A 144179-nucleotide genomic window follows, 5' to 3' on the forward strand; every position below is an offset into this window, starting at 1 on the left:
ATGGAACCTACTCTGAAGAAAGACTGGTGATAAGTGGAGTGCCAGAAGCATAGTGCCCTCTAAACTGAGCATGTGAGCTATGCTGATACATTTTGGAGCATTGCTAACAGGTTTTACATGGTCACTCGTATAAATTTTTCTCTGTGCTATATTCAGAAATGCAATGATAATACTAGTGCTCAAAAATTGTTGGTTTAAAAACATTGTTGCTCACATGAAAAAAAAACTTTGTGCACACCTGGTCACTCCTTGGCGGGAGTATTGGCCACAAGGATTGGTTTAGGGATCAGCTCTGATCAATATCTTTTTGAGAGACATTGCTGAAGGCGTAGAAGGTAAAATGTTTCTATTTGCAGATGATACTAAAATCAGCAACAGAGTGGACATGGCTGAAGGAGCAGAGAGAATGAAAAGTGATTTAAGAAAGCTCAAAGAGTGGTTGAAGATTTGGCAACTGGGATTCAATGCGAAGAAGTGGAGTCATGCATCTGGGGAGTGGTAATCCAAGAGAGCTGTATGTGATGGGGTGTGAAAAACTAATGTTTACAGGCTGGGAAAAGGACTTTGGGGGTGATAGTGTCTGATGATCTGAAGGCAGTGAAGCAATGTGACAAAGTGATAAATAAAGTCAGAAGAATGCTGGGTTGCTTAGAGAGAGGAATACCCAGCAGAAAAAAGAAGATAATGCCTCACCTGCAGTACTGTGTTCAGTTCTGGAGCCCGTATCTCAAAAAGGATAGAGAAAGGATGGAGATGGTCCAGAGAAGGATAACCAAAATTGAGTGAGGTCTGTATTGGAAGACTTATGAGGAGAAGCTGAAGGATCTGAATATGAATACCCTGAAAGAGAGGAGATGTAGGGGAGATATCATACAGCCTTTAGATACCTGAAAGGTTTTATTGATGCATGAACTTTGAACCTTTTCTGTTGGAAAGAAAACAGTAGAACTAGGGATCAGGAAGTGAAACTCCCTGGGGGATATGACTCAGATCCAACGTGAGGAAATACTTCTTCATGGAGAGCATAGTGAAAGCCTTGAATGCCCTTCTGGAAGAGGTGGTGAGGATGAAAACAGAGGTTGGAAATGAAGAAAAGGGTGCATGGGGATAGCCTACATGGAGTGGCAGTTTCTACCCTTAATCAGAAGGCATGGCATTACTACCATTAACTGATTAGTCTTGATGCTTTTGGTGCAACTGCAACATTGCTTTCTGCTTCAACGATGGGGTGAGAGGGAGGAAATGGGAAACTGAATTCAAGCAACAGTCAATGCTGGGCCCCAACTTTTACAGTCCAGGATACTGATAGGCAGACACCAGGGAAAAAATACAGGACTGCTTCTATATCCAAGTCCGAAAGCAAAGCATTTTCAAGCAGCATGTCTTATTGTAAATATTACTACCTCTAAGGCTTGTGGGTAACCAGCATAGAGCGGAAGTTATTACCCTAAAAAAAAACATTGGGGTAACCTGCATGGAGCAGTGGGTATTACCTTAGGAAAATAGCTGGGCTGACTGGATGTACCATTTGGTCTTTTTCTGCTGTCATTACTATGCTACTATATTACCATGGATCTGAAAAATTGGAGTATGACATATATTTATTTATTTTACAAGATTTATGCCACTTTATCTTTGAATCAAGGTGGCTCACACTTAAAAACATATATAATAAAATAAGTACAATAACATGATATGACAGTGCAAAGAAACATAATTAATAAAATCAGGGAGAAAGAAAAAGTAGTCATTAACTGTTCTAGAACAAACAGGAAAAATCAATGTTCTTGTAGGCAATCAAAACTCTAAGAAGTGCAATTATACAATAAAGGCCTCATGGAATAAAAAGGTTTTAGATTTTTTTCTAAAAGTTGTTATGTTGCCTTCTTTATGGATGCCAATGGCCAGTTGGTTCCACCACGACTGACAGTAAGTGATATAATATAATATTATTTGAACACAATGCTATTTAATTTTGGAAGAGACACTGGGCCGGATTTTAAAAGCCCTGCGCACGTAAATCCGGCCGGATTTACGCGCGCAGGGCATTCGTGCGCCGGTGCGCCTATTTTGCATAGGCCGCCGGTGCGCGCATAGCTCCAGGACGCGCGTAAGTCCCGGGGCTTCATAAAAGGGGCAGGAGGGGCGTTTCTGAGGGCAAGTCCGGGGGTCAGGGGGCGGTTTGGGGCAGGGCCAGGGGTGTGGTGCGGTGCTGGCCCGGGGGCGTGGTCGAGACCTCCGGACCAGCCCCTGGGTTGGGTGATGGCGCGCCAGCAGCCCGCTGGCACGTGCAGATTTACACCTGCTTTCGGCTGGCGTAAATCTGCCAACAAAGGTAGGGGGGTTAGATAGGGGCGGGGGGGTGGGGGGGGGTTAGGTAGGGGAAGGGAGGGGAAGGTGAGGGGAGGCAGAAGGAAAGTTCCCACTGAGGCCTCTCCGATTTCGGAGCGGCCTCGGAGGGAACAGGCAGTGTGCGCCGGGCTAGGTGCGCGCAGGTTGCACAAATGTGCACCCCCTTGCGCGCGCCGACACCGGATTTTATAAGATATGTGCAGCTACGCGCGTATCTTATAAAATCCAGCATACATTTGTTCGCGCCTGGTACACAAACAAAAGTACGCACGCGCGTAAATTTATAAAATCTACCCCACTGTTTTGTACTTGCCTCTAGACTCAGAGGATTTTCAACATAGTCCATAAGGCGTATGGAAGAAAGTTTGATTAACAGCAGAAATTAATGTCTCAGCCTTTTCTTGTTTAACTTTGGATTTGTTATCATCATGTGACACAGTTAGGAATCGGATATATGTTGTGTAATCTTTATTGAAAGGCATAAAATTGTAAATTAAAGTGAAATAAAATGTTTTCTTTAATGTTTGCTAATTCATAGAATTTTAGCAATTATTCTTTGAGTAGTACTTATTTATAATCACAATTCATAATTATGATCATCAGGGCAATTGCTGGACAAAACTGTGTCCTGGGCAAAGGATGCTTTTGGTACTCCCTTTCTTTTCAGGCTTGCATGCCCTGCACACTCACAGATTACCTAGGGCAGTTGTCTTTCTTGCTTCCCTTTGCAACTGCCCTGATCATAGCCTCTCCCTCGCTGTCCAATAATCTGGGAATGTTCCCACAAGGAGGCTTATCTTTGTAGATTCCAATAAGAAACCTATCTGAGAATAAATGCATACACTCTTGATTGTCTCATGAGTTTTCAGTTCTTGAGAATATAACTCCAGCAAGACCATCGCTTTCCGTAAATTCTGCTCTTCGGAGGACCTCACCATTGCCTTTGACAAAACAGATAAAAACCTGGACCTCACTAGCCCAGATACAGTCCTGCAATCCTGGAACAACATCAACATCAGGATAGCCGACGAATTCTGCCCCTTGATACACAAAAAAATACCTCTATCAACCACCGACAAAAAGCCTTGGTACACTAACGAACTCAGACTGATCAAACAAGACCTTAGAGCAAAAGAGCGCACCTGGCGCAAACAACCCTCTCCCACACACAAGTCAACATACAAACACACGCTACACATTTACCGACAGGCCACCATACAAGCAAAAAAGGATTTCTACGCAACTAAAATCCACAACTATCAATTCAACTCTAATGTCCTCTTCTCATATGTTGCAGAGCTCACTAAGCCCCCAATCCCCATCTCCCAAGAAGAAAACTCTAATGAAAAATGTGTTGAATTGGCTAAATATTTCCAAAACAAAATTCATAATATTCTCCTTCGATTCACCACCAAACCCTCCTCCACCCCTCCCCTACCTACCAAAACCAATGGAATCACCTTTCACACCTTTGACAACACCTCCACACTGGAAATAGAAACTATACTAAAAAAGATGAAACCTGCCTCCCACACTGCTGACATCATCCCCTCAAAAACCCTCCTCTCCATTCCCACTTCCATAACCAAACTCCTTGTAGACCTAATCAACTGCTCACTTACATCTGGCAAAGTCCCAGACCCTCTTAAACTTGCTATTGTCAAGCCCCTCCTTAAAAAACCTACCTTAGATGCTAATGACCCCTCCAACTACCGGCCCATATCCAACTTGCCTTTTGTATCTAAAATCCTTGAAAAAGTAGTCAATACTCAACTCTCTGACTATCTTGAAGACCATAACATCCTGCATCCTTCCCAATTTGGCTTCCGGAAAGGTCGTAATACTGAAAACCTCCTCCTAGCAATCACCAATACAGTTCACATAGGCCTGGACCAAGGAAACTCTTATCTACTCGCCCTCCTAGATATCTCTGCGGCCTTCGATACTGTCAACCACCAAATCCTTCTATCCCTGTTGTCAGAGATTGGCATATCCGGCACAGTACTCTCTTGGTTCACATCATTCCTCACCCACAGAGAATACCTAGTTAAAATTGACCATTCTCAATCCCCACGCATCCCCCTCATGCAAGGTGTTCCACAAGGTTCCTCCCTATCCTCCACCTTTTTTAATATCTATCTCCTCCCTCTCTGCTACCTACTTTCTGACCTCGGGCTCAACTTCTTCCTGTATGCGGATGATGTGCAGATCCTCATCCCCATTCAAAAAACTATCAAAGACACTCTGCAATTCTGGGACTCCTGCTTAGCCTCCATCAATGCTCTCTTAACCAACCTCCAGCTTGCACTCAACACAACCAAAACAGAAATTCTCCTCATATCTAACAATCCTGAACTCACATCCCAGGCCTCAGCCAATGCCTCCACCCCCACTCACCCCCTCTTGCCACTCTGCCTCCCCCTCGTGCCATCCGTAAGAGACCTAGGTGTTGTATTAGACCAACACCTTAACTTTAAACCTCATATCAAATCCCTACTAAAAGGGGGTTTCTTTAAACTACACATTCTCAAAAAAATAAAACCCCTTCTCCACGCCCAAGATTTCCATCTAGTTTTGCAGTCCACCATTCTATCGAAATTGGACTACTGCAACTCCCTCCTCCTAGGCCTCCCACACTCTACTATCAAACCCTTACAAATCCTGCAAAACTCCATGGCAAGAATCATCACTGACACCCGTAAAAGAGAACATATCACCCCAGTCCTAAAGGATCTGCATTGGCTCCCCATCCCCTTCCGTATAAAATACAAAACCCTCACCGTTCTTCACAATGTGCTCTATAACAACAAATCCTCAGAAGAAAGGAAAACTTATGGCACAAACCCCCTGGCCCCAGCACACTCTCCATCTACAAATCTTCCCTCCACCACTACAGGAACTCTATCCTAAAGGCAAAAAGAGATTTCCACGCTCACAAGATTCACGACCTTACCTTTGACGCAAGGGCCCTCTTCTCCTACGTTTCAGAACTAACACAACCTAACACCCCATCTATCCCCAATGAACAAGCACAATCTAAAGCCAACGAACTAGCCCTATTCTTCCAAAGTAAAATCACCAATCTCTTAACCCTCTTGCCACCCAGTCCCACCCCTCTGACTAGCTCCTACCAACTACTCAACAAAAGAATCTCTCTGGATGCGTTCGAACCTACCACCGCCTTAGAGATCCAATCCCTGTTAAAGAAAATGAAACCGTCCTCCCATCCCTTCGACCTAATACTGTCAAAACTACTTCTGCTAATACCAGAAACTATCTCCAAACCACTAGCAGACATTGTAAATTGTTCCTTAACACAGGGAATCTTCCCTGACACCCTAAAAACTGCCTCTCTGAAACCACTACTAAAGAAGCCAGACTTGGATCCCAAGAATCCAAACAACTTCTGCCCAATCTCCAACCTGCCTTTTGTAGCAAAGATTTTGGAAAAACTGATCAACTCACAACTCTCTAACTACCTCGAAGATCACGAAATACTTCACCCCACACAATACGGGTTTCGCAAGGCTTTAAGCAATGAAACCCTACTCCTATCGCTTACAGACCACCTCATCATGGGATTGGACAAAGGACAATCTTTCCTTCTAATTCTACTGGACCTGTCAGCAGCTTTCGAAACTGTCAACCATGCCACCCTCCTCAACCGTCTCTCGGACATCGGAATAACAGGCTCGGCTCACACATGGTTCAAAACTTTCCTTAGTAACAGAGGTTACAAAGTTAAAATCAATAATAAGGAATCCCCCCCCCCCACTACAATTCCTCACAAGGAGTCCCTCAAGGCTCCTCACTATCCCCAACACTATTCAACATATACCTTCTTCCCCTATGCCAACTGTTATCTAACCTACAACTAAAACATTTCTTATACACTGACGTCGTTCAAATTCTGATACCCATCAAAGAATCTATCACAAAAACTCTTAAACACTGGGAATACTGCCTCCAAGAGATCAACAGACTCCTCGCAAACCTAAATCTGATTCTAAATTTGGCCAAAATGGAACTCCTCCTCATCACACCCGAAAACAGTAACTCCCCACAAACTGTTCCAATGAACACCATTGTTACACAAGCAAGAGACCTAGGGGTAGTAATGGACAAACACTTGAATCTAAAAACATTTATCAACAATACAACCAAAAACTGCTTCTACAAGCTGCAGGTAATCAAAAGAATGAAACTACTCCTACACTTTCAAGGCTTCAGAACAGTCCTACAATCCGTAATATTCTCCAAGATAGATTATTGCAACTCTATCTTACTGGGCCTACCGTCCTCTTCCATTAAACCTCTTCAGATGCTCCAGAATGCGGCAACCAGAATCCTGACAAATTCCAGAAGAAGAGACCACATCTCTCCCATTCTAATAAATCTACACTGGCTGCCAATACACTACAGAATCCTACACAAGTCCTTCACCATCATCCATAAATCCATCCACGCCCTAGCCCCCCTCAACCTCCAAATCCCCCTCAGACTACACACATCATCCAGACCTATCAGAGAAGCCTACAAAGGATCACTGACTGTTCCCCCAATTAAATCTGCTCACCATATTACACTCAGAGACCGGGTCTTCTCTACAGCGGGACCCACTCTTTGGAATACCTTACCACCTGATCTCAGACTTGAACCTTGCCTATTAACATTCAGAAAAAGGCTTAAGACTTGGCTATTTAAACAAGCCTTTCCCGAAACTAATATCCAAGGAGAGATCCTACAGCAATCAAGCACTCCAGAGTCTATTATCCATTGAGAGACCTTACTGCACAATGTAAATAAATTCCATAAAGAGACATTACTGCACAATGTAAATAATCTACCTCTGTAAAGATTTATATTTATTCTTGTCTATTCTTGTCTTCTTCCTCCCCCAGTTTCAACAACCTTGTTATATTGTAACTTTTTACTTCCTCTGCACTGGTTAAAAAGAACAAAGTTATTGCACCCCCCTGTTATTTGTAAACCGGCATGATATGATTGTATCATGAATGCCGGTATAGAAAAGCTGTAAATAATTAATTAATTAATAAACAAACAAACAAATAAATAAATAGATAGCTAGATAAATAAATAAGGGGAGGAGGAATAGCCTAGTGGTTAGAGCAGGGACTATGAACCAGGAGACCAGTGTTCATAGTCCTGCTGTCGCTCCTTGTGACCTTGGGCAAGTCACTTTATCCTCTATTGCCTCAGGTACAAAACTTAGATTGTAAGCCCTTTGGGGATAGGGAAATACCTACAGTACCTGAATGTAAACCAGTGTGATATCTCAATTGAGATCAAATGTCAGTATATAAAAATAATAAATAAAATATGTAAAAGTAAATAATATTAATGAGAAGTAACACAATGGAAATGGGTTCCCTACTACTTTCTGCTGCCTCTCCTTCCTTCTCTATTGTTGGACTCGTCCACCCCACCACAGGGAGTTCACAGATCACATGACAGGAGGCAATTGTATGCAATTTTCAAAAGCCAATTAATCAGGTAAAATGGCATTTTAATAATTGCCCGTACATGTATTGCTCCACAGCATGCATGCTTTTACCTACAAGGAAGGCGTTCTTGGGAACAGGGAATGCAGCAATGTGAGCAGTTTTGTATTTTGAAAACTACATATGCTATTTTTGAAGGGAAAAAATATCCAAAGAAAAAGAATGTGCTAATCTCTGAGGGTACTTTTTTTCCCTAGGTAATTTTCAATGGGAAAGTATATTCACATTTTCACTTTGAGAACAGTTGCAAAATCAATGGGGAAAAGTACCTGCAAACTTTGACCCTACTTTCAGACATTTGAAAATTGATCCCTTTACTCATGTTACAAAGCTGGATTAGATGATGCCATCAAACTGAAAAATGGATAAGCCTATAAAAGATTATTGCTAGTGTTTTTAAAAATATAAATGAGTTGGGCAGAGGTCCCAAATCTTTACAGAGCCCTCTGAAGTTTTGACAACATTATCTCACACATTTTAAAATAGTTTTGGCATAGATTTAATGGTACAGCTTTTCACAATATTATTTATTTATATTCTGCTTTTTGGCACTTCAAAACAGATTACATTTAGGTATTTCATTATCCCCAGTGGACGTAAAATCTAAAGTTGCAGCTAATATAATACAGGGTAAAGGGATTTACACAAGGTCATAAGGAGAAGCCTTAGGGTTTGATCCTTGGCTTCCATGGTGCACTGTATGCTGGTATATCCACTAACCTATTCCTCCACTCCATTGCTTGGGCTGCCTAGCTATGGAAAAGCTGCAATGGCAGCATTCACAGTGCCTTGGGAGAGGGAGTATATTATGAAATACCTTAGCTGACTACTTGTTTGTAATTTTAAATATATAATCATGCATGCTAAAATTTGATCCTCCTGAGTGCAATGAATCTTGAAACTCATCAACAGCATACATCTTTGCTACATGCTGGTCATTACCGTGACAGTTCAGTTGGGATCTTGGATGAGCACCAAAAGATTGGATAGTTCAGTGGATAGGAAAGGGGGTATGCACTGGTTACAATTGTTGCTCCTTCTTTGAGACAGGAACTGTGTTACCCCTCCACCCAACCTCATCATAATACATTTGGGAGGTACTGACCTCAGAAAGAACACTGGTCTAGTCCTGCTGAACAACATTATTTATTTATTTATTTATTTATTTATTTATTTAAGGTTTTTATATACCGGCATTAGTATGCAAACATCATGCCGGTTTACATTGGAACTAAAAAGGAGGAAAGGAAATACAATGAACAGGGGTATTGGGAGGGGGCATAGCATAGGCTGCAGAGGAGATAAAGGCAAGGAAGCGGACAGTAAACGGTGATGAACTATGTACAGTATGGAGTATAACTATAAATACATTATAAGTACATTATATACAGGGCTGTGGATCAATTGTGTTAGTCAAGAGGACAGAGGGGGCAGGGTGGAGCGGGAAAGAGAGGTCTATTCGAGGTAGGCTATTCGGAAGAGCCAGGTCTTTAGTTTCTTTCTAAATTTTGCGTAGCATGATTCGAGTCTAAGGGGGGTCGGAAGGGAGTTCCAGTGCCTGGGGCCTGCGATGGAGATTGCTCTATCCCTTGTAGAAGAGAGGTGGGCTTTTTTAAGGGAAGGTATGGTAAGGGTACCTTTATTGACAGTTCTGGTGGGCCGGTCAGAGCGTGTAAAGATGAGCGGGTCATCAAGCCAGTCTGAGTTATGGGAGTAAAGGGATTTGTGGATAATTAAAGAGACGATCTGCATCAGCTCTCCATTGAATGACCTAGTTCCTGCATATGCAGGTCTGAAATTATACCTCATTGTCGGATGGCGGTCAGCAGTTGTTGGGTTTGCTACCATGCAAAGGTAAACTGGAAGGTAGCCAAAGACTTATGCAAGCTTGGGGGATCACCACATTTGTCACAAATGGTCAGGTGTACAATATCAAGAGCTTTATGCTCAGGACAGGGTCCACCTGTCTAATATGGGCAATGATTTATTCCTACAAACCTTGAAGAGAGCAGTATGCTCCATGGACTGCAGCCTTCTTGGGGGGTATTCACTGTGGGTTTGTCAATCGAATTGCCTCCTGTCATGTTATCTGTGAACTCCCTGTGGTGGGGTGGACGAGTCCAACAATAGAGAAGGAAGGAAAGGCCGCAGAAAGTAGTAGGGAAGGTGCCAAGAATTTGAAAGGGACTAGGTCCCTCCTCCATAAGACTGCCATGTTGGGCCCAGGAATTGGGCCTTGACAATCACTGCTAATGTGTACCATTGCAAGGGACACTCATAGGCCTGCTGAGTGGCAGTTTACTGAGGTGTCCCCCTAAAGTATGACACCATTTTCAAGGTCCTTTGGTAATCTGCTGGGGTGGTTACGATAGACATATTACACAATCACCTTCCCTTGGGAAACATAAGTTAGTCAGAATGAAATTGGCATCCAATTAGATTTTCTTGTTAGGGCATCTATTAAACAGCTGCAGCCATTTACATTCAAATATGTTTGAGCAGTGTTAATTGTGTGTTGAATGTTCAAGAAGGAAGGGGGAGGGACAGCCCAGGGTATCTCGGTTGCCCCCATTAATGGGCAGCCATCAGCGTGGATGCACAGATGCTGCCAATAATGGGTACCTGAGGCACCCAAATGGGTAGCCACCCTTGACCAAAATACTTCTGGTTTGTTGGGGTGTGAGGATCACTGTAGTGAGGCAGTAGTCCCTCATTTTTGGTGCATCATGGCGCGGGCTGCTTGGCGATGTGGCCAGTAGTTCCTCCTCCCTCCGCCTCATGGCCCTGATGATGCATCGCAGCCATATTGGCTCAGTGCCCGGCATGCTGACATCATCAGTCTGCAATGCCAGCACTGCACTATCTGATTGGCCAAGGGATGCATGATGAGGCAGTCTGTGGGAATATGGCTGGCAGGGGATTGAAAGTTCCACTGGCATTTGCTGCTGCTTCTTTCTGGAGGCTCTCCTCTTTGGGCTTTATGGCATTTTAATCCTTCCTACCTCCCACCCCCCTTTTTTTTTCAAATGATGGGTAGCTAGAAATGCTAAGTTAGATAGGACATGGTCTAAGCTTTGTTATCTGTGTTACATTTAAAGTTTGTGTTATGATATGTTGCACCAGGGTGGATGAGTCCAACAACAGAGAAGGAAGGAGGAGCGTGGAAAGTAGTAGGGAAGGTGCCAAGAATCTGAACGGGGCTAGGGTCTTCTCCATAAAGACTGCCATCTCTGGCCCAGGGATTGGGCCTTGACAAGCCACCACTAAAGTGCACCGTTGTGGAGAGTACTCATAGACCTGCTAAGCAGTTGTTTACTAAGATGGCCCCCCAAAGAAGATGACATCATTTTCAAGGTCCATGGGTGATTCACTGAGATGGTTAAGATAGACGTATTATGCAGACATTTTTCCTTGGGGAACGTAAGTTAGAATGGACTCGACACCCGATTAGCTTTCCTTATTTGGGCATGTAATAAATGACTCCAGCTATTTACATCCAAATATGTTTGAGCAGTGTTAATTGTGTGTCGAGTTTTCATAGAGGAAGGGGGGAGGTGCAGAGAGTGTCTTGGCTGCCCCATAATTAACAGTTACTTTATTGTATGGCTATTATTTCTATTTCTTTCATGCCCCTCTTTATCATTTTTATATGTGTTTGCAAAGTTCTACTGGAACTGCAATACTAATTAACCTATGCCCTTCAAAACTAAGAACAATACTTTGATTTCTAAATAAGTGTCTAGACTATGTCAGTATTTGGATTTGAATTAATGGTGTTATATATTGCGCAACCAAATTTTAACCAAGATTGTTGGATAGTTAAATACAGTATAAATGAGATGATTAATCAAAAAGTTACTGAATTGTTGCATTTTCATCTAGTGAACCCATATGGTAACATAATGATATCTTTTCATAGAATTATTCAATTTAAGAAAATATCTATTCCCCAAATTATGAATAAAAACACTTTAATGAATAAAAATAATGTAATAATCAAACTGAGCATTTCTATTAGCCCATTTAAAATGTACTTGCAGGACTTGATATATTAATGCTATAAAAAGTGATTATTTAATTCTGATTTTCATAATGCATGTAAAAGTTTAATAGATATAACAATACTTAGGGAAAACAAACATTTACATTACATTCATTTACATTTACATTACATTATTATTCAAATTACCATAAAAGAAAAAGTGATTACAGTCTTGCAGAGCCAAAGGCTATCCTAAGTCATGAACTTTGAAATAATTATAACCTGATACAGCATCCATGTTCACATTTTGCCTTTTGTACAGCTTATCGGTATAGCACAGCTGTTGCATGCTATGGGGAGCAAGATGGAGATTACATACATTGTAAGTTCAAAAAGAGAATTTAGGAAGCAATTTCTACATCAATGGATAGACCATTTTCTGATATTTTCCTTATGTTCTTATAACATTTCTAGTGAAAACTGTAATTCACAATGTCATACTTCTTAGATCTTTGTCTTATAAATCAGAGAAAACCTTTAGAGACATGAAGGGAAAAGAATCATAAACAGGGCAGTCTTCAAAAAGTGTTAGCTCAATGAAATTACATTTGAAAAAGGAATTATTTATAAAATATTAACCACTTCAATGCCTGTGGATATACAATATCCAAAAATCATTGATTTCCTCAATATTAATTTGCCCTCTGGAGAGCAAATCATCAATATCAGGTGCTGTCTCTAATAAAACAATGACCAATTAAGGTACAGTTCTGTGTTCAGATTTCCTATCTGTTTCACCCATGTTCCCAGATCTTGATAATTTTTTCATACAATTGCCCTAGACTGCTTTCTTCTATTATGCCCTCAATTACTAGATTAGATAATTTGGCACCAGAACCTCTGAATACATGACCAACACATCTAATTTTCCTTTTGTCCATAACTTCTTCCAGGGTTTTTCCAGTTTTCTTCATCTCGTGCACACTTTTAGATCATGTCCTTCCATCTAGCATTAAGAATTCTCGAATAACACTTCATTTCAAATGCCTGTATTTTCTCCATGATCTCTTTACAATAAATCCATTTTGTATTTCCTTATCCTACCACTGAGATGTATGCCCCAATAATCAACTTCACTTGCTATTTTTCTCCTTCGAGAAGGAATTCCTTCCTGCTACCTACACAATGGTTCTTGCAACTGGACCTTCCTCTGGAGGACTGATAAGCGCTGTGATTCTTTGAAGCTGGGATACAGACTCTACAGTTTCAATTTTATTAATCTGAAATGAAACAACAACCCCTGCATTGCCCTATTCAGATCCTCTCTTCTCAGATGGAAAACAAGAAAGAGGAAAGGTGTTAAGGGACTGACACACATTATAAAACTTGTAGTTAAATTTTGATGAAACTGTTAACCTATAAATAAACATTAATGAATACCTCTGTTACACACTCAGTAACCTTTTCTTTAACTTTAAACCTGAGTTCTTTCTAAGAAACTCTAGAGTTGGAAAAGTAATTTTTTGTTTTCCCAATTCTTCCTTTTTACTACTGTTAAATACTTTCTATCTTTGTGATACAAGTGCCTAGATATGTATAGTCTTTAATTTATTTCGGTTTTATTCCATCAGCAATATTTCTACAGTATTGGTTTCCCGTGGATAATTATCATAATCTTTTATAGTTTACGCAGAATATATTTATTGTTTCCTGCAAGTCTTCCTTCTTAGTTGCCAATAGTACTATAATATCAGCATATTGAATGTTCATCAAGCTCTGCCATGAGATTCATTATTTCTCTTGAGAAGACCAATACAGTAAAGTGCGCTCAGCTGAGTGCACTGTTTTACCCGTGGTTGGACGTGCGTTTTGGACGCACATCCACTATTCCTTATACAATAAGGGGTTTAGCACATCCATAATGCACGTCCAACCCCCTGAAATGAATAGCGCTCATCACACACAAATGCATGTTGATGAAGCTATTAGTCATTCGCCTGGGATACAGAAACAAAATATGTGCTCGATCTGCACATTTTACGCAGAGAAATTAGGGCCTGCCCAAGGGCAGGTGTTAATTTCTGAAAAGCCCAAAAAAGTGTACAGAAAAGCAGAAAATACTGCTTTTTTGTACATCCTCTGACGTAATATCATGGCGATATGAAGGTAAAAACAAAATTAAAAAAAATAATTTTTTTAGGTTAGGAAAATGGATGCTTGTAAAATTGAGCGTCCATTTTCAAAACCCACTGACAGCCACCTCTCCTGGGCTTCCACTGCTAAGGAAGCACTAGGGGTGCGCTATTGTCCCTATCACCTCCTTTTTAGCATGACCCCTCATTTAAAATCTGTATCACGCATCCAGAAAAGGTGGCTGTGCGTGCGTTAGGGAAGCAGGCGCTCAACACTGAGCTCCCATTTTCCCGAGCACTTTACTGTATTGGCCTGTAGTATTCTTTGTTAATGCAACCTCCTCTGAGCTCCTCTAGTAGTCACAGCACAGTATTAGAGTACACTAATTGTCTGAGAGCAATATACCAGTGTAATGGACTCTACAGTATCATTACCAGTAGGAGTTATTGTTTAACATTCTTAGCTAGTGCAGTTTAGGCTAGTAATTAAGGGAAGGAACCACTTGGTACAACTCCTCCCTTTGAGGGAGCTGGAATGGTCGACCTCTGGAAGGGTTTATAAGTAGCTCAAATGAGAAAATATAGGCAGTGCTTTTAGGTTTTTGAAGAGTTAGATGACAGTGAGAAGTGTTGTTTTGTTGCATTTTCAGGCCTATTTGGAGGAACCAGGCAAACCCTGCCTGGGGATCCTAGGTAAGATCTGGAGGTGATTGCTGTCAGTCCACTAACTGGCTAGCTGGCTGGCTAGGGCTTCTTTCTGGGTTGTTTTGGGATTTTACATTTTTCATGGTAGGAGTCTTGAGAGACCCCTGGGTACCACCTAGATTTAGAGTATGGGGAAGCCTGTATCTGAGGCTTCCTAGGTTAGGGAAGACCTGCCCTTCTGCACCCTCAATGAGGAAGGAGGTAGGGTGGTAACCTGCAGCAGGGAGGAACTCCAGAGGGAAAAGGACTTTGGTTGTAATATCCAGGGGGAAGAGTTTTGGCTGCCCCTTCCTTCCTGCCTTGGAACAGTGGAAGCTGCCTGTTCCAAAGAGGATCCTCCCTCCCATTGTGGGGTCCAAGAGAATGAACTGAACCATTGCCTTATTGTGAGTATGAACTATTTGAGAACTTCGAGGACACCCAAACAGAGTCTTCACCCCTGGGGAGAAAGGATTTTGGACTCTATATGCATTAGACTATTTTACTCCTTTTGCTAGTTTTGAAAGAGGTTTTCCTGCCCAACTAAGGATATCCTGCCCATTTGTGAACTTTACTTAGCCAAAATTTGAAGGGTGAGAGATTCCCCTGTACTGGTGCTGAGAGACCCATGAATAGATAGAAAGGAAACAGACTATAACTAAAAGAGCTCCTGTAGTGCTGAGGACTAATTTAATGGTGCCATATTTCATCTGCTTTATCACCAATAAAGTATTTTATTTTTGGTTTTCAATTAGTGGCTCCCGTGTATTATTTGGCACTTGCTGCACACACAGTTGAGGAAAATTCAGTGCATATCTTTCCCAGGGAAATAAAGTAAAAAGAAAGTTACTTCTGTCACTCTGGGCCCTGAAAGATAAGTCTTTCCCCACACCAACAAAGAATCCCAACTCTGGGGGAAAGAGTGATTTGAAAGAGCTAGTCGGAGTGGTTTCAGCCCTGAAGAGACACTAAAATCTTTCATGGCCCCATCGGAGTGCGGTCTCCACCCGGAAATGGGGTTACACCAGCTTCAACAGAGAAAAATTAGCAACAGAGATAGAGAAACTCCCTTCTCTGATGGTAAATGTTAACAATTCCTACTCCTACAAATATATTAATCAAAGTAAATATGAGGGCTCTCTGTATCTCATGTCCAATAGATATTAAAATGAACTATACAGAACAATTATTAATGTTTGCACTGCAAGATGGCTTTTTCTAATATACATGCAAACTGCCTTTGCTGTTCAAATGATTTGCTCTTCCAGTAAGGTAGACACATTCAGTAATTGGTTTCACAATGATAGTGTGTGTTTTAAAAAAGAAGGTATTAAAAAGAGTAAACAAAGCTTTACATAAGCTTCAGGCATTTGCAGTTCAAACTGAAAGATAAAAATAAACATCCAATGTAGATTTCTAGATTTACTTTAAGCTACATTAAAAGCAACAAAACCCCCCAAACTCATTTGGGCCTAATTCTTCCCCTCCCCCAGGCACAAAATGGCAGAAAAGCCTTAGAGCTGAGTTTTGTGAAATGCTATTCAAATAAACACCGCGAGGCACATTTACAAAAATGATGGCTGGACACAATGCTAAATAACATTACACTGCATCTTAGAGCTAAACATGTGTACCGTGAAGGAAAGGCGAGATAAGGGAGATATGATAGAGACATTTAAATATCTCAAAGGCTTCCATGCACAGGAGGCTGATATTGCTGCTGTGTAGGTCCCTGGTGAGATCTCATTTGGAATACTGTGTACAGTTCTGGAGACTGTACCTTCAAAAGAATGTAAACAGGATGGAGTCGGTCCAGAGGGTGGCTACTAAAATGGTCAGTGGTATTCATTCTAAAGCATATAGGGACAGACGTAAAGATCATAACGTGTACACCCTAGAGGAAAGATGAGATGGGGGAAATATGATAGAGACATTCAAATATCTCAAAGGTATTCATGCATTGGAGACAAGGCATCTCCAATGGAAATGAGGCTCTAGAATGAGGAGTCATGGGATAAGGGTGAAAGGGAGTAATCTTATGAAATATTCTCTTTAGAAAGGGTAGTAGATGCATGGAATGGCCTCCCAGTGGAGGTGGTGGAAGCAAAAATGGTATCTGAATTTAAGAAAACAGGATAAATACAGGGGATCTCTGAGGGAGTGATAGGAATTGTAAGGCTAGATAAATTGGATGGATGGGTAGACTAGATGGGCTATATGGTCTTTTTCTGCTGTCATGTTTCTATGGTTTTATTTCTACCCAGCTATTTACAAGTGAGGTGCAAATTATTTATGTATACTGCACTGCCCTTCAGTGCTACCTCAACACATCTGATTTATAGCCTATGACCTCAGCTACATAAATTAGAGGTTTTTTTCAAAATGGAGACATCTTTAAACCTTACATACCACAACTTTTCATCAGCAGTAAGTTAACACAGTAACATAATAATGACAGCAGAAAGAGACGAAATGGTCCATACTGTCTGCCCATCAAGTTTCTCATAGTAATAACTACCACTCCGTGCAGGTTACCCCATGTTTCTGTTAAGGGTAATAAATGCCGCTCCATGCAGGTTATTCCCATGTTTCTGTTAAGGGTAGTAACGGACGTTCTGTGCATATTTTTTTAAGGGTAGTAATATTTTCAATCAAAATAAGCAACTATCATACCCATAATAAAATTACTGTTGCAACATTTTTACAGGGTGAGCAGTCTTCATGATAATTCAGACACTGCTACTTGAATGTGCTTTGCTTTTGGACTTGGCCGAAGAAGCAGTCCCATGCTTTTTACCTAATATCTGCATATCAGTACCCTGGTCTGTAAAAGTCAGGGCCCAGTGCTGATTGTTGTCTGAATCCAATTTTCCTTTTTTTGCCCCCACAGTTGAAGCAGAGAGCAATGTTGCAGTTGTTTCAAGAGCATCAAAGCTAACTGGTTAAGGGTAATAATCCCCATGTCTTCTGTTAAGGGTAGTAAATGCTGCTCCATGAAGGTTATCCCCATGCACCTTTTTCTTCATTTCCAATCTCTAGCCTTTAGGGATCTGCAGTGTTTATCCCATGCCCTTTCAAATTAATTTACCATTTTTATCCTCACCAACGCTTTCAGAAGGACATTCAGGCATCCACCACCATCTCTGTAAAGAAATATTTCCTGATGTTGGTCCTGAGTCATCCCCTTTGGTCTTTCTCTTCGTGACCCCTAGTACTACAGTTTCTAATGGAAAAGGTTTGAAATCCGTGCATCATTAAAATCTTTCAGGTATCTGAAGATCAGAATCATACTGTATCTCCCCTGTATCTCCTCTCTTCCAAGGCAGATATGTATAGATCCTTCAGCCTCTCCTCATATGCTTTCAGATACAGACCCCATGCTATTTATCACTCAAGGTCCCTTTCCCAGTCCGTGAACATTAGTCTTTCAGCCACCATCACATATGGTTCGTTTGGATTACTGCTCCCCAGAGGCATGACTCTGCACTTCTTGGTATTTAATCCCAGCTGCCAAATCTTCCTTTCCATTGAAAAAGGTCTGTATCATATCCTCAATTCCCATCTCTCCTCTCTTCTAGGGTATGCATTTTGAAGCCCTTCAGTTTCATCTCATAGCGCCTTTGGTATGGACTCCATACTATTTTGATTGTCTTTCTTTGATCTGTCTGCAAGATCTCTCTGTTCTTTCTGAAGTACAGTCCACAGAACTAAACACAATTCTCCAGGTGTGGCCTCACCAATGACTTGTAGACTTTCTCTCTATTGCTTTTTCCACTCCTTATTCACCCCAGAATCTTTCTACCTCTGGCCACTACCTTATTACACTGTTTTACTATCTTGAGATCATCAAACACTATTATGCAAAGAGGTCTCTGTTGATCAGGGGGGAGGGGGGGGGGGAAGACTGTGAAGCTAGCCCCAAAATACAAATTGGTTTATGTTCCCTTAGAATACAGCCTATCCCATAAAGAAGGGTTACATGTGAAAGCACACAGGCTAATTTATCCCATGTACATTGTACCAGTTCTCAAAATGATGTGGTACAAAATACATGAGTTGAAAGCATCTGCTACTTTGCATCTTCTATTTGTTTGGGCTGCTGAGTGGGGGCAGAAGATGCAAACGTTTGGAACTCCCATGTATGCATATTTTCATCTCTGACCTAAATATGCCCTCGGGAGCACCTCCTTTTAAGGTGACTAAAAGTACATGCATTATAGCAGTTGTGCATACTTTTGGTTTGCATTGGAGGAGGATAATTTTCAATCAGGCCATTTTACCTGGGTAAATGTGTTTGAAAATTGCCCTGCCAATATTTGGATCTGCATTATATGATTTTTAGATTGATTTCTTTTTATACTGAAACATACACCACCTCTTTGTTGCTATATTATTTACTTATCTAAGAACACATTTTGTGATCATTCACTGTATGAAATCAAACTCACTTTGAATATAAATATAGGATCCTTCAGTTTCCATAATTATTCCAATTAATTTCTATTTTACCTTCCTTTTTCTATCCCATACGGTGGAGTACAGAACAGTTTTGTAGGTGCAATATTATTTTCACTAAACCTTTGGTACTGCTAACTTTAAATTCCATTATGCATTACATTGCTTTGCATATTTAAACATAGATATAAAATGAGCTCCTGGGGGGAAGCAAGATGGCAGCATGACCGTGGCTGTGTTAAGCTGCTCTGCGTTCTGTTTGCTGTTAATTTGAATTAGCTGGTACAATGCCTCCTAAATGCAAGGTGAAAGTCAGGGTCTTCCCTCTAGACCCTGATCTACTCCCCAGTCAGCAGTGAATCTCATTTTCAGCAGCCCTGGATTCTGCTTTACAGAGGGAAGAATTGCCCGTTGTCAGTGTCGGTGAGGGAGGGCCATCTCTGTTAGGGGAGGAGGTCTTCTTCAGTCCTCTAAAGCAGCACCTATCCTCAGCAGAGGGACAGGAATCACTCAGTCTGTCTGACTCGTCACTGCTTGATGACTCCATTGTGGTGCTGGCTCAGGATTGGGCAGCTGCATCCATGGCATCCTCAGCTAGCATGCTCCTAGATGGATTGAGTAGCTCCAGTGAGCCAACTCAGGAATGACGTGTGCTCATGTGAGTGGTGGATGGGACTCCCGTAATGGCAGTTTCAGGGTCATCTACAGGCGGGATTAAGGAGTCTATTCCATGGGGTAAGTCTTTCCTTATGTCATCCAAACTGGAGGTGGCCACATTAGACTCTATTTAGGAATTGATGACATGTTTTGGACTTTTGATAAGCAATTGTGAAAGAAATATTAACTCTTTAACTTCTTCATTAGAATCTATTGTACTACAACATGGGGGTCAAATTTTGGAGCAAGTATCTAAGATTAATGTTCTTGAAAAGGACATTTTAGAAATTAAAGCTCTGAATGGCTTTTGTTGCATCCAGCCAACTGCATCCTTGTCCTGTGGTTGGCCGTTCTCACTTCCCACGGAGACATGGCTGACAGCCGCAACGTCTCCCTATGCCATGCTGAGCCGCTGCAAGGGCGGCGTGCATAGGCTCACACATGGTTCTGCTTTTCTTGTAGGATCCACGGCGGGAAACAGCTCTGAAGCCCCCCCCCCCCCCCCCCCCGTGACATCAGGAGGTAGGCCCTATTTCAGGCCTGCACTTCCCTTCCTTGATGCCTCTGCAACAGTTCCTCGTTGTCACTGTTGTTCGGCCTGCTCTTTGCTCATGATCTGCTTGCTCCTGACAGACCCCTGATTGCTCTTGGATATTCTTTGTTTAGTGAACTCTCTGCTCGCTGTCTGCCTTGACCTTGCATTGCTTCTGGATATTCTCTGCTTGCTGCCTGCCCTGACCTCGGCTTATTACTGGACTCTCTGCTCACTGCCTGTCCTGTTCTCGGACCATCTTCTGGACTTGTGGTTATCTACTGAGAACAGTCTCCTGCCAGCCCCCACAGAACTGGATTTGGAAGACTCCAGAAGGTCTCTCCTACGACCAGTATCGCCAGTCGACAATGAGGACTTACAAAGGCCATCCCCATGGGTAGTAACAACTAGAGATGTGAATCGTGTCCTCGATCGTCTTAACGATCAATTTCAGCTGGGAGGGGGAGGGAATCGTATCGTCGCCGTTTGGGTGTTTAGAGTATCGTGAAAATCGTTAAAATCGTGAACCGGCACACTAAAACCCCCTAAAACCCACCCCCGACCCTTTAAATTAAATCCCCCACCCTCCCGAACCCCCCGCAAAATGCCTTAAATTACCTGGGGGTCCAGCGGCGGTCCGTAGCTAAATCGGGGGAAGGGGGAGGGCAGGAAAACCGGCACACTAAAACACCCTAAAACCCACCCCCGACCCTTTAAATTAAATCCCCCACCCTCCCGAACCCCCCCCCCCCCCAATGCCTTAAATTACCTGGGGGTCCAGCGGCGGTCCGTAGCTAAATCGGGGGAAGGGGGAGGGCAGGAAAACCAGCACACTAAAACACCCTAAAACCCACCCCCGACCCTTTAAATTAAATCCCGAACCCTCCCGAACCCCCCCCAAATGCCTTAAATTACCTGGGGGTCCAGCCGTGGTCCGGAACAGCCTCCTGCAATTGAATCGTGTTGTCTTCAGCCAGCGCCATTCTGCACCGCCATTTTGCAAAATGGTGGTGCGTATGGCCGGCGCCATTTTCCGTACGGAAAACGATTCGCGGCAGGAAATCGCTCCCGGACCCCCGCTGGACCCCCAGGGACTTTGGCCAGCTTGGGGGGGCCTCCTGACCCCCACAAGACTTGCCAAAAGTCCAGCAGGGGTCCGGAACGACCTCCTGCAGTCGAATCGTGTTGGTCTATGGCCGCCGCCATTTTGCGCCGCCATTTTGCAAAATGGCGGCGCAGAATGGCGCCGGCTGAAGACAACACGATTCAATTGCAGGAGACTGTTCCGGACCGCCGCTGGACCCCCAGGTAATTTAAGGCATTTGGGGGCGGGTTCGGGAGGGTGGGGGATTTAATTTAAAGGGTCGGGGGTGGGTTTTAGAGTGTTTTAGTGTGCCGGTTTTCCTGCCCTCCCCCTTCCCCCGATTTACGATTTTTTGATGATAAATCGGGGGAAATGGTATTGTATCGTGGCCCTAATGATTTTTGACGATTTAAAATATATCGGACGATATTTTAAATTGTCAAAAAATGATTCACATCCCTAGTAACAACCTCACCTTGGCACAGGGGTCCACAAGCACAACAGCTTTTTGATTAAAGATAGGTTTGCTCTGTCTAGACACCTGAACTATTTAGAAAATAGATCTAGACATCTTAATATTCGTATACATAATTTTCCTAAAATTATTAGTGAGCAACCATCGTTGACCCTAAGAAAATATTTTCTGGAGATACTGCATTGCAAATCTGATTCTATTCCTTTGGTAAACAAGCAGCTATATTTCCTTCCTGTTTCTTCTCACAATGCACCAGTAAGAAAGAAATCAGCCTTGACATTTTTCATCATTTAACTTTGAACCTGAAATTCTAGTGAGAGGAGCTCTGTTGGTCTTTTTTGTTTCAGAAGCAGACCTGAATAAAGTGATGCAACTTAATTTCAAAAATTAAAATTCTCCTTTCTACGATCAACCTTTGAGAATTCTTCCAGATTTATTCAGAGTAACGCAGGAAAGGCATAAGGCTTTCTCTCTCTTAGACAAGAGCATTATCTTTAGGTGCTACATTTATGTTTAGGTACCTCTGTAAGTGAATCATTAGATTAAATAATGATTCTTACACATTTTTTTGACCCAGAACAACTTCAGGTTTTCTTAGACTCTAAAATATTAATATCTTCTTCAGTTAAGAACATGCCATACTGGGTCAGACCAAGGGTCCATCAAGCCCAGAATCCTGTTTCCAACAGTGGCCAATCCAGGCCATAAGAACCTGGCAAGTACCCCAAAACTAAGTCTATTCCATGTTACTGTTGCTAGTAATAGCAGTGGCTATTTTCTAAGTCAACTTAATTAATAGCAGGTAATGGACTTCTCCTCTAAGAACTTATCCAATCCTTTTTTAAACACAGCTACACTAACTGCACTAACCATATCCTCTGGCAACACATTCCAGAGTTTAATTGTGCGTTGAATGAAAAATAACTTTCTCCAATTAGTTTTAAATGTGCCACATGCTAACTTCATGGAGTGCCCCCTAGTCTTTCTATTATCTGAAGAGTAAATAACTGATACACATATACATGTTCTAGACCTCTCATGATTTTAAACATCTCTATCATATCCCCCCTCAGCCATCTCTTCTCCAAGCTAACCTCTTTAGTCTTTCCTCATAGGGGAACTGTTCCATTCCCCTTATCATTTTGGTCATTTTGTTCCTAATTTAAGATACTGAAGATGATTTTTCTTAATTAAGCAGAAAATATGCTAAGTGTTTTTTCTTAAGGTTTCTTTTCCTTGTTCTCCCACTTATTTCCTACTTCTTCCTTTATGTTTCTTTGATCTAAAATTGAAATTATTTCCTTTATTTTGTAAGTGTAATTTAACATCTTTTGTATTCGTTTTGATTTCCGTATGTTTCATTGCAGAGCTCCTATACTTATAAAATAATAATGGTGCACCTAAATGAGGCAGCAAATATCTGCATAAGTTATATCAACTTTCAAAGCAAATTTATGTACATAAATCTGCTTTGCAAATTATCCCATCAAATTTACCCCCACACAATAACACCTGCTATTATGTACATACTTCTGAAAATGCAAAACTGTTGCAAAAGTCCAAACTCCTCCCCAGTTCTTCCCCCTAGAATGTCTCCACTTTGAAGAAAGTGCAAATATATCCACAGAAATGGGTACATTTGCAAAATGAAAGTTCACACTTTCCCTTCTCAGACTCTTCTCTGCCCCGTCCCCACCCTTTTTGCTGGCAGGTAAAAATACCTAAACTGGGACCAGCTTGGTATTTCTATCATAAGAACATAAGAAATTGCCATGCTGGGTCAGACCAAGAGTCCATCAAGCCCAGAATCCTGTTTCCAACAGAGGCCAGACCAGGTCACAAGAACCTGGCAAGTACCCAAACACTAAGAAGATCCCATGCCACTGATGCAATTAATAGCAGTGGCTATGCCCTCCAAGAACTTATCCATTTTTTTAACCCAGCTACACTAACTGCACTAACCACATCCTCTGGCGACAAATTCCAGAGCTTTATTGTGCGTTGAGTGAAAAAGAATTTTCTCTGATTTGTCTTAAAAATACTACTTGCTAATGTCATGGTATGCCCCCTAGTCCTTCTTTTATTCGAAAGTGTAAATAACTGATTCACATCTACTTGTTCAAGACCTCTCATGATCTTAAAGACCTCTATCATATCCCCCCTCAACCGTCTCTTCTTCAAGCTGAACAGCCCTAACCTCTTCAGCCTTTCCTCATAGGGGAGCTGTTCCATCCCCTTTATCATTTTGGTTGCCCTTCTCTGTACCTTCTCCATCACAACTATATCTTTTTTGAGATGCGGCGACCAAATTGTACACAGTATTCCAGGTGTGGTCTCACCATGGAGTGATATAGAGGCATTATGACATTTTCCATCTTATTAACCATTCCCTTCCTAATAATTCCTAACATTCTATTTGCTTTTTTGACTGCTGCAGCACACTGAGCCAACGGTTTTAGAGTATTATCCACTATGATGCCTAGATCTTTTTCCTGGGTGGTAGCTCTTAATATGGAACCTAACATTGTGTAACTACAGCAAGGGTTATTTTTCCCTATATGCAACACCTTGCACTTGTCCACATTCAATTTCATCTGACATTTGGATGCCCAATCTTCCAGGCTTGCAAGGACTTCCTGTAATGTATCACAATCCACTTGTGATTTAACTACTCTGAATAATTTTGTATCATCCGCAAATTTGATAACCTCACTCATCGTATTCCTTTCCAGATCATTTATATATATATTGAAAAGCTCCGGTCCAAGTACAGATCCCTGAAGCACTCCACTGTTTACCCTTTCCACTGAGAAAATTGACCATTTAATCCTACTCTCTGTTTCCTGTCTTTTAACCAGTTTATAATCCACGAAAGGACATCGCCTCCTATCCCATGACTTTTTAGTTTTCTTAGAAGCCTCTCATGAGGGACTTTGTCAAATGCCTTCTGAAAATCCAAATACACTACATCTACCATTTCACCTTTATCCACATATTTATTAACCCCTTCAAAAAAATGAAGCAGATTTGTTAGGCAAGACTTCCCCTGCAGAAAGGGTTTGGCAATTTTCTAAATCAGCTGTTTAGATCTTTGAAAATAGCCCCCTATTGTTTGCCAAAGAAATAGAAATCCAAAGAAATAGAAATGAGAGTTACAATATTTGAGATGTAAAGAAATAGAAGCATGAGAGTAGATCTCAGCAAATGCAGATTCAAGAAGTGGCAATCATCACAGGTAATGCTTTACAAGTGAAAGACAGAGTATAGATGTTAGAGAAGTAAATCTCTGGCTATAGTTCTGGGTCAGAGGTGGAGTGGCAAGCACGAGATGAGTCAACAACAGGTAGAGGATACAGAATTGAAGCTCATGATGGACATTACCCAAGAGGAATTTCTCAGTCTTAGAAGCTTTCAGGTGCATGAGATAGAGATAAAGTCATGAGTTCACTTGCTCAGCACAAGTGGCTAGGTTATAAAATGCAAGATCAAAAGAAAAGAACAATTGTCATCAACATAAAAATGGTAGGCAAGATTAAAGGATATCATTAATTGTCCGAGGGGGGGGGCGGGGGGAAGAAGAAAAGAGTAGTGAGCTTTATGTATACCACAAAGGAAAGTTCATGGATTGTCAAGAGCTTGCTACATGGAAGAATGGAAAAATAATCAGATAGTTAAGAGCAGAGTACAGGAGAAAAGATCAAGAGACTGTATAAGGTTGAAGGCAGTCTGACAGTGTTGTATAACCTAATTTATGAAAACAGAGATGAGGTCAAGGGGAATTAGCTATTTTTTAAGAACCATGATCAGCACAAAGGAATAGATTATTGCCTATTTAGAAAATAATTATCCTAATGCTGTGGGCTGTGTAGAAATCAGAGTGAAAACTGTCAAGATTATTATTAGTGGAAAGATAATCAGGCAAGGACACTTTATTTTATTTTATTGAGAAAGGAAAGGATGAAAAAAGACAGTAATTAAGCAAATAGGTTGAAAGCTTTATTTTTTTTTAGAAGAAAAGTAATAACTTCAGATTTCAATGGGATCAGATTACAAAAAAAAAAAATTATAATACAATGATGAACAAGAAGCATGATAAATTTGGAAAGTATTATGAAGGTAAAAGATGAAACAAAAGAATAGATAAAATGGGGTACCATGGGGTATCCTCTTCCCTTTGGCAGACTGGATAATCTCTTTGGGGTTGATTCCTCATTTCATAGCCAGAAAAGAGGTTGAAGTGATAGCTATTGGGGTTGGCTGGTAAATAAAATATTTGGTATTCAAAGCTGTAGCAGAGGCCTGCACAGAATGCTAAATAGGGTGAAAAGGAATCATTTTCAAGCTCTGCTCTGAGCCATGGGATGCATTAGCTGCTTTGTTTCTCGCTATATAAACCTGATTATTCCTTTTCAGATATGAAAAGTCACTTGTGTCATCGGTCCATTTTAAAAATAATACAGGAAAACGATACTGACATGATAAGACCGTGATGTCTCTATGGTCTCAGGGCAAGAAGTCGAAAATAGGAGCCCACACTTCAGTCTCCACATTACTTCATTATGATACTCTCTGAAATATTTATTCACCTTGGCTCAACAGAAATCAGTGGGGAATATTTCAGCATGCTCACACATCCAAAAAGCTGCTTATTATAGTCAGAAACCAAATCACTAATGCCTTAGCAAGGGACAGGGCATAAGGAATTGCCGGCATACAAGGGTGGCATGTATCTAACATAGGCCTAGATTCATCATTTTGCGATAATTATAGCAAAAATAGCACCTGCGATATAAAAAGGGGTGTGGTTGGGCTAATTTTCCTGGTACTGTGTCATTATCTTTTCACAACGTGAGTTAAATTTATCACACCCTGTGTTATTTTCAATTCACAAGCTGGGAAGTCCATCACATGCTACATTACTGACCAGACAGGCTTTTATTACATTTTGGGCTGCTGGGGAGGGGGAGGGAGAGAGAGAAAGTGAGAGAGAGAAAAAGAGAAAGAAAGAGAGAACACATGTCTGTAGAGGCTGTCCTAAAACTTAACTATTTATACCACTGTAAGAGGGGCCACTAATAACTCGGGATGAGGTTTGTGGGGTGGGGGCAATTTTACATGCACAGTCATAGTACAAACAGCACAGTTGCCATCAGTGAAGATTTAATGTGATTTGGAGGAATGAAAGGTTAAAGAAGAGTAGATTTGTACAATGTTCTCTCTACCATGCTTGATGTACTATCTACCTAGCTGCAAGCAAGCTAGGTAGAGAGAACATGGCATAAATTTATTCTTCTTTCACCTTTGCCTGTGATAACACCTGTTGTGATCCTGCCCGCGACAAGTTCAGGCAGGCCCCCCTACCTCCCGCGGCCAGTCGGGCCGCTGACACTATTCTTTGCAGCAAGCAGTGCTGCTGCCTCCGGGCTCCTCCGTGGACGTCTTCTGCCGTGCATGGCAGGGCTGAGCCCCGCCAGGAGCCTCCTTTGCGGCTGAGGCTGCCACAGCCACTCCTGCTTCCTCCTGCCGCTGCCGGGATCCTTGAGCAGCAGAGAAGTCATCTTTGCTACTGCCTTTGCGCCTTCATCTGTCTTCATGGCAAGAAGCTGCTCCTGCAGCCTGCCTCTCTTCATCCAGCTTCACGGCAGGGCTGCCACTCTGATGCTGCCATCTCTTGGGCCCTCCACATGGCAAGGATGCCACCATCGTGTCTGCCTCTCTCCTGCCTTCCTCTAGGCACAGGCACACGCCTCTGCTCTACTTTGAATGGGCAAGTGGCGGGAAAAGACCCATGATCCTCATCAGTGATGTCATCGCCCTGCCTTGCTTCAGCCCTATAAAAGGGGTCCTTTGCCAGTCTATTTTTACCTTTGCACGGAGTTAGATGCTCCTGGATGTTCCTGTCCTTCGCTCCAGGAGTCTTCTCTGTTCCATCGCTTCTTCAAGGTCCTGTGTTTCCTATTGGAGCTCCTGTGTTTTCGTCCGAGCCTTTGTTCCTGATGTTCCAGTCCAGATGTCCATCTTCTGTTCCTGTTGTCTGTGATCTAGTCCTGATGTCTGTCTTCTACTCCTGATGTCCATGGTCAATCTTGATGTTCCTGATGTTCTGTGATCCAGTTCTGATGTTCCGTGATTCAGTCTTGACATTCCTGATGTTCCGTGATTTAGTCCTGATGTTCCGTGATCCAGTTTTGATGTTCCTGATGTCCGTGATCCAGCCTTGATGTCCTGAACCCTTGGTTTCTCATCACCACCTTTCCTGACGTGCCGGAATCTGCTCCGCGTCAGCGTGGTCCGCAACCAGCCACAGGCGGCTGTTTAGGGTGCGCTCCGGTGCAAGCCTCTACGGAATCTTCGCCATGCTCCAGTCTCACCTTCCATTATATTGCCTAGAGTCTGCTTCGAGTCCAGCATGGTCCGCGACCAGCCGTGTGGGCGGGCTGTGTAGGGCGTGTTGCGTCACAGCCTCAACCTAGTACTTGAGCCTGAATCCTTGTCTCCAGTACCTTGTTCCTGAGTCTTTGTCCAAGTATCCTCATCTTCGCCTGAGTCTTCGCCTGAGCCTTCCATGATTCCAAGTCCTTCGTTTGCCTCTGGCCTCCGTCTGGCCTGCCACGTTTTGCAGTTACCCAGCGGCAGGTCCGAAAGGGCTTGGAATGGTCGAAGGACCATTCAAAGACCACCATTGCGTTGTTGGTCTTCCCGAAGTGTGCAGGTCTGGTGGAGGGTCAGTACCTTCAGTCATCCTTGTCTTCATTCCAGCCTTGCTACTGCTCTGGATTCCATCATCTGTCTTCAGTCCAGCCTTGCTCCTGTCCAGCCCATGCTCAGGCATGCCTTGCCTGCCTCAGCATCTCTTCGGAGTTCCTCTGAGGTTGAGTTGTGGTCCAAGAACACACAATCCCCTGGAAAGCAGAACCGCTCTCCTAGCATTTCTTAACAACACCGTAACGCATTTTGATAAATTACCCTCATGGTAATATAGTAAATGACAGCAGAAAAAGACACAAGTGATCCATTCAGTCTGCCCAGAAAGCTTTATTGGTCCAGTATTAAAAGATATCCGGTTATCTGAGTTATCTCAAAATTATTTATCCAGATAACTTAAAAGGGATATTCAGCTGCACAGCTATGCTGCTGAATATAATCAGATAAGTTCTAGTTATCTGGATAACTTTAGACCTGCTATTGAGCAGATCTAACTTATTCAGTTAACTTAACCAGATAAGACTGAATATAGGCAGTTATCCAGTTAAGATAACTGGATAAGTAGCACCACACTGATCTGTCCATTCCCTGTCCATTGACCAACTGGTTATCTACTTAGCCATATAAGTGACTTATCTGGTTAAATGGCACCTGCTGAACATAGCTGGATATTCAGCGGCTACCACTTAGCCAGATAAGTTCTACTTCACTGGCTATCTAGTGCTAAATACACTTTCAGTATCAGGCCCCTTTTATTTCATCTTTTAACTTATTTATTTTTATTCTGTTAAAGTAGTGTCTTCTGCTCTGTACAGATTACCCCAATGCAGGTTACCCTTTATCTTCATTTCCATCCTTTCTCCCTTAGGGATCATCTGTGTTCTTTTGAATTCCATTACAGTTCTCATCTTAACTACCTTTACTGGGATGGCATTCCATGCATCTACCACCCTTTCCCTGAAGAAATATTTCTTGATGTTGTTCCCGAGTCTATCCCTTGGAGCTTCTCGTTCTACAGCTTTTCTTTCATTGGAAAAGTCTCAGTTCCCGTGCATCATTTATACCTTTCAAGTATTTAAATGTTTGTATCAAATCCTTCCCATCCCTTCTCTCCTCTAGAATATATATGTTTAGATCCTTCACTCTCATCTCATATGGCTTTTGATGCAGACCACAGATCATTGTGGCTGCCTTACTTTGGACCGCTTCAATCCTGTCTCTATCTTTTTTAAGATACATTCTCCTAGAAGTAAACACAGGACTCCAGATGAGGCTCACCAATGACTTGTAGAGGGGCAATATTACCTTCTTTTTCCTGCCTGTTAATGCCTCTTTCGATGTGGCTCAGAATTCTTCTGGCTTGAGCCACCACCTTGTCACATGGCTTTGCTGTTTTAAATCATCCAACACTATCACCCTGAGGTCTATTTTCAGGTCCGTGCACATCAGTCTCTCACCACCCATCATGTAAAACTCCTTTGGATTTCTGTATTGCAGATGCATGACTCTGCATTTCTTGCATTGAATCCCTGCTGCCAGATCTTTGATCACTTCTCAAGCTTTCTTAGATCATTTTTCATTCTCTCCACTCTTCAGATGTGTCCACTTAGTTGCAGATCTTAGTGTCATCCACAAAAAGACAAACTTTTCCTTTTACCCCTTCTGCTATGTTGCTCACAAAGATAGTGAACAAAACTGGCTACAGAACCAATCCTTGAGGCACTCCACCTATCATTGTTCCTGCCTCAGAATAAGTTCCAATTACCACCAATCCCTGTTGTCTGTCAGTCAACTAGTTTGTAATCCATTCTTCCACCTTGGAATCCACTCCCAGGCAATTCATTTTGTTCATGAGCCTTCTGTGTGGGACAATGTTGAAAGCTTTGATGAAATCTAGATAAATCAAATCAAGTGTTCTTCCTTGATCCAATTCTCTAACTGTCTAATCAAAAAAAAAAAACCAATCAAATTCATTTGATAGACCTTCCTCTGGTAAAACCATATTGCCTTGGATTCTGCAACTGTCAATAATTTCTGGACTCAAAGCTAGGGCAACAAGAACACTTCAACTCAGCAAGAGGTTTAAAATTTAATTTATTTTGGCTTTTTAAAGAAGAGTCAAAGACAAGTGTTCCTGGGAGTTGCTATATGCCCTCTATCTGTAATAACTAGCATCTCAATGAATATATGACATGCCCTGACTTATATAATCAAAATACAGCACTACCGAAGTTTCCAGAATCATGTAACTGCCCACAACCTCATTTACAAAAACACATGATGCTGTTGTCATGACAATCTATCATGTATAGGAAATGCTTGTGAGGACACCCTTCATTCATTTGTAAAAATCATATTCTTTACTTGTCTTCCCTGAAACCACCCTTCCACCATAAAAGTTCCTTTATCACCCTGGCTTTGATGCACTGTGTTCTTCTGTTCTTCTCTTGATATTCTTTGTTGTGTAAACAAATAGCAAGTCTGTGGCTTCAATAGGAGTTAGGCCTGAATTCCGTTTCTTGGCACCAGGATTTAATTAAAACTGTAACCTCAAAAGGATCTTCTTTTCACCTGGCTCCTGTCCATTGAGATATGCATTTGTAAGACAAAAGCCTGCATCCTGGACCCAGCTTCCCTGTATTGTGGTGCAAACATGGTCATTGATGCCTTCCTGGCCTGTAATTATAGGCTTTGCAGAGCCTACAAGTTTCCAGATCTTTCACCTTCTTTGAGTCTGATGATTAGAATTTCACTATATTTCAACAGTGTCAGTATGAATCAGCCCTCTGATGATTCTGGGAATGGCTGAATAAGCCACAGTTCTGAACCAGAATTATGAATTATATCACAACCCATTGAATTATAGATAGATTACTATCCTTTCTTTAAGAAGCATTTCCATCCATTTTCCCACCACCAAAGTAAGACTTACTGGCCTGTAGTTTCTAGTCTCCTCTCTGCTTCCACTTTTGTGAAGTGGGACCACCAACGTCCTTTTCCAGTCTTGTGGCACCCCTCCCATTTTTAAGGATTTATTGAACAAGTTTTTCATTGGACTTGCTAGAAACTCTCTGAGCTCTCTTGGTATCCTAGGATGTATCTCATCAGGCTCCTTAGCATTGTCCACTTTCAGTTTTGCTAGTTCCACCCAGTCTCTTCTGCAAATAGGGTGGTATGTACTCTATTCTCATCTGCACTCTTGCCTAACATCAACAGTCCTACTCCAAGGTCTTCTTTAGTGAACACTGAGCTGACGTATTGGTTTAATATTCCTGATTTTTCCTTATCTTTCTCTATACAGTGACCCTTGTCTCCTTTCAGTCTTACAAGGCCACCTCTAGTCTTCCTTCTTTCTCTGATATATCTGAATAATGTTTTGTCATCTCCCTTTACCTCTTTGGCAATCCTTTCTTCCACTCAAGCTTTCACCATCCTGATTGTTTTCCTTGTCTCTTTCAGCTTCACCAGATATTCTCCCCTATGTTCCTCTTGTTGAGTTCCTTTTTATTTTTTGAATGCAGACCTTTTTACTTTATTTTTTCAACCACCTCTTTAGAGAACCATATCGGTTTTCTTTTTCTCTTACTGTTATTCGCTTTTCTTACATACAGATTTGTTGTGTTTATTATAGCTCCCTTTAATTTTGTCCACTGTTTTTCCACTTCACTCATTTTTATCCAGTATTCTGGTTCCTCCTCAAGGTACTTCCCCATTTCAACAAAGATTGTGTTTTTGAAATCTAGGACTTTGATCTTTATGTAACTGTTCTCCATCTTAGCTTGTATATCAGACCATCTGTCTGATAGTCACTGGTGCTGAGGAGGGAACCAACCTGGACATTATTTATTTACTTACTTACTTATTTATTTATTTATCGAGTTTTATATACTGTCGTTTGGTTTCGCCATTAAAACAGTTTACAAAGTTATGATGTTTAACAGTGTTTCAAAACATTAGAGAGTCTGTCTCAATTTGTGAGCACCAGGTCTAATATTGCTTCTCCCCTCATGTGTTCCATCACCATTTGTCTAAGAAGAACAGTTTAAAGGGCATCCATAATCTCTCTACTTCTTATAGATTCTGCAGCAGGGATACTCTAATCCACATCCAGTAGATTAAAATCTTCAATAAGCAACATTTCAACCTTCCTTCCCACCTTTTGATGTCTTCAGCCAGATCTCTGTCCATTTCTTCTGTCTGGTTTGGAGGCCTGTAGATCACATGTCATGGAAAGTGAGCCCTTCATTTGTGATGGAATTGGCGCTGCCCAGCTAGCAAACCAGCTAGGCCCCAACAAACAGTAGGCAGACTTGCTAGAAATGCGACAGAAGTTAGGCTTCATCTGTACCAGCCTCTTCCCCCATAGGTTGAGCCCTTGGGTTCTGAGACTGCCAGGACTTAGGCAAGAGTTCTGAGAAGAGTAGATACAGGAGTCAGTTGCATGGGCATGGTCAAGGCAGGTGGAGATCATCTAGTGTTAGTATCCAGGTAAATGTCAAATCCAAGAGGCAGTCTGAGAAGGGAGGAAGGGAAGAAAGGACAATGCCAGGAATGGACAGGAACAGGACAGGGCTAGAGAGGGGCAGGGCAGGTAGCAAGAGAAGAAAGGCAGGTTGGAACAGGAATGGAGCAAATCAGGAGCAGGAGGAAGCAACACATACTGCAGGCAAAGGCAAAGGCATGGCAAGAGGACCTGTTGCAAAGGCACTGGCTTGGAGCACAGCTAGGGTTAAAATTCCAACTACACTGATGTCATTAGGGAGAGACAGAAGTCTCTTTCTTGCTGAGGGGTCTGGAAAAATAGAGGAAGTGTGTTCATGTGTGCCTAGGGAGAGACACAGCATGGCTGGCTAAAGACACGATAGTGGCATGCTTGCTACGAAGAAATCCTGGCAGCATTCTGTAGGCTTGGCGGCATTTGGGGTGAGTGAGGCTGGATGTGGGGACGTTCTGTGGTCAGCTAAACATTACACCACACCAGTATAAATGGAGGTGCCATCATCCTTTTCTGAAACTACCCACAGCGCTTCTTTCTTTCTCCATACTCCCTGCAGATCTGTTACCAGTATATCGTTTTTGACATAAAGAACTATTTCTATCCCTTTTCTGTCTTCTCTGTCATTCATCAACAGTTTATAGCCTGGAATGGCCGTATATGATTCATGAGACTTGCTGAACCACGTCTCTGTATTAGCAACAATATCCAAGCTGACTCCCCTATTAGAGCCTGCACATCTGGAACTTTGTTGCTCAGACTACAAGCATTTGTGCACATAGCTTTTCAGCTTTTCTTCCATGGTTTATAGCTCTTCTTGGGTAGTGTTTCTTTCTTTCCGCTTGAGAGTAGACTAATTTTGTTCTTATCTCCATTCACTTCCTGCATATGCTAAATGTGTTTTGGGTGACATTCTCATTTCATTGTCTTCCTTCTGCCACCACCATCCTCTAGTTTAAATGCCTGAAGACATATGCACTGATTTTCTCAGTTTTGATCCTTTTTCCTGCCACTGACAGATGTAGGTCATCTTTACTGTATAGTGTGTTATTATTCCATACACAGCCCTAACCCCCAATATATCCAAATCCTTCTTTACACAAGGTTTTGAGCCATAAGTTGAAGTTGTCTATGTGGCTTAGCCTTTCCTTTCTCTTTCTATAATCAGATAATACTTCTGAAAAGGCAATGGTACTTGCCATGTGCCCAAGCTGCTTCCCCAGAGTTTGGAAATCTCTCTGTACTGCTTGGATGCCGTTTCTAGTGATGTTGTTTGTCTCCAGATGGATGACAACATTAATTTTACAGTCTTTGCTTTCTTACTTAATGGAATTGACAATCTGATTTGCATTGCTGACAGCTGAGAATCTGGGCAGGAATTTAACTATTATATGCCCCTCAAAATGAGTCCCCAAGTTGGTGTCTCTAATGATAGAGCCTCCCAGCAGTAGAAGTTTTCTGTTATACTGTTTGGTAGTATTTTAAGGTTTCTGTTGGACACTGCTTACATTGCCTCTCAGTTGGAAGGGCTTTTTGTTATGTTTGAAAGTATTTAGTGGTTTCGGTGTGCATTGGGTATCTTTCCTTTCAGATGCCACTTCAGTTTCCATTTCCAGAGCATCTTCGTTTTCCAATGCAGAAAGGGTGTTTCGTATGGGTATTTGTTGGAAGGGTGGGGGTCTTACCCTTCCATAGCCCACTGTAATCCATTTTTTCCTGTGTTTCCAAATCGTCTATGGGAATGGAGGCTGAGATTTTACATGTTACTTCAGTTGTTTAGGGAGAAGGAGCATGAAATGGCTTAGTGGTTAGAGTAATGGGGTAAGAATCAGGGAAGCTAGGTTTCAAATCCAGCTTCTGTCACTGGTACTACTTGTGACCTTGTACAAGTCATCTTTATCTCTCATTGCCTCAGGTACCCACTTAAACTTTAAGTTCTTTGGGGGAGGGACTTATCAAACCTGAATACGTATCACTATTATAGAGCAGTGCTTATAAAATGGCAAACACTTATTTCTATCTATACAATTGTAGTCCCTGCTTTGGGGTTTGGGCTAAGTTGTTCAGTTATGCAGGGGTCACACTCAGTTCTCATAGTTGTTAATAGTCCCAGGGGTGGATTCTCAGGATAGGACAGAAACTGATCATAAGAACATAAGAATATAAGAACATAAAAACATAAGATATGTCATACTGGGTCAGACCAAGGGTTCATCAAGCCCAATATCCTGTCTCCAACAGTGGTCAATCCAATCACAAGTACCTGGCAAGTATCCAAACATTAAATACATCCCATGCTACTAATGCCGGAAATAAGCAGTGCCTATTCCCTATTGATTAATAGCAGTTTATGGACTTCTCCTCCAGGAATTTATCCAAATCATTTTTAATCCCAGCTACACTAGATTCCTTAACCATATCCTCTGGCAATAAATTCCAGAGTTTAACTGTGCGTTGACTAAAAAATAATTTTCTCCATTCTGTTTTAATTGTGCTACTTGTTAACTTCATGGAATACCCCCTAGTCCTTGTATTATCCAAAAGAGTAAATAACTGTTTCATGTTTACTGTTCAAATCCTTTCATGCATTTGTAGACATCTATTCATTTGTATTTTCTCCAAGCTGAATAGCCCTAACCTTTTTAGCCTTTCCTCATAGGGGAGCAGTTCCATCTCATTGAGCATTTTGGTTACCCTTCTCTGTACATTCTCCAGTGCAGCTATATCTTTTTTGAGATGTGGCAACTAGAGATGTGAATCGTTTTCCATATCGTCTTAACGATAGAAATCGTGTGGCAGGAGAAGAAAATCGTGTTTGGCACGATTATTTCGTTGAAAAATCGTTAAAAATCGTTTTTTCCGATTAGTGCGCACTAACTCAAAATGATACAAATAGACACTTTCCAGGTCACTGAAGGTCAGTTAGGAATGAATATGTGTTCCTATTGGCTGGCAGCCCTCTTATCTATTGATGTTACCAAGGTTACCACTGAGGTGATGGTTGGGGGGATGGGAAATGGAACTGGAAACTCATGAACACCAACAGAAAATGAAACAAAGTGTTCACACTTCCCAGGTCAGTAAAGGTCACTTAGGAATGAATATGTATTCCTATTGGCTGGCTGTGCTCTTATCTATTGATGTTACCAAGGTTACCACTGAGGTAATGGTTGGGGGGATGTGAAATGGAAACAGTTGGAAGCTTGACAAAAAAAGTAATGTAATGATCAGCACTCACGTGACTAGAACTTCTTTGTTTATTATTTTTGTTAGCAGACACGTGCATGTTGAATTTGCCAATCACTGTGCATTTTAGAAAGGTGGTCCTGGCTGGAACTGTACACAGTTCAAATATATGTAATTGATTGTTGGTAAGTGTATTTTTTAAGTAGCCACACTGGCACAAGTATGTTTACTTTTCCTCCTACTTAACTCACTAGCTCAGCTTTGTAAGAAGGGCTTCTCTGCTTGAGTGAGGGTCAGGCAGCTCCCCCCTGTCTGTGAAGCCAGCCTCTCACTAGTAATGCAGGGAGGGAGCTGTCTCAGACTTCACCATCCTCCCCCCCCCCCTCACCCACACACCATTCACTAGCTGGGACATGGGGGAAGTCAGGAGTGAGGGTCAGGCAGCTCCCCCCTGTCTGTGAAGCCAGCCTCTCACTAGTAATGCAGGGAGGGGGCTGTCTCAGACTTCACCATCCTCCTCCCCCCCCCCCCCTCACCCACACACCATTCACTAGCTGGGACATGGGGGAAGTCAGGAGTGAGGGTCAGGCAGCTCCCCCCTGTCTGTGAAGCCAGCCTCTCACTAGTAATGCAGGGAGGGAGCTGTCTCAGACTTCACCATCCTCCCCCCCCCCCCTCACCCACAAACCATTCACTAGCTGGGACATGGGGGAAGTCAGGAGTGAGGGTCAGGCAGCTCCCCCCTGTCTGTGAAGCCAGCCTCTCACTAGTACTGCAGGGAGGGAGCTGTCTCAGACTTCACCATCCTCCTCCCCCCCCCCCCCCCTCACCCACACACCATTCACTAGCTGGGACATGGGGGAAGTCAGGAGTGAGGGTCAGGCAGCTCCCCCCTGTCTGTGAAGCCAGCCTCTCACTAGTTATGCAGGGAGGGAGCTGTCTCAGACTTCACCATCCTCCCCTCCCCTCACCCACACACCATTCACTAGCTGGGACATGGGAAGTCAGGAGTGAGGGTCAGGCAGCTCCCCCCTGTCTGTGAAGCCAGCCTCTCACTAGTAATGCAGGGAGGGAGCTGTCTCAGACTTCACCATCCTCCTCCCCCCCCCCTCACCCACACACCATTCACTAGCTGGGACATGGGGGAAGTCAGGAGTGAGGGTCAGGCATCTCCCCCCTGTCTGTGAAGCCAGCCTCTCACTAGTAATGCAGGGAGGGAGCTGTCTCAGACTTCACCATCCTCCCCCCCCCCCCCTCACCCACACACCATTCACTAGCTGGGACATGGGGGAAGTCAGGAGTGAGGGTCAGGCAGCTCCCCCCTGTCTGTGAAGCCAGCCTCTCACTAGTAATGCAGGGAGGGAGCTGTCTCAGACTTCACCATCCTCCCCCCCCCTCACCCACACACCATTCACTAGCTGGGACATGGGGGAAGTCAGGAGTGAGGGTCAGGCAGCTCCCCCCTGTCTGTGAAGCCAGCCTGTCACTAGTAATGCAGGGAGGGAGCTGTCTCAGACTTCACCATCCTCCTCCCCCCCCCCCCCCTCACCCACACACCATTCACTAGCTGGGACATGGGGGAAGTCAGGAGTGAGGGTCAGGCAGCTCCCCCTGTCTGTGAAGCCAGCCTCTCACTAGTAATGCAGGGAGGGAGCTGTCTCAGACTTCACCATCCTCCCCCCCCCTCACCCACACACCATTCACTAGCTGGGACATGGGGGAAGTCAGGAGTGAGGGTCAGGCAGCTCCCCCCTGTCTGTGAAGCCAGCCTCTCACTAGTAACGCAGGGAGGGAGCTGTCTCAGACTTCACCATCCTCCCCCCCCCTCACCCACACACCATTCACTAGCTGGGACATGGGGGAAGTCAGGAGTGAGGGTCAGGCAGCTCCCCCCTGTCTGTGAAGCCAGCCTTCTCACTAGTAATGCAGGGAGGGAGCTGTCTCAGACTTCACCATCCTCCCCCCCCCCTCACCCACACACCATTCACTAGCTGGGACATGGGGGAAGTCAGGAGTGAGGGTCAGGCAGCTCCCCCCTGTCTGTGAAGCCAGCCTCTCACTAGTAATGCAGGGAGGGAGCTGTCTCAGACTGGTATCAGGGTTAGGGCACTGTGTGCAGGAAGATCACAACACTCCTGGTATTAATAGGGATAGGGCACTGTAAGAGATGACTGTAGTAGATTGAATAAAGATCTGATGTTTCTGCTCTCCTCACACCAAACAAAAACAACACACAAGCAGAGAAGCCCTTCTTACAAAGCTGAGCTAGTGAGTTAAGTAGGAGGAAAAGTAAACATACTTGTGCCAGTGTGGCTACTTAAAAATACACTTACCAACAATCAATTACATATATTTGAACTGTGTACAGTTCCAGCCAGGACCACCTTTCTAAAATGCACAGTGATTGGCAAATTCAACATGCACTAGCATTTCAGGTGCCTGCTAACAAAAATAATAAACAAACAAGTTCTAGTCATGTGAGTGCTGATCATTACATTACTTTTTTTGTCAAGCTTCCAACTGTTTCCATTTCACATCCCCCCAACCATTACCTCAGTGTTAGCCTTGGTAACATCAATAGATAAGAGCACAGCCAGCCAATAGGAATACATACATACATATTCATTCCTAAGTGACCTTTACTGACCTGGGAAGTGTGAACACTTTGTTTCATTTTCTGTTGGTGTTCGTTAGTTTCCAGTTCCATTTCCCATCCCCCCAACCATCACCTCAGTGGTAACCTTGGTAACATCAATAGATAAGAGGGCAGCCAGCCAATAGGAACACATATTCATTCCTAACTGACCTTCAGTGACCTGGAAAGTGTTTATTTGTATCATTTTCAGTTAGTGCGCACTAAATCGAGTTAGTGCGCACTAACTCCCCGTTAGTGCGCACTAACTCGATTTAGTGCGCACTAACACGATTTAACGATTTTTAACGATAAATCATTAGAATTTCTATTGTATCGTGTTCTATAACGATTTAAGACGATATTAACATTATCGGACGATAATTTTAATCGTTGAAAAACGATTCACATCCCTAGTGGCAACCATCATTGCACACAGTATTCACAATGCGGTCTAACCATTGAGCAATATAGAGGCATTATGACATCCTCCATTTTATTTGCCATTCCCTTCCTAATAATTTCTCACATTCTGTTTGCTTTTTTGACCACCACAGCACACTGAGTCAATGATTTCAATGTAATATCAGCTATGATGCCCAGATCTTTTTCCTGGGTAGTAACTCCTAAAATGAAACCCAACATTGTGTAGCATATTATATTTCATCTACCATATAGACACCCAATCTTCCAAACTCGCAAGGCCCTCCTCCAATTTATCACAATCCTCTTGTTATTTAACTACTCTGAATAATTTTGCATTGTCTGCAAATTTGATCAACTCACTAATCTTATCTCTTTCTAGATCTTTTATAAATATATTTAAAAGCACTGGCCCTTTTTCCAAGGTGAAAACTGAGCATTTATTCCTACTCTCTGTTTCCTGTTTAACACGTTTTCAGTCCACAAAAGCACATTTCCTCCTATTCCATGACTTTTTAGTTTACTTAGAAACCTTTCATGAGGGACTTTGGCAAACGCCTTCTGAAAATACACCACATCTTCTGGATCCCCTTTATCCACATGCTTATTCACACCTTCAAAAAATGTAGCAGATTTGTAAGTCAAGACGTACCTTGGGTAAATCCATGCTGTCTATGTCCCATTAAATCATGTCTATCTATATGTTCTGTGATTTTATTCTTTATAATAATTGCCATGATTTTTTCCTGGCACTGAAGTCAGGCTCATCGGTCTATACTTTCCTGAATCACCTCTGGAGCCCTTTTTAAATATTGGGGTTAAATTGGCCACCTTCCAGTATTCAGGTTCAATGGATGATTTTAATAATAGTAACAAATTACTTATAATAGGTCTGAAATTTTATTTTTGAGTTCTTTCAAACCCCTGGAATGTATACCATTTCGTCCCAGTAATTTGCTACTCTTCAGTTTGTCAATCTGGCATAATAAATCTTCTAGGTTCACCAGGTTAGGCCATTTGAATTGTCACCCTTGAAAACCATCTCTGGAATTGGGTATCTTCTCAATATCCTCCTCTAAACACTGAAGCATAGAATTTGTTTAGTCTTTTTGCAATGGCATTATCTTCCCTAAGTGCTCCTCAATCATCTAACAGTCTAACCGATTCCTTTGCAGGCTTCCTGCTTCAGATATATTTTTAAAAGTTTTTATTGAGTTTTTGCCACTAAGGCCAACTTTTTTAAAATTCGCTTTTAGCTTGTGTTTTCAATATTTTTCATCTAACATGCTAATGCTTATGCATTTTCATATTTTTATCAGATGGATGAAATATTTGAAGGAAGATCTTTTGGCTAAAATATCCTCTTTCATCTCACCTTTTAACCATATCAGCAATTGTTTGGCCTTCCTTCCACCTCTCTTAATGCATGGAATACATCTGGACTGCGCTTCTTAGATAGTATTTTTTAACAATGTCCACTCCTGTTGTATATTCTTAACCTTTATAGCTTCACCTTTCAGATTTTTTCCAAATATTTTTTCCTCATTTTATCAGAGTTTCACATTTGAGATTAAGTGCTAGAAGCATGGATTTACTTATTGTCCCCTGTCTAGTCATTAATTCAAATTTTATCATGTTATGATCACTATTGCCAAATGGTCCCACCACCGTTACCTCTTTCACCAAATTCTGTGTGCCACTAAGAATTGATTCTAAAATAGCTCCCTTTTTTGTCAATTCCAGGGCTGAAGGCTGCAGAAGGAATACCCCCCCCCTTCTCTCTCTCTCTCTCTCAGTGTTCTCACAGTCTCCTTGGTGTTGCATTGCTTCTGGGTCAATAACCATGCTGGCCTCTCAAGTGGGGCATTTTAAAAAAATATTGTGTACTGCAATAAGTATTCAATAGTTATCAGCTGGCACCAAACACATTTTCTCACTGTTGTACCTATATTTTATCTTCAGTCCATTTCCTAATACTCTTGGTTGAATGTCCCTCAGGATAGCAGGCACTAGGATGACCTCTCTTCCCAGAATTTGTAAACAAGACTCCTAGAAGGGTAAGGGTCTCCTCTCTTGAATGTATTTCCCTTCCCAAGGTAAAAAATTGCAAAAATACCTAAGGTCACCGCTGTTACTCCAGTCCAAAAATCCCACAATCTTCTCTGCTTCTAGGGTAGAAACTCTGAAGGGATCTCCAGATGAACTTCTCGGGACTACAACTCTCCTTTCTGATGTTGCACTGGCTCTTTTGATTGATAGTCCCACACACCAGCATATCTAGGGGAAATTGTCACTCCCCTCTCCTGGGCAGAAAGGATAGAAAAAACTTCCTCCCAAAACCAAGAATGACCCAAAAGGAATCTTCTCAACTACAAAACAGCTTATCTTATGGGGAGTCACTATTGTCTCTCCCATGTGGTAGGATGGGATGGCAGGTGTTCACTACCTTGATCTCCTCTAGGCAGGATATGTATTGTCTCAGATCCAGGTGCAAGAATTCACAAACAACTCCAAAAATTACTCTCCAAAAGTACTACCTTACACAAACTGTGTCAGAACCCTTTCCATCAGATTGGGTACTGGACAGGGATGGCCTTTCCCATTCTCATATGTCTCTGACCATGAGGCCCATTTTTTTTTAATTTAATATTTTATTAAACTTTTAAAGCATGTATACAGTAAAAGGCGAACACATAGGGGCAGATTTTCAAAGGGTTACGTGCTCCGCCGAGCCTATGCAAAATAGGCTCGGCGCGCGCAGGGACATTTAAAAAAGGTTACGCATGTACCTTATGCGCGTAACCCTTTTAAAATCCAGCCCAGGAACATCTTTGGATCCCAGTCTACACTGACCTTGCAAATGTCCAAAATCTACTTATTTATTTATTATTTATTTATTTAAAAGCATTTATTACTCTTTCCTCCAAAGTTTGGGGCAATTGGTGCCATTTTGATTAGTGACAGCCGACAGCCCGAGAGGGGGAGATCACTCCTGGGACCCTTCTGGACCACCAGGGACTTTTGGTAAGTCTCAGGGGGTCGGGAGGGTGGGGGGTTGCAATTAATTAAATTTGAAGGGTTGGGGTGGGTTTGAGTTTTGGGGTTTTTTTAATGTGCCTTTTCTCCCACCCAAAAAACCGATAAGAAAACCACACAAAATTTTGTGAATTTCCCTATCATTTCGTCGACCCCCCGAACCGCAAATAAATAGGAAATATTGTCTCTATTTCCTATTTCATTGCAAATGAATGCACATCCCTACTAAATTCTAATCCTGCAAAGTCTGACAAATAGAAGTTTAATTCTGTGGATAAAACCCATGGTCTTTTCTGAACTATTTGTATTGTATAGGTATAGGAGCTAGTACTCTGCTTAGTATGATTCATAATAGCTGGATTATAAATACCACAAACAAACAAACAAACAAATAAATAAATAAATAAGTAGGAGAGAGACCCATCTGTAACACTGCCAGTCCTCGATAGGTGTGGGGGAGTGGGAAACGAAGTGCACAGTAGCCGACAGATTCCTGAATCCTTAATATCATAAACAGGTAAAGGGTTGAGAGGATAGGTAACAGATACAGGGGAGAAGGAATTTGTGTTAGGTTGCATAAGGGATTTTTATATGTATATCTATCTAAATTGAATTAATCTCAACTGGGCATATGGAATGGACCATTTTGGTCTTTATCTGTTGTCATTTACTATGCTACAAGTAATATAGAGTATCTGAACCTATTAGAAAATCCACAAAAGATGAAAAAATGCAACAGAAAGGATAATAATTAATTCACCTCCCCTAAAGTATGAAACGGGCCATCCCAAGAAATACTAAAGTGAAAATTTCATTAACATCTTTACTATTCAATATAAATTAAATCTGTTTTTAAGAGTTCATATCCACAAATTTGTCTGATTTTTAATCTTGTTATAACCAAATTAGGCATACTCAGGTAGTGAAACACCTACTACTTGTGAGGAAAAAACAAATTAGCAGCTCTGGCATAATGTCTGCTTTACTAATTACCTTCAAAATTCAGGTCAGGTGCTGAGAAACCAAATTAAATTGCCCCTTAGAGAGCACATGGACCGACGTTGTTAGCATTTGCCATGGTGCAAGGGTACCCCCTGCACTGATTTTATTAAAGCAGAAAAGTAAATGTAGCAGAACCCAACAGCAATTTTTGCAAAATTGCAGTTTAGTCAAACATGTGAAGACAGTGATCCATCATTGCTCCCATAGTGTAAGGATTGAGACAGTTTTATTTGGCTTAACCCTTTTGCTCTGGCAGTTCTAAAATATATGTTATTCAGCACTGTAAGCAAGATTTACAAATGATGCTAGTTTAGATCCAGTATGCATACTGATACTCTACCTCACATATCCCACTACATTCTGAGAATTATAATTCTGATTTGCTACATTACCTTGTAAAGAGAAAAGAAATGAAACGGTTTATGAGTCATCATCTACTATAACATTGCTGAAATTATAGTTCTTGATCCCAAAACATTAAAATTGGCAGAGTATAAAAATGTTCAATCTTCAATTAATAAAGAATCATTAGTGAAAAATAAAACTTGTGTTGTTCAGCAAAACCAAGGATATAATATAGGAAGTGATGGGCTCAGGATTTAACAAAGCTATATTACACACATTCAAAGTACATGGGTTTACAAGACAGATGACTAGTTCTGAATTAAACCCCTTTGATCAATTTATAAATTAGCAAATATGGGATGAACAATCATTATCTGTTACAGGTTCAAAGTGCATTCCATACTTGGGTAGTGCATCAAAGTTATATCCTGCTATGTTGTACAAATCTGAGAAACTGTCTTGGGACCAACAACTCAAGTCAGTTTTCATCCTGTTGCACTATTTGTTCAGTTAATGTTGCACTGGAGGTGGACCCTTAGCCTGGTACAGGATTGGTGCGGCCCTCTGGTCGGACCCAGAGAGCGCCTGCCACCAGGAGGTGGAGCATGCAAGGAGACAGAGGCTAGCTGGAGCTTCATCAATAACAATCCGGGGTTTCTGCAGGTTGAGCCCTTGGGTACCTGAACTGCCTGGACTTAGGTGGGCCTCGGATGGTCTCCCAGAGAGGTAGCAGAGGGGTGTGTCCACTACAAGCCAGGGTGTGTGGCTGATGTAGAGGTGATGGACCAGACCCAAACTGGAAGCTCTGGAGACCTCAGGGATATAACAGTTCAGGAAGGTCCTCTGGGCGAGACAGGCAGCACCTGCGGTTCTAGTCAGGTGAAGGCCGCAGGTGGATTCCAAGCAGGTTGGTCTGGTAGCCTCAGTAGGCTAGAAGAGAGTGTCCGAGTGAAGTGCAAGGGTCAGAACCAGAATATCAGTCCAGAAGTGGTCAGCCAAAGCAGGGGTCAAATACCAAGGTCAGTCCGAGCATAGTCAAGGCAAGCAAGGGTTGGTTCCAGGCAGCAGACAAAGAGAAGGGCAGTATGTGCAGCCTTCCCCTTTGGCCTCTCACCTGTCCTGGTAGCCACTTCCCCTCTTCAGAGCAGTTGCTGCTTTCAGTGCAGCTCTGGCTGCAAAAAAAGGAGAAGGAAAAAGGTTTGCTAGTTAAATTAAAGGAACAGGAACCAGGTATATTGAATTGTGACTGGCACCTTACTGGGAAGGGAAACTACATCTCTCTTCCATGGCTTTCTCTTTAAAAGGACAAAGCACAAAAAATAATAAAAACAAGAATTATTATTTTAACATAGAAGATCATGGAACAGAAGTCCGAGAGGACTCTTTCAATCTCACTGTTCTTGGGCCTTCCCAACTTTGAAGCCTTATTTAGACCTCTTTTCTCAATTCTTCCACCACTAGATTCAGCTCAGTAATTTGGGCACATGATTTGAAATCCCCTATAATAGGCCCTGTTGCAACAGAAATTCTCATTGGTCGGTGTCCTCACCAAAACCTGTTGTGCCCGCACAGAGGGCTCGACAAAGTCACTAGATTGTGATGCCATCCTATGTCAGACTGCCTTTATTATAGCCTTCTTTGTTGTATTCCCTTGACTGATGAGAGACTAAGAAGCATACATATAAAGCACTCCAAAATGGATCAGTTGTGCAAGGGTGCGAGAGTTCCTCTGGCTGCAGTGTCTGACTTGCTCATATGCCAGTAAATAATACCAATACTTATATAGCAAACAGACCCTAGGGTGGCTGGCAATTCCTTATATATCAGAACCTGATAGTTTTCAGCCATATTCACGCAGACCTTGGCAGTGGAGGGGCTCAGAAATGAATAGTACCACATTCATTTATTTAGTAATAACAACTTCCAGGGGTGCTTTATTTTGTATTCCTATTTGACCCATGCAGCGCAACAGCTGATGGCATTCCTTGGCAAATGCAACATATGTCAAAGAGGTGGATAGCACACCAGGTACCTAAGAACATATTGAGTCAAACCAAAGGTCCATCAAGCCCAGTATCTTGTTGCCAACAGTGGCCAATCCAGGTCACAGGTACCTTGCAGGATCCCAAAGAGTAGATAAATTCCATGCTGCTAATCTCAGAGATAAGCAGTGGATTTCTGCAACTCCACTTAAATAACGGTTTATGGGCTTTTTCCTCCAGGAACTTGTCCAAATATTTTTTTAAATTCAGTTACACTTATATCTTTCACCACATCCTCTGGCAACTTAATTCCAGAGCTTAATTATGCATTAAGTAAATTATTTTTCTCTTATTAGTTTTAAATGTACAACTTTGTAGAGATGTGAATCGTGTCCTCGATCGTCTTAACGATCGATTTCGGCTGGGAGGGGGAGGGAATCGTATTGTTGCCGTTTGGATGTGTAAACTATCGTGAAAATCGTTAAAATCGTGAGCCGACACACTAAAACCCCCTAAAACCCACCCCCGACCCTTTAAATTAAATCCCCCACCCTCCCGAACCCCCCCCCCAATGCTTTAATTAACCTGGGGATCCAGCGGTGGTCCAGAACGGTGGCGGTCCGGAACGGCCCCCTCAATTGAATCCTGTTGTCTTCAGCCGGCGCCATTTTGCAAAATGGCCGCCGCAAAATGGCGGCGGCCATAGACAAAAACGATTCGACGCAGGAGGTCATTCCGGACCCCCGCTGGACTTTTGGCAAGTCTTGTGGGGGTCAGGAGGCCCCCCCAAGCTGGCCAAAAGTTCCTGGGAGTCCAGCGGGGTTCAGGAAGCGATTTCTTGCCGCGAATCGTTTTCCGTACGGAAAATGGCGCCGGCAGGAGATCGACTGCAGGAGGTCGTTCAGCGGGGGTTCCGGACCGCCGCCGAACGACCTCCTGCAGTCGATCTCCTGCCGGTGCCATTTTCCGTACGGAAAATGATTCGCGGCAAGAAATCGCTTCCTGAACCCCGCTGGACTCCCAGGAACTTTTGGGGTTTGGGAGGGTGGGGGATTTAATTTAAAGGGTCGGGGGTGGGTTTTAGGGGGTTTTAGTGTGCCGGTTTTCCTGCCCTCCCCCTTCCCCCGATTTACGATTTTTTAACGATAAATCGGGGGAATTGGTATTGTATCGTGGCCCTAACAATTTTTGACGATTTAAAATATATCGGACGATATTTTAAATCGTCAAAAAACGATTCACATCCCTACAACTTAGTAACTTCATTGTGTGTCCCCTATCTTTGCACTTTTTGAAAGAGTAAACTATTGATTTATGTTTATTTGTTACACTCCACTCATTATTTTATAAACTTCTATCATATCTCCCCTCTTCTCCAAGCTGAAGAGTCCTAACATATTTAGCTTTTCCTCATAGAGGAATCATTCTATCCCCTTTATCATTTTGGTCACCTTTCTCTGTACCTTTTATAATTCTGCTATATCTTTTTTACTACAACTTAATATTTCTATAGTGCTACATAGAGATGTGAATCGTGTGATCGATCGTCTTAACGATCGATTTCGGCTGGGGAGGGAGGGAATCGGATCATCGCAGTTTTGTTTTGTTAAATATCGTGTAAATCGTAAATCGGGGGAGGGCGGGAAAACCGGCACACTAAAACAACCCTAAAACCCACCCCGACCCTTTAAAATAAATCCCCCACCCTCCCGAACCCCCCCAAAATGTCTTAAATTACCTGGGGTCCAGTGGGTGGGTCCCGGTGTGATGTTCCACTCTCGGGCCACGGGTGCATTTGATAGAAATGGCGCCGGCGCTACCTTTGCCCTGTCATATGACAGGTCTAAGGTAGCGCCGGCGCCATTTTGGTTCCTGTCCCCAGACGTCGCGAGGATAGGAGATCGCTCCCGGACCCCCGCTGGACCCCCAGGGACTTGCCAAAAGTCCAGCGGGGGTCCGGGAACGACCTCCTGCACTCGAATCGTGTTGCCGTACGGCCGGCGCCATTTTGAAAATGGCGCCGGCCATATGGCCATATTGCCGTACGGCAACACGATTTGAATGCAGGAGGTCGTTCCCGGACCCCTGCTGGACTTTTGGCAAGTCTTGTGGGGGTCAGGAGGCCCCCCCAAGCTGGCCAAAAGTCCCTGGGGGTCCAGCGGGGGTCCGGGAACGACCTCCTGCACTCGAATCGTGTTGCCGTACGGCAATATGGCCGGCGCCATTTTCAAAATGGCGCCGGCCGTATGGCAACACGATTCGAGTGCAGGTCGCTCCCTGTGACAAGTTAAGGGCAAAGAAGATCGGCGCCATTATGAAACCTCTAGCGCAGCACCCTCACGGCACGATTGAATGGATGGCTCCCGGACCCCCTGCTAGACCACCAGGTTCATGTAAAAGGTTTTTGGGGGGGTTCGGGAGGGAGGGGGAGGGTAAGGAATTTCTTTTAAAAGGTCGGGGTGGGTTTAGGGGTTGTTTTGGTGTGCCGGTTTTCCCGCCCTCCCCCAAATAATTCCCGAGAGAGGGAGATTGTGCCGGGGAACCCCCCCCCCCACTGGACCACCGGGTAACTTAACATTTTGGGGGGGTTCGGGAGGGTGGGGGAGGGTAAGGAATTTCTTTTAAAAGGTCGGGGTGGGTTTAGGGGTTGTTTTGGTGTGCCGGTTTTCCTGCCGTCCCCCAAATAATTCCCGTGCCCTATTTAACGATACAATATAAATGCTCCTGACGATAAATCGTGGGCATTTGTATTGTATCGTGTACTCTAACGGTTTAGAACGATTTTAAAATTATCGGACGATAATTTTAATCGTTCAAAAACGATTCACATCCCTAGTGCTACACAACATACTCAGCGCTGACATGTGGTGGCCAGAACTGCATACAATAGTCAAGATGAGGTCTCACCATGGAGAAATACAGAGGCATTATGATATTCTTTGTTTTATTCTCCATTCCTTTCCTAATAATGCCTAGCATTCTATTTGCTCTCTTGGATGCTGCTGCACACTGAACAGAAGATTTCAATATGTTATTAATGATGATGATCCTTTTCCTGAATAGTGACTCCTAATGTGGAACCTTGATTATTTAGCTATAATTTGGGTTACTCTTCCTTAAGTGCATCACTTTGCACTTGCCCATATTAACTTTCATTTGCCATTTGCATGCCCAGTCTCCCAGTTTTGCAAAGTCCTCTTGCAATTTCTCACAATCCTCTTGTGATTTAACAACTTTGAATATTTTTGTGTCAGTGACAAATTTGATCACCTCAATCATTGTTCTCCTTTTCAGGTTGTTTATAAATATGTTAAAAAAAATGTCACAGAATAGATCCCATGGGCACTCCACTACTCACCTTTCTCTATTGAGAAAATGTACTGTTTAGCCCTAGTCTCTGTTTTCTTTTAACTAGCTCCCAGTCCACAACAGGCACTCCCTATTCCATGACTTTTTAATTTCCTAAGAAGTCTCTCATGAGGGATTTTGTTAAATGCTTTCTGGAAATCCAGATACACTATATCACATGGCTTACCTTTTTCCACATGTTTATTTATGCTCTCAAAATATTGTAGAAGATTGGTGAGGTGTAACATGACATGGAGTAGACTCTTGGCCCAGTGTGCACATGGCAGGCTACAGGCCAATGGCAGAGCGAGAATGGTCAGAGTCTGAGTTGGGGTTGTAACAGGCAGCAGGCAAAAGACATAGTCAGTGTCCAGTCTGAGATCAAGGCAGGCAACAGGCAAGGCATAGTAGAGTCCACTCAAAGGTCGTGGCAGGCAGCAGGGAAGGCGAGGTCAATGTCTGGTCTGAGGTCAGGAACTGAAGATGAAACCTAAGGAGATGAAGACCAGGAAGACTCAGATGAGACAGGAGGGCAGGACTGGATAGGAAAATTGGCACATGACAAAGCAGGAATAAGGCAGGAGGACTTTAACATGGAAGGCAGAAGCAATACAGGACCACAAAGCAACTAACACAGTAGCAGGAAGAGCACAGTAGAAAACCTGTTGCTGAGGCACTGGGTTGCTGTGCTGAGCTCCCTTTTATACTAGAGCAAAAATGTAGGCCAGGAAGTGCTGTCTGCCTGGCCTACAAAAGGGCTTTAGGAAGTGCAGGTGGGTTTCACCAGGCCCTAGGATGCAGCATGTTGTGGGAAAGTATGCCAGGAGGGTCTGGATGAAGAGGCGTTTCAGTAGGCAAGACTTCCTTTGGCTAAATCCATGTTGACTTTGTCCCATTAAATTATGCCTATCTATATGTTCAGTAAGTTTGTGCTTTATGAGAGTTTCTACCATTTTGCCTGGCACAGACATCAGACTCACTGTAGTTTCCTGGATCATTATTCCTGGATTGTTTTTTTAAAAACTGGCATTATATTGGTAACCCTCCAGGTACCATAGGCAATTTTAATGATAGTTTATAAATTACCTAAAGCAGGTCCACAATTTAATTTTTCAATTCTTTCAGCACTCTGGGATGTATATCATCTGGTGTATGTGATTTGCTATTCTTTAGTTTGTCAATTTGCCCTATTACATATTCCAGGTTCAATGAGATTTGTTTCAGTTCCTCTGATTCATCACCATTAAATATCATTTCTGGCATGGGTATCTGACATATTTTTCTCAGTGAAGACCCAAGTAAAGAATTCATTTAGTCTCTCTAGTCTGGCCTTGTAATATTAAGTGCCCTATTTACCCCTTGATCATCTAATGGTCCAACTGACTCTCTTGCAGGCTTTTTACTACGAATGTACCTGAAAAAGGTTTTATTATGGTTTTATACTTCCACAGCAAGCTTTTTTTCAAATTCTCTCTTTGCCTTCCTTATCAATGCTTTGCATCTAACATGCCAGTGCTTAGTTTGTTTAATGTTTCTTTTCATTGAAATCTCATTTACATTTCTTGAAAGATGTTCTTGTAACTATTACAGCCTCTCTCCCCTCACCTTTTAACCATGCTGATAATCATTTAGCCTTCCTTCCATCTTTTATAATATGTGGAATACATCTGGTGAGGACTTTCAAGATGGTATTTTTAAAGAAGATCCATGCCTGATGTAAATTCTTTATTTTTAGCAGCTGCTCCTTTCAGTTTTTTTCCTAACTATTTTCCTTATTTTATCATAGTCACCTTTAGAAAGTTTAATTATGTCAAATATTATTTTAGTGCCCTCCTGCCAATTATTTAATTAAATTTGGTCGTGTTGTGATCACTAATGCCAAATGGCTCCAATACTGTTATATCTTGCACCAAATCCTGTGTTCCACTAAGGACTAGGTCTAAAAGAGTTTCCCCTCTTGTTGGTTCTTGTACCAGCTGCTCCATGAAGCAGTTATTTGTTTAATCCAGGAGCTACCTCTCTAGCATGTCCTGATATGATATTTACCAAATCAATACTGAGGTAATTGCAATCAACCATTATTACTGTGCTGCTGGTTTTGTTAGCTTCCCTAATTTCTGTTAGCATTTTATTGTCTGTATGTTCATTCTGGCCAGGTGGATGGGAATACACCCCCACTCCTTTTTACCTGGAAATTCTATCCATAAAGATTCAATATTGCATTTTGTTTCCTGCAGAACCTTAATTCTGTTTGTTTCAATGTCCTCTTTAATATATAATGCCACCCTTCCACCAAATTGATCCATCTTATCATTTTGATATAATTTGTATCCTGGTATGACAGTGTTCTATTGGTTATCCTCCCGCCACCAGGTCTCAGAGATGCCAATTATATCTATCCCTTCATTCAGTGCTATACACTCTAACTCTCCCATCTTAACTTTTAGGCTTCTAGCATTAGTAAACAGACATTTCAAACTATATTTTTTGTTTGCATTAACAAATTATTTATCAGTTCTCAGGGGTATTTTGGAATCTTTCTGCTCTTTCTGCTCTTTATTTATAGGTATCTGGTCCACTTTAGCATTTATTTCAATCTCTCTACTGGTATGCCTTAATTTCCCTTTTCTATTAGTATCCTTCAAAGTTGTTATGAACCCTCCTGTAGCGGTGCTACAGGAGGCTCCTTACCTCTTCCTGGAGGCCACTCGAAGCCAGGGTCTCACCTGCGAACTGTCCAGGATTTGCTCCAGGTCCTGGGAGACTGCGATGTCCTTTAGGCCTGCCTGAGGCTGCTTGTGTTTGCATGGACTTCCTGGTGTGAGCCACGCCCTTCCCCTAGGGGCCGGCCCGCAGCACTTCTCTGTAGTTATAGGGCCAGCTAGGTGTGGGCCTGCCAAACTCCTCCCAGGGAGTCGCCGGTCTGCAGCCCTATAAAAGGACTTCAACTTCATTCTGTCTTTGCCTTGCATCATCGTGACTCTCTCTGGAGGCTCCTGCCTGCCAGAGCCTTGTAAGGTTTTCTGTTCTTCATGGAGCTCCTGGTCTTGTCTGCTTTTATACTACGTCTTCGTGTCTTGATGTTTTGCCTGAGGTACCTGACCATGTCCTGATGTTCTGCCATGATCTTCCTCATCCTTTTGTGTCTGCCTGCCAGGATGTTATTCCCTGCATCTTCGTCATGAGCTCCGGGCCTTCTGACCTGTGGGGCCTAGGAGTGGCCAACAGGTGAGACCCCGTCCCTGCGCCCTGGAGCGTCTGTTCCCGCCAGCCTTGGGGGAAGCTTCGGATGACACCGGCTTCATCATTGAAGTTCCTCCTTGCCTGGGTCTGCCCTGCACTCGTCCCATTCTCAGTAGTGGGACAGGGTGGTCCGTGACCAGCCCATTGGGTCTGCCCGTGAAGGTGGGCTGTGTAGACAGTGCCAATGTCCTCCTGCCTTATGTCTCGTCTTGTTTGGATCTAGTTCCTCGTCATGCTTGTGATGCCGTCGCATCAGCCCAGTCTTGTCCGAGATGCTGTCGCATCAGTCATAGTCCTGTCTACGTGTCAAGGCCTCTGTCTGCCCTCAACCTCAGGCCAGGCCTGCTGCTCCAATGCCGATCAAGCGGCAGGTCCGAAAGTGCTCGGAACAGTTGGATGACCGTTGGAGGACCGTTCCCCTACCAACAGTTGGAGGACCGTTCCCCTACCAACAATGACCCGTATGACATAGTGAGGGCAAAAGTAGCGCCGGCGCCATTTTGAATATTGGCAATACGGCCCGAGTGCAGGAGGTCGCTCCCGGACCCCCGCTGGACTTTTGGCAAGTCTTGTGGGGGTCAGGAGGCCCCCCCAAGCTGGCCAAAAGTCCCTGGGGGTCCAGCGGGGGTCCGGGAGCGACCTCCTGCACTCGTGACGTCGGGTGACAGGAACCAAAATGGCGCCGGCGCTACCTTTGCCCTGTCATATGGTAAGGGCAAAGGGCCACCAGCGCCATTTCTATTAACGCAGCCATGGCCCGAGAGCGGGAGATCGCACCGGGACCCCCCCCCCACTGGACCCCAGGTAATTTAAAACATTTTGGGGGGTTCGGGAGGGTGGGGGATTTGTTTTAAAGGGTCAGAGTGGGTTTTAGGGTTGTTTTGGTGTGCCGGTTTTCCCGCCCTCCCCCGATTTAAGATTTTTTGACGATAAATCGGGGGAATTGCTATTGTATCGTGGCTCTAACGATTTTTGACGATTTAAAATATATCTGACGATTGTTTTAAATCGTCAAAAAACGATTCACATCCCTAGTGATTACAACTAGAACAAACATAATTAGCTAAAATAAAAATTGCAATGAAAACATTAAAACAATCATTGAAACTAATACTCTCCTTCCAGGTAACCTTTCTCCTACAAGACAGTACAGGGGCTGCCCAATAGGAGGTGGGATTGCTCCACTATGTCTCTAAAGATCTGCTCTATATGCCTCTCTGTCTCCATTAGCTTCTCCAGGTCTGCCACTTCAATCACCAGAGATTGGACTTGTTCTCTGAGGGCTAGGAGCCCTTTTCACCTAGTGCACACATACGACCTCTCACCTACTGGGAGAACATACATTGGGCACTCAGTGCAAAAGACTAGATAGCTTCACTTTGTCATCAATATTCAGCAGCGTAGAGAAGGGATAATTTATCCAGTTATCAGGATATTCAGTGGAGCACTGCCAATTAGGTGCTCCACTGACTATAGCTGGATACAATTCTTGTTAGCTGAATAAACTTATCTGGCTATCTATAGGAATGCTCTACACAGTATAAGCAGAATTTGGCAGAAAAGTACTGGCTAACTCAGAATATCAGACTAGTTTAACTCCTCCCTGAAACACCCAAGAATGTCTCCAACTTACTCAGGTAAGTTTTATTTGGCTAAACAGCAGGATAAGTTGGAGGCATTCAGGGAGGCAGGAAATTTAAAACTTGTGGTTTGTCTGGCTAAGTACCAAACTGTCTGAACATTGATTGACCCCCACATGCAGAACTTGAATGGACACTACAGCCTTTCTGATTTGTCAGCCACTGATTCTTTCCCAGGCTAGAAAAGTAGTCAAGCCAAGGATGTCAAATGGAAGCCAAGAGGGGTTGCCAGACAGACTGTGCATCCACTGGATTGGGAGAGGATGTGTGTGCTGGGAATACCTGATGCCCTGCCTTAGAGAAATTGGAGTTAATAATGCATTCCTAGTGATCTTGAGGAAGATGCAAGTAAGAATCTCCAGATAGTTAATCAGCAATATGGTCTAGTTAAGTTTTTTAGTTAATGCAGTTTTCATGGCCATGTTAATGCAGAACATGCTGGAGCAAGCAACTAATGTGTGCATTACTGTTCATATTAAAATTGGGCGTTAATGAACAATTTGAGTGGCAGATGCAATAAAGTGTACTCAGCCTAGTGCACAGACTAACCAGCGGTTGGACACAAGATTTGGACACCCTAGTCTAACACCTGATGCAATAAGGGGATTAGCGCATCGAAAACGCGTGTCCAAACAAATACGTACCTAATAGTGCTCATCACGTGTAAATGCCATTTAGATGAAGTTATTAGCTATTTCTCCCTGATGCAAGAAATTGTCGGTCGACCCACACACCCTTTTTAATGTGGCAAATTTAATGCCAGCTCTGGAGCTGACGTTAAGTCATACCGTGAGTCAAGAGCACATGAAAAAAAAAACAAAAAAATGTCTTTTTGCTTCATGTGACTTAGTATCATTGCGATACTATGTTCTACTGCTTGCAGCAGTTAAAATTAGAGGAAAAATGTAAGGGCTTGATTACAAAAAATATTTTCTGGGTACACAATATACACACTGCAGGTGTATGTGTATATTGTGCGAGTGAGTTATCTGTGGTGGGATAAAACGGACATGGACACTCATATTGAGCACCCATTTTCCTGGCCCACGCACAGCTATATCTCCTGGGCACCCAATGCTTTTGAGTGCTAGGGACATGCAATTTTAGCTGAGCACATCTTTTTTAACATGGCAGCTCATTAAAATACAGTATTGAGTGTCCAGGAGAGATCGATGTGTGCATATTGAAAAAATGGGCGCCCAGTTTAGACACGTTTTTATGCGCGCGATATTGCATCAGCTTGTTAATGTGACTTGGTAAATTGACCCCTTAGTTTTTTTAAATTTATATACTTTTATTAAAGAAGCAAAATGAAAAAAAAAAAGATATTTTATTGACAGTTGTTTTAGGAGAAAAAGTAATGCCATCACATTTCTTTATGTAATAGTAATACACTTGTCTCCTTTCTATTGCTTACATGATGAATTGATCAATATTTGTTGTTCTTTGATACTTTGTCTTGATTAATTCATAGTGTGCTGTTTTGCAATAAGACAAAGGTTAGGATGAGGAGTACAAATACATCTGTAATTAACTAGAAAAGAAAAGTAAGATTCAATGCCTCTCACTCTTTTCCAAACCCTTTCACTGAGCATCAAGATCATTAATAAAAGTAATAAACAAGTATTTTGATAGAATAGTGTGGGGAGACCTCGCCTTTTATATCTATAGTGCCAAAAAAAATCTATGTGGTATTATAATTAAATATATACATACATTCATATGTAGCCTTCCTTTCTGGTACAATGGCAATCTGGGAGGACATAATCATTACCAGGGGTTAGTTCTGACCCAGTTCTGCAATCCTGTTATGGATTCTCAAAAAAAAGGGGTATAGTTGGGAGGGAGTGACAATTAACCTCCAGAGCCTAAGGTGTTTAGATGGTGAAAAACCAAGGAGATGACAGAGATATAGTATTCCTAACGTAGGTCTTTACTGAAAAATATTGATGTTTAAAGAAAGTAGCAATTTAGTCTTTGGCTGAGAAATCCAAAATGCAGATAATGAGATTTCAAAAGGTGTTTATTGTTCATTGCTGGTGCACTCTCTTGATATCCCCTCACTTCTTTGTCTGGTGGCTAAGGACTCTCTTGGACTGAAGCAGGGCTCTCTGACTCCCATGGACCCTTGCTGTTCCTGAATCTCCAATGATTAAATTTCTCCTTCACAACTTTTTCTTTCTATCCTTGCAGGCTGCTTTGGACTTCTGGATCACTGGAACAGAGCATCAAATAGACAGCTCCTTCCTTTTTTCCTCTTCTCCTTCCACACTAATGGTTACCGCTGGACAAGCATCTGACACATACTTCTCAATTTTCCTATGTAGGTGTCTGTTCACCATGCACTTGGATCAGGGTCTCCTTTCTCCCATAGAAAGGCAGGTTCACAATATGTGTTCGGGCAAACTTCCTCCTTCTCATACCATGCATAATTTTACCATCACTTACTTAATAAAATGATGCCACACACACTTGCTTTTTCTGAAACAACAAGATCTTTTATGTGGGTCTTTTGGCCACAGCACAAGCTTTATATAATACATACACCAACTTAGGACTCTTTAAACATTTGTAAATATAAACTCAAACAACATTTGCATTATATAGTTTGAACTTCCTACTCTAACTGGGGGATGACCATGCTTTGCTTTCTTGCCCAATCTTTGCTCTCAGTCTTATTGTCCACTCCCGGCCATTGAAGTCATTACTCCGGAGAAGCCAGCTGGCCAGTTTTTGTTCAGGGACCCGTTCTGCAGAAGTCCGGGACCCTGACATGTATGCTTGCCGTCTTCAATTGTCCCTCGCCGTTGAAGCGAGCAGAGAAAATGTCGAACTTCGTTAGCTGTGTCTCATCACTATTTTGGATTAATTTCCATTGCAGGCATCTCCTGCTTAACCCTCTTTTTGCCTTCTGGTCACCCCGCCCCGCCTGTGCTGCGATGATCTAACTCTTCCTAATTTATTTGGCGTGGTGGGTGGGTGGGGAACTGCTGCCAAGGACGCCCGCCGATTTGAAAAGGGGCCAATCCTGCAGGTCGGGAGTTTTTGAGCCCTGGCGGGCATCCAATGGCAGCCTTTGTTCCCTCCCCTTCCCTCCTTTTCACCTTTTCTTTCCTAGTCTTATAGTCTCACCTTTCGTCACCTCCCTCCTCTTAATTCTCCAATTTCTCCCCTCTCCCTTACTGCTCTGATCCTTCTGTCTAATCCTCTACCTGTCCTGCCCAATCCCTGCCTCCTTAACTTTTTTCCTTTCCCCCTCCCACTAGCTGGCCTGTTGTCAGCTGCCAACACTTATTGTGCCTGCCCATGGACATTCGTCCGTCTTTGCTCAGAGACTCAATATGTCTATGGGCAAGCTTCCTCCTTCTCATACTATGCATAATTTTACCATTGCTTACTTAATAAAATGATACCACACACACTCGCTTTTTCCAAAACAACAAGATCTTTTATGTGACTCTTTTGGCCACAGCACAAGCTTTGTACAATACGTACTCCAACTTAGGACTTTTTAAACATTTGTAAATATAAACCCAAACAACATTTGCATATATAGTTTGAACTTTCTACTCTATCTGGGGGGGTGACCATGCTTTGCTTTCTCGCACAATTCTTTGTTCTCAGTCTTATTGTCTGCTCCCGGCCGTTGAAGCCATTACTCCGGAGTAGCCAGCTAGCCACTTTTTGGCCGGGGACCCATTCCGTAGAAGTCCGGGACCCTGACATGTATGTTTGCCATCTTCAATTGTCTTCAATTATCCCTCGCCGTTGAAGTGAGTGGAGAAAATGTTGAACTTTGTTAGCTGTGTCCCATCATTATTTTGGGTTAAATTCTGCTGTGGGCGTCTCCTGTTTAGCCCCCTTTTTGCCTTCTGGTTATCCCACCATGGTCTCCTAGTGATGAGGCTTCTATCACTGGGAAGACCTCCCTAGCTTGTGCTGCAGCCAAACCTGTCTCTAACAGCTTCGAGTGCATTTTGTAAATTGGAGTTAAATATGTCTAGGCCTTTGTCAGACAAATGTACTTCATCTGGCCTAAATAGTCCCGGGCATTGCTCTTCTATCATAACATGCAGTATGTTAAAGCCTCCTATAAATTGGCATGTATCAGGTCATCCATTTGTTTATTTTTTGCTTCTTTTTTCTATAGTGCCCTTTCCATGTTACTGTTCACCCACAACTTGCCATACCCAAATGTATGCCCGGTGGTCTTGTTTTTGCTCGTTCTAAAGCTTGTGTGATGTAAGAGTGACCGATGATCCAAATGTGTTGGTGTCCTGTGTCTGAAATGAGATAACAGAATATTAAAGAAATTTTGGTTTTTGTTTTTTCCGCCTTAAAAAGATTCTTCTTGCCTTATGTATGTTTGGTAACTTCTGGATTTCCATCTCTCTATTCCCATTATGGTGGGTGTGGGCAGGCCATAAGCTGAGGCTGTGGTTGCTGCCCCTATCCTGAATGATAGGGGCAGCACTGAATGTAGATTCTGAAGATTCGATACCCGCTGCTTTTAGGGCCTGCTGCAGCATGCGTGTAAATTGGAAGCGTGACAGCGGGCGCTTGTTCTCGTGGATTAGTAGCGTCCCTTGTATGCCTGAGCAAAGGGCAAGGAACCTTTTTAGGTTTCCTAGTGGGCATGCACTTCCTCTGATCTGGCGCAGTTCCACTTTGATTCCTTTTACTATTTGATCTGTTTTGGAGCGCTGGATAAGGAGCAGCATCTTGTTGTTTATAACTTCTAGGTCTTCTACTTGTAAGCCCAAACTCCTTGATCCTTTTCTTGCTCCGGCTACTAACTTTCTGATTCTAAGTGTGGCGAAGAATGCCAGGGAGAAAGCGCAGCTGAATAGAGCCACCTCATAATTGTCATAGCAAATGAGGTATAGTGCCTGCAGTATCTTCTTTAGGCATTGGAACAAGATGGGTCGCCTTTTATCTCTTGATCTGCTGGTAGCCTTGGCCCAACCTTGCAGGATCTTCTATATTGGGAATTCTGTTGTTGGGTTTCCATGCCCTAAGACTATGCCTACCAAGTGGGAGGCTATAGTTGAATATGCCACGCCTTCTTCTTTTCGCTGCATGATGTAATGTGCAAGGATGTTCGTACTGATCGGTCAACTTAGTATGAGTCTCTTCTCTTCCAGGAATTCTCGGAGGTCAGATATGGCTGCTATGTAATTCTTTCTGGTGTTGATTGACAATGAGTCCATAATCATTCTCCAAATTTCAGGGGCTAAGTCTCCATATTTCCACTGGTGCAGGGGTGCCTGTCTTCTCTGCTGCTGGTACCAGTGATCTGAAATAAGCCCACTTTTCGCGGGAGAGAGTCAGCTATGCAGTTTTGAATTCCTGGTACATGCACTGCGTGTAATGTGATATTGTATTGCAAGCAGACTAAGACTAGGCTCTGCAGGAGTGCTATTCCCTCCTCTGATCTATCTGAAAGCCTGTTGATGGCTTTCACTACTGCCAAGTTGTCGCATCTGAATATGATGTTTGCGTTGCGCAATCGTGTGCTCCAAATGTGCAGTGCGACTACTATAGGAAAGAGTTCAAGGAATGTGATGTCTCTTGTTATTCCTAGAAGATGCCATTCTTGTGGCCATTTTTCCACACACCATGCCCCTTTGAAGTAGATGCCGAAACCCACTCTTCCGGCTGCAAATTTGATAGCCCAATTAAGGACTGGAATTTCTCTAATGTTGCTTTCTTTGCAAGGGCCATGTGTTGTAAAGTGACTTTTAGTTTTTCTACTTTTTGGTTGGGTATCTAATTCTATACCTAGGAAGACTATTTTTTGGGCTGGTCCTTCTGTCTTGCCTTCTGCTAGTGGGATCCCAAAACTTTTGGTGATCTTTTGGAAGTCTTCCAGTAAAGCTGTGCATTCTTGCTTGTCCTTGCCAATAAAGAGAAAGTCATTGAGGTTGTGAACTAGGTGCTTAGATCCCGATGTCTGCTCTACTACCCAGTGTATAAAGGAGCTAAAGTTCTTAAAATAAGCGCAGGATATGGAACATCCCATTGGGATGCATTTATCAAAATAGAAATCGTCTCTAAATTTGAAACCTAATAGGTGGAATGAACTTGGGTGTACCGGGGCAATCTGAAAGCAGACTCAATATCTGCTTTTGCCAGGTAGGCCTGACTGTCCAGGCCTTGTAGGGTCTTTATCGCCTGGTTTATTGAGGCATATCAGACCGCACATAGGTGTGGGTCGATCATGTCAATGAATGAACTGCCTGCCGGGTATGATAAATTGTGTATTAATCTTTATTTTCCCAGCTCTTTTTCTGGTATCAAACTGAGAGGGGATATTACTAGATTGATAAATGGGGGCTCCTTGAACAGGCCAGCAACTCTTCCCAGTGCTAGTTCTTGTTTTATTTTGTTGTAGGCTACCTCCTCATGTTATTTAATGGAGGAGGTGTACAAAGGGGTGGTCTTTTGTGTATGGGATTGTATATCCTGATCGTTTGCCTTTTGAGATTTTCGATGTGGCTTTTCTTTTGAGCTTGACTTCATGGCTTTTTTTCTCCTCTTGGTTGTAATCTTTTTGTTCTCCTTCTTTTTTGCTGGCACTTGTGCTATGTTTCCTTTCTGTGGTGCCATACCTGTTGGAATACTGCAAGGAAATAGTATTGTGAAACAATAAATATATTGGCTTTGTTGTTTTTCTTTTTGAAAAAAGATTGTGATTAGCATCCAATTGAATAAAAAAAATATATTTGTGTTTGCTTTTTTATTATGTCTGCCACGCTTAGTTTTTTTTTTTTTTTTTGCTTTCGCGATCTCTTTTGCCCTTCACTAAGATGGTCGTTGACGTGCACCATTGCCAGTTTTAAACATGGCCACCACCATGCATTTCCTCTCATTTTTGCATTCCCCTCAAAGATGGCCACTGCCTGTTATAAATATGGCCACCACTACTCTTGCATTCCCACAAAGATGGCCGCTGCCAGTTTCAAATATGGCCACCACCATATTCTACTTCTCATTTTTGTCCTTCCCAAGATGTCCGCCACCAATCCCTTAACGGGATGTCCTGTTTTTTATGCCAGCTTCAAGATGGCTGCCGCCACGTGCTTCGGCACCATCTTGAGGCATAGGAGCAGAGGAGCTGTACTTCTGCCCATCACTGGCTGTGTCTCTGTGCATCGGGCTTCGGCCTCGCAGGTGGGGGGGGGGGGGTTTCTCACCAACCTGACGTCGATGCTTATATTGACCAGCTGGTCTATGAATGTCCCTAATAGAGGGGAAGTGACCCCCGAGGTAAATGTTGCCAGCACCGTGAGGGTTTTTTTGTGTGTGGGGGGGCCAGGCAACCTCTAGCGCTCTCCTACCGGCTAATATATTGGCCCCATGAGGATTTTTTTTTGCACCGCAGCATCCATGCCGCGTTGGCAAGAGGAAGGGGGGATAACAACGGGCCTCTCTCCCATTGCTGCATCATGCGCTTGGCCACCCTCCGACTCCCCAGCAGCCATGTCCCGCAGTCTCTTCTCCTTCCATACTTTCCATGTACTAAAGCAGCGGTGGAGCATGCCTCTGCTGCTGCAGGTGAGACCTACTGCTGCCGGCCTTCTGCCCCTGTATTTTTTTTTTTTAATTCCGGCTGCAGCTGCTGCCAGTTTTGAATCCCGCCGTTGCCCAAATCATTCGTCACTAAGCCGAGGGATCCTTCTATGATTCCCCCTTTTTTTTTTTTTTTTAAATATATCCACTTTGTGCCAGCTACCGCACCCCCAAACGTACTCTGCAGAGTACTATTTAGCCAGAAATGCTGCCAGGAAGGACGCCCGCCAATTCGAAAAGGGGCCGATCCTGCAGGTTGGGAGTTTTTGAGCCCTGGCAGGCGTCCAATGGCAGCCTTTGTTCCCTCCCCTTTCCTTCTTTTCACCTTTTCTTTCTTAGTCTTATAGTCTCACCTTTCTTCACCTCCCTCCTCTTAATTCTCCCCCTCCCCTACTGCTGTGATCCTTCTGTCTATTCCTCTACCTGTCCTGCCCAATCCCTGCCTCCTTAGCTTTTTTCCCTTCCCCCTCCCACTAGCTGGCCTGTCGTCAGCTGCCCGACACTTATTGTGCCTGCCCATGGACATTCATCCGTTTTCGCTCAGGGATTGGTTGAGAAGTTTACTTCTTCAAAGTGGGAATACTCTCCACCCCTCTGCTGGAACCAGCAGGAACAGATGTATATAGTACAGTATAAGACGCACTATAAGAGGAACTGTTTGTGGCCCTCTATACCTGCTATAAACTATGGAGGAAAAGTGACAATGGCAGGCTTTAACCCTTCCAAAGCTCCATGCTCTTAAGAGACCAGAGGTTTGGTTCCTGTCAGGCTCTTGAAGGTTAACCCTTCTAATCAGAATCTTCTTGGGCTGCTATAACCTGACCCCAGGACTGCACCACTCCTAGAGAGCAGTGCCATAGTATATAGTTTAGTCCAAAACACAACTCTGATATTCTCAATATATTCCCTGATGCAAGGATCATAGGCTAGTAAAGGGACCATTAACCTCTTTCCACATAAGGTACATGCATAATGACAGAGATTCTTTGTTCTATCCCTATTAACTGGGAAGTAAGTGGAGGGCAGCAATCAAAGTCATTTCTGATGCTAAAACAATGATTTACCCAAGGCTGTTTGAAATTTTACCTGCATTGATAAGCAGTGTTTCTAAGGGTATGTTTAGGTTGGGGAGTTAAATAATACATATAGATGCCATTTTCAAATCTACTTGCATTATGTTTTCCAAGGGAACAAGTACCTGCAGTAAAAGCAGGTGCAAATCTTTGTGGGTTTTTTCCTGTGTCATAAATTTGCTTTGCTTATTGGTGCAAACCCTGTGGATAAAAAGGACCCATGTGTTTGGGGGAGAGGTTAGTGGTTTTCTTGATTTTTGTAAATCAACTCAAATTGCAAAGAATACTTTTTTTTAGAGCTTAGAACACAAGTTTTGGGGGCAGGGGTATCCGTTTTCTTAAATTTCCTTGTAAATACATAATAGTATACCAGGGAATAAATTTGTTTTCTGTGTAGGACAGTCTGTAAAGGTATAAGGCATGTGTTGTGTTTGTATAGAATATGTAATTTAGTTTTCTAGCATACATTTTTTCTTCTAATTAGTTTAGTTCAACATTGATATTTCCCCTCCATTGAGACTTGCGGTTGTGGCATGTAGCTTAATTTCCTATGTTTTTTCTTCTTATGTTGTAATTGCACATGATGCACTATTTCCTTTATTTCAGTATACTTTTGTTTCTGTTAACAATTTAATTAAAGAGCTTTTTTTTAAATACCCATGTTTATACCAATGTGGGTAGTTTGATTATTGCCCCCTTTGGGGTAGATTTTAAAAGACGCACCAATTTTATAACATGCATGCGCCGACGCGCACATGTTATAAAATCCGATTCCCGCAAGCACATGTGCACCCGATTGTATTTTGGCACACACATGTGTGCATGGGTGGCACATAAGGAGGGGGGGGGTTCCTTAAAAAGTGCACAGCAATGGAATTGGGACATCCCCAGTTCCATCCCAGTGCGCTCCAATAAAGGAGCGCACTGGGAGGGAACTTCTCTAACACCCTACCTAACATTCCTCCCTTTTTCTCTCTCTTCCCCGACCCCTAAACTTTACCATCTTCCCTCATTTTTGTTAAAGAACTTATCTGCTCCATCAAAGCAGTAGTAAGTTCCGCATGCTGGCTGACTGCCGGCGTGCGCTTCCCCGGGACAGCGCAAAATGGCGCTGTCCAGCCGACCCCAGTCCCACCCTTGGCCACGCCCAGATCCTGCCCCCGGCCCATCCCTTTTCTAAACCCTGGATCTTCTGTGTGTACCGGCAGATATGCAGGTGGCTGGGCAATTTAGAAAATACGCTCAACCCGGCCACTCGTATATCTGCCCGGATTTATGTGCACTGGGGATTTTAAATCCCCGATAGTGAATAGTATATTTTTTTATTTCAGCACAAGATGTTTTCTAATGAAGGGTTTTAACTCATGATTTCTTATTTATACAGCACTGAATTAATTGCAATACAAATATATCTGCTGCATTCATATTTTCTATTTTTCCTAGAGTTCCCAGTCTTGCCACAACAAAGGTTTATTCTTCCTAAAAACATGTTGTATGTACATATGCATGCAATAAGCATTTGAAGTTCTCTTAATTTGCTTCCAAAAATGTCTCCATCTAGTTTACCCTATATATACAGCAGAAATTGTTTCCTTAAATAGAGTAAGCTCCTTAGTTTATTTTATATTAGTGGAACATGTTGTACATCGTTTTCACAGGAGAGGCTCCATTTGAAAATAATTCAAGCATGATAAATGATACAGAACTGTTTGTGCACAGAAGTTGAATTTTGCTGCAATCAAATGCTTTCTCTCCTAGGTTCTTCCCTCTATTTTTTTTTTTTTACAGTCTTGAAAATATGTTGTACCTGCAATGTCAGTATGATTACTAACTTCATCAGCTTCTAATCCTGTTGTTCGATTAGAAGTTTTATATTTGTAGGGGAGGTTTAATCTTCCTAGTTTAATCAGGGTCCAAAAGGTTTTGTGTCTGCAGTAGGATTGGATAGTAAGGCATTAATCCTTTTCCACCTATATTGTACAGGTTCTCTGACTCAGCCAAAAGCCAATATAACTTGGACATTATATTTGATCATACACAACAAGTAACCAAGGGGGTTATTTTCTAAGGACTTATCGCGTGCGTTAGGGCTTAACGCACTTGATAAGGCCCTATCACACGCGAAAAGGCCCTTATCGTGGCAGTAACATTAAAATTAGGGGGAAGGGAGGAGTCGGGGAGGAGTTAGGGAGGAGTCGGCGGTGGCACCGCTACCGGCGATAATGTTTCGAACATGATCACCGGCAGTAGTGTGGGGAATAGCACCACTTTTTACGGTGGTGCTATGCCCGCGATAGCCTGCAACCGGCCGCACTGCGGCAGGCAAAATCGCACCACCATGGTGCGATCTGCTGTGGGCTATTGCCCGCCCGCCCCCTCCTTCGCCCACTCCCCCTTTAGAACAGACTTCATCATTCCACACAGAATGATGAATCCTGGCCCAAGTTGGCTATTTTGAAGTAAAGTATAAGTTTAAACACAATTTTAATTTCTAAAAGCAAGCAACTTAATAAAATTGCCGTTTATCCTAAGATAGGAAATCTTTTTAAGTCAAGAAGGGTGATGTTCTAAACTTCAAATATTTTCACAGACAGGGCTTTACATGCTAAAACATTCCTAAATTTCAGGGTGTTCATGCATTTTAACACAGAAACAGAGTAATGTGATGGCAGAAAAAGAACATACAGCCTATCTACGGGCTATCTTCTCCTGCGTGCATTCAGCCAGGCGGGAGCCGGCGGGCGTGCATTCAGGCAGGCGGAGGAAGCCAGCGGTGAAGATGAATGAATGTGTGCCTGTGCGTGCAATTTGGCCGCTCAAGGCGTGACATCACTACGTTTGGCGTCACGGCGTGTGACGTCGGCGTTCGCTAATGCACTGCCTTGAGCGCCCAAATTGTATTCATTCACCTTCGCCGGTGCTCAAGGCAGTGCATTATCGAACGCCGACATCACACGCCTTGACGCCAAATGTAGTGATGTCACACCTTGAGCGGCCAAATTGCACGCACAAGCGCACATTCATTCATCTTCGCCGCCGGCTCCCTCCGCCTGCCTGAATGCATGCCCGCCAGCTCCTGCCTGGCTGAATGCACGCAGAAGTGGCCACAGCTCAGTAAAGGATTCTCCCGGGAGCGATCGTGTCAGAGGGCCCGTGCAGGCATCCATCTTCGCCGGCGGGGCCGCTTTCGCCGCCGGCTGCCCCCAGGAGGCAGGGGAGCCGCGGTGCATCTCCGGAGGAGGGCTGCAAGAAAAGTAAGTTACACTTCACATGTCGTTTCGCTTTTCTCCTTGTTCGCTTTTCGTTGCTTCGGGAGGAGGATAGAGAGGACTGGGCTGCCCCGGAGACCGGCACCCATGGACGCGGCCAGGGCAGGTGAGCGAGGGCTGGGGGAAAGTTTGCCGCCTACCCTTACCCCTGCCTCTAACGCAGGGGTAAGGGTAGGCGGTAAGTTAGCAGGTTAAACGAGCGGCAAAACTGCAGGTTTAAAAAGCGCTAATCGGGGCGCGCGTTACTGTATGGGAGGGAATAGCTAATCCAATCGTTTACATCTCATATACATGCCGCGGGCGGAAGGGGTTATCCGTTGATTTAAAGAGGCAGTAAGGATGGGTTAAAAGGGTTAGTGAATCGCGGGTTGGACTAACGCGGTCAAATTGTGAGTAGAAAGCAGGTTAGAAGCAGGGTAACCGCGGCCGCACTTTACTGTATTGACCTGCTAGTCTGCTCATCCACACCAATAACTGATGGATAACTGTGCCATCTGTGATCAGGACATCTGAGCTCTCTTTTCATGCCTTTTAAGGAAGGGGTAAACCAAGGAGCAAATTAAGCATGCTTCAAAAGAATGGTCATGATTAGTGCTAATTCATCAGCAGTAGTTATTAACATGTCATTCCAATCAGGAATAGCTTGATCAATGTTAGAGACTTGGAAACCAACTATTCTGGGAGTCAATTGTTGTCTCAAACAGTTGCCATCAAAATGCCCTCTCTTCATTACAAAATTTGAACATTCAGAGGATTTACGTGGTTGAGGTTTCAACAGACAATTGCGAGAGATTAAGAGATGATCAGACCATGGTATTATTTGGGCACAAAGAATGGGTGTAGATTGTGGCAACTAATTGGGTTGTATAAATAAAAAATCCAGTGTATGGCCTTTTTAAAGAGAGGAAAAAGTTAAATAATTCTTCCCACTATAGCCCTGGCTTAGCATCTAACAAAAGGTTTTGCATTTGTTGGAAGTGGACACTAGTTAACACGTACATTGAAATTGCCAAGTCTACTTACAAGGTAGATAAGACTTCAATTAATGGAGAGACATTATGAGATAGGAGTTTAAGAGGACAATAAACTACACAAATATTTATCAATGAAGAACTAACAATAAGAATTTCATGTAGATAAGTAGAATCAATGGATATGAGACTAGGGGCAAACTTTTCCTTCATGATTATCATCAAACCTCCTCCTCGCCTGTCAGGCCTAGACTGGGAAATAATAGAATACCTTGGGAGACACAATTGATTCATAAAACATTATCTGTCTCTGTAAAACAAAAGGCCTGGGACTGTAGCAAATCATATAGAAAATGTACTTTCTATTTAATGAATTGAATATTCAAAACACGAGAGAGAGAAAGTAGACATAGCTATTATTAAAGTGGTATAGTCTTTATATGCAGGGCTGGTGCTAGCTTTTTTGCTGCCCTGTGCAAACAATTATTGTGCCAAACCCCCCCCCCCCACCCCATTTTTTCATACCACCTGCACAGGGCACCACACTGGAATCAAGGCCAATGAGACCACAATTCTACAGGGGACTTGTAGAGGGTGGCTGGTTGTATGTGGAAGTCCTTTAAAATCAGGACTGGTGGCTTTCCTTCCCAGGTGCCAAAAGGAATGGATGTGGTAGGACTGGAATGCTGTGGGGAAATTTTTATATTGGTGTGTTTGTCATTCAGTTATTTAATAACTAAAACTGAATAAATAAAGAACTGAGGATTCTCAATTTACTATGAACATATTTTTTGTTTTATTCCAATGCTATGAAACATTCTCATACTATTTAATTATTGCATTTTTGTTTCAATATTTATGCTAATATAATGAACATGCAATAGCTTTAACATGTGCATTGTAAAACATTGTATGTATAGCCCATTAACTGGCATTAACATGGACATTAACATTTTTAACATGATTTTTGTTGCATGGGTTCCAAAATTAGAGATCTTTAATACACAGTGCCCTTTGTTTTTTGGCGATGGGGGGAGGGAGGGGGGAAAGGTCATCCATTTTAAGAGCAAAGCTGCCAGTTGACGCAATTTCAAGACATTTGTTCATCCCTGCTTTTAAAAATGTACATCCCAGAAGTTTGTTGTATTCGTAGTCCTACTTTTCCATTTCAGATCAGCACTGCAGGTATCAAAATACATTTTGAAAGATTTCATAAAGACAGGACTGGTCTAAAGTCTTTCTATTGAAACTGTCATTTGGCAGCTATACAAGAGCACAGTGTGTTCTGGGTGGGGCATCCCTATACAGCCTGAGGGAGTCAGCAACCAGTCAGCAGTGAAAAAGGAACTCAGTCTGTCAGATCAAAAAAGCAATAACTTTTATTCCTAGTTCACTTCTTTTGTGTGCTTTTGCTTTTTTTTCTAAATGTTGTTTTATAATACATCAAATCTCATGTGGGGCTTCTCGTTTACAAAGATTGAGTGTTCTGTTCACCCTCAGATTGCTGTTAAAGCATGTCATATTGCATGATTGAAACATTTTTTTTTGGATTGTATTGGAAAAAGGCTGCAGAAAAAAACAAGATGACACTTTCACACGTACCAATCAAGATATTGACCAAGAAAATATACCTCTGCTAAAATGGACTTCAAAGTGTCCCTTTAAAATATTTAAGACACAGATTTAACATAAGTGAATATTTATTGAACAGTTATTTCAGACTCTCTTCTCTATTTAATCTTGTAAAATGAATTGTATTACTGTGTACCAGTAATGATGTGTCAGAAGAAATTACCACAATGGAAAAAGAGGCACAAATCAGCTTGGGGCTTTGGCTAAAGATGTGTTCTTAATTATTCATTTCTATTTTGTTTTGTATTTATTTTGCTAGATTGTTTGCTGGGTTTAAATGTTTTTTTAATGTTTGAACTGCAAGTTCATTAATATAGTCTTTGAGGTGTTGCCAACCTTTAAAACATGATGGATATAAATAATACCTGAGAATTTTATATTTTGATCTCCTCAAGTAATGGGATTAATCATCTTGAATCCTTTATGGCCGTAGCCCTCAGATTAGAATTTGTATTTCTGTATGTTTATTTCTATGGTTGCTGGTTTTATTTTTTGAATGCTTCCTGAATTCTGCTGTGAGTTGTTTTCTGGGCAACATTTAAACATCAGCCAGATGCTGAATATTTCTAAAATCCAGATCTGCTAAGCAGCAAATTATGGAAACCATTTCAATGCTTGCAAAATACTCCAGTGTTCCAAGATTCAATTAACTGTATACAGCGTGCATAGTAAAAGCTTTCATTCACCTTCTAATAATGACAATATACTCAGTAGATGAATTGGATGACATCCCATGTTATTAAAATGGCCTTTGGTTATAAGTCATTGGAATGGAATTTAGGAAGAATATTTCAATAACTAAATAGGGAATAGGATGGGATTGTCTAATACTCTCAGTTCTTAAAAGATCACTAGGAGTTTCCTAACATTTTACCATCCAGAAACTGAATGTGTAAGAAAAGGATTTTTAATTGGAAAACTGTCTGGGAGGGACTGGGTTTAGTTACAGCATTTATGGAGTCTATTAGCTGGCTGAATTGCTTTTGATTTAGAGAAAGAATAAGTAAATAAGGACTAAAAGGAAAGCAGTTTGGGTGTTATTGTTCTACTGTAAACCGTTGTGAAGCCCAGTTCCAAACAACGGTATATAAAAACACATAAATAAAGAGTAGTAAAATCACAAGCAGATTGTGATATACTGCAGGAGGACCTTGTGAGACTGGCAAAATTGGGCATCCAAATGACAGATGAAATTTAATGTGGATAAGTGAAAGGTGATGCATATAGGGAAAAATAACCCTTGCTGTAGTTAAACAATATTGGGCCTTATTTTCCAATATCGCATTGGTAACACATTAGGGGGTGTTACCAATGCAAATGAGGCTTCTTTCGTGCAGTGGGGAAACATCGTGTGCGGCGATGTTATATTTCGATAGTCCCAGACAGCCTGTTTCAGGCTGAGAGAGAGAGAGAGAGAGAGAGAGAGAGAGAGAGAGAGAGAGAGAGAGAGAGAGAGAGAGAGAGAGAGAGAGAGAGAGAGAGAGAGAGAGAGAGAGAGAGAGAACCTTACTATAGTGCCTATGCCCTACATAGGTATTTTAACCCCTATAGGAGGGCCACCTACTAACTCGGGGTGGGGATTAGGTATGAGCGTCGGGGGTTGGGGGCCACTTTCGCATTCCACATGAGACCTACGGACAGAACAGTGGTCTCTAGTGCAGATTTGCTGGCTGTCGGAGTGAGGACGCTCACTCCAAGAAGTGGTTTGGGCAACGTTCTCTCTACCTAGCTTGATGGACACTCTACCTGGGCAACAACATGCTAGGTGGAGAGAATGTTGGCCAAATCTCCGCTTGGAGTGAGCGTCCTCACTCCGACGGCCAGCAAATCTGCACTAGAGACCACTGTTCAGTCCGTAGGTCTCATGTGGAATGCGAAAGTGGCCCCCAACCCCCGACGCTCATACCTAATCCCCACCCCGAGTTAGTAGGTGGCCCTCCCATAGGGGTTAAAATACCTATGTAGGGCATAGGCACTATAGTAAGTCTCTCTCTCTCTCTGTCTCTCTCTCTCACTGTAATCCTTTTCAGGCCTGTAACGCAGTCCATAACGCGAGGTTGGAGTTGTAGTTATTAGCCGCGCTAACACTGCGGCTGTTTCGCCGCACACGATACACAGGTTCCCGCTTTACATATGCTCCGCCCCCTGAATACCAAATGACTAATTCGCAAATCCTGTTAACGCGATTTGCGAATTTATCGCACGTGGTAAAGTGCTTGGAAAATGAGGCCCATTGTTAGGTTCCATATTAGGAGCTACTACCCAGGAAAGAGATCTAGGCGTTATAGTGGATAATTCATTGAAATCATTGGCTCAGTGTGCTGTGGTAGTCAAAAAAGCAAACAGAATGTTGGGAATAATTAAAAAGGAATGGTGAATAAAACGGAAAATGTCATAATGCCTCTGTATTGCTCCATTGTGAGACTGCACCTTGAATACTGTGGACAATTCTGGTTGCCGCATCTCAAAAAATATATAGTTGCGATGGAGAAGGTATAGAGAAAGGCAACCAAAATGATAAACGGGATGGAACAGCTCCCCTATAAGGAAAGACTAAAGAGATTAGGGCTGTTCAGCTTGGAAAAGTGACAGTTGAGGGGGGATATGATAGAGGCGTTTAAAATCATGAGAGGTCTAGAATGGGTAAATGTGAATCGGTTATTTACTCTTTTGGATAATAGAAGGACTAGGGGGCACATCATGAAGTTAGCATGTAGCACATTTAAAACTAATCGGAGAAAATTCTTTTTCACTCAACATACAATTAAACTCTGGAATTTGTTGCCAGGAGATGTGGTTAATGCAGTTAGTGTAGCTGGGTTTAAAAAAGGTTTGAATAAGTTCGTGGAGGAGAAGTCCATTACCTGCTATTAATTAAGTTGACTTAGAAAATAGCCACTGCTATTACTAGCATCAGAAGCATGGGATCTGCTTAGTGTTTGGGTACTTGCCATGTACTTGTGGCCTGGATTGGCCACTGTTGGAAACAGGATGCTAGGCTTGATGGACCCTTGGTCTGACCCAGTATGGCAATTTCTTATGTTCTTAAAAAAAAAAATGTAAAAATTTTGTTTGGGTTTATATTATGCTTTAATTTTTCCACTTTAATGTATGGTAATATGCTTTTGTAATATGTTTTATGCTTTTTTATTTTATTTATTTACTTGATTTATATTCCAGCTTTCAGGAACTTCAAAGTCAATTATATTTAGGTACTGTAGGTATTTCCTTGATTTGCTCTGTATTTTGATGTTTGGATTTAATGTAAGGTAACTGAGAGTTATTTTTAGCTGTGAGATGCAGCCTATTCACTTTTCCTAGAAAGAGAAGGAGAGGTGGTTGGTCTGCATTAGGGACTTTTAATATTATCGCTGTATGAGTAATTTTGTATTGATTTATATCATTTTCTGTAAACCGCTTTTGGTCCCCTTTTTGGAAAAGGTGGTATATAATGCAGAGAATAGAATAAAATAGAAATTATAAAGCAACTAAATATCCATAAGTCAAAGGCCTTATTTTTACAAAATAACTTCATTGCTAGAGGGTCACTTCATAATAAATTGTACATTCTGATAAAAATCATTTATTGAAAATTTCAACAATCACTATGATTCACATGAGAGAACACTTTTCAGACTGCCCACATTGCTACAAAGTCATAGGTTACAATTTATTATGATCTTTGCATCAGTTTTCATAGAAATAATGCATGCATATTTTTACTCAGAAAATTGCCCCAGGGAAAAGAACTTGGATATTTTTATCTGCTTTTTTCTGCAGATATTTTTTCCAGCCAAATGTACATGATTAAAGTGTGCACATCTCACTTGATTTCAAAAAGGGGTGTGGTTTGGGCAAAGCAAGGGTGGGGCCTAAGCATTCCAGGGTGGGGCCAAGAGATGTGCATGTAAATACTTATGTGCCTATGTGTGTGCCCAGGTCCAGTACGTGTAAGTTTACTTCTGCTATGGAGGAGGTGTAACTTAAAAAATCTCCCCAAAACAATTATTTTGATGGATTTAAAGGTCTGGAATAATGGGGGGAATGCAGGTTATTAACTTGGGGAATTTTGAGGACCTAACTCTCGATTGGGTAAACTGGTGGATGAACTGATGAAACTGGCAATGGCGTCGATGCGTGCCAGTTATAAAATATCTTGACTTACTCAGTAGAAACCCGATTTACATGACTAGGTGCGCACACACTTAAAATTTTGTGTACATGTGCATGCAGCCAGGCTATTTTATAACATACACATATATGTGCTTGCAAGTTATAAAATGGCCGCATCCCTGGGTGTGTTGACATACATGCGTGTATGCATGCCCACACACCAGTTTGAAAGTTACCATCGTAGTTTTGAAAATCCAAATAATGTGTGTAGTGTTCATCTAACCCCATCCTAGGAATACCCCCACTATGATATAGGTAAAAGTACATGCTTACTGGAACTGTGTGTTTAATATAATCAATATAAAGGATGGGCAAGTTTCAGACAGGTGATTTCTGCAAGTAAAAAGCTTTTTACCCTTGAATTGCCCTCTGCTTTTGATGAGAAAACTAGAAAAGGTTAGAAACATAGAAGCATAGAAATGTGACATCCAGAAAAGACCTTATGGCCTATCTGGTCTTCCTATCCACATCCACTACTCAACTTTACAAAATTCTACCCCTCCCTCAGAGCTCCTCTGTGCCTGTTCCATGCTTTCTTGAGTTCAGATATTGCCCTTGTTTCCATCATGTTTGCAGGGAGGCTGTTCAGGCATACACCACTCTTTCAGTAAATAAATATTTCCTTACATTACTCCTGAGTCTACCCCTTTCAACCTTCATCTCATGACCCCTCCTTCCAGAGCATCCTGTTTGTTGAAAGATGCCTGCCTCCTGTGCTTTGATTCCTTGGTGTTATTTAAAAGTATCTATCATATTTCCGCTATCTCACCTTTCCTCTAAGACAGGGGCAAGCAAACCTTTTAAGCCACAGCCCTCTTTCCATTCATGCTAGGGAGGAGGAATAGCCTAGTGGTTAGAGCAGTGGGCTTATAACCTAGGAGACTAGGGTTCGAGTCCCACTGGTGCTCCTTGTGACCTTGGGCAAGTCACTTTACCCTCCATTGCCTCAGGTACAAAACTTAGATTGTAAGCTCTCTGGGGATAGAGAAATACCCCAAAGTACCTGACTGTAAACTGTGATATCTCAGATCAAATGTCAGTATATAAGAAATAAATACAATTGTTTGGGGCCCCCCACAATGGGTTGTCATGTGTGTGGGTATACTATACATGCATATGTGAAGTATATTCACTAGGCAGCCACACTGTCAACTAAAGGCTGAAAGCCTGCATTTTGTTTCTCTTCAAATTGCTGAAAAGCATACGGTCACACATGTGCACAGAGGCAGAGAAACAGATACCTCATACCCAGACACAGACACCCCTATTCTTAGACCAGAGGTGAGAAACCTTTTCAGCCATGGCCCTCCGCAGTTCCATCTATTCAATGTTGGGCCCTCACCCCCACTCCCTTCCCCTTCCACCAAAGTTGGGTTACATCATATACACATATAGATAGATAGGTAGATAGATAGATAGTAGATATGTATGTGTGTGTACACACACACACACACACACACACACACACACATAAAACGGTATGCTGTATTCCTGGCCTGGTATCAAAATCTCTCACCAACACAATCAGCCTTTGAATCATTTGTCAAGTAGCAGGCAATCACACTGCCAGCCAGAAGCTTAAAGTTCAGTTTTGATTCTCTTCAGTTTTCGGAAAGGAGCAAACAGATACACACAAACACAAAAAGAGATAGATACCACACCACTTCCAGACAGGCACAGAAAGGCAGAGACACCAGAGAGAGATGGAGAGACACAGACACGCCATCTTTAGACAAAGTCAGGTACAGACATACCAGACACCCCCAGACAAACACAGAGAGACACATACATACCACATCCAGGAACAGAAACTGCACACCCAGAGGCAGAGAGATAGACATAGAAACACCACACCCAAATACAGAGATATATACTCCATACCTATTCATAGACAGATAAGCCACATTCATCCACATAGACACCGCACAAACAGATGGGCACACACACACACCACACCCAAACAAATCACACCAGACAGAGATACAGGCAGGCAGGCTCAAGAAGACACACACACCACATCCAAAGGGACACATATATCACTTTACATAGAGAAATACACATTACAACAGACAGACAAGTCACATCATACCCATTTATTGAGAAAGACACACCAAGTGGCAGATACAGAAAATCATGCTCAGACACACACAGAGAGACTGCCACATTACATCACAGTCACACAGAGAAATGCAGACACCACATTCAGAAACAGAGGTAAACAGATCACACTACTGTCACAGACAAACCACACACAGATAGCTTAAAGAGACATATACTTCTACACCACCATACACAGAGTAAACCTTCTATAACAAGGTTACACATGCAGAACATAGATAGACCCTCACCTAATACAGAATAGAGAGACCATAAAGTATAAACAGAAATGTGCAGACAAAAATTGAAGTGGAAACCACAACAAGCTAAACTGTATGCAGTGCAACAATGAAAAGCAAAAGCAAAAACAAAATCCATTTCTCATAAAACAATACAATCAAGAAACATAAAATTTCAATCAGAACAATAAATCCATTCTATATACAAAAAGAAGTCTATATATATTTCAAAACAGCTGATGAATAGAACATCATCCAATAATTAAAAACTCATGCATAAATGTTTAAAAATTTCCTAAATATCAATAACATATTTTTAAAAAAACCAGCCACATCAAATAAAATCCAATAATTAAAACTAATAAACATTTTATAAATTCCTTCTCTCCACATCTGTCACCATGAGATTGTCATGGACTGGAGAGAGGGAAATGCACACATACACTCTCACTGGTGAATTTTCATAGGAGGTCTGCATGTAAATGTAACATATTATGGGAGCAATTTTCAAAAGCCATTTACCCATGTTAAGTGCACTTAATGTGAGCAAATCAATTAACAATTCTAAGGTATATATTGCAGCAATTTTCAAAAGCCCACTTACCTGGGCAAAGTGAGAGACATAAAACCTGATTTTCAAAAGCATTTACACACTTAAAACTGGATTTTACACATGTAAATGGACTATACCCGTGAAAGTGGGCTTTTGAAAATTACTGCAATATCATTGAATCATCAACAGGTTTAATCTACATTAAGTGCACTTAATAAGGATAATAGCTTTTGAAATTGTTGTGAACGTATGTTACATTTACATTACTTGCATAACTCCTTTGAAAATTCACCTGAGAGAGCAAATGTTTGTGTGTGTGCGAGAGAGAGTCGGAGGAAGCTTGTGCGTCACACATACACACACTCCTCTGATGCACTTCCTCTCTTTCGGACACACTCTCTTCCTGTCTGTCTCATATACATACACATACTTCCTCTGTCTTTCACAAACACACCTGCTTCCTGTCTCTCTCACACATATGCACACACTCATGTGCTTCCTCTCTCTCTTTCACACACACACATCCAGTCTCTTTCACATATACACACATGCTTTCTCCATCTCTTTTACACATACACACACTTCCATACTGGGTCAGACCAAGGGTCCATCAAGCCCAGCATCCTGTTTCCAACAGTGGCCAATCCAGACCATAAGAACCTGGCAAGTACCCAAAACCTAAGTCTATTCCATGTTACCATTGCTAATGGCAGTGGCTATTTTCTAAGTGAACTTAATGGCAGGTAATGGACTTCTCCTCCAAGAACTTGTCCAGTCCTTTTTTAAACACAGCTATACTAACTGCCCTAACCACATCCTGTGGCAACAAATATGAGAGTTTAATTGTGCGTTGAGTAAAAAAGAACTTTCTCTGATTAGTTTTAAATGTGCCCCATGCTAACTTCATGCTAATAATTCCCAACATTCTATTTGCTTTTTTGACTGCCGCAGCACACTGAACCAACAATTTCAATGTGTTATCCACTATGACGCCTAGATCTCTTTCTTGGGTTGTAGCACCTAATATGGAACCCAACATTGTGTAATTATAGCATGGGTTATTTTTCCCTATATGCATCACCTTGCACTTATCCACAGTGGTCGGGCTCTTTATGGACTATTTTTGGAGTTTCCATCATCCAATCTATATTTAATACTTCTGCTGCTGTATTTAAAGATAAGTGCATAACTTAGTTTATGATTGCATTTTTAAAATTCATATTCTAAATTGAAACCTAAATCACTGGGCATAATTTGTCAAAACATTTTTCAAAAAATATATTTGGACATTAGAGAACAATGTTTATATAAAAAAGGGACATTTCTATTTACACTAATGTTTCCTGGTGTATATAGAACAGCTTTCTAGTAAATGCTGAAGTTCCCTGTTAATGAAGGTTTCTCTTACTAACGAGTGACCTATTGTTTTTTCCGGGGTTCTTTGTTTCTTGTCTGATTTTTCACCTGGGTAATTATTGGTCTTATGTTACTGACATTGATATTGTCATCCACATTATTATGTCCCCGTAGGGTTGCCAACTTTCAACTGTGCTGAATACAACTTTGGCTAACAGTGCCACCCCTTATTTGGGAAACATGCATTTATTTTCAAAAAGAATGACAAATACTGGTCACTTTTCAGGGCATGCAAATTTTATAAAAAACTCATCGCAGACTAAAGGCTGAATTTTAAAATGGCCGCGCACATAAAAATCGGCATTTATGTGTGTGGCCAGGCCCTGCGCGCGCTGTGTGCATTTTCAAAGGGGCCCAGTCATGCGCGTACGTGCCGATATATGCACAAGTGCTGGGCCTTAAAAAAGGGGTGGGCCGGGGGGCGTGGTCTAGGCAGGGCAGGGCAGGGCGGGTGGGATGGAGGCCAGCTGGGACAGCGCACACTGGTAGCCAGCCAGTGTACACAAACTACTTCTGGTCCAGGGGAGCAGTAAGTAGCAAATTAAAACATATGTAAGTTGCTGGGAAGGATTTAGGGGGTGGGGAGGAGAGGGGAAGAGGAAGGGAGTTTAGGTAGGGGGGGATAGGGAAGTTCCCTCCCATTCCACTCCTTAATTGGAGCAGACTGGGAGGGAACTGGGGGAGGCTCGATTGCATCACCACACGTAGTTAGCAAAAATTCTCCCCCCTGTACGCGCCATCCGCACATGCACACACAGATTTTAAAATCCAGCATGCAGGTGTGCACGGCCATACGATTTGATAACAAGTGTGCATCAATGTGCACATGTTAGAAAATTGGCGGGTCCATGTGACTGTGCCGGGAACTGCGCACACATGGACGCGTGTGCGCTCCTTTTAAAATCTACACCTAAGATAAAAACAATTTTTTTGGTCTGGATGGGTTTTCTTTTTTTATTCTTTTTTTTATCTATTGAAATGTCAAAATATATTCAAACACCCACAATTATCAAGGACACACTTCCTTATTCCAACATAATTTTGACCTTCATACTAGGCATCATAGTGTGGTAAATTTTTTACCCATGTCACTCTGCCTTCTTTATAATCATCGGTCAGTCCATTTCATTTTTATAATTTTCTTGATGCAATTAAAACACCCGGTGATGATAAAAACTTATTCCTTTATAAATTAATAACCAACTTATCTGTATATCGCCGTGTTCAATTCGTGCTTTTTTTCGTATCAAGCTTTGATGCCCTTAGTTAAATCAGCAATACGTCCATCATTCATATTGCTGAAAATTGATCAGGCTGTAATGATAGTACCAAATGACCAGCTGGATTTTTCTGAGAGGTTGTTGTCAGGGCTATCAGGGCTTGGCTAGCCACCCCAGACTGGATGTCCTTGCTTGGAGAGACTTGGCCCAAGGCATGATTTTGGAGCCCAGGGGCTGGATAGGAGCCAGGAGAGAGATGTAGAGCAAGAACACTGGAACAGGATTACAAGGAAGGAACACAGTCAGGATTCAGAGGCCAGGCAAGCAGAGCTCCCACAGTGCAGATGTCAAGAGGTTTGCTGGACTAACCCTATGTGCCTTCTTGGAGTTCCTTATATATGGGTCTCAATTTGTGGCACACCCAGTGCTGGTCCAATAGAAATATTGCAGTCTGGCTCGCTTTCTCTAGTTAGTATACAGGATAAACATACCATGATTTTCTGGTGGGCTAGCAGTCTCTGTAGCTAAGTTGCAGGTTCTTAACTTTCACCCTCCCAAGGCTGTGCGTTCAAATCCCATTGCTCCTGATACCTATGAGCATAGAATTTACTAGAAGATCTAGTAGTGATGCATCCAGTTCTGACTGTGGACCTAGCAAGGCCTGAAATCTAAGCAATGATCATACTGGTATTGCTGGCTTTGTGGTTAGATGTAAGAAAGGTGGGGTAGAAGAGGGGATCTTTTATGCTTATGTTTCCAAGAGGATGGCATACCAAAAAGGAGAACTGCTTCCTTTTTCCTCATTTTGGAAGTATATCAGGTATGTATTCCATTTCTATGGTATCTACCAGATTTTATTTCAACAGAAAGCATCAGTTAAACTGTACTTGATGCAGTAGTAAACAGAAAGCCATGGGCTGATAGACAAATTGTTTGTTACTGTTCAGCAAATTAACTGTTGCACAGTAAAAGCTATCAGGGTCATTTATCCTGAAGGCTTTAAGGCCCTAATGCCCAAGATAGCTGTATATTACCAAGAAAAGTTTTTTATCCAAAAGGGAGGGGGGGGGGGGGGGAGGGAGAGAGAGAAAGAGACTTTACATAGGCATCAATATGTCACTCTCTATTTATTACAGATGAGCTTCATTTTTCTGGGTCGGGTCGGTTTCGGTTCGGGCGCTTCGTGGGAAAACTTGTTTTCCCACAGATCGTTTTTCGCCAAAAACGAAACTGGAACCCGAACCCGAAACCAGAAAAATGAATAAAAAAATAAAACCACGAATTGGAAAAAAAATCACACCAACCCTTCACATTTACTTTCTTATAACTCCCCCCCACCATCCCAATACCTCCCCAAGACTTACTAAAAGTCCCTGGTGGTCCAGCGGGGTCCCATGAGTGTTCTCTCCCTCCATGCCATCGGGCTGTCAGGGCTGCTATGACTCAAAATGGTGCCGATAGCCTTGCCCTTATGATGTCACAGAAGCTACCGGTGCCATTGGTCAGCCCCTGTCTTGGAGAGGTCAGGAGTCCCCCACAAGACTTGCCAAAAGTCCCTGGTGGTCCAGCGGTGGTCCGGAGAGATCTTCTGCACTCGGGCCGTTGGCTGCCAGTATTCAAAATGGCGCCGATAGCCTTGCCTACCAGTGCCGTTGGTCAGCCCCTGTCACATGGTAGGAGCAATGGACTGCCGGTGCCATCTTGTGCTTCAAGAGTCTACCAACAACAGTGGTATGAACCTTTGAAGGCAGCATGAGAGGCAAAGTGGCATCAAGAATGGTATTAACATCTTACAGCTCCATGAAGGGGGGGAGGGGGGAATGAAGCAGAATAGCTGGCAGAAAAAACCCCAGGGCAACAATAAAGGGACCAAGCAACACAAAGAGAGACATCAACATACCAACACACCATGAGTAGTTCAAAGCAGACCCCAAGTTTGCAAGAACATCCCAAAATATAGAATCTGTGAAATGATAGCAAGCCAGAGTGACAGTAAGACCCTCGAGATCAATGTCTGGGTATAGCAGCAATACTGATTAAATGAAAGATACCTGTGGTATAGGATAAGGGTATAGAAGCAAGGCAGAGTGGCATAGGAGATGTAGTAAAGAGATTTTTTTAAATCAAATTCCCTCTTATTTGTTCCACAAAAATAGACAAGAATAAATCTGTTCCAATACAAAGCTTCCACTCTATTTTACATATAATATTACAATATTGCATGGAAAAGGCCACACTCTGAACAGGCTCTCAATGGGCTTTCCAAAATTCATTATATACAGCAAGGCTTATATATTGTCTCTAGATACAAAGTCAGCATGATTCAGCAAAATATTTTATATCCTAACATTTTATTTCAGCTTGACCAATCACAATCTATTTCTGCATTTTTTTCCCAGCAACATCTGTCTTAGGTCATGATTAGTCATATCAGCATAACCTAAGTTCTAATCATAATTATCTAAAAACATAGTGCATTTGGTATGTGATAAAAAAAAGAAACATACATTTTTTGTCTAATTAGGAAAACTGGACTTTTGCTATTGTCAACCACTGTTCTTGCAGAAATAAGAAAAATCAGTTTTAATGAGTATAATTTTAAAGAATATCATAAGCTAAACTGGACAAAGAGGTACAATATAACTTTTTGATTTTCTCAGTAGTACTTGCCACTTGCCACTTGTCATGTTTAGTATAGTATCATCTTTGTGATATAAGCTTTTATTACATTCCCTATTTGAAATTGATCCAGCTACTGGATAGAATGTTGGGTTTTTTGTAAAATTTGCTCTGTGGTTGAAACTTTTGACAGAATCAGAATATGTAAATGGTCTTTCATCAGTTTGATTTTCCTGATAATGAATTTGTGAGGTTTGCTTTATTAAGATTTGAGATTTTCTTTATTCTGTAGCTGAATACAGTCTCTTTTCTTTGTTTATTTATTTATCTATTTATTTAGGTGTTTTATATACTGTTGTTCCAAGATAAGATCACAATTGTTTACAAAGTCATCGTTCAGTTTCAGGTTTAAAATTCCCATTCTAGGTCATCATTCATATTTTGGATCTATACAAACAGCTAATACATGGTATAGGTTATATTCATGCATTATCTAGTTTCAAATATTATTTAGCTTCTTACAGTTATAAATACCTATTCTAGGTCAACACAACAGCATCAAGTATGAGTTAATTAAGGTGCTATTTCATTCCATTATCCTATATGTCATACTCAGAATGTGGACTTTTTTACTTTACATTGTTCAAATCTTTTTACTCAATTTAATACAATTGTCTAAAGATCTGATAGTGATATTGTTAGTTTATTGGCTATTACATTTGAATGTAAGCTTTTCTAAAGAACCATGTTTTCAGTTCCCATTTGAAACCCTTTCTTTCTGTTATCAGATGTAGCGACTTTGGGAGAGAGTTCCATAACTTGGCACCCGCTATGAAAAACATGCAATCTCTTATTTGTGTTGTGTGTGCTCTGTGTTGTAGGCATTTTTAGAAGTCCTTTATCTTGCGATTTTAGGGCTGTCTGTAGTGTGTATGGTTGAAGAGTCACTCCTAATAGGCATGGGTTCATGTTGTTGATGATATAAAAAATTAGAGTCAATACTTTATAATGAATTCTGGATTGTACAGAAAGCCAGTGCAGTACTATCAGCGATGGGGTGATGTGATCAAATTTCCTTGTCCCTAGTAGTAGTCTGGCTGAGGTGTTTTGTAGTAGTTGTAATGGTTTTATGAGTCCAGATGGTAGGCCTAGTAATAGAGAGTTGCAGTAATCTATGATGGAAAATATTAGTGTTTATAGAACAGTGCAGAAGTCCTGTATTGTTAGTAAAGGATTTAGTTGATGTAATATTCAAAGCTTGGAGTATCCTGTTTTAATGACTTTGCATATATGTTTTTTCATTGACAAATTTTTATCAGTCTGTATTCCTAGGTCTCGTACCTCATCTGAGGGAGTAATGTTATAATTTTATGTTTATTGCATTATTGAATTTATACATGAAATAGATACATAAGTTACATCAATCTTGTACACAGATATATAACATAGAAACATTTACCAACTTACTTATTATCCTGTACTTAGGAAATTAAGTCAAGAAAAAGTTGAGAATCTGGGTTTCAACAGAATTTTGGAGCATCCACATCATCATAGAAATTTTACCAATTTACATAAACTTGTTACTTAATCCATCCCATACCAAAAACTAACTTTTCCCATATTGCATGGCATATTAAGAATGTGCATCTAAATATGTTCTTATTTGTTCCGGCTGGGTGAAAACATATCTATTATCACCATGTTTTACTAAACATTTACAGGGGTATCTTAAATAGAATTGTGCTCCTAGAGATAACACTTCAGATCGCATAGTTATAAAATTCTTACGTCTTAATTGAGTGGGATAAACTATATCCGGAAAAATTCTTATAGACTGACCATAGAAGTTACTCTTCTGATGTTTGAAATGCAACTTCAGTACTGTGTCTCTATCTGATTGAGTTATAAACTGTACAACTAACGTTGCTGTAGTACTGATTTTAGATTCAAAAGATTTTTCTAAAAAATCCATCAGATTCAAGTCTTGTAACATCTCTCCATCCTTATCACTTTTTCCCTCCTCTGTTGTTTGTTGTAAATAATAAATTCTATTCAACTTGGGCAAATTAGACTCTGTATATTTCAGAATATTCCTAAGATAACTATTAAAAAGATCTAAAGATGTCACAAGATGAGTCTTTGGGAAATTTAATAATCTAAGATTTAGTTTCCTCATCTGATTTTCTATCATTTCAATCTTAACCTTATATTCAGCTTCTGTTTTAATTAAATTGGACTGAATTAATTGAGGGAGTAATGTTAAAGATTCCTAGGTCTATAATTAGTGGTTTGATTATAGTGAGTTTCTCCTTAACTTTTGTCAGAATCAGAATATATAAATGGTCTTTCATCAGAATGGTTTTCCTGGTAATTAATTTGTGAGGTTTGCTTCATTAAGATTTGAGATTTTCTTTATTCTATAGCTGAACACAGTCTCTTTTTTTTGTTTATTTTCTGGTATTGCATTAGTTCTCTCTTTCTACTGAAATCTTTACCATATTCAGAACATGTGAATGGACTCTCCTGTGTATCTTTTTTATGCTTGCATTTCTTCCTTCTGAATGAGGGGTTTTGGGGAAAACATACACTTAATATAACCAAGAAAGGAGAGTGGGAGAACTAGAATGGATCCTAGAGATGTACCTTGAAATACAAAAGGCCTGATTTTAAAAAGCTTTTAAATTCTTAAAACTGGGTTTTATACGTATCAATGCACTTTATTCTTATAAATAGGCTTTTGAAAATTGCTACATGCCATTAAATTGTCCTTAGGATTTACCTGTGAAAGTGCACTTTACATGAATAAATGGCTTTTGAAAATTGATACAATAGTAGTTACATTTACACGTGTAACTGATTTGAAAATTACCTCCTAAGGTAGAAAACTAGAAAAGAGATGGGGTGGGAGGTGGCACTTGTATTTTATTTCTTTTTTCTCTTTTTTTTCTTGGGAGAAAACCCCCAGTATATCCAATAAATGAGGTAAGAGAACTAGGCTGGTATTGCAGATGGATGCAACAAAATTATGAACAAGAAAAAGGTGGGGTGAGAGAAGATATTTGTATTTTTTCTTTTTACACATTTTTTTTTTCTGGGGACAAAACACTCCAGTATAACCAACAAACAAACAGGGTGGGAGAACTAGGCTGAGATCCAAATAGCAAACAATACAAAGGCACTTATTCTGGTATATAATAAACAAAGAAAGTAGGCATATTCACAGCATGACCCCCAAGATGGGATATCAGGGGTGGAGTGGTAGTGGTAAGACCACTAAGGTGGTAAGTAAGGAGCATAGCAGGTAGGTTTGTGGCAGGAAGACCTCTACATTGGTATATAAGAGCCATGACAGGAAGTCATAGCAGTTAGCAGCAAGACCCTTAAGGTGGAATATCAGGGGAATGACAGATAGGCAGAGAAGTAGCAAGACCCCTAAGGTAGTCCATAAGGTGCATAGCAGGTAGGGAAAGTGGTAGCAACAAGACCATTAAGGTGGTACATCTGGGGCATGGCAGATAGGCATGTGGCAGCAAGACATCTAAGGTGGTATACAAGGGGCATGATAGGTAGGTAGAGCAGCAGCAAGGCCTTCAAGTTGCTTTCACTCAGATTGTCACTCACATAAACATTCTAGAAAACCAAGCAAAGGCAGATTGATTTTCAAAAAGAGTAACTTTTCTATCATCTCTGTCACCAGCCTTGCACAAGGAGGAGGCCATTGAGAGGACACATTCACTGAGCATGCTGGTTGGTGGGTGGCAAAGATAGTGTTGCGCCAACTTGGCTAGGTCTGGCCAGATTGTGGACTTATGTGCAGCTATAGACTATTTAGAAAGATGCTGAACCATGATTTATCCTATGGCTAGTCTCCTTGCCAACATGTCCTGCCTTGGCTCTTACAAGATGGTGAAAGCACACAGACAAGAGCTGATCACTATAGTTACCAGTTATTTTTTTCTCCACAGTACACAGCCAGAGACTTTAATGAGTCATAGAAATGAATGGAAACATAACATAGGACAAAATATATTTGTTTCATACATTGGACCCCTCTCTTCATTTAGGGGGCCATGAATGAATTGAATATGGGCACATTTGTTAGGGATGTGCAGACAAAAAGTTTATGTTCATAAGTCCATAAGTCGAAGGTGAGGGTCAATTTTGGCCAATATGGACATATGTAGAATTCCATAAGTTGAGGCTATGTCCATACGTGCACCGGTTCCCTAAATAAAAATTTAAACCCCTCACCCTCCTTAATCCCCCCCCCCCCCCCCAAGACTTACCAAAACTCCCTGGTGGTCCAGCGGGGAGTCAGGAAGCCATTCCTGTATTCCTTTGCGAGGAGCACGTGACGTCCACGTCACTCCAACGTGACGCGGACGTCACGTGGTCCACCGCGGTTCCGCTCCCGGACCCCTCGTTGGACCCAACCGGGACTTTTGGCCAGCTTGGGGGGGTCAGGAGGCCCCCCCAAGTAAAAAAGTCCACATTCAGGAGGCCCCCCCAAGCTGGCCAAGTAAAAAAGTCCCCTCACCCTCCTGACCCCCCCCCCCAAGTAAAAAAGTCCACATTCAGGAGGCCCCCCCAAGCTGGCCAAAAGTCCCGGTTGGGTCCAACGAGGGGTCCGGGAGTGGAACCGCGGTGGACCACGTGACGTCCGCGTCACTCCGACGTGATGCGGACGTCACGTGGTCCACCGCGGTTCCGCTCCCGGACCCCCTGTTGGACCACCAGGGAGTTTTGGTAAGTCTTGGGGGGGGGGGGGTCAGGAGGGTGGGGGGTTTAAGTGTTTATTTAGGATCAACGATCACGATTTCCAACTTATTCAACATAGCTATGTTGAATAAGTTGGAAATCGCGATCGTTGCGCCTCATCACTTTTTTAAGTTTAAAAAAAAAAAAGTTGCGTTTTACATATGCGTTCAAAACAAATGCACACCCCTAACATTCGTTATCCTTTGCCCTTTTGTTTCAAACTAATGCATATCCATATGCCTCAACATACAATCTATTTAGATTGCCATCTTGATTAATCTATTTCTGCAATTTTAAGATATATAGAAACACATAATTGCATGTAAGTAGATTCCAATTTTTTTCCTTTAATTATTTTATTATAGCAATAAAACAAAATGCTAGTAATCTTACTACCAACACAGAATGTATAAAGATTTTATGTAGTTTGGATAATCAAATTCTAAAGAATTAAGAATCTGAATGATCAAGGCTTTTTCCTCATAGACACAGGATCAAAAACAATTGATAAATCAGGTCCTTAATAGCTTGTGTTTCTAGCTTTGGACTGCAATATAATCTTTCTTCTGCATTATTTAGCATTTATGCTCCAAAGTAAAGTAGAACTTTGTCACCGAAGATAATAGAAGAGGCAGATCTTACATAAATGCTGCATGAGAGTGATTTAGCAATTTTGGATGGTAATGAGATGTGCATGAAAGAAGAATGTATGCATCTATTTAGTATGCAGAAAAGTGTGGAATGAAAAGAAGTCTAGAATAAATCTAATGACTTTAAAAAGTTGCATAGCAAATAGTCATTAACTAACTTGCTCAATAACAAAATAGCAATTCACATTGAAATTTTACTCATCATAGTGTTTTGGTTGGTAGAAAAAAGCAAATTCAATGGTATTACAGGAAAGAGAAAAATGAAAAGCACAAGAACATTAACCCATTGTAAGGGAATTTGTGTTTGTTTGTTTCAGAAAAAGTCTCAGTTTTAGGTGTACAATTCAGGTATCAATCTAGATAGCTTTGGACTCTGGTTTTTCAAAGATGGATGTTAATTTATTCCATATGTATGATAAGATTTTTTGTTCAGAGGTGACTCTACTAATCCTTCATCCCATTAAATGTTGTGGAAATCTGGAGCTCTTTCAAATGGTTTGCATTCACTGGAATGTTTTTCACAATTATGCCTGATTACAAAGTTGGTTTTTTTTTAAATTAAGGATACAGTAAGAAACTTCAGAAACTGTATCAAGCCAATGTATTTGGTTTATCAGTGAAATTTATTTCCCCACATATAAAGGCTGATCAATTATGAGTATAGTCAGAAAAATTAATCCAAAAAATAGAAAATCAGTTTAAAAAAATGATGAACAAATTTATGAAAGGACAGGCATACTAGCATTAATGGAATAATCTCTCATCTTTATATAGTGAACTGATGTTTTCACAAAGGGGCCAACCCTCCCCCAACTAAGACGGGGAGGCCACAACTGGTGAGGTGCTCTGCCTCTGGAGCAAGGGAGGGGGCAAGGGCTGGGGGTTGGGCCAGCAAACAGAAATGGAGCATGGTCACCCCTGGGAATTGAGAATATTTTAGTAATTGATTTCTTGTAAATTGAATAAATGCTAGCAATTCTTTTGTAATATAATACTTGTATGCTATGACCTATGCTGCAGCCATATCCATCCAATAAGATCTTCTTTTGAATAATGGACTGGTGGTTGTTTCTTACAAATATGAAAGCATGGGACAAGGGTAGGGTTCATTACAGATAGGCGAGATGAGACAGTTGCACCTGAAATGGTTGTGATAGTATGTTTGGTTCAAAAAGGAAAATTTTTCTCTATTTATATATAAACAGATTGTGTCAGATGGTTGGCTGGTCAGTTGGTGGTCACACTGTCCTGTGTGTCAGTTGCCACCAGGTGGTGCCCACAACTATGGAAGCTGCACTGTGCAAAGATAATATACTCTGTAAAGCAATGTTGCAAACACACACAGACAAATATACAGACATACACCAAGCCACATTCACAAATGGACACAGGCATAGGCACCAACACATACACAGGCAAACACACACAGACAGATACACAGACATACACACAGCCACACTCACAAATGGACACAGGAATATACATACACAGGAGAGACACACATACACAGGCACAGGCAGAGACAAACGTACAGACATAGATACATGCAGACACACACAGGTATAGGCACCTAAATCCACATAGGTGCACACACATTCCCCACACATACAACCATAGACACCCATACACACACACAGACACCCATGCATAAATATAGGCAGATACACACACCCATACCCAATCATACAGGCTGTTATTGACTAGACAACCCATGCAATGCTGGGTAATGTTCGCTAAAATGCTTTGTCTGCAAAGCCCTGTCTCTCACGCTCCCACACACAGGGCCAGGTAGGCAAAATCAAACACAACATAGGCAAACCCACACAAGTGTGCACAAGTGCACATAAGTGTATGCAAGTGCACACAAGCATGTAGAAGTGTGCACAAGCTCACACAAATGCACACAAGCTTATAGAAGCATTCACGGGCTTGCACACTGTGCACACACTGGCACACACATGTACAGAGGCACACACACACAGGCACAGGTCCCTCCCCCCACATACACATAGGCATAGGCCTCCGCCACACACAAGCAGGTACAGACACACACATACACAGGTGTGCACATATACACACAGGCACAGGCATACACATACATACACACACACACAGACACAGACACACAGGCATACACATACATACACACACACAGACACAGACACACACACACACACACACAGAGGCACAGGGCCTCACACCCACACTCACAGTCACAGGAGCACACACACACAGACTGTTATAGACCAGACTACCCAAACAACGCTGGGCACTTTTCTCTAGTATTATTATAAATCAACCACCTTCTTGTAGAAAATCAATGTAACATCAAAATCAATATACCTAATCACAACTGGGAAAATGACCCTTATGTATACAGCAGCTTTAAAATGTTAATGAAGACCTTTATACAGTGCTACTGTTTGTACCAATTGTCTATAACATCAGTGCCTAAATACAATCATGGGTCACCCTCTAGACAATTTTTTAATGTTATTTTGTTGCAAGTAAAATAGTCCAAGAACTCAATACTTATCAATTAATCATTGAATTCTTGCTCCATTGCTTTGCTTATTCCAAGAAATGACTCCACATTTCAAAATTATCTGCTTCAGAAGTTTTTCTCCATCATTATGGGTCACAACTCAACTATTACAATCTGACGCAGAAAAGAATCCAATGAACCAATGAAACTGAAAGTGCTCCACGCCACCAGATTGGAGCAAGATAAGTTGTACATCTCAGCATAGAATGTACCACTCTATCTCCTCATTCAGTCCATAAGAAACCACCAAGTATCCAGTATTATTCCCTTTGATTGAGTCTGGCCTCCTGGGTCCCTCCCCTCCTTGAGACTATACATGTTCAATCACTACACTTAAGGCATATAAATGAGTGTGCAAAGTCAATGCAGTGCTGTACCATCGGTGCTTGTATCTTGCCTGTTTTCAATCAACTGAAGTGCTCTATCAAACATTTGGTATATTCTATATACTGTATATCTTTGGACATGGACACTGTATGACACAGATAACAAAAGAAGTGCAATTTGTATCAACTTTGTGAACTACTCTATATTTTGTAAAAGAATGCTAGCAAAATAATCCTTCCATAGTTTGTGAACACGTCACATTGCTGGCAAGCTCTATGCCCCACTACTTAATGATCACTTCTGGTAGTTAACTCCAGCAGAACTGATTGTTTTACCCAGTCTTTTATATTCAAACCTCTAGAATAGGCAACTAGAGGGGCTTGCAAAAATATCTTATGTAACGCCAGCACATGTCAATGCTTCTTTATTACAGCTACTATTGCTAATGTCTTATTAGTGTATTGTAACACATAGCATTGTTTGCTGCTCTGTACTGTGATAAACTATCGTGGTCTGAATAGAGTGCCCTATGATAAGCTGTTTTAACTGCAAAATAGGGATATCTTCACTCAAGGAATCTCTGTGTTAAAATATGCCATATCTGTTGTGTACATGGTCTCTTTTCCAATGGTCGTGTTATCTATATGGAAAAAGGAAGAATGTTCCTAACAGATACCATTAGTTTTTATTTTTTAATTCGCTAAAATTATGGTGCAGAATAAGTTGTTTTTTTTTAAGAAACAGTTTTACTTGCATGTGTATGGTATAGCCATGGGGTCAGCTATGGTTCCAGATTTGCCCTTTCTATATGTTTCAGGTTTTGAGGAACATCATGGAGTCCAAATGGTTTTCCAAGATTAAGATTTGCTCTAAATATATAGATGATATCTTTTTTGTCTGGACATCATCACTTACAGAATTATATGTGTTTTACCAGTGGATTAATACATTGGACCTCAGTTTGAAATTTACCATGGGATGGCATAAATAACTACCCTTTGTGGGTATTTTAATCTTAAGGGAAGAGGATGGAATGCAAACATCTGTGTTTCAGAAAGCAATTGATAGGAATATTTTTTAAAAATGTGTAAATTATCATCCTAAAGTATTTAAGTTGGGTTTTCTAGTAAATCACTTATAAGAGTCACAGGTTGTGTTCTTGATTATAGGATTTAAAACATCACATGCATTACCCAAATTTAGCTGCTCACCCAGTTAGTACTGGAGTGGCTAATCAATATTGCTTTAGTCCTATCAAGATTTAATTTCAAACAATTCTTAGCCATTCCTGCACTTTGCTAAAACAAGAGTCAGGCCCAGCATCACTCCGATGGAAGGAAAAAAGAAAATTGGATATCATCTGTGAAGATTCTGAATTTTGTATCCAGCGAGATCAACAAAGAACAGATGTGTTGCCAAAAATATTAAAAAGTACTGCGAGTTGGGGAAGGATTCCATTGCTAACCAGCTCTTTTTCACTTTGGGCTGGTTTGCACTGTTGAATACTAGGGATGTGCAGAGCAAAAGTTTATGTCCATATGTCCATATGTCCAAAGGGGGTCCCATTTGCGGTCAATATGGACATAAACAGAATTCAATGAGTTGAGTATATGTCCATATGTGCAAATAAAAATTTAAACCCCTCACCCTCCTTAATCCCCCCCCCCAAGACTTACCAGCTTGGGGGGGTCAGGGCCTCCTGACCCCCCCAAGCTGGCCAAAAGTTCCTTTTGGGCCGAACGAGCGTTCCGGCGCGACCCCGCGGGGAATCACGTGACGCCGACGTCACGTGCTCCTCGCAAAGGATTGCAGAAATGGCGTCCTCACTCCTCGCTGGATCACCAGGGAGTTGTGGTAAGTCTTTGGGGGGGGATTAAGGAAGGTGAGGGGTTTAAATTTTTATTTTGGATCAACAATCGCGATTTCCAACATATCCAACATAGCTATGTTGGATATGTGGGAAATCCAATCGTTTATGTCTCATCACTTTTTTAAGTTAAAAAAAAAATATAAGTAGTGTTTTACATATGCGGTCAATACGAATGCACACCCCTATTGAATACTGCAGCTTTACTAAGGCCATTTTGTCATGGTAATACTGTCATATTCGCATAACATTACCTTAGTGATTCAGGTATTTAAAACCCATCCAGATGTGGTAGATTACAATCTCTCACTAGCAAAACTTCTCCTTTCATTGCAATCTAAAAATAAAATATAGACACATGATTAAAAATAAATATGGGAAATAGAAGTATAGAATCCTTGTGGCCTTCTAGACAAAATATTTAAATTCAGTCTCTAAATCAGAGATAGTATATTCTATAATCCAATAGATCTTTGACTATGCGTGCATTTTGATATATATAGAGGATATGAGGGAGGACGTTTAGAGGCATATTGGGATGCCTGTAGTGAGAGAGAGAGAAGTAGAGCATGCCTCCAGGAGTTGCTTGGTAGATGTGAAACAAACTAGCTTGAAGGAGTCGTGGCTCAAATTTGTTTTTTCTTATATGTCTCTTGCAATAATTATGAAAATGTACCTGCAAGTGGTCATAGCAAGCTGCTTTGTTGGAAAGGAATGCTAGGTTATGGTATCCTTGAGATATTTCCCCCTTAAATTCCAGATGTTTGGAGAAGTCATAAGAATTGTTTACCTCTCTCCACTGAGAAACCTGACCATTTAATCCTATTTGCTGTTTCCTGTCTTTTAACCAGTTTGCAATGTTCAAAAGTACATTGTCTCCTATCCCATTATTTTTTACTTTCTTAGAAGCCTTTCATGGAGGACTTTGTCAAACACCATCTGAAAATCCAAATACACTACATCTACCGGCTCACCTTTAACCACATGTTTATTAATCCCTTCAAAAAAATAGCAGATTTGTGAGGCAAGACTTCCCTTGGGTAAATCCATGCTGGCTGTATCCCATTTAACCATGTCTATCTATATGTTCTGTGATTTTGTTCTTTAGAATAGTTTCCATACCATAATGTCCTGATTGAGGTTGATTGTATCTAAGTCTCTTGTTTTTTTGGATTGTGAACAACTAAAGTATTGTGATACTTTATCTTGTTGGAATTTAATAAAAAGTGAATGTTAAAAAGAAGGATAATTTCCTTAATTTTTCCTGCACTGAAGTTAGGCAGACCAGTCTATAGTTTCATGGATCACCTCTGGAGTCTTTTTTAAATATTGGGGATTACATTGGCCACCTTCTAGTCCAGGTACAATGGACAGTTTTAATGATAGGTTACAAATTAGAAATTACTAGTAATAGATTTGAAATTTCATTTTTCATTTCTTTCAGAACCCTGGGGTGTATACCATCTGGTCCAGGTGATTTGCTACTCTTCAGCTCGTCAATCTGGCCTACTACATTTAGGTTCACTATGATTTGGTTCAGGTCATCTGAATCATCACCCATGAAAATCATTTCTGGAACAGGTATCTTCCCAACATCTGCATTGTAAACACCGAAGCAAAGAATTCATTTAGTCTTTCTGTGATAGCCTTATTTTCCCTAAATGCCCATTTAAACCCTCGGTCATCTAACGGTCCAACCAACTCTCTTGCAGGCTTCCTGCTTCAAATATATTTTATAATGAGTTTTTGCCTCCTTAGCCAGCTTCTTTTCAAATTCTCTCTTATCAATGTTTTACATTTAACTTGTCAGTGCTTATGCTTTTTTCCTGTTTACTTCAAATGGATCCTTCTTCTAATATTTGAAGGAAGTGTTTTTATGGCTAAAATAGTCCCTTTCACTTCACCAAGCTGGCAATCATTTGGTCTTCCTTCCACCTTCCTTAATGTGTCAATTCCTGTTGTACATCTTTGTAGCTACACCTTTCATTTTTTTCTGTCTTCCTCATTTTATCAAAGTCTCCCTTTTGAAAGTTTAGTGCTAGAGCTGTAGATTTACTTATTGTCCTTCTTCCAGTCATTAAATCAAAGTTGATCATGTTATGATCACTATTGCCAAGTGGCCCCACCATCATTACCTCTCTCACCAAATTCTGCATTCTACTAAGAATTAGATCTAAAACAGTTCCCTCTCTTGTTGGTTCCTGAACTAATTGCTCCATGAAGCATTTATTTATTCCATCCATCCAGGAACATTACCTCTCTAGCATGTCCTGTTGTTACATTTACCCAATATTGGGGTAATTGAAATTCCCCATTATTACTGCATTGCCAAACTGGTGTTTGAAGTTGAATCCAGATACTAATCTAAAAGCTTACCATGGATTGCATCCAATAATTTTTTGATTCAAACATTGCTGACTAGAAGCAGAAAGGTCAGTTATATCAAAAGGATTCAGTGATATGTTAAATTAGAATGTCCTTCCTGGGCTGGGACTGGAAGTGGTAAGCCTATTATCCCATTGTTGAAGCTAACTGCACAGGCCAGAACTAATAAAGATTAATTTTGCTCTGAAGTATATAAAAAATATTTCATTTAAATATTATACACCAAATGATAAAGTATGGATGGTACAATATCTGTATGTAGCATAATTTCCCTTGAGTTAATTTTAGAGTGAAGAACTCCATGGGAACATACAGGTTTGTGGTGTCTTGATTTGCATACAGAGCTTTAGAGTACAATGTGTCCAGCAAAGCATGTTTAGATTGCATTATTAGTTTAATTTAGGAAAATGTGTAGACCAGGGTTTGTCTGTACAAGTAAAAGAAACTTACTAAAAACTGATGCAGATAGAGAAATAGGTTTCCAAGATGGCCACACGCTAATCTTCTATGCTCCAAGCAGATCTTTTTCCCTTTAAAAATGTTGTCGCAAAAGCTTTTGAAATATTTACTATATGGGGAAAAGAAAAGGAAGGGCCAGAGCATTCCCCACAGCTTCGGAGGGTTCACCATTTTCAGGCCCGATGGACCATCATGTCGTTCGGAGCCAGGAGCTATCACAGGGCCCCGTGGAGTTGTCCTTGGGAGGGCAGCAGAATCGGTGCTCCATAACTGCCAGTACCAGACCTGTAATCATCTTTTTCACTGGAGCCATGTCAGGCTCCTCCTCAACCTGGCCCCCCCCGTGGGAGAGGCTTACATCAACAGCCTGCTCCCGTCATGCGGAGATGAGCAAGACTGATCGGCAGTGGCAACATCGGGAGGGTGCTGGTGAGTGATCCCCTGGCCTAGTGGCCCTACGGAGGCCTCTGGCCACGCCACACCCCTGCCCCGCCGTGCACCTTTTTTTAAGCCCCGGGACATACGTGAATCCCGGGGCTTTGCGCGTATCACTGGGCCTATGCAAAATAGGCTCGGCGCACGTAACCCCCCTACGTGCTTGTAAGTCCAGATGGATTTACGCGCATAGGGCTTTTAAAATCTGCCCCATTATTTGCCGAATAAAATACCACTACAAGAAGACAACAGGCCTGCAAATACTGCTCCAGTTGATATATCTCATCTACCTCCTTTTTAGAGAGCTCAAAGGAAGAAATAACAACATCTTCAACTCTAATTGCGCTTTTGCTCTGGATTCAGACTGGGACTTTGTGTTAAAAATGTTTTTTCGAAAGAGAGATATAATGTTTCTAAGACATAAAATTAGAATGTTCCCGGATGTTCCTAAAGTAACACAGTTAAAAAGAAAACATTTCCTGATAATGCGCCCTGCTGTACTCAGTTTGGGCGCTATTTTTTGGCTATATTTCCCATGTAAATGTGTTATCAAGCACGCTGGGGTTAAATATGCTTTCTTTGACCTGTCTCAGTTGAATACTTTTCTGAATGACAGAATTAGACAGGATCCAGCTCTCATTGTAACTGGCTCCTAATATTTTGTTCTGACAATAGGATTTAGGGCTTGATTTTCTAATGTTGCATGGCTTTCACACTCAATAGCACCACTGTGAAAGGTGGTGTAACTGGGCTCGCTACTGGCGCGATAACAGGTCTTACCTTATCACCGCCAGTGAAGTTTCCCCCGCATCCATGCCGACACCACCCCGACTCCTTCTCTTCTGGTCCCGACTTTGCCCGACTCCACCCCTATTCTAGCTATCGTGTGCGATATCGATAGAAAATGACCCCCTTAGTTAGCCCACAGGTTGGCAGGAGGTGGCTTTTTACTAGAGATGTGAATCGGAACCGGAATCGGTTTGGATTCCGGTTCCGATTCACATGTTTTATTTTTCATCGGGCCCTATCGTGGTTTTGTTTATCGGCTGTGCCTGAGCCGATAAACAAAAAACCCACCCCGACCCTTTAAAACTAATACCTTAGCTTCCCCCACCCTCCTGACCCCCCAAAACTTTTTTACAGGTACCTGGTGCTCCAGTGGGGGTCCCTGGAGCGATCTCCCGCTCCCGGGCCGTCGGCTGCCACTAATCAAAATGGCACCGATGGCCCTTTGCCCTTACCATGTGACAGGGTATCCGTGCCATTGGCCGGACCCTGTCACATGGTAGGAGCACTGGATGGCCCGCGCCATCTTGTGCTCCTACCATGTGACAGGGGCTGACCAATGGCACCGGTAGCCCCTGTGACATAGTAAGGGCAAAGGCTATCGGCGCCATTTTGATTACTGGCAGCCGATGGCCTGAGTGCAGGAGATCGCTCCCGGACCCCTGCTGGACCACCAGGGGCTTTTGGCAATATCGTGGGGTTTTCCTATTGTTTTGGGGGAGCCCCCGATTTCTGACGATTTTGAAAATATCGTCCGATATTTTCAATCGTCCGAAGCCCGATTCACATCCCTACTTTTTACCTATGCTTATGTTTCAAAACTTTTCTTCACTGAATTTCAGTTGGAGCACCCTCTGTAGTAGTGGTCTAAAAAGGTATTATTGGGATTATGTATACCTTGTAGGTTCTTTTGTTTCAATTGTATGAGTCTCTATACCATTTCTTGTCAAGTGATTGAACTTAACTGTTTAAAAAATGATAAATAAAGAATTAAAAAGAAAACAAAAACTGATGCAGTATCAGTCCTTAAAAATAAGATACAAAAATATCATTACAGATTAAAGTTTACATCAAGTTGTGGCAAGCATTATACTTAAAAAAAAATTCCTCCAGACTTTCTTTTTCTCCAGATAGAAGCTACTTCAGAGACCAGGAGCAGGCAGTCTCATTTTTTTTCCCTCAGAGGGGGATAGTTGCTCTTCTGGTCAGTGCCAGCTCCTTAGCCAGCTATTTCTCACATACTTCTAATTCATTAGAAGTCTGAACAACTCACTGGATCTGTAGAGAAGACACATTCCCTCCACCAGAGACATTCTTGAACATACCTCAGGCCCTGGGGATCCATCACCCTGCACTCCAGCTGCTTTCAAACTTGGAGCCCTAGCACTTCTGAGCTGGTGGCAGGGAAAAAAAAAATCCTGCCCCCCCTCCAATACAGCATAAAGATATCTCCCACTATTGTGATGTCACTATACCTCCACAATTGCATACTGCTCCACTTTGCTGACAGAGACCTGTGCAGAAACTTTGTGACCCTGATGAATGCATGTTTAGAACTGCTTTTATTACCACTATCATTTTCCTTTAGTTGAAGCCTGCTTCAGTTGGATTGTAGCATGATAGCTCTTTTTCATTTATTTCTTTTATATTTCTTTGCTAGCTCTAAACATGTTAATTTGCTTGTAATATTTATTTAAAGTGTGTTGTGGTAATGGTATTAGTCACCTGTTAAGCCCACAATGTATTATTTAACTTGCTCTGTCTACTCTGATGGATTATATCTACATATGCATGAATCTGTTCTGAACTGCCAGGGAACAATTTGTAGTACTGTAAAATAAAATTAGCAATGTATCACTATATGACATTTTTCATGTCCACTATACATTTTTTCATCTCTCTCTCTCTTTATACACACACACACACACACACTATAAAATAAACAATTAGTCTAAGATCCCATAAAAAATGACAGGAAAAAAAAGGATTTATGCATGTACATTTATAATGCCCATTTTTCCCAGCAGGTAGAAGTATGAACACTGATACACATACCACATATATTTAATTGCACACAGAGGCAGGCAATGTTGAGAAAGCAGTTTTATACATGTAAATGTGTTATTACACATGCGAAGCACATAGAAAATTGTTGTTTTTATGTGTCCATTGAGAAAATAATTTTTATTTCATTTTGTATTCATTTAAGATTAATGGAATGTTTTTGGTGAGAAAATGAGAATAGACCCTATAAGGTGAATTTTAAAAGCACGGAGAAGAAGTTAGACTTGTACACGCCAAACATATTTTAAAAAGTGCCCAGATATGCGCGTAAATCCCGTTGTATGCACATCTCCAAAGTTTCCAAAAAGGGGCAGGGCGTGGGTATCTTCTGAGTGGGGTGTGAGGTTTGCGGGGCCTGGCCAAGAGAAATACGTGTAAACACTTACGTTCTCCGGCACACACCCCGAGGTCTCCTGCTGCTTAAGTTTACTTCTGCTATGGATGACATGTAAGTTATAAAATTAAAGGATCGAGCCATTTTTGAGGTATTTAAAGAGTCTGAGGTAACTGGGGGGAGTGTAGGCTATCAAACCAGGGGGTAGTGGAGGACCTATCTGTTAGCTGGGTGAACTGGTGGATGAACTGGTAAACTGGCAATAGCATGGATGCACACCCCTTTTAAAATCCTCCGACTTATACAGTAGAAGCGGGATTTGCGCGCCTATGTGTGTGCCCACTTAAAATTAGGTGTACATGCGGGAGCTGCCAGGATATTTTATAACTTGCATGCATACATATGGCAAGTCATAAAATGGCTCAGTCTCTGGGGCACATTGACGCCCATGCGCCAATGTGCCCCCGCGAGCCGGTTTGAAATTTCCTGTACCTGGAAGCAAAATCAATGAATGTCCTGGAAGTGTCAGTGCAAATGTGCTTTTTGGAGGGTGACACACAGACTGCCTAACGTAAAAACAGAACATTAATTACTGATGTGCCTTTGTTCCCTTTAGCTTTCAAAATGAATGAAAAATGAACAATTTTATTTGTGTTTTGCTTTCAAAGGCCCTTGCCAGTAACCTAAATATAAAGCTACTTCCTGGTCCAGGCCTCTTCTCCTGCCTGCAAAACTTGAATTGCACCCCTCCCATGTCTTACCCCATCCGTCGATTTAAATGAGTCAGGAGAGATCCCCAGTTGCTCCTGAGACCAGCACCATTTTGGAATACACACTGGTGGGGCAGGAGCAACTGGGAATCATTCCTGATGGGGTAAGTTGTGGGGGAGGAGGTTTCTAGGAAGGTAATTAATTTTTGCAGGTAGGCAGGCACCATTTCCTTATATTTGTTTTTCCTTTTCTTTTTTTTTTCATTCTTTTTATTTCATTTTGAATAAATGAAATCAAGCAAAATAAACAACAAATCGATTGAAAAAATGTCCAAGTTCATATCCATACAAATTTAATATGAAGAGATTCTAGCAAACTCTTAACCAGGTAGACATCTGAAACTTTGCACAGAGGAAGAGGCCTTTTCAAATCCATTTTGACAGGAAAAGCCATGTTTTACTCATAAAATAGGATTTTAGAAAATTGCCCAATTTGTATGCATTTAAAAATATACACTTCTGTGCGTGGTGCTGGGGTGGAGTTCGGAACGGGTTTGCAGTTATGTGCATACATTTAAATTTCAAAAAATATGTGCATATTATTTGCTCAGAAAACCTACTTCCATGGTATTTGTGCTGGTAGGCTTCCTAGGAAAATTTTCAAAGGGAATGTATGCGCACACTTTCCTTTTGAAACTAGTGTAGCCCGTGAGCAATTGACTTTGAATCCATGCAGGCAGTTATAAAATTACCCTCTTATAGTTCAAGTGTTGAATCTAACAGAAAAAGTCACAAGATTAAATATTTTTACTTTTCTGGTGGGATGGGGGAAGTGGGAAATGCTTCTAAATCTTTAAACATTTTAGACTAAATTCTATATCAGGATTTTTGAATGATAATGTTTCATAATCTGAAATCAGACTTTCAATTTTTCACTAAGGTTACTTCAAAACTGGTGAGAAGGGTGTCAAGTGATCTGTAACATGATTTGGTTCTGATAAGCTAATGTTATGGTTCTGAAAGGTGGACTCATTGCCCGAGGTGGAGTTGGCGCCACCTGTGGAGGAAACCCTTATAGGTCCCCACCGTTGGAAGGTGAGGCCGGGATGAAGCAGAGACCCCGCAGGAGCTTCACCACAACCAGCCCATGTTCCCCTTGGGTTGAGCCCTTGGGTACTGGGGTCGGCTGGACTTACATGGGATCTCTGAGTGAAGAGGAGATGCTAGCCTGGATACCAGGCCCGGGGCCAGAAGTGGACAGAAGGCTGGAGTGTAGAGCGAGAGCTGGAGCTGACCACAACACTGAAGCAGGAGACCGGGCGTAGGTCAGGACAGGAGGCAATTCTCGTAGACTTACTTCCAGGCACAGGGTCAGGACAGGCGGCAGTCTTTGGAGTCGAGTTCGAGTTCCAGGTGAAAGGTCAGGTCATGGGGCAGTCTTCAGTCAAGGTTCCAAGTGAGTGTCAGGTTCCAGGAAACATCAGGCAGGTCAGAAAACAGGAGATATCCTCCATGGAGGAACAGGATACAAAACCAGGAAGCTGAGAAGCAAAGGCAAGGTCTGTGGGGCAGACCTTGCCTTAAATGGAAAAAGGGCCAGGTGGGGTCAGCAGGAGGGGCTGCGGCAATTTCCTGCCGTGGTCCCTTTAAATTTGGTAGGAAGACACGCGTACGTGGGCCTAAGGAGGCCCAGCAGGGGAGAGGCCTGCACAGGAAGCAGCAGGCATGTCGGCAGGCCCTGGAATGTGGCCTAGTCGCACAGCGGCCGAGGCGGCTGTGAAGGGAGTGCCAGAGGTGGCTGACTGCCACAGCCAGTGAGCCTGGGGAAGCGGCCTTGAGCTGGTAAGTGGCAGGCGCCAGTCGTGGGAAGCCGTGGCCGGCAGCCATAACAGCAAAGCACTAGAAGCAGTAAACAATTCCATAAATCCAAACAATGCCTCCCACCAGGAAACATGAGCATCTTCATGTAAATCATCCATGGCATAAGAAATATGTCCATTTTGGATGGAGATTTTATTTTGAACTTGAATTGTAGTCTGAGGTAATGTTGCAATGTAGTGACATAATTCTGTAAAGTTCTTACATTGGTGATAAATGTCCTTATCGATGCCAAATTGAAGGGGGTGTATTGAAAAGAAAAGGAAATTATGGAACAAGTCCACAGTGGAGTTCGTAATATGGGTGCAAAGTAAATTGAGTTGTGGATGGTAATTAACAAAGAAAATCTCCCTGTGAACTATATATCATTCAATAAGTAGGCAGACTGAATATGACCATTGTTATCATTATTGTTCATTATTTTCTTTCTTGTTTTATTGATCACATGTTATCAACAAGTAGCATATTGTTAATTATTACTATCCATTATTTCTTTATTGCTTATTCTTATTTCCTATTACTATTGCCTTCTCTATTGACATTTCTTTCACTAGTATGTATATTGCTATGTAGATTGTGATTACTTTATACTTTTAATTAATTTGTTATGAGTTTATTTGACTTAGTTATTTATTGTTTAGTTTTAATTTCCATTTGTTATAATCTGGTGTGGTTGTGGACCCTGGACCATAGTAAGAGTTGGTTCCACCCACAGGGAGGAGCCCTGTGGGGATTCACTGTGGTAGGCATTGCCTTAGTAGAGACGGACACAGATGAGATAGACTTTATTATATTGGAATTGTGGGAAATACCCACAACATGGAGAGAAGACACTGTCCAAAGTAGTAAAGCAGCTCAATGCAGATATCCCCAGTAGTGGCCCGCAGAACAGGGTACGCCAGGGAAGTCTTCTCCTGATGCTAACTCTCTGGAGGGTAGTGGCCCATGCTGCGGGTAGGGGCCCGCAGTGTGGGATATGCTGAGGATCAGTAGGTAGAAGTACAGAGAGGTGCAGAAGGTCAGCAGAGCAAAGTAGATGATGGTACTTACTCCGGAGTGCAGAAGGGTAGCTGGAAAGAGCCCGGTAGTGGCCTGAGACATGGGGTACGCCAGCGGTTCCTTCAGCTAGGAGGTAGAAATAGAAGTAGTATTCACTAGGCTGAACTCACGATGTCCTGAATCAGGAAGATAAGAATCTCCAAGCAGAAAGGCCCTCTGAGGAGCAGATAGCCAGAACATAACAAGGCCCCCTAGGAAAGGGTACCTAAGGCATTCTAGTTCAGGAAGTAGTGAAGCAAAGTGTCTCCGAATGGAGTGGAATAAGCAGGAAGGAAGTCCTTGCTAACTTGTAGGAAGCTTAGGCTGGCTGGGTTAAATACATCAAGTGGGTGACGTCATGCGGAGGGGACACCCCCGAGGTTCTCGCCATGACATCAATAAGAGAGGGACTGGCGTGAGCGTGAGTGCCCTAAGTAATCCCCGACTCAGATGGCAGATGGGATTGCCCACGTCATCCCGGGGATGCCAAGGAAGGCAGCTTTTGCAGGCTGAGGCCGTCACGACCTTGAGAATTGCTGTAGCAGGGAAAAGAGAGGTGAGCAGCAAAGGTTGCAGACGTCTGCGACCAATGGGTGCAACAACATTTACATTAATTACATTTTCTTTTTTTACATTTATTATATTATTAACATTAATTTAGATTTCATTAGATTTCATAATTTATTATTTGTTATTTACATGATATATTATTTGCATATATCTATTGTGACACGTTGCTTATGTCAATGCCTTCTCTTGGTGTCAACAAAGGGAATATGTGATAGGCAGACAGGGGAAAAAAGGCGACTGCTGCTGGGAATGGTGTTGTGAGGGAGAGGGGGCTTCTGTTACTGAGAAAGTGGTTGGGAGAGGATATGGGAGGGGGGCAGCTTGGCAGAGGGTGAGGAGGAAAGTGGGAAGCTGCTAACCAATGGATGGATGGTAGAGAAGGGTTTGCTGCTGGGCAAGAGGTGGATGGGTAAGTGAGGAAGGTTATTGTTGGACACGGAATAGAGGGGGAAAAAGAGGAGGAAGTAGAGCAAAGGATGGATTGCATGAAAAGGGGAATGCAAGTCAAGTAGTGTTGGGAGAGAGAGAAAGAGGTAGAATACTGGACATGGAATGGAGTGGGGAAAGTGAAAGAAGGCGGATATATGGTACAAAGTGGAATGGAAGCAAGAGAAAGAGAGGGAATGGAATGCAGGTGAGAAAGAAGGGGATGCAGGGCACAGAGTAGTAGGGGTGTGCATTTGTTTGCAACGTATTGGTAATCTGCAACTTATAGGGCCATATTCGTTGTATTCGTGGGGCAGCGAAACGTAACGCGATTGCCCACGAATACAACAAATCTTCACCGAATTATTCGGCCATCTAAAGGAGCAAATTTAAACAAACCCCCCACCCTCTTGACCCCCCAAGACTTACCAAAACTCCCTGGTGGTCCAGCGGGGGGTCCGGGAGCCATCTCCTGCACTCACGCCATCGGCTGCCGGTATTAAAATGGCACCAATAGCCTTTGACCTTACTATGTCACAGGGGCTACCGGTGCCATTGGTCGGCCCTTGTCACATGGTAGGAGCAATGGATGGCCGGCGCCATCTTGTGCTCCTACCATGTGACAGGGGCCGACCAATGGCACCGGTAGCCTCTGTGACATAGTAAGGTCAAAGGCTATTGGTGCCATTTTGAATACCGGCAGCCGACGGCGTGAGTGCAGGAGATGGCTCCCGGACCCCCCACTGGACCACCAGGGAGTTTTGGTAAGTCTTGGGGGGTCAGGATGGTGGGGGGTTGTAGTTAATTAAATTTTAGCCAGGAAACGAATAAGAATGAACGCATGAACATATCGGGGGCCCCCCTTGCCGTATGCAATGTATCTTCCCCCCGACAATTACGAATACCGAATGCAATGTATGCGGTCCCTCTGCACATCCCTACAGAGTAGATTGGGAGAGGGAGATGCAGGGGATTAGAAAAGGATATTCTGGGCATGGAGTGGGGCGAAAGAAACAGGGAGATTTTGGATAGAAGGGGAAAGAGAGGGGAAAGAAGGGAAATTTTGCTGCCACCATTAGAGAAATAGCTGTGCCTTCGCTGCCAAAGGAGAAAGTGCTGTGCCAGAACAGCCACTGGTAAGTCAAGAAGGGGGTGTTAATTCTGAAAATCTGACCCTGGTGCAGAAAAAGCTGGCCCTCGCATTGAACATGAGTAAAATTTCAAGTTAAGTTTATTTCTTGAAATTTCCACCACTTCTATCTACACCATAGAAAGGAGAAAGCCAGATATAACATTGGATAATATTTATTATGTTATACATGAATATTTCTGATATTGCTTGCTGGAATTGTGCAAACCAATTTCAGTATCTTGTTTGTAGACAAAGTAAGCAATCTTTGACTTCCCTCCAAAGGAGGGAGACAGTTATTTAGTACGTGTGCATGTTTGTGTGTTTATATATATTAATTTTCTGATACATTACTTTTTAATGCTTTGATTTATTATTTGTTTACCCATTTTTCTTTCTGAACTCACATATCTAATTACAAAATTAGTTTATTGCATCAGTACTTTCATTATTTACCCTTGAGAAATCCCTGAAAAATGTTATTTGGAAGGTTCCATTTTTTATTGAACCAACATCCTTTTTTTTTTTTAACATAAATATAAATAATGTATTAACTTTTGCAGATTCAATCATTAACACATCCCTTCTTCAGATCTTCTACTTATGATGGATTTAAGTAATAAACAATTAAGGTATTCTAAAGGCAAAACTGCAAAATAATGAATAGCTATGTTTTCATACAGACTTCCAATATACTACATTAACCACATTCTTTTCTATTTTCCTCATTAGGTTTTGCCTTCTGTTTTTTAAAGGATGCTTTTTTGGCTTCAATAGCCTTTTTCACACACTGTTTAGCCATGCTGGCAGATGTTTGACTTTAATTAATTTATTTTTTTAACTGTTGGAATACTTTTCATAGATGGTGTCTGTAAACAATCTCCTAGTCTGTATGAGATTTAAGGCTTGAAAATCACTATTAAGAACATAAGAACATGCCATACTGGGTCAAACCAAGGGTCCATCAAGCCCAGCATCCTGTTTCCAACAGTGGCCATCCAGGCCATAAGAACCTGGCAAGTACCCAAAAACTAAGCCTATTCCATGTTACCGTTGCTAGTAATAGCAGTGGCTATTTTCTAAATCAACTTAATTAATAGCAGGTAATGGACTTCTCCAAAAACATATCCAATCCTTTTTTACACACAGCTATACTAACTGCCCTAATCACATCCTCTGGCAACAAATTCCAGAGTTTAATTGTGTGTTGAGTGAGAAAGAACTTTCTCTGATTAGTTTTAAATGTGCCACATGCTAACTTCATGGAGTGCCCCCTAGTCTTTCTATTATCTGAAAGAGTAAATAACTGATTCCCATCTATCCGTTCTAGACCTCTCATGATTTTAAACACCTCTGTCATATCCCAACCTCAGCCGTCTCTTCTCCAAGCTGAAAAGTCCTAACCTCTTTAGTCTTTCCTCATAGGGGAGCTGTTCCATTCCCCTTATCATTTTGGTCACCCTTCTCTGTACCTTCTCCATTGCAACTATATCTTTTTTGAGATGCGGCGACCAGAATTGTACACAGTATTCAAGGTGCGGTCTCACAATGGAGCGATACAGAGGCATTATGACATTTTCCATTTTATTTGCCATTCCCTTTCTAATAATTCCCAACATTCTGTTTGCTTTTTTGACTGCCACAGCACACTGAACCGACAAATTCAATGTGTTATCCACTATGAAGCCTAGATCTCTTTCTTGGGTGATTGCACCTAATATGGAACCTAACATCGTGTAACTATAGCATGGGTTATTTTTCCCTATATGCATCACCTTGTACTTATCCACATTAATTTTCATCTGCCATTTCGATGTCCAATTTTCCAGTTTCATAAGGTCTTCCTGCAATTTATCACAATCTGCTTGTGATTTAACTACTCTGAACAATTTTGTATTATCTGCAAATTTGATTACCTCACACGTCATATTTCTTTCCAGATCATTTATAAATATATTGAAAAGTAAGGGATCCCAATACAGATCCCTGAGGCACTCCACTGCCCACTCCCTTCCACTGAGAAAATTGTCCATTTAATCCTACTATCTGTTTCCTGTCTTTTAGCCAGTTTGTAATCCACGAAAGGACATCGCCACCTATCCCATGACTTTTTACTTTCCTAGAAGCCTCTCATGAGGAACTTTGTCAAACACCTTGGGTAACTGCTTTGTAGAAAGGAAGTTTCTGGAATCATACAAAAGTCATCATGGTCTGCTTAGACTGCATTTTTGTAACCTTTATTAATCTAAACCATTTGCATATGTTTTTAAATCTGTAGAAGTCTTTCTTTCTTTTTTTTTTATACTGTTTTTTTAATAATATTTCAATAAACAAAGCATAAAAACTTTGTAACAGTAACCAGAGTATATACAAACACAAGCAAGAGAAAAGAAAAAAATATGTATATATTACATATCCAATCCCCTGTAAACAAGAAACATAAGGAGAAAAGGGGAGAGGCAGGAAATATTGGAGAATATAACGAAATGTAAAGGCAAATACACTAAAGAGTTGATTCTGCTATAACTATTACAAGAGTTAACTGGATCAATAAGGGAACAGGAGAAGATATTAACATCTTATGAGCCTCAATAAAAGATTTCAATTGTTCCAGAGAAAATAAAAGGAAACTCTGAGCAATATTTTACAAAACATTTACAAGAATATCGCAAAATAAATGAGGCTTCTAGAGACAAAGTATCCTTTCTGAGAGCCAAGAAGCCCTTTCTTCTTTGCTATGTCAACCGTGAAAAATCAGGAAAAATTCTCAGTTTTTGACCCAGAGCATCCACATTTAAATTCTGAAAATATGCAACCATTACTTTACTAACATCAGCTTCAGAAAAGAAGGAAACTAATAAGGTAGTTCTTTCAATAATTTCTGGGGAAAATGATTCCAAAAAGCCCATCAAGTTCAAAGAAGAAACTACTGGAGTATCTTTACCAAACACAGCATTAGATTGAGGAGAAGATGGTAGAAAAGCCATCTTATTCACAGAGGGAATTGACTCTGAGGTTAGATGTAAATTTTCTACTAAATAATTCTTAAAAGTAATCCAAGTAGTTCACCCATAATCTTAGGAAAACAATATATGAAGATTACATTTTTTAGCAGAATTCTCCAGAGTTTCAATATGTCAAGACATTACACCTTGTGGCTGCAAAAAAGCAGCTTGAACCACCTGGATTGTCCCCAAGTCATTCTTAATCTGTGATAGTTGTTCTGCTTGCTCCTGAACTTGTAGTTCAAGCATAGAAATCTGGGGCTTAAATTTTAAGACAAGAGAATCCATTTTCCTCAGTGAAGCACAAAGAATCTGGCCAAACTTGGCCATCATGTCCCATAGGGAGTCCAAAGTTACTTCTGCCAGTTTTTTAAAGAGTTGGGGAAACTCACCAACAAAAAAGGTCTCCCCAGAGGACATAACAGCCTTGGGAGGAACGCCATCCAACAAGAATTCTAGCCTTTGGGTAGTTGTCTCTGAATAAATGTGAGTTGCTCCCAACTCCTGCAAAGATCGAATGGGCAGCGATGCCTCCTCAACCCCCTCCTGCACTGGCAACAGAGAGACATCATTCTCCTATGATAGTGCAGTATTCGGGGAGGAAGTGCGTCTGACTGATGGCAAAGATTCTTGTCGCTGGGAACTGAGAGAATCCTCCTCTCCCGGCTAGGCTGACACACCTCCATTGAACCTAGCAATGGAGAACTGGCCACTGGACGAAGCAAAAATTGAGGACGTGAAAGATGTAATTGTTTGCTGACCCGGGAGGTGGGTGAGTTCAGAAGGGAAAACTCTGACCTTCCCTTTTCTTTTAGGAGCCATTGGAAGAAGAAAGGAATGCATTCAGCAAACAGCAAAGTTCAGCATCCTCAACTTGCGGACGTCTTGCCTAGAAGTCATTCTTATGAATTTAAGTTTAGAACTGCCCTTATTACCATAGGAATATTTAGATTATAACAAAATTATGTAGGTAAACATGGGAATGGAGGGGTGCTAGATGTCTATTTATTTATTTTATTTTAACTTTTTTTCTATACCGTCGTTCAGATGGGTACCTTCACAACGGTTTACAATATATATTGATATATTTTAACATAAAAATGTTAAAATATATCAAATTACAAAGGTGCCATTAAGGTTCGGTAGCCTGCGAAGGTAGCGCATGCTTGCGCTACCTAAATCGAGGCGAAGTCGGCCCCGGAAGAGGAGGTGTTGGGGCGTCACCGGAGCCGACTCCGCAAAGACGCCGTGGACGGCGAAAAGGTAAGGGCCTTTTCGTGTCCTACTTCGCGCCCAATAGCTATACCTTCTATGGTGGCGCTATTGGGAGCAAAACCAGCAGCGATCGCACCGCGACTGTGTGATCGCTGCCGGCTAGCGCAGGACCACCCCCCCCCGCTTCGTCCCCCATTAGTACAGTTTTATAAAGTATCGCAGGCCTGCGATACTTTAGAAAATGAGGCCCAGAGTTTGTAAACAATATTAATTTATAAGTGTGATAAATCATGTCCATTTCTCATCATATCAATCATTGTGAACTAAGTAGGGGATCTTGTATGTTTATTTGCTCAAGATATTCGAATATAAATGAGGAAGATGACAAAAAGTGTCTTGGATAAGAACAGATAGCATTGAGGAGACAAAGGGCCTCATTTTCAAATATCACATTAGGGGGCATTACCAATGCACATGAGGCTTCTTTCATGCAGTGGGGAAACAGGCCCATGATAGTCTCCGTTTCAGGAGAGAGAGAGAGAGAGAGAGAGAGAGAGAGAGAGAGAGAGAGAGAGAGAGAGAGAGAGAGAGAGAGAGAGAGAGAGAGAGAGAGAACCTTACTATAGTGCCTATGCCCTAGACAGGTATTTGAATCCCTATGGGAGGGCCACCTACTAACTCGGGGTGGGGATTAGGCATGAGTGTCGGGGGTTGGGGGCCACTTTCGCATTCCACATGAGATGTACGGACAGAACAGTGGTCTCTAGTGCAGATTTGTTGGCCGTCGGAGTGAGGACGCTCACTCCAAGAAGTGGTTTGGGCAACGTTCTCTCCACCTAGCTTGCAACAAGCTAGGTGGAGAGAATGTTGCCTAAATCTCTTCTTGGAGTGAGTTTCCTCACTCCGACGGCCAGCAAATCTGCACTAGAGACCACTGCTCTGTCCGTACGTCTCATGTGGAATGCGAAAGTGGCCCCCAACCCCCGACACTCATGCCTAATCCCCACCCCGAGTTAGTAGGTGGCCCTCCCATAGGGATTCAAATACCTGTCTAGGGCATAGGCACTATAGTAAGGTTCTCTCTCTCTCTCTCTCTCTCTCTCTCTCTCTCTCTCTCTCTCTCTCTCTCTCTCTCTCTCTCTCTCTCTCTCTCTCTCTCTCTCTCTCGTTGTAAAACATTTCTCTGTATTAGTGCAGATTTCAGTTTAACTCACATTTTAAAACAGGAGTAAAGAGATACCTGCTTGAAGTTGGAGGGAGTGTGAGCAAAATGACCTTGCATGCAAGAATAGCACTGGGCATCCAGACTTAGCATAATATTACATATAAGACCATTTGGGCAAGGCATGTCAAGTGAAATAAAAAGGTGTGCTATCTAGGACAGGCACCTACAGCTGACCAGTACACATTTTGGTGCAGTGCATCTCAAGTAGCTGTGGTTGCCTATTCCAGAGAGCTTACCCTTTGATTTCATTTGACAAAATGGCATTGCATGTGAGATTGACACTGGGCATAATCTTGCATACAAATCCATTTTGGACATGTTCCTTCCAACTTCAAGTGCTTACCTCCATACTCCTGGTTTGATGAACTTAAGTAGATTTTCAGGATAACTCACATTTTTTGTGCCCATGTGATAATGCCTTTCTACCAGACTGGGTGCAGGTGAGTTTACTTCATCTTAGAAGAGGAGAGAGAGAGAGAGACCCTCAACATACACAAGTGGGTCAGTTTACTATTTATGTCAGTGTAACAGGGGGAGGGGAATTGGCTGGTGTTGAAGGCTTGGGGGGTGGGGGCAGTTAAAGACACACGGATACAGGTACGTACAGCACAATACACACCTGGGAAGATCTGGTGTCATTAGGGGTGCTGACAATGGAAAGAAAAGTACTTCTAATGATGCCAAATCTTCTCAGGTGCATACTGTGCTGTACGTACCTGTAACAGTGTGTCTTTAACTGCCCCCCCCCCCCCAAGCCTTCAACACCAGCCAATCACCCTCACCCCTAGTTTCAAGTTCCCCCTGTTACACTCATATAAATATTAAACTGACCCACTTGCTTCTAATTGTAAATCCTCCTGAGTCTGAGATGCATTACCATGCTAAGCACAGTAATAGACAATATTTGACACCAGAAATCTGAGTTTACACCACCTCAGACCCAGGAGTTACATTTCCAGTGTAAGCTCTCAGAGGCAGGCACCAGTCACAGGTTTTCTTTGTTTTTCTGGACAGCACACCTACATGTAGTGCTAAAAGTTCAGCTGTTGGTGCTCATTCAGACATTCTATGCTCTGTTCATCTACCTGTAAGTGCATTCCCCAAAGAGCTTATTATTTTATGTATTTATTTATTTGTTTATTTATTTAAACATTTTATATACCGACATTAGTGAGGAACATCATGCCGGTTTACATAAGAGCTTAACGAGTGGAAATTACAATAAACAGGAGATGGGGATGGGAGAGAGGCACAGAAGAGGCTATATGTAATAAATAATACATTGTGTAACAAGAATGGAACAGGTGAGAACAGTAAAATACTTTATACAGGCTCATTTAGTGTGGGGTTAAAGACCTTAACAAACTTTTTACAGGCTAAGTTAGAGTAGGGAATGCAGGGGAGAGGGAGGGGAATAATCAGGATATGCTTGCTTGAAGAGCCAAGTCTAGTTTCTTTTTCATTTTGGAGGGGCAGGTTATGATTTTATTTTACTTGCCATTCCTTGTCAAAATGGCTTTGAATGAGAGAATGTACCCACAAGTTGGGATACACAGTTCCAATCTCATATTCAATGCCATTTTGACAAGTCATAGCAAATGAAACCAAAGCACAAGATTTCTGGGGTGGGCACCTTCAGCTGAACAGTATACACTTTGGCACTGTGCAACCGACATTGGCATCCTGTTCAGCTTTAGGTGCCCTCTCCCCCCACCAGAGAGCTTATGCTTTGATAAGCTAGCTGTAGTTGCCTTACCCTAAGAGCTTATGCTTTGATTTTACATGCCATTCTCTGCCAAAAAGGATTTGCAAGAATTTTCTCTTCAGAGTGGGCATGTAGAGTTGGTTGAACAAAGTGTAAGCTCCCTGGGATGTGCATCTGTGGTTAAACTGTACACCAAAATTGGATGTCGATTGCCAGTGTTCTATTCAACTGCCCGAGAGCACCATAAATTAAACTCCTGAGTCTGTCCAGAATGGGGCAATCTCACATTTTTAATGCCCAAAGTTATTCTATTGTTATGCCCAGTGTGGTAGAAGTAGCTAGATACTACCACATTGGGCACAGCAATATTAAAATATGGCAACCAGAAATGTGAGTTATGTTTTACTTCTGCTCTGACCAAAGAATTAAATTTCCAGAGTTATGAAAATGCACTTTAACCTGTCTGCCCTTTAACACTCCTCCCTGCATTGCTGAGGAATAGCTAATGCCTTCTTTTACATGGGATTTGCACGTACCCATTCTAATCTTATGCTGGTTTTTACTCCTGTTTTTGATGCATTTTTTTAGGATTTAAAACCCCTGTTACATGCCAGAGTTAACTTACGCCAAAAAATGTGCACTAAGACAGGAGTAAAAACTTGCACTAATGTTAGCATCTATTATTACTTTATCCCCAGTAAAAGTAACATGTCCATGGTACACCAACAGGCAGTCCTCCTTTGGCTTCACCAACTACAAGTCGGTGGCTTGCGGTCTTTGTTTGCCTTCAACCAAGGAAAAGTGGCAAAAACTAACAAAAGAGGAGAAAACAGTAATTTAGCTTTGAAGGACAACAATAGTCTTCCCTGAGGTGCTGTGGATTCTAACAGATTCTGATTGGATTCGTCATTCCACAATGCAAAGGGATATCAGTGAATTTGGTGCATTGTATTTGTATTTTCAGAAGGCGTTTGACAAAATCCCTCATGAGAGGCTTCTAAGAAAACTAAAAAGTCATGGCATAGGAAGCGATGCCCTTTCATGGATTGCAAATTGGTTAAAAGAGAGGAAATGGAGAGTAGGATTACCAGTTTTCTCAGTGGAAAAAAGGTAAAGAGTGGAGCACCTCAGCGATCTGTACTTGGTCAGGTGCTTTTCAATATATTTATAAATGATCTGGAAAGGAATATGACGAGTGAGGTGATCAGATTTGCAGATGATAAAAAAATTATTCAGAGTAGTTAAATCACATGCAGATTATGATAAATTGCTGGAGGACCTTGCGAGACTGAAAGATTGGGCATTCAAATGGCAGATGAAATTTAATGTGGACAAGTGCAAGGTGATGCATATAGGGAAAAATAATCCATACTGTAGTTACACAATGTTAGGTTCCATACTAGGAGCTACAACCCAGGAAAAAGATCTAGGCGTCACATTGAAATCGTCAGCTCAGTGTGCTGCAGCAGTCAAAAAAGCAAACAGAATTTTAGGAAATATTAGGAAGGGAATGGTGAATAAAACAGAAAATGTCATAATGCCTCTGTATCGCTCCATGGTGAGACCGCACCTTGAGTACTGTGTACAATTCTGGTCACCTCATCTCAAAAAAGATATAGTTGCACTGGAGAAGGTACAGAGAAGGGCAACCAAAATGATAAAGGGAATGGAACAGCTCCCCTTTGAGGAAAGACTAAAGAGGTTAGGGCTGTTCAGCTTGGAGGAGAGACGGCTGAGGGTGGATATGATAGAAGTCTTTAAAATCATGAGAGGTCTAGAACAGGTAGATGTGAATAGGTTATTAACTCTTTCGGACAATAGAAGGACTAGGAGGTATGATGTTAGCAAGTTGCACATTTAAAACAAATTGGAGAAATTTATTTTTCATTCAAAGCACAATTAAACTCTGGAATTCATTGCCAGAGGATTTGGTTAAGCCAGTTAGTATAGCTGGGTTTAAAAAAGGTTTGGATAAGATCCTGGAGGAGAAGTCCATTAACTGCTATTAATCAAGTTGACTTAGGGAATAGCCACAGCTATTACTGACATTAGTAGCACAGGATCTACTTAATGTTTGGGTACTTGCCAGGTACTTGTAATCTGGATTGGCCACCTTTGGAAACAGGATGCTGGGCTTGATGGATCCTCAGTCTGACCCAGTATGACAACTTCTTATGTTCTTATGTTTTTAATAGACAGGACCATGGACCAGCAGCCCGAAGCATCTGGCTTGCCTTTACATGGAGGCAGCAGCAGAAGATGCAGCAGAATGAATGGAAACAGCAAGTCTCCTATCCAGAGAGCAGGGTTCAAGATTTTGACGCCATCCTGAACAGACATTTCCAGGTTATACTACACTCCTATTTTATCTGGGACTCCAGTGCTTGTGAATTCCTGCCAGCAAATCACATGCTGATGGAGTGTGAGCTAAAGGGCTCTCATTGCCCTTTTGCAAGCAGCTTTGCAAGTGTAACAGTAAACACAAAGCCAAGGGCAGGAGGAGGGTGTAGATAGTCAACAATGCAGACATTTAATTTTCAAATCCCCATATGTGAATCATGGTGCCAACTTTACACTTGTTGCAAAGTAGGTGCACAATCTCCAAGTACTAAATTATCTGTGGTGTGCGCCAGTCCTACATATTCAAAGGAAAATGCCACAGGAGATTCCTTTTGAAAATGAGCTTAAAGGCCCATGAATTACACAGTACGAATGGGCCTGCAAGTTTCCCATTGGATACTTTCACTGTGAGAATTGGTGCAAAACCTATGGGTAAAAAGTATTTAAAATGCATACAGTTTGAAAATTCCCTATATAGCCTTCCAAATGACCTCCAAAAATATATTTTTGTAATTCCAAGGCACTCTCCCATTCACCAGATGAAACAACAGTATTTACTCCTTCCTTTCTCAGGAGTCCTTGATTTCAACTTTTGAAAGTGTAAGCCATAGCAGAGGATCTGGAAGAAGTCTTCTCATGGCACAGTCTTTGGATAAGGATTATACTAGTAGAGGCTCCTAGTTTAGACCCCAACACGTCCTCTAATATCTTCCCTTTGGGAAGTAAATCAACTACTATTACTACTGCTACTAGTACTGCTTATTTTTAAGGTGCTACTGGACATATGCAGCACTATGAAGGAAGGTGGAGGTGGGGAAAAAAATGTTCCAGAGTGGCTGACCATCCCTAAAGGTACCTGTTACAGTTCAGCCTACTGTGTAGTCTCTCTTCCACCAGGGGTCCTCAGTAAACCCCATTCCCAGCTGCACAAGTTATCTCCTCACTGATCACGTGATGCCTCAGCCCCAGCCCCAGACCTATTTAACCCAGCTTGTGCAGGCCCTTGGTACCTCTTCATAGAGACACCTCAGCTCTTGTCCTGGACAGCCTTATCTTGCTATTCTATTTTGCTTTGTAGTCTACTCAGGCCTTCTGCCTTGCCTTGCGGCCTACCCAGTCTTTCTGCCTTTCCTTGTAGCATATTGAGGCCTTCTACTGTGTTTTGTGGCCTATCTGGGCCTCCTGCCTTGCGCTGTGGCCTACCTTGGCCTCCTGCCTTGCTCTGTAGCTTATTTTTGCTTCCTGCTTTGCTCTTTGGCCTATCATGACCCCCTGCCTTGCTCTGTAGCCTACCTTAGCTTCCTGCTTTGCTCTGAGGCCTTTTAGGCTCTCCTGCATTGCTCAGTGGCCTTCTAAGCCTGCTTTCCTGCCTTGCAGCCTTTGGCCCTATTAGGGTTACCTTGCCCTGTCAGGCTTCTGGTTTACTGTTGCTTCTCCTAGTCCTGTCCTTGTCTAGTCCTTGTCCTGCCCAGTCCTGTTCAGTACCTTCTCTGTTTCCCAGGCCTTGCTCTTATCCTGGGTTCAAGCCTTGCCCACATTCAGCTCCTGTATGCCCTCAGTACCAGCCCAGTCTGTACCTTGTCCCAGTTCCCAGTCTGTGTCTGGTTCCAGCTCCCAACCAGTACCTGGTTCAAGCTCCTAGCCAGTACCTGATTCCAACTCCCAGCCTATGCCTCACTCTATGCTTGCTCCAGCCATGATGTTGTGCATGCATAATTAAATATTCCAGCGTTTGTTCACTCCTGCACCGACATGCGTGTTTATGGGCACATACACACTTGTTTTAAAATTATCATCATAGTGTGCATAGAACTGTTGTGTAACACACTTCAGATGTTTTATCCTGCTTTCATAATACACTTGATATATTTTAATTAATATTGAATACTGTACAATATGCAGTATTATATTTCCCACATTTTGGAGATTTTACCTCTTATTGTAAACCACTTTGATTTTATGAAATGTGATATAACAAGTCTAATAAACTAAAGTTTTGTTAATGTGATATAGACATTTTTCATGAGTTTAATTACTTCTGCAAATGATAGGTTTTCAGTGAAACAAGAAAGGAAAGTTGAAATGTCAGCACAATTAATTGCTTGTGTTGAGGAAGGTAATGTACAGTAAAATAAGGTCACTTTGTAAAAATCACACCTTTCAGTATTGTGTAGAGCAGGACTGGCATGTCAGTAAAGCTCAAATTACTGCAGAATGTTTTGCTAGTTTCAAATATTACAGCATCTAATGGAGAAATGATATTTTTTCACACATTATTCTCTTCACATGCTCTTCACCTTTGCTTATTGTTGTTCAAGATCTACAACTGTTTCTTGATATTCCACAGCAAACTGGACTTTCTGTTATTTTCTTATTTGTAGGGATATTCAATGTCTGCTAGTGGTTACTAATAAACTGCCAGTTATCTATGCAGCTCCTAGCAATATGATTTAAATTCCCATAGCAACTCAGTACAGTTCCAAAGGAGTTGATTACAAGTTAGTTAGGCAGCACATAGAATGCTGAGTTGCTACAGATTGGCAGTAATCACTGTATTTTGACAGGTTGGCAGATATACTAACAAAACAGTACTATGAGGGTCATATTCAAAAGGTTTATCTGACTAACTTGTTGCCTGCACAAAATTTACTAGTATGAAAAGAGGCAGTGCTGGAGGCATTCCTGGGGCATGTGTTGATATTCAGCCACTACCCTACTCCTCTCCCCCAATTAATCCAAAACAATCTCAAGGTACCTAGAAAGCAAAAGTTCCAGGTATAGTCAACAGGGTTTTGTTTTGTTTTTTTAACCCATTTTAGTTTTAACTATTGGGTGTGTGATGTATATGCTGTTTCGAAATACCTCTGTCAATTAGAAAGTAAAAAGATTTAATGCATTTTCAACCACAAGTGAAGACCTGGCTGATGATGTCTGAAATAGGAACAGATAGACCTAATATCAGTAGATGAAGATCGGTATGGTCTGTTATGAAGGAGTGGAGATGCGTAAATAGAATGTTTAATTTTAATTTTAGTTTTAATTTAATTTTATAATTGTATATTGTCATGTTGTTAATTACATGTATTGTATTATATTATTCCTATATATATCACTTTGGGCAATTTTATTGTAAAATCTAAAGAGAAATTCATAAATCTTATTAAATAAATAAATATACAAATGTTATTGATATTTGGAAACTTTTTATATGAGTTTTTAATTATTAGATGTTATTCTATTCATCAGCTGTATTGAAATATTTGTTCTTTTTATTAGTATAGTTTTATTATTTTTTTATATTTCTTGATTTTAATGTTTGATGTTTTATGAGGAATGGTACTATTTCTATTTTTGCAATGTTGCATTGCATACAGAGTCTGGCTTGTGGTTTCCAGTTCAATATTTGTCTGCATATTCTTTATGGTCTCTTTATTCTGTATTTGGTGAGGGTCTGTCTGTTCTGCATATGTATCAGAGGCAAATTATTCTGTTAGTGTATAGGTTCTGTGTAAGTATCTATAGCAGTTTAGCTTTTTCCATTTTCCTGATTGGTGTTTTAGAGCCTGGTATAATATTTGCAGTCTTGCCTTTTTATAGGTAGGGTTTTTGCTGTTTGCGTGCTAGAAATAAATGCTTTTTTGGTATAGGAAATTGTATATATTGTATTCGTAATTGGATCACTCATGGCTTTCTGAGAGCTAAGCTCACACCCAACACATGTGGGAATAGGCCTAATATGATATCAGTTCCATGTTATTGGTATTTTTGCAGTAGTGCATGTAAATATAATATTCTTCTGATATGTTCTATTTTTTTTTACCTCAGAAGGCTATACTTTGAAAGTCCCGTTTCATGAAAAATCAATTATAAATGCATAATTTTTAATTGTTTGTGTGAAGGATGAAGGTGTAAACGAGGGTGGGTGATGCAAGGCTGTAAGGTCCAGCCCTGTGTGGTAGACTTCCCTTCTTCCCCTGCTGGGTCCAGCAGGACACAGCAATTTTCCTTTATCCCTGCTGGATCTTATTAGAAAATGACAATTTTCTTTTTCTTCTGGGCTGGTGGTAACTGATTTTATCTTCCACTGCCAAGCCTGGAAATAATAATGGAAGAAAAATGTTTGGTGGCCCTGTAGGAGACAATGAATATATTGTGACTTCCTGGCTCTACAAGGGAAGATAGATTCAGTTACTGCTATGCCCGGAAGTGACACTGTGTTTTCTATCCCTCGCAAGGCCTCTGACCATTTATTTCTCACCAGAAAATATTAAGAAAAGAACTAGCAGTAAACGTGAGAGGCTAAAATTGCATAGTATACCTGTATGGACCCTTTGCAAGACATATACTTTTATTTCTAATATATTTTATTTTGTCCTTTCTAAGCTTAAAAAATGAATCAATTTCATAGAGACAGGCAATTCACTTCTGCCTACAAATATATTCTGTGAGATAAGGGCATACCCAGAGCCACTTCCTCCTAGCTCAGAAATTAGAAACAAAGGCAGGAAACTAAAGGGGACAGATAGAATGGATCAGTAAGATGAATCTAAGTTTAAATGCATTAGATATCACACAAAAATTATATTATAATAGAATATGATTTACCAGCATGAAGCAGAGAGATCTGAGACCTATACAAGATTTCAGCACAGCATGGGAATAATTAACTGCAGATATAAAACTCAGGACAGTACTGTGAACAGACCATGATTACAATTAAGGTCTGACATGGACAATCTTGCTATCCAATCAGATTTGAATTTAACTCTCGCCAATTGATAACAATTTGATGACATTGAAGAGTGTCCCTCTGATTGTCATAAGGCTTAGTCATACCTAATGAGATATCTGGAAAGCTAATAATTCTGATGTGTATGAACTGGCTAACCAATGAAAGAGGCCTAACACCAGACATCAGCTACTTATGAGTCAGAAACTGTTGAAGACAAGCTGCACTTCACCTATGATGACTGCATACAAAATCATCAGTACAAAATCTAAACCAAGAAGATCGCAATGTTCAACAGGAATTGCTAGGAGCACAAGACATCTCAGAGAGTCTTGGGTGCATAGCAGCATTCCATGCTAAAGACTTTAATTTGGCTAGACTTATGAAGAAGCTGAACTTCAGGTGATATAAATCTTAGATAATAGTAGCAACTTTAAGGTAAAAAAAACTTGAAGTAGTAAACTTTTGTAACTCCATTTTGAAGGAGAAGTTGTATCTCAAGGGGCCATGAAAGAACTTGTTTCTCAGGGCTATTTCTGCAGTCACTTTCCTCATCTTCATTTCCCAAGGGGTGGGTTAGGGCATAGGAAAACTCCCATGTGTGTGATGCCAAAGCTCATCATGACCCACACTTACAAACCAGGTTGGACTCTTTGGAAGGGTGTTCAAATCAAAATTTACTGTGATTGATCTCAAAAGAATGAATATATGCCAAAAATAAATTGTCCGAGGTCATTCAGGCTCCTCAGCTTTTCAAGAGCCAGAATGTGTCCCTCCAGGCAAAGGCTGGGAATGATAATTGTCTCAAAGTGGCTGGGGTATCCTAATCATGACTGGATTCTTTCTCACAGTACCTGGAGTCCACGGAGAATCCTGAATTCCAACCTAGCAGTGTCATGTATCCCAGTGATAGAAACTCCAGTGCCACATTTCCTTCTCCTCTGAACTCCTTTTCAGTTTGAATTGCTGCAGCCCTCCAGGAGGAAAGGCTAAATATAGGAAGAAGACCTTTAAGCATCTAGGTCTGGGTAATGAAGCAGGCAGAGAAAACTTCCTTCCCTCTAGGTAAAAACCCCACCACAACTTGGTAAAACTCAGTTCTAGCTCTCTTTTCTTCTTGAATGATCATTGTAGCCTCCTCTTGGTATGGGCAAAGAGGTACACAGTTCACTCTTGACCACGCTGAACTGGGGATACAGCCTGCCAAGAATGGTAGAGGTCAAAACTGTAAAAATGAGAACAAACTGTAAAAATCCTTCTGTTTTCCTCTCTCCCAACCTGTCCTATCAGAGGAACTAGCAGGGCAATGTCTCTCCCTCCTTTGCTAGACTGGGGGCCTAATTTGGGGCTAGATTCATCATTCTTCACAGAACGAAGAATCCAGTGAAAAAGGGGGCGGGGGCAAAGGGGGAGTGGGCCTGTGAAAGGCTGCAGCCGTTTGCATTTTGCCAGCCACAGTGCAGCTGGCTGCAGACTTTCGTGCAAATAGCACCACTGTGAAAGGTGTTGCGACCGTCGCTGCCCGACGTCTCCACTCCGCCCACCTTACCTCTTTTGCGACTCCCTCTTTGGTTGATGGATGTTTGCCTCCATGGCGTCATCTTGCCGACCTCCTCTGGCATCCCCGGACCGGCTAGAAGCTGCCTTCCGCCATGTTCTCCGGAAGCCTAATGGCGTGCACGCGGCGCGGCCCCAACTCAAGTACCAGCTGTGGAGCGAACCTCAGGGGCGTCCCCCTGAGATGACGTCATCCTTATCGGATACTTAAGGTCTTCGTTTTGCTAGCTATTCCACTTAGCAAGGGAATTCTTCCAGGTATCGCTGCGGATGGGATTTGCTCTCTGCATACCTTGCTACTCTGCCTCCTTGGAATTTACCAGGGGTACCCGCTCCTCGGGGGCCTCACTCTCTTTCTTACTTTTCAGGTTGCAGTCTGGAACCGGTACTCACTCCTCAAGGGCCCACGTTCCCGGACCTGCTACCAAATACCACTTCTGCCAGGAAGTCACCGCTGCCTACAACACCAGTGAGTTACCATCTCTCTTTCAGAGCTTTCCCTGGAACCAGGTACTCGCTCCTTGAGGGCCTACTTCATTCCAGCCTCTGGGCTGCTTCAAGAGACTATTGTGTGAGTGTTACCATCAAGGGTCTGATCCTGAACTCTGCTTACTCTGCCTACTCACTATATTCAGTTTCTCTACAGCTCAGCCATCCTGGGATCGCTGTTCCAGTGCCTGAGGGACTACAGCCCAGCCGTGCTCTTCCAGCTCACTACTGCCACCTCTGGTGGTTCACCATACAGTTTAATAAAAGATCTAGTGTGTGTCTGTCTCCCAACTCTGAGCCTGACCGGTGGCCCTCTCAGGATCTTTCCCCGGGGCGTGGTCATCTACCACCGGCCCTAGGATCCACCCACAATTATCACAAATAATAACAGATTGCTAACTCCATGGATCTGGCACAGCTCAATGCCTTACAGGCCATACCGGGCCTGGCCGTGCACATTTCGGAGCAGCAAGATGCCTTGGAGAAACTTACAATGAAACAAACCGGAAGGTGGTCCCACGTAGCCAAGGCGAAAAAACAAAGGGGACTACCTTACACCGTGGAAAGACTTTTATTAGAAAAGGCCGACTCAAAATACAAGCTGAGTTTCGCCAAAAGGCTGCATCAGGGGCTAAAACAATCAAGAACAATAAATATTACCACAAACATGCTCTATAAAAATTATTAAACAATCTGCTAAAAAGTATTAAACAACCTACTAAAAAATAGAAAATTGCTTATCTCTATGTATTCATATATAACATACATATTTAAATCATTGTTGTGCAACGTGACCCATTCACTCTATTTAAAACTGCTATTATTTAAAACAAACATCATTTTTCTAAAAAAATTGTTTTAAAAAATATTTGAAAAAACTGAAATCATTACCTTTATGCTGTAATCGTATACTCACAGCTACATATATCAGTATATCAATCTGAACATTAGCTGTTGCAGTAAAGCTAAAAAATAAAGCTGTTACTAAAAATGATCATTAGAAAACATAAAATGAAAAAAAGTCACATATACACAAATATATCAATAAATAGTATTAAGAAAGACCTTATACATATCAAATCTCACATACGGACTATAAATAATATTCATTTGAAAGAGACACACATCTAAAGCTAAAAATTATGAAAACAGCAATCAATCTATTCCAGTAAATTCAATATCTGTGCACTCATAGCTTCTTCTACCTAAATGACAACATAGCAGACATAAATGGCCATAAAGATCAATAATTAAAACTACCCGGCAAAAAAAGCAATATTATATTGACAAATCGCACTAAACAGATTTAAGCGCTAAAACCATTTAACACATAAATAAAGTCTTAGACTGTTACTTTAGTAATCCCTAAGTTGTTATGATACGAGCAACTCTACAAAGAGAAAGTTTTTGAAAGTAGTCTTAGGGCTATCTACTTTACAACTCGTAGAAACTAGCACTGCAACTAAGAAGAGTCCTCTGATATGTTGTCATTTGTATAGCGTTCTTCAAAACAAACCTCACATTCGGACTATAAATAATATTCATTTAAAAAAGACACATCTAAAACTGAAAATTATGAAAATGGCAATCAAACTATTAACAATAAGTTAAATACCAGTGCTCTCATAGCTTCTTCTATCTAAATGAAAACATTACAGACATAAAAGGCCATAGAAATAAATAATTAAAACTACCCGGCAACTAAAGCAATATTGTATTGACAAACCACACTAAACAGATTTTAGCGCAAAAAACATTAGCATAAAACATAAATAGAGTCTTAAGCTCTTACTTTAGTAATCCCTAAGTTGTTGTGATAAATATAACTAATACTCTACGAGCAACTCTACAAAGAGAAAATTTTTGAAAGTAGTCTCAAGGCTATCTACTTTACCTTTGTCAGTCAGTAGAACATCTCGCAAAACTGGCACTGCAACTAAGAAGAGTCCTCTGCTGTTTTGTCATTTATATAGCATTCTTCAAAAGGAAACCGCGCCAAAAAACTATGACATCATTTCCTGTGAAATGTGTCAATCATGTAGTCAAGGAGACAAAATTCTAGAGAACCAATTTCGATATTAATCAAAAGCATGGCTATTTTAACTGCATCAAAATAAACATTCCATCATTTCCTAGGAAAACCACATTCATTTACTGCATGGTTTTTGTATATTTATGAAAGACAAACACTTAAACAAAAGACTGTGTTATATATATCTAGATATACCATGATCACTACTGTGTCTATATTATTTCCTACGGCTCTCTCTAAGACTACCTACATCCTTTCATACCTGGATGGTAGGGCTTTGTCTTGGGCAACTACTTTGTGGGAACGCAAGGGACCCATTTTGCAGGACATAGAAGGATTTATGGACTTATTTAAATCCGTTTTCGATGACCCTGCTCGAACGTCTGTCGCCGGTTCTGCTTTGGTTGAATTGAAGCAAGGCAACAGACCATTGGCTGAATTTGCCATAGAGTTTAAAACTCTTGCAGCGGAACTCTGCTGGGACCCCAAATGTCTCAAGACTCTCTTTTTCAGAGGCCTGGATAACTGTTTAAAGGACGAGCTGGCTGCTCATGAAACACTTGACTCGCTGGACGAATTAGTAGCCTTGACCACTCGGATTGATCACTGGCTTCGGGACAAGGTGAAGCAACTCCGGCCTAAGATGTTACCTGGGTTGAAACAGGCTAGTGCTATACCTGCAGCTCGGATGGTTCCAGTAATCCCTGCTGCTGATAAAGATGAACCGATGCAACTTGGTCATGGACGTTTGACTTCCAAAGAGAGAAGTCTTTGGAAGAGGCACGGCCTTTGCATGTACTGTGGTCAGCCCGGCCACGATGTCTCTACATGCTCCATTCATCCGGAAAACGGATGGGCCTAAGTCCTGCAGGAGGACTGTTCTTAGACCTTACTACGCCCTCTTCTCCACTCTCTCTCCCAGTCTCCTTGACCTATGGACCAGTCACGGTTCAGACTCTTGCCCTGGTGGATTTGGGGGCAGGAGGCAACTTCATTCTCAGACGACTAGTGGAATACTTGAGGATTCCCCTCATCAAGTTGAAAGATCCACTACTGTTATCCTCCATTCATGGAGAGCCCTTACCGGACGATGTGACTTGCCATACCATACCAGTTACTCTCCGCACCGGAGCACTCCATATGGAATCGCTCTTCTTCTTTGTACTGGAAAGGGCCATGCACCCTATCGTCCTGGTGTCATCCTGGTTGCAAGTGCACCAACCCCAATTTGACTGGGCATCCTTGGATCTCTCCCGCTGGGGCCCAGAATATCATGGAAGGTACCTTAAGGAGATCTCCCCTATCATTTGCATGCCTACGACTCCAGTGATGCCAGGACTGCCGCCCCAATATGCATCCTTCGGGGATGTATTTTCCAAAGAAGAGGCTGATATTCTTCCTCCACATAGACCCTATGACTGTGCCATAAGATTGAAGACCAATGCTGAGCCACCGAAAGAACGGGTGTACCCTCTCTCAGCCATTGAGAATAAAGCAATGTCGGAATACATTGAAGAAAATCTCCAGAAGGGCTTTATCAGACCATCAAAGTCGCCAGCCGGCGCAGGCTTTTTCTTTGTGGGGAAGAAGGACAGTACCCTACGTCCATGTATCGATTGCCGAGGTCTAAACGAAATCATGATCAAAGACCGTTATCCCTTGCCGTTAATCTTGCAGCTGTTTGACCAGCTGCAATGGGCCAAGATATTTTCAAAGCTCGAGCTGAAGGGGGCCTACAACCTCATTCGCATTTGGAGCGGCGATGAATGGAAAACGGCCTTCAACACGCGAGCGGCCACTTCGAGTATCTAGTAATTCCGTTCGGGTTGTGCAATGCATCTGCCATTTTCCAAAATATGATGAACGATATCTTGAGGATCTGCTGTACAAGAATGTTATGGTCTATCTGGATGACATATTAATCTTCTCCTAGGATTTGTACACCCACATTGCAGATGTCAAGCAAGTACTCCACCATCTTCGCGAACACCGGCTGTACGCCAAACTCTCTAAGTGTGAATTTCACAAAGACTCAGTGCCTTTTCTAGGCTACATAGTGTCGAAAGAAGGCTTCCAAATGGACCCTCATAAACTTGAAAGTATCAAGAATTGGTCCCAACCTACCAGTCTGAAGGCTTTAAGGAGATTCCTGGGGTTCACCAACTATTATCGAAGCTTATAAAGAACTATTCTTCTTTAACCGTACCCTTGACTGCGATGACCCGCAAGGGTGCCAACACTTCAAATTGGTCAGCGGAGGCCATATCCGCATTCAAGAAATTGAAGACTGCCTTCTCCACAGAACCATGCTTGTGGCATCCAGACCCCAACAGGCCCTTTATCGTTGAAGTTGATGCTTCAGATGTGGGTGTAGGGGCTGTGTTGAGCCAAACAGGAGACTCGAAAGCCTTAGGTCCCTGTTCCTTCTTCTCACAAAGATTTTCTCCAGCCGAGAAAAACTATGGGATCAGCGATAAAGAGCTCTTGGAAATAAAGCTTGCATTCGAGGAATGGCGGCCTTGGCTTGAAGGCGCTCAACATCAAATAACCGTATTCACGGATCATAAAAATCTAGAGTATCTCCACCACGCACAATGTCTGAATTACAGACAGGCCAGATGGTCCTTATTTTTTAATCGTTTCGATTTTGTGTTGAAGTTCTGCCCTGGAGATAGAAACACCAGAACAGATGCTCCATCATGCTCTTTTCATTCGGAGGATGTGCCTGATGAGCCACAGCACATAATTGACCCAAAGAAGATCCTCTTGGTATCCACCCAGTCTGTACCCACTGGTAAAACAATCGTTCCAAAAAGACTCAGGAAGAAAGTGCTCTTTTGGGCGCACGATTCCAAGCTGGCTGGCCATCCTGGCCAATGCTGTACCCTGCTCAAGATACAGAAGCTGTATTGGTGGCCTACCATCAAAAAGGATACCTATTCCTAAGTGGCATCCTGCAACAATAAAGCATGGAAGAAAAGATAGATGTGCCCTTTTTTAAAAAATGTTTACACCCCATCACATTGTAGAAACCCCCCATGTAATCCTTCTCCAAATTCCCAATCTTTAAAATACCAGCTGCTTAATTGGGGGGGGGGGGGAGGGTTGTTGAGGGGATACCATATAGCACAAAAATTACACGAGATTGTACTCTTTCTTCTTTATTATTATAGTAGTCATGTGGTCCAATGTATTTCAATGTTATCGTTTGTTTTACATGTTGTACAGTCTACTTAATAAAAATGTAAGTTACAAAAAAAAAATGCCAGTCAATATAAATTACATAAAGTAATATAGAAAGTAATATAGTCCATCCCACAGAATGCAAACAACTTTGCCTCCTATCCCTCCCTGCTCCCAAACCAGAAACTAATCAGTGCCCCAGCATTGTACCAGTTAGGTAACTGCCCCCACAAACACAGGCAGGGGACAAAAATGACACCGAAATAATGATAGATCACAATGCCCAGGGACTACATCAGGGGTCAGGAACCTATGGCTCAGGAGCCAGATATGGCTCTTTTGATGGCTGCATCTGGCTCGCAGACAAATCTTTAATAAAAAAGTAAAAATCTAACAAAATCCCCCACCCTCCTGACCCCCCCAAGACCTGTCAAAAGTCCCTAGTGGTCCAGCGGGGGTCCAGGAGCGGTCCGGGAATGATCTCCTGGACTTGGGCTGTCGGCTGCCAGTAGTCAAAATGGCGCTGACGGCCCTTTGCCCTCACTAAGTCACTGGGGGCGACCAATGGCGGCGGTAGCCCCTGTGACATAGTAAGGGCAAAGAGCCGTCGGCTGCCAGTAATCAAAATGGCGTCGATGACCCTTTGCCCTTACTATGTCAGAGGGGCTACCGCCGCCATTGGTCAACCCCAGTGACATAGTGAGGGCAAAGGGCCGTCTGTGCCATTTTGACTACTGGCAGCCGACAGCCCAAGTCCAGGAGATCACTCCCGGACCCCCGCTGGACCACCAGGGACTTTTGGCAGGTCTTGGGGGGGTCAGGAGGGTGAGGGTTGTAGTAAATTAATTTTGGAGGTCTTGGGGGCATCAGGAGGGTGGGGGGTTTTGTTAGATTTTTACTTTTTTATTAAAGATTTGTCTGTGAGCCCTGGACCCCCACTGGATCACCAGGGACTTTTGGCAGGTCTTGGGGGGGGGGGGTTAGGAGGATGGGGGGTTGTAGTAAATTAATTTGGCAGGTCTTGGGGGCATCAGGAGAGTAGGGGGTTGTAGCAAATTAATTTGGTAGGTCTTGGGGGAGTCAGGAGGGTGGGGGGTTGTAGTTAGTATGGCTCTCACGGAATTACATTTTAAAATATGTGACGTTCATGGCTCTCTCAGCCAAAAAGGTTCCCGACCCCTGGACTACATGATGCAGAGCACAAACCCTTGAACCCCTCCCCCCTAATGAAAGAAAAACAGTGAATATCATAATGGTCCAAATAAGACAAAGTGCAAAAATAATAAAAAATAAGCACATAAAAGAAAAAAATCACGATTAAGAAAGTTCAGACAGAAAAAATGTCACTATGCCCAGCCAGGTGAGGCAGACCGCTGCTCTCCGAACAATAAACATGTGCACAGTCCCAAGCCAGTGGTGTGAAGAATATGATCACACTCCAGTGCCACAGGGTAAGAAAAAGCCATATGTTGATGGACTGGAGCCAGTGAAAAATATAGAACAGAACAAAAATCCACAAATCCGTCTACATACATAAACAGCTGCAAAAGATAGGCCTCAGTTTGAAAAAGTAGGAACAAAAGTCTTATGATGAAGATAAACCCTGCAGCCTAAAATATATATATATATAAAAAAAACAAAGAACTGCTGTACAAAATAAAACAACAGAAGTGCTTCTCCAGCACATGTCATGAATAGTGTCACGCAGCTTGTTACCTCTGACCACAAATCAATTTCTTGTTACTTCCTGCGTGAAGCATATTACATATTAAAATGTAGCCAAATACAAAATAAAAGGAAACCATCATTAGTGTCTCCTGAACCACAGTACGTTAGTCCTGGCAGACAGATGAGCTTATACAAAGACATGTTCCAAGCCAGTCAAAAAATGCTGTTCATCTGAATGGAAGATATGATATTTATTATTACCATTATCTTAAGCTGGACAGGATACAAGATCGGATACGATAAGCCACATTGTCTCAGCAATTTATTTAACTTTTTTCTGTACCATTTGTGAAAAATCCTGAAAAAAAAAATGCAATGCTGCTTGAATTGGACGGTGGAAGAGATGCGAGCTTTATCCAGTACTCACACATTGTCTGTGTAATTATGAAACTACAAGAGTACCGCACAAGGCCTACCTCCCGGTGCAGGTGGGGGAGACAACGCCCTATGCACACAACCTAACTTCATATGCCCTCCCTTCACATCAAGGCCTAGAGCCTTGGGAATCCATTGAGAAAAAATAAAGTTCTGCAGCTGTTCCTTCAGCTTACTCAGGAAACTCAGTGATTCAGATATTTTTCCGGCGTTCTCTATTTTCATATCATTGATCTTATCCTCTCCAGAACATCTATCTTCTTATGAGCCTCCATGAAGTAGATCTCTGGTCCTTCCACATGGCCCGCCATTTCAGTAATTCGGGTTGAATATTCCTGCACTGTGGAGATCGGCTGGGCCACTCTTTCCACAATCACCACCAGATTACTGTTTATTTCAGAGGTAAATTTCACCGAGAACTTCTCAAAGATGTCCTACATGATTTTGGTAGTATCCATAGGTGTAGCTGGCAAGAGCAATTCATCCTCTGATACAGAGTCTTCTCCCTGGCTTGTCCTCTCCAACAGCTCTGACCTGCCAGATCTTGCAGGTTTGGGATTCTTTTCAGCCCAAAAAGCTGGCAAGGACTTTTTCTGATGGTCCTTAGTTGTTGTAGCTATTATCACAGGGAAAAAACATATATTTAAAAAGGATTTCTTAGTCGGGCCGAGGAGCTCTTCACCCAGGCAGCCACTCTCTAGCAGCATATCACATGACCCCTTAACTAGCTAAAATTTGTACCAGCAAATAAGAACATAATAATTTATCTAAATAAAATAAAAAAGCAACACTGGGGGTATTTCTGGGCACTGTTTAACTTTGGCTGCTTAATGCTGGTATTCAGTACTGGCTGACCAAAGTTACTCAGGTAAATCTGGTCAGCCAAATAGCAGGCATAAAATTAGCTAGATAACGTTAATTGGATATATTCAGTGGCACTTTTATTCAAATAATTGCCACTGGATATCCAAATACAATTATTTGGATAACTTCATCCAAATATCTTACCTTCTCAACAGGTTTGTGAATAATAATCTCTTTGTAACCCAGTCTGATAAAAACTGTTTAAAAATAGTAAATTAAAATTATTTGCTAAGCTCCAACCCACATATTTATTTATTTAGTTAGTTACTTATTTTATATACTATCATTCCAAGTGAAGATCACAACAGTTTAAAAAAGTAACATTTGTCCTTTAGGTCATTTCATTTTGGTGTAACACATATTGGTCTAACACTTTATTAATATATATTTTGGTAGGATAAATATGTTGATTTGGCAGGTACATTTGAGGAACTGAATAGGGTCTACTGATTCTATTTGTCCTGAATTCTCCTTTCTACAAATTTGTTCATCCATAGTGATCATCTTAAAACTTTCTAGGCTTTGAATAAAATCAATTGTAATCAGAGGTTAAAATGTTGAAATTAAAAAAAAAAAAAGAAAACTGTTTTATTGTATGTGCTAGTGCACTTGGCTGCTACTGTGTCTTCGGTGAGCTAAAAAAATGCCTGTGGATGTGTGATGTTTGCGACCGGAGGTCTGTGGGCCCGTCCCGCAGCTGCTCTTACCTCCAGCTGAAGGCCATGCCGATGCCACCCAATTTGGGGTAAGGTCCGAAAGATGGACATGGCAGACCACAGTACCTCTCCTGCTCTTGCCGACCTCCTCAAAGCCGAAGCAGTCCCCTTGCTCTCGCGGCAGGCCATTACACTCCCTGTGCCTCAGACACCACAGCTGCTCACGGCCTTTCCTGGTGAGCGCACCCAAATGTGCCCTATTAAAGGACCAGTGGTGGGAACAGAAGAAGGGTGCCCTTGGATCGCTGCCTGAGGATTATTTAAGGACCACTACTGGGGAAGTTCTTTGCCTCAGCAATAGATCGACTGGTTCCTGTTTCCTGATCCTATCTTCCTGGTTCCTGATCCTGCTGTGCGTTATTCCTGAGTTCCTGTTCCTGGTTCCCTGGCAGTTTGGTTTGTTTCCTGAGATCCTGCCTTCATGGTCAGTCTTTCCTTTATCTGTCTTCAGTGCCTTGACTTGCTTCTGTGGTCCTTCATCCTCCTCGCCCTCCTCTTTATTCCTCATCTCCTCGAATTGGACTTCTGGCTTTGACCTTGGATAGGACTTCTGGCTTGAACTCGATTAGACCTGATGCTGCCTGACCTCCACTTGCCATTGACCTCTTCCTGCTTCTCGTTTCTGAATGAACTCTACCTGCCCCAACCACTACCTGAACCATTGTTTTGATAGAATTCTGCCTGCCTCTGACCATAGCCCGAATCTGATTGCTGTCTGCCCTATGCTTGTCCTGACTCCACTTCCTTCTCCATGCTGGCCTGCAGTGTCTTCATCGTGAACACTCCTCACCTTCAAGAGAGGCCCACACATAAGACCAGCTGGTCCCGGCACCCGAGGACTCAACCTAAGGGGAACATGGGCTGTTACTAGTGAAGCTCCAGTTGGCCCTCTTCTCCAGTCAGCTCTACCTGCCAATGGTGGGGACTTGCAAGGCTTCTCCCTGCAGGTTGCGCCAACTCCACCTCAGCCTAAGGGTCCACATCTGCAACAGTTGCCGAGGCCATGAACCCAGTGGACACCTCTCGCCTCCAGGCCATCCTAGGCCTCACACATAAAATCAAGTAGCAGTTTCTTGAGTTCTTGGCAGGATCCATGGAGTGACTCAGTGCCTGTCTGGATGCAACAACAGCTTTGGCTGCCTCTTCACCTCCTGCAGCTACTGCCATAACTCCAGCCGTACATGCTGTACCCATGATTTGTTTGCCTGCTCCACCCCAATATGCCAGGGATCCAAAAAAGTGCCGGTGCTTCATGCACTTCTCTCTTCAGCTGGCACTGTTTCCTGCTGATACAGTCAAGACCACCTTCATGCTCTCCCTATTGAATGGGAGGACTTTGGCCTGGGCCTCCCCCTTGTGGGAGTGAGAAGACCCCTTGGTATAGGATCTACAACAATTCATCTGGGCCTTCAAACAAACATGTCTTTGATCCAGGCTGGCTGGCCACTGTGGGCTTGCTCCTTCTTCACCTACATCAAGGCAACCGGCCCTTGATGGACTTTGCTAGAGAGTTACGAACTGTGACCATGGAGCTGAACTGGGGAGAGGACAGCCTCTGTACTATTTTCATGGAGAGGCTGTCATCGCAGGTCAAGGATGAGCTTGCGAGCTTGCAAGCTCCCTGAATCCTTAAATGGCCTCATCAACTTGGCTGGGAGAATCAACCATCAGCTTCAGCAATGGGCCCAGGACCTCTGTCTGCCACGAGACTGATTACACTAGCCCCCTGATTTCAGCATCCTCTCTCTCCACTACTGACATTAGTTCCTACCCAACTGCATCTGGAGGAACTAATGCAACTTGGTCAAGGGTGCTTCACCCCTGAGGAGGGACTTCACCAACATCAGCTAGGAATCTTTTACTACTGCTCTGGGACCAGCCACCAGCTTTCATGGTGCTCACAGAGGCTGGGAAACTACCAAGCTTAGGATCGAATGGGGAGATGATCCTAGGTTTCAAGACTCCAGCTCCTCAACTGATGCTCCGAGTGACCATTATGGTGGACAACCAGGATTTCCTTACGTTAGCCTTGGTCAATTCTGGCACTGGGGGAAACTTCATTAAAAGCTCTTTTTGACCACTTGAACCTTCCCACAGTCCCCTGGAGACACCCCTTGTCATTACTTCCTTTCTTGGGGACCCTTTCCTCAGATGGATCACTCTGGCCACAGCGTCCTTGGATTATGCACTACATACTGCATGTAGGAAACATGGCCCTCCACTTCATCGATAAAGCAGTGGCTACTACTCCACTCTCTGCACTTTGATTGGACTTCTTTACAGCTCACCAGCTGAAGCCCTCATTGCCATGACTCCTGCCTACAGAGAATTGAACCACCACTCCATTTGCCTTTAGCAGCCACCCTAATGGGGTTGCTCCCAACATACAGTGACTACACAGATGTCTTCTCCAAAAGAGAGGCTGAGACATTGCCCTCTGATAGGGTATACAACTGTGCTATTGAACTGCTCCCTAACTCCAAACCTCCTCATGGCAGGGTGTACCCATTATCCATCACTGACACCCAAGCCATGACAAAATATATTCAGGAAAACCTCGACTGGAGTTTTATTTGGCCCTCCATTTCCTCGGTCGGGGCTTGCTTCTTTTTTGTATCCAAGAAGGATGGCTCCCTATGCCCGCGCATCGATTACAAAGGGCTAAATGCGATTACAAAAAAAGATCGGTATCCTTTACCGCTCATTGCTGAACTGTTTGATCATTTCTAAGAATTAAGAATTTTCACCAAGCTAGATCTCTGCGGTGCACATAACTTAATTCGGATTCGTCCTGGAGACAGGTGGAAGAAGGCTTTCAATACACGAGATGACCCTATGAGTACCTAGTAATGCCGTTTGGGTTATGTAATGCACCCATGGTGATTCAGAAAACTATGACCCAAATTTTCAGAGATCTCCTCTATATCTCTGTCATCTATCTTGATAGCCAAAAGCAGAAAGGAGTAGCAATTCACACGCAAGAGGATATCTGTTTATACATATGGGAGAATGGAAAAATTGAATGTCCTCAAACAAATATTCCAGAGAGTGTTCAATGGTAATAACATGCAATTTATTGGTGAAAAGACTCCAAAGTTCCAAAGCACATTTGATAAAGGTTAATATGACCCCCGACATAGACACTGTGTGAAAAAACCTGAGCAGGTCACCCTGAGAATGTATGAATGACCGAAATCGGAGACAAGGTAACTGAAACTCTTTTCTCTTAGTCAGTGAGACATACTCCTGTAAGGTGGTGGTGGACTGGATCTCTGTGAAGAGATATATATTTACCTGCAAAGAAGTGGAGAAACTGAAGTGTAGTTGCATTCGCAGCTACTGTGGGCTGGGTTATGCCCAATCGGGCTCCCATTGGCTTTAGGGTAACTGACCCTATTCACCCAGCTGTTTTTAAGTGCTAGTCAACAGAGAGGTTTCTGCAGGCACAATGATTCCTGAGCATCCATTGCTGGTTCTGAACAATGCTGTGCCAAAGTATGAGCTGGATTGGGTCTCTTTCCTCAGATTGCTTGGTAAAGGGATACTGCATCTTCTTGAATATTCTGGTAGTTGCCTGCAAACGGTAAGTCAGGAAGCACATGTTTTGTTTCTACTTTTTGTCTTCTGCATTAAAGAAAATTGACAGAAAGTGCAGCTATTGTATTGTTTTGTTAGACCCTGACAACTTCCGATCAGAAAACAAACTGTTCTGATTTGAAAGAATAGGGAAGCAGGTCATTTCTGGAAGACAGAGTGATGGAATTGAGAGAGGCTGAGAAAGTCTGTACTGAAGGTCCTGCTTCATAGCATCTTCATCTGAATGTGGGACTGCTGTAGACCACCTTTGACTGGGCCCCATCCAAATGTAGTGAACACACAACTGTTGCACATACAGACATAAATAAAATGATACCAGAAATTCTGATCAGAATTTTATTGCTTTTTGTAAATCACATTATCAGGTCTGATGGAAAGTGAGTTGCTAAAATAGTGTTTGCCAGACAGCAATATTCTTGTGTGTTATATATTCTGTGCTTTAAAGAAAATCAGGGAGAACATGAAAGTATGAAAAAGAGAGTTAAGCTAGAAAGAGATAGGGGGATAAGTGGAAAAAAAACCCTTTGTGTTTATACAATGCTTTCTTGAATTCAGATACTGTCCTCATCTGAATCTCCTCCACAGGGAGACTGTTTCATGCATCTACTATCCTCTCTAAAAACAAATAACATAAGAAGATAAGATATGTCATACTGGGCCAGACCAAAAGTCCATCAAGCCCAGTATCCTATTTCCAACAGTGGCCAATCCAAGTCTCAAGTACCTGGCAAGTACCCAAACATTAAATAGATCCCATTCTACTAATGCTGGCAGCAAGTAGTGTCTATTCCCTATTGATTAATAGCAATTTATGGATTTCTCCTCCAGGAACTTATCCAAACCATTTTTAAACCCAGCTACACTAACTGGCTTAACCAAATCCTCTGGCAATGAATTCCAGAGCTTAATTGTGCTTTGAGTGAAAAAGAAGTTTCTCCAATTTGTTTTAAATGTGCTACTTGCTAATTTCATGGAGTGCCCACTAGTCCTTGTATTATCCAAAAGAGTAAATAACCATTTCACATTTACCCATTCAAGTCCTTTCATGATTTTGTAGACCTCTACCATATCTCCCTTCGGCCATCTCTTCTCTAAGCTGAATAGCCTTAACCTCTTTAACCTTTTCTCATAGGGGGAACCATTCTATGCCTTTTATCATTTTGGTCACCCTTCTCCATACTTTCTCCAGTGCAGCTATTTCTTTTTTGAGATGCGATGACTAGAATTTCACACAGTATTCAAGATGTGGCCTCACCATGGAGCGATACAGAGGCATTATGATATCCTCCATTTTATTCGCTTCTGGCCCTTCCACAGTGAACAATGAACAGAAATATTTGTTAAGAAAATTTGCTTTTTCCTTATCAGCCTCTACATATTCCTCCCTTTCACCTCTGAGTCTCACAATGCCACTTTTGCACTTCCTCCTATTAACATATCTAGAAAAGTTGTGCCTACCCCCACTTGATTGTACTTGATATTATTTCCTCCATATGCATCTTTGCATTCCTGACTACTTTCCCAGCTTGTCTTGGATTTTCGAGATATTGTCACCATTCTTCCTATTTTTGTGATCTCTTGTAGTTTATGAACACTAACCTTCTTCTTTAGAAAACCATAGGTGCCTAATTTTTCTCTCTTCTTTACTTTTTTAACAAAAAGTTTAGTTTGTCTTATATCTCCTTTTAGTTTTGCCCATTGCTCTTCTACTTCCCCTAGATTTCCCTAGCCAGGTAATGACTTCTTGAGAAACTCCCCCATTTTAACAAAGTTAGTTTTCCTGAAGTCTAGGACCCTCATCTTTGAATGAACCTTCATCTCCTGTGCTCCTGCAGCATACAAACTGGTGGTCACTGGATCCCAGATGATCATCCCCTACAACATCAGAAACATTGGTAAGCACCAGGTACAGTATCACCATCTCCCATGTAGGATCTATAACCAGTTGACAGAACAGTTCTCCCTGTAGGAAATTCAGGATATCCCTGCTTCTAGAAGATAATGCAGTTAGGATGTCCCAATCAACATCCACCATATTGATATTCCTAGCAGTAGCACCTCCCCTTTCATAGCAATTTTGTGAATGTCCTCCATTAAAAAAAACTGGAGTGGAAGAGTAGCCTAGTGGTTAGAGCATTGAGAGATATGAAAAGCAAAGTTGACATCATTAAAGATTTTCTGTCATTTGGAGCTTGATTTGTATAATGTACTCTCTACCTAGCTTTTATCGCTCCAAATGACAGAAAATATTCTGTGATGTCAACTTTGCTGTTCATACCTCTGACTGTGTATGTAAAACTCCCCCCCAAATCTACCCCACCCAAAGTTAAAAGTGTCCCCTTTTTCTCTCTCTCTCTCTTTGCCTGAACAGCTTTGTGATGAGAAACATTTTTGGTCAGTAATGCGCTTGCAGTGGATTCATCAGCATATGATATGAAAATAGAGCTGGTGCGATAAATTTATCGCAGGTTGCAGAAATTATCTGTGTGATGCGGGAGCAGGAAAATTAGTCTAACTATGCCCCATTTATCGCAGGCGCTATTTTCGTTATATTTATAGCTTTTTGATGAATCTAGGTTTAAGAAGGAGATTCATCAAGTCACAGTAGGGTAATGTTGTATATCACATGATGTTTTGAATACATTTGGGCAGATTTCCTTCGCTATTCCAATGAGTTGCTTTGCATGATATTTTCATACATGAGTTTTGCAAATCCACACAAAGCAGCTCATGCATAGGTAATCCTATGTAAATCAAATAACACGGCTAACTTGGAAAGTTATCAGCCACATTATTTTAGCTGCAAAAACCCCAATGGTGGTATAAGAGGGTACCCTCCCCCCTCAGATCCTCAAGCCAAAAAAACCATCAAACTCTCATTGACACCATCTATGCAATGATTCCTTGTTCCCAGTATGTGAGCTTCCCTGTCTGGGCTTTTATTCTCGACTGGGAGTGTTGAGAAGCATACCACCTGTGCACCTATCTACTTTATGCTCTTTTCCAGATCCATGAAGTGATTGTATGGTACCTAGTAGTATTATTCATGCCAACATAGAAGAGCAGCATCAGTAGTCAGTAGACTTTTGGACTTTCGGCAGTCTCTCCATAATGCCTTGGATTCTGGCACCTGACAGACAGAATAAATATAGGGACAACATATCTGGTTGGCATATGGATGCCTCTGTGCCCCTCAGAAGCATATTACCAAACTCCACCACTACCCTCCACCTCTTAGGTGCAATGGTTGTTGAAACCTCAGCTTTATGGTTTGCAAATTTTGGTTCCTCTTCTTCCTGGGATAGTTTCTACTCCTCCACTTCCAGAGCTGCATATTAATTCTTTTCAGCTTGGAGAAAAGACGGCTGAGGGGGGATATGATAGAGGTGTTTAAAATTATGAGAGGTCTAGAACAGGTAGATGTGAATTGGTTATTTACTCTTTCAGATAATAGAAAGACTAGGGGGCATTCCATGAATTTAGCATGTGGCACATTTAAAACTAATCGGAGAAAGTTCTTTTTCACTCAACACACAATTAAACTCTGAAATTGGTTGCCAGAGGATGTGGTTAGTGCAGTTAGTGTAGCTGTGTTTAAAAAAGGATTGGATAAGTTCTTGGAGAAGTCCATTATCTGCTATTAATTAAGTTGACTTAGAAAATAGCCACTGCTATCACTAGCAACAGTAACATGGAATACACTTAGGGGCGGATTTTCAGAGCCCTGCTCGCCTAAATCCGCCTAAATCCAGGCGGATTTAGGCGAGCAGGGCCCTGCACGCCGGTGCGCCTATGTTCAATAGGCCTACTGGCGCGCGCAGACCCCGGGACTCGCGTAAGTCCCGGGGGTTTCCGAGGGGGGCGTGTCAGGGGCGTGTAGGGGGCGTGTCGAGGGGCGGGCCCGATCCGTGCGGCGTTTTCGGGGCGGGCCGTAGTGTTTCGGGGGCGGGCCCGGGGGCGTGGCCGCACCCTCCGGGCCCGCCCCCAGGTCGCGTCCCGGCGCGCTAGCAGCCCGCTGGCGCGCAGGGATTTACGTCTCCCTCCGGGAGGCGTAAATCCCCCGACAAAGGTAAGGGGGGGGTTTAGACAGGGCCGGGCGGGTGGGTTAGGTAGGGGAAGGGAGGGGAAGGTGAGGGGAGGGCAAAAGAAAGTTCCCTCCGAGGCCGCTCCGATTTCGGAGCGGCCTCAGAGGGAACGGAGGTAGGCTGCGCGGCTCGGCGCGCGCCGGCTATACAGAATCGATAGCCTTGCGCGCGCCGATCCTGGATATTAGCGGATACGCGCGGCTACGCGCGTATCTACTGAAATCCAGCGTACTTTTGTTGGCGCCTGATGCGCCAACAAAAGTACGCCAAATCGCGCTATTTGAAAATCTACTCCTTAGTTTTTGGGTACTTGCCAGGTTCTTATGGCCTGGATTGACAACTGTTGGAAACAGGATGCTGGGCTTGATGGACCCTTGGTCTGACCCAGTATGGCATGTTCTTATGTTCAGCTTGAGGGAAATTGGAGTCGGGATGTTGAGTATAATGGTTGTAGTAATCTGGATCCAGCTGTTTTCAGTGGTCTGGTTTCACTTTCCTATCTGGTTGAGCTTTTCATCTGTATGCCTTGACAAGCATTTCCTTGATGTAGTCTTCATTCTTCCAGATGCTTTTCAATCTTGCCACCTCTTCTCTGAGTTCTGTCAACTGTTTTGTTAGGGATATTCAGACATCTTACACTGAAATGGTTCCTCACTTGGATCAGAACATCTGTCTGGACAGAAATAGAAGTAGTAACAGTGGTGACTGCTTTGATGACATTTCTCAGCCATGTTTCAGCTGTTGGGAGCTTCTGGTACCTATTATTTATAGTACTTATAATCTACTTATAATGGATCTTACTAAGAAAATTAGAAAGACCTATTTACCTTTTCCTCAACCTTCCTGCAAATAAAATTAGTTAACCTGTGGCATCTAACTTCTATCTCTACACTCAAAATCCCTGTTTGTAGTCCTGTTTACTTTCTTACATGTTGCTTGGAAGGATGAAGTATCTTATGCTATTCTCTCAGAATAAAATATGTATTTAAAAATCTATGAAGTGCATAGTTTAGTTGTAGCTCCCTTTGTAGACTCTTTTTGCTTAGGGTATAAAAATAAACCATAGCAACTAGAAATAATTACCACAAACATCAAATATAATGCTAGCAATCAAGCTCCTTCGGACATTTACTTAGGGTGTCATTTTCAAAGGCTTATCGCACGCGAAAAGGCCCTTTTTGCGTGTGATAGCATGCTGGGGGTGGAGTTGGGGCGGCGAGGAGGTGGACTCAGCGGTGTCTTCGCTGGCGGCGATGTTAGTAACATTATCATCGCCAGTAGCGCCCAATAGCACCACCTTTCACAGTGGCGCTATTGGGTGCGAAAGCCGGCAGTGAAAACACCGCGGTGGTGCGAAGGCTGCCGGCTTTCGCAGGCCAGCCCCCCCTTCGACCCCCCGCCCCCTGTCTTCACTGTATTCACCATTCTGCGATAGAATGCGATAGAATGGTGAATCCAGGCCTTAATTTTTTCTTTTCGTAAATGACAAAACATTTGACCTAAATCACTTACTATCTCTTCTCTTCCTTGTACAAAGCAATACTTTTTCCAACTGAATATTAATAATTTATCCTAATCTAAGGATGTGCATTCATTTTAACCAAATTTGAAAAATACAATGAATAAGGGCCAATCTATTTCTTTCAGGGGGTCCAAAAATAAATTATGGTTTATGGTTTATTGGTTTTTCTATACCGCTGCCTTGGCGTTAGCCTTCACAGCGGTTTACAATTTAAACAATAATAAGAAATACAATAAATACATCCAATAAAAGATAACAGCTAAAATTTTAAAAAGCACATTAATAAGGTATTTAGCTGTTAAGAGTAGAGATTAAAATTATTAAAATAATAGAGCTTTTCCTCGATGTATTATTGAGGGCTAAAAAGTTAAGACAAAATAAAAAGAACAACATAAATGTAATATCACAAAAAACATAACATAAAATCAGTTCTGCCAGTGGCTAAAATCTGGGCTAAAGAGTCCCCAAATTAAATGAATCTTATTTGTTGTATTTGATTAAAAAGAATCTCCTCTTGTACCTATGTCTAGACCCAAAGCCGGGGTCTCACCTAGGCAATAGGCCTAGACCCAAAGCAGGAGGCTGTACAGCAAAATGGCACCCTTCACAGAGGAGGATGCACTGAAGTTAATTTACTTTGGTGCATCACTAGCAGATGGCACCATTTGAAGAAGAAAGTAGGTGCCTTCTATGAGGCAATGGGCTACAACTTCTGGGCCTGGGCCTTTTCCTGGGCTGAGGCCCAGCATTGGGTCCTGGCCTCCGGGCTGGCTCTGGTGTCGGGTATGGACCTGGGCTGAGGCCCAGGTGCTGAAGCCCAGGCATCAGGACCCAGCTTTTATGCAAGGCCCTGGCATCAGGCCTTGGCTAAGGCCCAAGAGTCGGGACCAGGTCTCCATACCAGGCTCTGGCATCAGGCCTGGACATAGACTCTGTTCTAGGTGAGGCCCAGGTGTCGGCTCTGGCCTAGGCTGAGGCCCAGCATCCAGTCTAGGCCCTGGCATCAGGACCAGGCATCCAAGCCTCAGTCTTATGTAGAGCTTAAGCCTAGGTCATGGCAATTTACTGCAGCCTAGGTCTATGCAAGGCTGAGGTTTTGGCTTGGGACTATGCATTGCCAGCGGATCCCCACCGGAGATGGTAAGTGGTAGCTGGGGGTGGGGGTAGGGGTGGTTGATCCTGGCCTCAGCATTTTTCTGGGTGGAAGGGATGGATGGTGTGGACGGGTGGGTTTTGTGTTTTTTTTTTTAAACAAAAAAAAACAAAACAAAACAAAGAATTAAACATTAAACAAAACAAAGTTTATGTGGGAAAACCTCCCCAAAAACGAAACAGAAACTAACCATATTTTTTACCCCTATACACCCTTACCTGATCTGTGATCTTAAACTGTTTATCTATGATCTCTAACAGACCTATTTTTATTCATTTCGATCATGGTTAATTTTGTAATCATTTGTCTAAAGTCTATCTATATAAATAAAAATGTAAAATAGTTTGTACGTAATCGATAATCTCAGAAACTACTGTACCAATTGCTTTCAAATTTGGACACAACCTTGCTTTCACTTTCGGCAAGGTTCTTCTCTATCTAGATCACATAGATGTCACACGGTTACAGATAAAAACATGTTTTTACATGTGTGTGGGGAAAACAGCGACATCTGTTGGACAGACATTCAACACATGCTATCTACCTTGGGAAATGAAGCTGCTGTACTGCGCATGCGTGGGCATGAGCACACGTCGGACACAGCGGGACCAACATGGCGCTGGGAGGAGCAGCAGCGGCGGACTGGCGGCGATATCGGGCGTGGTGGTGTCAGCCGGCCGAACTTCGACACATGGGAGGAGCTGGTACGGCGATCTGGTACGGCTCACGTGCACGACAGGGAGGGATCCTCGCATCTTCTGGAGCAGGCCGCGCAGAACCGCACAAGAGGGAGAGGGATGGGGGGGGGGGGGAATCAGCTTGGAGGGCATTGCGAGTGGGAGGGGATCAGAGTCAGGGTAGGAGATTGAGAAAGGGTGTGGTGTCCCTGACGAAAGGGTAGGGAGTAGGTGGGGGAGAGGTGACAGTGAGGGGAGGGAGAATGAAGGGGGCGGTGAGTGTCAGGGGAGAGACACAGAGTGGAGAGGTGAGTGTGAGGGGTGAGAGTTGGAGTGGGGACAGGTGAGTGAAGGGGAGGTTAGTGACCAAAGGGGGAGGGGTGAGTGTGAGGGGAGAGAGTTGGAGTGGGGACAGGGGAGGAATGGGGGGGTGAGTGACCAAGGGGGAGGACGATGTGTGACTGAGGTAAATGAGCAAGGGGAAGGGGAGGGGGGGAAAAGAACCTGACTCTGACTAGCGGGCCACCGCTAGTTAATAGATATTTTTATATAAAATTATCACAAACCTCCTTTTAGTTTAAAAATATGTTCCTATATCTATCTGGAGTATACCCTATGAAGAATCCTGTTGCCTGCATACAAAGATCAGACCAACTAAAAGTAATTACCTGAAGGAGTTATTATAATACTAATTTAACTTCTCTGAACTAGTTCGCTAAATGACTATGTCTAATGATATATTGTAACCGAACCTTTGACGGCACCTATTAGAATGTACTATAGTACACTTTTACCTACATTAAATATGTGCCTACATGTACACTGTTGCGATGGTATTTAACTTAGCAACAGTATAGAAAAGTTTTTAAATAAATAAAATAAAATATTTACATTAAGTATTCTGTTTTTATAAATGACTAAATTTATCTACATTACTTCCTTATGTTTCTCTGCCAACCAATGTCAAGTAATTCTGAGTAGTCCAAGTTCCTAATTGGCTGGTTAGTCTATATTGTTAGAATGGAAAGTAAAGAGTTGGGGTGGAAGAAGGAACTAAAAGCAGAAGGAAAAAAACCTAACAGCAAAGCATCCTTTTATTTCTAGACTTCCTTTCTAAAATCCTAAGCAATAATAATACCCAGCAAACAGAAAAGCAATACAAACAATATTCCCTTTTTAAAATTTATCAAAACAAAATCAAAAGCAATAAAAAAAATAAAAGTATATACTCCCTTCAGTATAAGGTCTTGAATAAAGCCAGAAAAATTATCTCTGTTGGTAATTGAGCTCTTCCAAGAATGTCCTACCAAGGTCTTAAACAAGAGCTAGCTTATAAATCCCTTCAATACCACATTTCTTGTAAATGCAGCAATCTTCTTTGGTTTTCTTTCTCAGCACCATAAATGTTCAGGCTATTCTTGTCTTTTATTCTGATCAATGACACATACAGCTATCCATGTGCAAACACTAGTTTCTCTAAAAGTGCTTAAACTTAATCAAATGTCAGTTCTTATTATTTATTTATTGTAATCACAAGAGCAGTAATCATGGTAAATTATCTTTTCAAAATATATGGATAATTTGTTTTTCTTGGTGCTGACTCAATTCTTGGTATAATGACTCATTTTCCTGTGCTACTTACAGTGAAAATCTTAACATCAATAACGTGTTGATGAAGTGCTCTCACAACTAATCTTGGCTTCATTGAGCAATCCTTTCTTTGGATTCAAATTTGTAATTGGTGCTATAAATACTCCAGCCTTCAAACAGGGTCATTTTTTAATTCGCTTTAGGGACTTATCATGCACAATAGGGACTTATTGCGTGCGATAAATATCGCAACACAAATGCGTATGCAAATTCTACATTGAGTATGCAAATGGGAGGAGAGTGGGAGGAATTCATGCAAAGTAGGGTTTCCTACTGCTGAATGTGTTACATTAATGCACAATAGCACAAGATTTAAAGATAGAAATTACACCTATTTATTTCGGAGGTAAGGGAAAATTTTGTTTTATCACAAGTGCATGGCCGTTAGAGTGATTCACGGCTATTATCATGCGTGATAAAGTGAGGCCTAATAGTAAAAACACCTACCACTCTCTCCTGGGCCATTAAAAACACCTGTTCCTACCTAGCCTGCCTTCCTAGACCCATAATATTGGATACTGAATGCTAGAGATGTGAATCGTGTGATCGATCATCTTAACGATCGATTTTGGCTGGGGGGGGAGGGAATCGGATCGTCGCGGTTTTGTTTTTTTAAATATCGTGTAAATCGTAAATCGGGGGAGGGCGGGAAAACCGGCACACTAAAACAACCCTAAAACCCACCCGACCCTTTAAAATAAATCCCCCACCCTCCCGAACCCCCCCAAAATGTCTTAAATTACCTGGGGTCCAGTGGGGGGGTCCCGGTGTGATCTTCCACTCTCGGGCCACGGGTGCGTTGATAGAAATGGCGCTGGCGCTGGCGCCATTTTGGTTCCTGTCCCCCGACGTCACGAGCGTAGGAGATCGCTCTCGGACCCCCGCTGGACTCCCAGGGACTTTTGGCCAGCTTGGGGGGGCCTCCTGACCTCCACAAGACTTGCCAAAAGTCCAGCGGGGGTCCGGGAATGACCTCCTGCACTCGAATCATGTTGCCGTATGGCCGGCGCCATTTTGCAATACGGCAACACGATTCGAGTGCAGGAGGTCGTTCCTGGACCCCCGCTGGACTTTTGGCAAGTCTTGTGGAGGTCAGGAGGCCCCCCCAAGCTGGCCAAAAGTCCCTGGGCGTCCAGTGGGGGTCCGAGAGCGATCTCCTACGCTCGTGACATCGGGGGACAGGAACCAAAATGGTGCCGGCGCCATTTCTATCAACGCACCCGTGGCCCGAGAATGGAAGATCACACCGGGACCCCCCCACTGGACCCCAGGTAATTTAAGACATTTTGGGGGGGGGGGGTTCGGGAGGGTGGGGGATTTATTTTAAAGGGTCGGGGTGGGTTTTAGGGTTGTTTTAGTGTGCCGGTTTTCCCGCCCTCCCCCTTCCCCTCCCCCTTCCCCCGATTTACGATTTTTGACGATAAATCAGGGGAATTCCTATTATATATCGCCTCTAACGATTTTTGACAATTTAAAATATATCGGACGATATTTTAAATCGTCAAAAAACGATTCACATCCCTACTGAATGCTTGAGGAGGATCGCCACAGCCAACAACAAGAAAGAGAAGAAGAAGAACAACAACAACTACTAGAACAGGCAAGGGATTTTTTCACCCCTCCTAGGGAAGTCCCTGCACCATAGCCTGAGCCACTGAACCTGCAGGAAGAGAGTCAGGGCCCATGACCGCACTTGCCACACAGGCGGCTACAGCGGATGAGATACAGAGAGCGCATCTTTCCTCCACGAACTTCTTTACTGGGCATGCAAGAAGAATATATTTTAAGAAGATATCGCTTCTGCTTTTGGGCTATCCTGGAATTATATGAGGAAATAAGAGGGGATCTGGATCCGGTCAAGGAACGGTCTCACGCTATACCTAGCCTCACCAAACTATTAGCCTCCCTGCATTTCCTGGCATCCAGCTCCTTCCAAACTATAGTAGGGGTTATCGGGGGAATGGCCCAGAGCACTTTTCCATGCTGTCTGGGCCAGGTCATGGAAGCAGTTTCCGCATACATTGAGCACTAAATAGCATGTCTTCAGGTCAGGCAGGACTTGATGGATATCAAGAAAGGCTTTTATGCAATTTGCACACTTTCCCAATGTAGTGGGAGCTATTGCCTGCACTCACATAACCATCATCCCACCACGTAACAGGGAGGAGATCTTCCTGTTGTGTTCCCACATGATGCCGAGGAGGCTGACTCAACTTACCCTCTCCGCCAATGATCTGTCACGCTGCCGATTCATGGGGGTTGCCGCGAGGTCAAGGGGCAATCGAACACATTGGAGACACAGCAGAAATGAAGACTCCATTCCCAACGTCCTCTAGACACATGTAGCAAAGCCAGTCCTGGTTTTAAAGAGAACTACTCAGGAAGGGCAGCCCTTACCACTGACTCTGCCCCTTCCTGGGAGTATATTAGTTGGCTTCACTGCTGACTGAATTGAGTTAGCAAGGACTCATTTGGTCTTAGCTTCTTTGCCGCTCCCACTGTTACTGGAGGTTCTCTCCACCCTCCGGGGGTTTTTCCTTGGGTACCTGCTCCTCAGGGGCCCTATGCTTACTTTACCTACTTTTGTTTATTTCAGGTACCTACTCTCTGTCCAGGTGCTCGCTCCTCGAGGTCCTGAGTGCATATCTTGGTATCTGCTTCATCTACCATCTGCTGGGACACCATCCTCACAGCTTTAAGAAGAGTGAGTAATTACCACCATCTTGCAGTACTTCCTTCAGCCTATCTGGCTATCTGCATTGGAACTGCCTTTCCTCCATTGTGGAACAGGACTCCTCAGCACTGCTGTAGATTCTACTCACTGCTGCTCTCTGTGGTTGCCTGTCTCTGCTGGACTGCAGCTTCAAGTATTACTCCCTACTGCCACCTCTGGCGAACATTAAGAACTGTTAATAACTCTTTTTCTGTGTGTGTATCTCCAACACTGAGCCTGGCCTATGGCCTCTCTCAGGACTCTCCCCCCAAGGGCATGGTCATCTGCCACTGGTCCAAGGATCCACCCACAACCTTTACAGACCACAACACACTTTTTAAAGCTTCACTGAATAAATTAGTCCTTTCTAAGTCTCCCATTTCCAGCAGTCAAAATTTGTTGGGTTACTTATATTCTTTTTTTTTGAAAACTATTTATTAAATTTTTTACAATTCGCATTCCACAGAAAATACATGAGCAGTCCACCAACATTGTATATTAACCTCATTATC

At 42.2% G+C, this 144179-nt stretch overlaps 1 long non-coding RNA gene across 2 annotated transcripts; it reads right to left on the bottom strand.

Moving 5' to 3' along the window:
• Positions 1 to 44713: 44713 nt before the first annotated feature.
• LOC115094920 lies at positions 44714 to 96372 on the bottom strand. 2 transcript variants are annotated; one of them, XR_003857630.1, is made up of 4 exons: positions 96284 to 96372; positions 91148 to 91230; positions 49217 to 49519; positions 44714 to 44871 (listed from the first exon to the last, which is right to left on the bottom strand). It is a non-coding gene; the product is annotated as an uncharacterized LOC115094920 (long non-coding RNA). The 2 variants fall into 2 exon arrangements; XR_003857631.1 differs by having other exon boundaries at positions 96232 to 96296.
• Between the last annotated feature and the right edge of the window lie 47807 nt (positions 96373 to 144179).

Source organism: Rhinatrema bivittatum, chromosome 7 (assembly GCF_901001135.1).
Source record: "Rhinatrema bivittatum chromosome 7, aRhiBiv1.1, whole genome shotgun sequence".
Taxonomy (NCBI): domain Eukaryota; kingdom Metazoa; phylum Chordata; class Amphibia; order Gymnophiona; family Rhinatrematidae; genus Rhinatrema; species Rhinatrema bivittatum.